General features: G+C 35.6%; 7 protein-coding genes across 9 annotated transcripts; 2 read left to right on the top strand and 5 right to left on the bottom strand.

The window, feature by feature from the left end:
- Positions 1-9,281: 9,281 nt before the first annotated feature.
- LOC135156335 (uncharacterized) lies at positions 9,282-13,599 on the bottom strand. Of its 2 annotated transcripts, XR_010295441.1 has the most exons (5): positions 13,397-13,595; positions 12,647-12,833; positions 11,859-11,976; positions 11,324-11,438; positions 9,282-9,633 (listed from the first exon to the last, which is right to left on the bottom strand). XR_010295441.1 is itself a non-coding variant. In XM_064108447.1 (4 exons), the coding sequence occupies exons 2-4, from the start codon at positions 12,775-12,777 to the stop codon at positions 9,550-9,552; spliced, it is 324 nt and encodes a 107-aa protein (XP_063964517.1). In that variant the 5' UTR covers positions 12,778-12,833; positions 13,397-13,599; the 3' UTR covers positions 9,282-9,549. The 2 variants fall into 2 exon arrangements, 1 of the variants encoding a protein (XP_063964517.1); XM_064108447.1 differs by lacking the exon at positions 11,324-11,438 and having other exon boundaries at positions 12,656-12,833; positions 13,397-13,599.
- A 22,121-nt stretch (positions 13,600-35,720) lies between these two features.
- LOC129254901 (argininosuccinate lyase-like) lies at positions 35,721-54,698 on the top strand. Its single transcript, XM_054893440.2, has 14 exons — positions 35,721-36,270; positions 37,454-37,648; positions 43,900-44,040; positions 44,458-44,555; positions 45,274-45,313; positions 46,535-46,572; positions 47,083-47,160; positions 47,962-48,014; positions 49,289-49,466; positions 49,924-50,008; positions 50,318-50,420; positions 50,807-50,928; positions 51,556-51,662; positions 52,057-54,698. Exons 1-14 carry the CDS (start codon positions 36,253-36,255, stop codon positions 52,193-52,195), a joined length of 1,395 nt encoding a protein of 464 aa, XP_054749415.2. The 5' UTR covers positions 35,721-36,252; the 3' UTR covers positions 52,196-54,698.
- Positions 54,699-55,961: 1,263 nt separating this feature from the next.
- Positions 55,962-63,212, bottom strand: LOC129254903 (small nuclear ribonucleoprotein Sm D3-like). The gene is made up of 2 exons (XM_054893441.2): positions 62,510-63,212; positions 55,962-58,761 (listed from the first exon to the last, which is right to left on the bottom strand). Exons 1-2 carry the CDS (start codon positions 62,817-62,819, stop codon positions 58,670-58,672), a joined length of 402 nt encoding a protein of 133 aa, XP_054749416.1. The 5' UTR covers positions 62,820-63,212; the 3' UTR covers positions 55,962-58,669.
- A 5,574-nt stretch (positions 63,213-68,786) lies between these two features.
- On the bottom strand, positions 68,787-81,075 carry LOC129254904 (N-acetylglucosaminyl-phosphatidylinositol de-N-acetylase-like). The gene is made up of 7 exons (XM_054893442.2): positions 80,613-81,075; positions 76,267-76,366; positions 74,884-74,974; positions 74,302-74,369; positions 73,523-73,554; positions 72,943-73,085; positions 68,787-71,047 (listed from the first exon to the last, which is right to left on the bottom strand). The coding sequence occupies exons 1-7, from the start codon at positions 80,905-80,907 to the stop codon at positions 70,931-70,933; spliced, it is 846 nt and encodes a 281-aa protein (XP_054749417.1). The 5' UTR covers positions 80,908-81,075; the 3' UTR covers positions 68,787-70,930.
- A 1,374-nt stretch (positions 81,076-82,449) lies between these two features.
- On the bottom strand, positions 82,450-103,988 carry LOC129254905 (probable D-lactate dehydrogenase, mitochondrial). The gene is made up of 14 exons (XM_054893443.2): positions 103,767-103,988; positions 96,199-96,304; positions 95,141-95,250; positions 94,638-94,782; positions 93,337-93,478; positions 91,176-91,335; positions 90,262-90,367; positions 89,211-89,304; positions 88,687-88,815; positions 87,988-88,115; positions 86,344-86,434; positions 85,702-85,813; positions 84,115-85,169; positions 82,450-83,854 (listed from the first exon to the last, which is right to left on the bottom strand). Exons 2-13 carry the CDS (start codon positions 96,301-96,303, stop codon positions 85,004-85,006), a joined length of 1,488 nt encoding a protein of 495 aa, XP_054749418.2. The 5' UTR covers position 96,304; positions 103,767-103,988; the 3' UTR covers positions 82,450-83,854; positions 84,115-85,003.
- A 5,124-nt stretch (positions 103,989-109,112) lies between these two features.
- On the bottom strand, positions 109,113-118,118 carry LOC129254906 (centromere protein V-like). Of its 2 annotated transcripts, none has more exons than XM_054893447.2 (6): positions 117,971-118,118; positions 115,407-115,540; positions 114,508-114,577; positions 111,996-112,110; positions 111,000-111,130; positions 109,113-110,541 (listed from the first exon to the last, which is right to left on the bottom strand). In XM_054893447.2, the coding sequence occupies exons 2-5, from the start codon at positions 115,520-115,522 to the stop codon at positions 111,006-111,008; spliced, it is 426 nt and encodes a 141-aa protein (XP_054749422.1). In that variant the 5' UTR covers positions 115,523-115,540; positions 117,971-118,118; the 3' UTR covers positions 109,113-110,541; positions 111,000-111,005. The 2 variants fall into 2 exon arrangements, with proteins under 2 accessions (XP_054749422.1, XP_063964478.1); XM_064108408.1 differs by having other exon boundaries at positions 110,993-111,130; positions 117,971-118,057.
- A 25-nt stretch (positions 118,119-118,143) lies between these two features.
- Positions 118,144-127,576, top strand: LOC129254907 (uncharacterized). The gene is made up of 5 exons (XM_054893448.2): positions 118,144-118,853; positions 120,439-120,469; positions 122,098-122,967; positions 123,432-124,893; positions 125,266-127,576. The coding sequence occupies exons 1-5, from the start codon at positions 118,524-118,526 to the stop codon at positions 126,107-126,109; spliced, it is 3,537 nt and encodes a 1,178-aa protein (XP_054749423.2). The 5' UTR covers positions 118,144-118,523; the 3' UTR covers positions 126,110-127,576.
- Positions 127,577-134,998: the final 7,422 nt, after the last annotated feature.

The raw sequence follows: 134,998 nt of genomic DNA, 5'->3' as shown, positions 1-134,998 counted from the left end.
ATTGATCAATAGGGCATTTTTGTAAGTTTATTTGGTTTCAGGCTTCATAAAAATGAGTGGTATTAATTCTAAAGAATGTTAAACTAATGAATGCACTCAGAATTTCTGTAATGGCCACTTATCTGTAAAGGATGTTTATCTCCTTACACAAGATAACTTGATACTACAATCAGGAATGAACACTTGTCTCTTGTGATCATTATCTCTATTTTGGTGATCTTTTCAGCTGTGATTCAAATTATTAATACCCATCAAGTATTATGTTAAAAAAAAACTATACAAGTAACTCGTGAGCGGAATGTGACATTGGTCATCATTAGATGGAAGTGTTCTAGAAAACCTGGTAAAATCATGTGCATGAAAGATTTGTATCATGTTCCAATCAGCCATATCTTGTATTTATAAATCAGTGTGTTGGCAACTGTATAGAATGGCAATCACGTATTTTCATATCGGATAATTTCCACGAATTGCCACTGAAAAATCAAAAACAAAATAACCAGGTGATGTATAAGTAGGTCCTATTTATTTTTCTGAGAAAAGGTGAATGAACTGCCCTGTGTTACTATTCTGTCATCAACCGGTGTGCTTTACACAGGTCTCTCAACATACAATAAATGGAGCTTGAGTTGACAGTATGCTCATTCAATATAAATGTATTTGATCATGGTATCTTTGAATTTCCTTATTCATCCTTCACCAATTTCCTTCAGTTCAATATATGAATTGATTCAAACTACAGGTAGGCTCACATTTAATTTGTTTGTGTTTTTCTAATATTTATTGATTATGAGTAATTGAGTATGATACAGCAAATTACAATTTTCCATTTCGATTAATTTTAATGTTCTTACAATAATTAGTAGTTGGTATATCTCGACAGAAGGTATAAGATATTTTCATCAAGCGTCAAAAGAAAGTTTGCTTGTTTCCGAAATACCTGTATGTGTGTGTGTCAAGTAAGAAATATGTTCCTTGAACTTTGTAATGAAGTTTAATACCAACTGACAGGCATGACACAAGACTTAATAAGACCAAAGCAAACATTACATAATTACTAATGACCATCGAATGTTGGAGCTTAGTTGCTGCATAATTGGTGTAACTGTATATCTCTGGGTTGATGCATTGAGTCTTCATTGTCTTTTTAAGTATATAGAGTACCGAAGTGTGACGTCAGTTGACATGGTGTCATGGCGGGCTGGTTCTAAACAGAATCGCACCCGACTATCGTCTGTACACATTTTGGCTCCTCTGAAAAATAGATTGCAAGCGATCATTCCGATAGCAGCCATTTTCTCCTATGACAAACGCACGCTTTCATTCTGGGTTCATTTGTTTAGAACCAGGCCGCCATGACACTCATTCTGGGTTCATTTGTTTAGAACCAGGCCGCCATGACACCATGGCAACTGACGTCATCGCTTCGGTACTCTATTGTAGACTTGTAAAAAGGGATGTACTTTTCTGGTGCTTTCTCTTTATCATCTACTTAGCAATTATCGTCCTATCAAAGTACCAGAAAATGATGAAGAAAGCAATATTGATAATTATTGTCCTTTTGTGACTGTGTATATCATGTTTGTATTTATTCTTTACAAAAGGGTGCTTCACTTATACGTAAAATGATTTGATGCTTATCTGTTATAGGGACTTGAGTTGTAGTCAGAACAAATGTGTAGAGAAAAGATACTTTTTTTTCAAATTGGAAGGAAAATACTGTTTTCTGTCCTTGTCTTCACGATGCTCATTTGTCATGGAGCAGGATAAAGAGAATGTCAATAAAAATTTTTAAAAGAAAATTCTTGATGTATAATGATTTGTTTGTTTTAGAATGGTATATTTGTTTTGGCTTGCTTTGATTATGATGGAACTCGGGAGAAGAAATGATGGAACTCGGGAGAAGAAGTGATGGATGATTGAAGCATTGAAAGATCATAATAGCTAGGTAGCTGCAAGCCAGGTGAAACGTGGGTTTTAGGTAGGTGAGTGATTGATTGATTGATTCATTCATTGATTGATTGATTCATTTGTAGATTGAGTCATTTATAGATTAAACAGGGTACTCCAAGCTGAAAATATGATTTGAAGAGATTAAGAAAAATCAGACACTAAACAAAACACTGAAATATTGATCAAAATCAGACAAGGAATAACAAAGTTATCATGTTTTAAAGATTTACATGGTTCCGGTTCAACAGTGCTAGGCATGTCTTCATGAATGTTCAATCAGCAAACTTGTGATGTCAGATACCCACTTGTTCTTTTTGTATTTCATTATAGGTCTATGTAATTGGGGTTTTCAGTGTTTTTCATTCAAGAACCCAAAATATTGGAATAACAACTGATTAAGTGCATTAGATATTCATTGCTGCAACTTGTTTCATTACAAGGGAGACATACCATTCACACATGTATGAAAAAATGAAGTAATTATGATTTCATGTATAAAAAGGAAAGTGGGGAAAGTGACATTCATGATGACGTGTACGTAACTGTTTTCACAATATATTGCTAAACTTAAAAATTCAATACCACTGAAGATGATTAATACCCCGTCCTCTGCTATTATACCATGGTAATGCAGTTTCCAACACATTTATCAAATTAATCTTGCATGTCTTTACCCAGTGATAAATATTAGTGTTCACTTTTCTATTCAAGAATTCCAATAAACTGTCCTTGAAATATTTTTTTTTTTTCAAACAGAAAGATCATCACTTTTCACCTCTAGCTGTGGGTTTGCATTGTGATGCGTTACTCATTCTTCCAAACAGTTCTGAAATACATATTTTTCTGGTTTAACTGTAAAAGCTTTTCATCACGCGCTGATTTGATTAGGAGAATGGATCAGGGACGGAAATCTCTCCCAAAAGGTAGGGGGGGACAAGCAAAAAAAAAAAAAAAAAAGGTTATCACTCCAAATTTAAGGTCATTTAGACGAAAATAAATTTGACAAGCCAAAAAACAAAAACCTCGTCCTAAAATACATTTTTTATTTCGATTTTGAATGATGTATTTCTTACCATCATAAAAGACCACAAATAGTAGGGGGACATTTGATATTGTGCCCTCCCCCCTACTACGTCCCCCTGTCCCCCCTGGGATTTCCGCCCATGGAATAGATACACAAATCCTCTTCATTAATTTTTACAAACAATCATTTAAATGTCCCTTTTTATGAGAGGATTTATATATATAAATCGCATTATGCTGATGAGTATCAGTTTCATAAATTCCTACAAAAATCGTCCTTAAAATTTTCCCCTCTGAGGTATTCAGCTCACCCCGTGCTTGCATTAATTGCTTAGAATATAGCATCATGTGATTACTTCTCCCTATGGTCACACAGTGCTCTGCGCCCATCGTGTCGTTAAAACAAAGTCAATTTTCGGCGGATTCCCATGCACGGATTCCTTCCCATCACCATTTTTTTATAGGCCTACACTGCAAAAACTCTGGTGTTGATTTAACACCAGACAGGAATCTATTATGTCCACACCAGAGAAGTGTTAAGCAACACCAGTTTCGTTTTGGTCTAACCCCAGATAGGTGTTTATACATTAAAACAGCATCGGTTTGATTCCAAACTGGTGTTGTTTCAATACTTCTCTGGTGTGGACATAATAGTTTCCGGGCTGGTGTTAAATCAACACCGGAGTTTTTGCAGTGTACATCTTTATCTTCGGAAAAAGATGCGGACGATACTATACTATAATGACCAGATGCGGACACTTGCGTCCACTTATACGAGTTGACGCTTATTTTGTTCTTTCGACTAAGGTATAATCTTCCGGATACTTTTGAACACACAAGGAGAGTTGCAGATAGATTACGGAACAGGTTCGGACAGTTACGAATTCTTACAATTAATTACGATCAATCTCCAGTCCAAAATTTTTAACTTCACCGAGAAAACAACATTCCGCGAGTCCCGACCGCGAGTTTTGCCTCCGAAGTAAATAATGACCCCTTCAATTATCGGATTTTTAGAATAGATTATTCACTATCTAATACAAATCAAGGTAGACTTTATTTGAAATTTATATTTTTAATAGCAAAAAAAGAATACAATAAAAAATCGATAGATATTTAAAAACACTAAAATGGAGAAACAAAAGAAGGTGAAAATACAATTTAACGCATAAAGCGTATTCGGTTTGAAAATGGTGTATGTGAAAAGCCAAGGTATGACTTGTCTAAAATACGCCTACGAGGTACAATAAAAGTGTATTTTATTGCCAAAAACGTGCAATAAGAATAATCACTAAATTAGTATATTTTTTATATCTTGCCAAATTTTTTTTGATAGATTATGAAAAAGAATAATCATGATTCTAAAAAAGCAGGAATAATAACGAGGACATACATTTCCTGTCAATAATAAAGCAATAAACGAGGTATTCTTTTAAATTATTTGGTGTTCAGATTTACAATTAATTTACTTTACGTGGAAAGACCATAATTTATAAATGAAATATATAGGCCCGGTTGGTTTCATGAGTTTACTTGAAGACAATGATCTTCACTTATAGCTAACACATTTCTCCCTGAGCGCGAGGCTAATGAAGTTATTTAAAACACAGGATCAGGGGTATCAGGTTTTCGATGGGGGGAGAGGGTGAAAAGAATGTCTATGTACCACAATCCCATAGGCGGATCCAGGGGAGGGGCCCGGGCCCCCCTATTGGCGGAGCAAAAAAAAAGAAAAAAAGGAAAGAAAGAAAAAAAAAGAGTGAAAAGAGAGGAGAAAAAGGAAGAGTAGGAAGACGAGTGAATAAAATAAGATGAGGGAAAGACTTGGAAAATAAAAAGAATCTTTCATGTCACTATATAAAATTTTCGCTCGCGCTTCGCGCTCGCATTGCCTGTTAGGTGATTTTCATATCTTGTTCAATATGGAGTTTAAATATCAAGTTTGGAAGTCAATATACAAAACATATTTTACCTCGGAAATCGAACTTTCATTATTTTGTGTGATTTACAAACTGATTTTTAAAAAGCGCTCTGTAAAAATGTCAGTTTTATGGTCCGAATGTTAACATTTTCTGCTCGCGCTGCGCACTCGCAAATTTTGATTTATCAGGTACCTATTATTTTCGTGCATTCCGTAAAGTTTTCAAAATATCCCTTTTCATGCAGGTCTGATTGCCAAAACGTATCAGCTAGCGCTGCGCTCGCATTTTGATTGGAGAGTTATGTATGTCTTAATATTGATTATACAAAAAACTACTTAAAATCCCCATTTAATGACAGTTTATCAAAAATTTGGCTCGCGATTTGCGCTCGCATTAATGGTTAAAAATATATTAACAGATGCATCCTATTTATGATTACAAAAGTGCTTGAAATGTCCAGTTTTCAGGCCATAATATCATCAGATTTCGTGCCTTTATTAGGCATTAATGAGTAAGATATTAAATTAGAAATTAAATTGTCCCTTTTGTTTTATCTCGCGCATAGCAAGAGGAATAGGAAGATAGTCATCATTTTCATATGATGACATATCCTAAGGATGTTCCGGTCCTATATGTCAAAACTCAAAGTAATGATAATGGAACATATCAGCTCTTTATTAAGTGCGATCCATATCCACCTCACAATTTTCCTACAAAGTGCTTGAAATATAGAGCAGAAATTGATTTTTTTTTTCAGTCGGAATATCAAATAGTTTTATCTATTTAAATCATTATCCAGTTACAGATCCCAATATCAAAAATTTTCTCCTTGCGCTTTGTGCTCGCATTATCAAGGTAGGAAGATCCCTTATTACTCATTCTTTTCATGATTTACAAAACATGAATAGAGTGTCCCGTTTTTTAGGTCTAAATCTCGATTTTTCCGCTCGCGCTTCGCGCTCGCATCAATTGTTTAGTTATATAGCTATCCGGATCACGATTACAAAAATTGATTAAAATTTTCCATTCTTTATGTAGAAATGTCAAAATGTTTCGCATTATTTGATTGTTTAAATATGTAACGTCTAAAAACTCTTCATGGCTAAGTGCAAGCAGTCCTTAACAGGTACTTTTTCGATCACTTTAAAATGTATACATATAAAAAAAATTCTGCTCGCGCTTTGTGCTCGTATTATTAATGTAAGGAAGATCCCCAATTACTCATCCTTTTCATGATTTACTTAACATGAATAGAGTGTCTCGTTCAGTAGGTCTAAATGTCAAAAAAATTCAGCTCGCGCTTTGCGCTCGCATTATTTGATTTTTAAAGTATTTAACGTCTTCGTGGCTAACTGCAAGCCACAGGTACCTTTTCCTTCAGTTCATTTCTGCTCGCGCTTCGCGTTCGTAGTAATTATTTAATTGCAGACAAATCTTTTTCAGGATAACAAACATTGCCCAGAATGTTCAAATTTTAGGAAAAATACATAAAATTTCCAAAAAAATTTAGCTCGCACTTCGCGCTCGCATTATATAAATAAGGATTATGATATTATATATCGTTATGTTGATTTATAAGAATAAAACTAAGAAGTGACTATATACCCCATTCAAAGAAACAAAAAATTATCTTCGAGCGGCAGATCGATTTTTGGTCAAAATTCTCGGAAACAGAATGACCTTCATTTTGGAGTGAAACTTTTTTTTTTTTTGGGGGGGGGGTTGCTATATGTAAATCAGGGCCCTGTGTTTAATAGCATTTTATGTCCAGTTATGCTTTTGAAACATATTTGGTATTGGATGTTAAGATTTTGTCAAGTTTTCTACATTATTGGAGGAGATTCTAATATGGAGCGATCGCCCCTGCCACCGAAGATCGACGCCTCTGGTCAGATTGATTGACTCTATTCTATCCCGGAGTCAGTTTCTTTTGCAGTGTATATAATGCATGATGAGTATTTCACTCAAAAATTTAAAGATACAAAAAGTGCTTCAAAATAGGTTTCACTTCGAAAATTTACCATCGGTCACCACATTTCCTCGATATATTTTCAAGGGGCGTGCCATTAATGAATAATCCAATTCCCTGTCACTATTTCTTTATAATATACCTTATATTATATAGGCACTGGGAAGCGGGGGGGGGGGGGGGCTGAAGCACCCCAAAATGTCTTCGGTGGTGCTGCGTGTATTACTCTCTATACGCAGCACCTCCATGTATTTTGGATGATCTGAAAAAAAAAGCAACAAAAAATTACCTTGATTTTGTACGGTGAAAACATTCTTTTTTTTTTTGCTTTTCAAATTTCTTGGGATCAATTTGATCTCCATTTTGTATTGACCCCCCCCCCTTTTTGTTCTTTTCTCTAAATTGAAAAACAAATCGTTCTTCAAAGTAGGAAGATTTCCGCTGTTTTACTAACTGGCTCACGATATAGCGTAAATGAAAGGCCTATATAGAGAGAGTATAACAACACCATGTGTCCCCACGCCCCTAATTCCTGATGACCTGTGTTGACTTGTCCAGCGACATTTGCTCCGGTCTGATTACTCAGAGGGCAGGGGCGGATCACTGAACTAGAAATCTCTAGTTCAGTGGGGCGGATCCACGATTTTCCAAATGGGGCCCGGGGGCACATTTTCCCGAAAAAAAATTTACACGCCAAGAAAAAAAGGAAAGTTTTTCACCCGTCCACGAAAAAAATTGACAAGCAAAAAATTATTTAAAAAACGGTCTTTACTTTCAAGTGGGGGGGGGGGCATACTTGTTTTAACAGCATTTTACATCACAAATTTTAATTGTGCCTCTCAAGGGGTCAAGCGGGGGGAGGGGGGGGGGGGGGAGGCACGGCCCGGCAAGATCCGCCAGTGTCAGAGGGGTCAGAGGGCATATACGTATACGAGATAAAGCATGGAGGTGGATTTGGGTCACTTCAGATCAGTGCATGATTTGGGTTAGATCGAGTTATGATTGTGTTTTTGAGGATGTTTTGGAGGTAATTTTCGTCTTCTGCCAACTGGTCCACTCACCACATGGTCTACTTTCATCTATAGTCTAATGCCATTCCGTCCAACAACCGTTTGGTCCATTAACCATCTGATCCAATGGTCACTTCGTCTAAACGTCTATGACCCCCGGCTATGACCATTTCGTCTCGATAACCAGCTAGTTGTTGGTCTAATATCAATTTCATTTTCATTCATTTTGCACAATAGACCAAATGGTATATACACTAAATGGATATTGGACAAACTGGTTATTAGCCGGAATGACATGAGACTAAATGAAAGTAGACCATGTGGTGAGTGGAAGAACTGCCCAGGTCAAAAAACCAGTTAAGGACCAGTTCATCCAACTGGTACTGGTACCAGTTGATTCCAGTTAGCGAACTGGATTCAATATGGAAATTGGAATACTGGAATCAACTGGATTCCAGTTGATTCCAATACTGGAATCAACTGGAATCCAGTTAACAAATTGTAACTGGTACCAGTTGGAAATACCAGTTGGCAACTGGTCCTAACTGGTACCAGTTAGCAACTGGTACCAGTTGACAACTGGTCCTAACTGGTACCAGTTAGGACCAGTTGGAAACATGAGTTGTCAACTGGTGCCAGTTAAAACCAGTTGGAAACACCAATTGTAAACTGGTGCCAGTTAGGACCAGTTGGAACATGAGTTGTCAACTGGTGCCAGTTAAAACCAGTTGGAAACACAAATTGTCAACTGGTGCCAGTTAGGACCAGTTGGAAACATGAGGTGTCAACTGGTGCCAGTTAAAACCAGTTGGAAACACCAATTGTCAACTGGTGCCAGTTAGGACCAGTTGGAAACATGAGTTGTCAACTGGTGCCAGTTAAAACCAGTTGGAAACACCAGTTGTCAACTGGTGCCAGTTAGAACAAGTTGGAAGCACCAGTTGGAAACATAAATTGTCAAGTGGTACCAGTTAGAAACACCCTGCAATGTATAGCATAAACAAAAATGAATCATGTGGATATGTACATTCCCGATCTTTTACTCTTCTCATATAATCACTCCTTCGTTTTCCTTGCGCACACACACATTAGAATATTGGTACCAACACCCCCCCCCCCTCTCAGGCGGTTATTTAAATTATAAATTATCTTCAATTATCTTTACATTGAATGTCCACTCCTGTTATAACAATGTGCATGGACAAGTGAAATAATTATCCTTGCACATAGGACTGATGAAATGAATCAAGGTAAATTTGTAGCATTGTATTGAAACCTTGTTAATTTCCACATGCACAATATAACAGGATTGGACTGTAAACTTGCTCTGGTAAATCAATCCCTCAGTCTCTTGAAATCTGTACCAAAAAACATCAGAGAATGACAAAAGTCACAAAAAACATCTATATGGTATTTAAACTAGGAATTTAATGAAAGAAAATTATGTTACAAACTGTAACATGCTGTGTATAATTCTTGTATTATGTGTCAACAAAGATCATTAACTTACACAGTAAATATGTAGTCAATCCAATTTTTACATGCTAGCTTGGAGACAAAATTTGAATATAATGCATCTAAGCATTTACCTTCAATAAATAATATGTACTATTTTTAAAGGAATGATAAAGGAGTCTTTTTTTAATTATTATTTATTGAGATCTTGGGGCCCTCACTGGCTCTGAAGAGGAAACGTGAAACAGGTACCTTCCTTTCCTGTAGTGGCACTTGATCTTTGCTGGTAGATGCGATGTATCTGAAGATTAGAAAAAAAAACCAATGGAATGAAAAATAATAAGTACAGTGAATACCGTAATACAAAATTTCAGTGGTGTAAAATTATATCTGCACATAAAGAAAATACATGGGATAGTGAAACTTCTCTAAGTTCCATATTTCAATGATTCAATTATAAATGATAGACAGCACATCATCATTTTTATTACAACATGTATAGTAAGTTCACATGGTCTTGGGAATACTTCTGAAATTGACATCGCAGAGATGAAATTGCCTCGACCTTTTACCTATACATTTATTTTAATAATAAAGACTTAGACTATGTATGTTTGCATATATGTATCTAGGAGTCTATGTTGCACATTATCTGCTAACATCTGATGGGTATTTCATGATTGTCAGTGCCGACTATTTCAGTGAAATCATTGCTTTTGATTGGCTGAGAAGCACTGGCCTCTGACTGTTACTATGGTAACTGTCGGAAAAAGACAACTTGTTAATGCTGACAACTTTCAAAAAGCAGTTCCCAGAACATGTTTAAAAACGCAAGACAAAGCAAAAAAAAAAATGAAATACAAAATTTTATCCGAGGATTAAAGGGATGGTCCGGGCCGAAAATATTTACATCTAAATAATACTTGAGTAAAATTCACAGAGCAAAATGATGAAAATTTCATCAAAATAGGATAACAAGAAGTTATTGAATTTTAAAGTTTATCAATATTTTGTGAAAACAGTTGTATGCACTTCGTCATGAATATTCATTAGGTGGGCTGATGTCACATCTCCACTTTCCTTTTTTTTATGTTACTAGATGAAATCATAAATGTTTGATTTTTTCATACATGTGTAAATGATGCGTCTCCATTGTAATGAAATAAGTTGCGTCAATAACTAATGCACCTAATCAGTTGTCAATCCAATTGTCAATAGTTCTTGGTTAAAAATATCTTAATAAACCTAATCTCATATAATAAAATACAAAAGGGCAATTGGGATATGACATCATCAGCCAACCTAATGAATATTCATAAAGACATGCCTAGAACTATTTCACCGGAATAATGCAAATCTTTAAAATTCAAAACCTTAATTAGTTATCAAATTTTGATCAAGTTTTCAGCATTTTGCTCTGTGAATTTTACTCTATTTATTGAGATATGTTTCCAGCCTGGACCATCCCTTTAATTCTACTTCTACGGTACCCCCACACATATTGGTAAGTCAGAGGTAAAAAACAACGAGAACCAATTTAATTTCAAAGATAAGAAAATACTTCAGCCTCCAGATTTAAGAAAAAATTCAGGAAATTTTATTTTAGTTCAGACTAATTGTGCACGTTTCATTTCGGAGGTCAATCTGAAATTATACTTCCAGTTCCAAATTCACGCCATTTGGTTATGCAAAAGCATGAATTAAAATTGATGGGCATGGGCCCATGTCACTGGCTAGCCTAGAGGACTCCATGAAGATAATTTTATCATTTTTACATTGTATTTTCATCACAGAGCCTAGACAAGCCTCCTATAAGGTTGCTCATACAACTGTGTAAACAAAGATAGATTTCCCTCGGAAATCCACCTTTCACATAATGATTTTTGGGCAAACATTAAATTTTTACATTTTGTAAGCCTTGATACTCTAAATGTGTACAAAGGCTTAAAAAAAAATTAATTGTAAAATGTACAAATTGGAAATTTTCTTACAAAAAGGATCACTTGCTTGCAGATCTTGTCCTCACTGCCTCTGAAGAGTTCACGTGTGACAGGTACATTCCTTTCCTCTACTGGCACACATTCTTTGCTGGTAGATGCGATGTATCTGAAGAATTTTTTTCAAAAACAATGGAGAGAAAAATAATCAGTACAGTGAACAACAGCGAATAACAAATACGTATATATTACAGTGAATAGCAATACATGTCTACACCTAATGCGGGCAAGGGTTACTACAGAGTGTTGTAAAATTCCATTTGCACTTTAAGAAAAATACATGGGATTGTGAATCAATTTTTACATTGTATTTTCATCACGGAGCCTAGACAAGCCTCCTATAAGGTTGCTCGTACAACTGTGTAAACAAAGATAGATTTGATTTTTCCTCGGAAATCCACCTTTCCCATAATGATTTTTGGGCAAACATTTAATTTTTACATTTTGTATTAAGCCTTGATACTCTAAATGTGTACAAAGGCTTTAAAAAAAATTAATTGTGAAATGTACAAATTGGAAATTTTCTTACAAAAAGGATCACTTGCTTGCAGATCTTGTTGTCCTCACTGCCTCTGAAGAGTTCACGTGCGACAGGTACATTCCTTCCCTGTACTGGCACACGTTCTTTGCTGGTAGATGCGATGTATCTGAATAATTTTTTTTAAAACAATGGAGAGAAAAATAATCAGTACAGTGAACAGTGAATAAAAATACGTCTATATTACAGTGAATAGCAATACATGTCTACACCTAAGGCAAGTTGCCTAAGGCGGGCAAGGGTTACTACAGAGTGTTGTAAAATTCCATTTGCACATTAAGAAAAATACATGGGATCGTGAATCAATGATTCAACTATAATGATAAACAGCACATCATCATATTTATTTAAAAAATGAGTAAGTTCACTTGGTCTTGGGAATACTTCTGAAATCGATGTCGCAGAGATCAGTCCTTCATGTTTATAATTCCATGGAGCTCAATAAATGGCTCTCCTTATGCCTCCGAATTTGCTTTCCTAGACACACTCAATTTTATAAAATGCTCAATTGTTGTAGATTGTTATTAAAATTGTAAATGCAACAGCTGTGTAGCTATTAATTAATCTGTGGTGAAACTAGGCTTGGGTCATGTACAAAAATATCGCGCTCCTCAAAAAAAAATTATAAGTAGGGTGTCCGAACTCATATTAGGCCTAAAAAAAGTGCTAGAATTTCATATTTTACATCTTTAAAACCATTAAATCACCATCTCTTTTCCATAATTCTCATAATAGAAGATACACAAAGACCCCAAAAGAAAACTTGACATCTGAATTACCTAACTTACAGCCTCCTCATATGGAGGGCAGCAACGAAGTATTCGGATCTCCACTCCTGAGTCCTGGCGGTTCTGAGCTGGGCCTTCTTCTGGAAACTACCGGTACCCCAGGTCATGTTCACTGACTTCATCTCCTCCTCGAGGCTCAGTATGCATGACTCCAGGTGGTTTTGGGTCTCCCTCTCTCCTGAAATACACAGTCAAAAAGTGATAAACAGCTATTCATGAAAAAATCAGACTCTTAAAATGGTGGAAAAAATAATGAATTTCGATTTTCGGCATTTCAAAATCTCATCAAAATCCTCAAATCGTGTGTAAAGTGATTGGTGCGCAGACACGAGGCGCTGGCCACTATCATAATGTTAAATCTGAAATTGAAAATCATAACTGGCTGAGTCTCAGATTTTTTCCAAGACAAAGAAAATCAGTTTCACATTCGATCACATATCTCTCTCATTTACTTATAACAATATATGGAACAATATCAACTGAAAGATTTTGTGAAATAAAAAGAAATTCATGTTAATTCTTAACACAAATCGTAAGGTCAATATGATGTATGTGCGCAGACTTGCACCGGCATGGCAGCCACACATCCACGCCCGGCTAGTCGCGGCCGGCAGGCAGCGCTGAGGGGCAGTAACAGGATGTCCTGACGAACTCTAACGTTACAGCTAGCCCCGCAGCTAGCTGCGAGCCGCGCCATTTAACAAACTACGAAAAGAAAATCATAGAAAATTGTTAACTTACCTGTAGAGCCTACTGCGAATGTCTTAGCTTTCAAGTCATTGTCCAAATCTGGTCCGTGTGATTTCAGTGGTTGAATTATTATTAAAACGGCCTTCTTTACCCTTCTTTATCGCACTAGCACTCGATAAAAGTGCGGTGCAAATTAACGGCGCGGCGAAGATGGCTCTTTCAAATTCAAATTAGATTGGCGGTTTGCGTTTGGCGGCGCTGGTTAATTTGCATAATAGCGATCAGTGGCACTCAGTGCGCATGCGCAGGCCCGCCCGCGCCCGGTGATTGAAGGAAGATCTGAGTCAGGAATAACGAAGGGGGGGGGGGGGGGGGAGGGGGTCTAAAGCAAGAAAGAAGTTTTAAAATAGAAATACGAACTTCTTAACATACAAATTTCTTCTTGTTTGGTTTTGGTTGGCAACCAGTCAAGAAATGACGATTTTTGCCTCTGCTTTTGGAGCTTTTTTTTTTCTTTGAAAGTTTAAGAATGAATTAGCTTAATATTTAATTGTTCTTTATTTCTATTTTATTTATTTTCTTTTTATTTGAAAGATAAAGATAGCCTTGCTTAACATGGCAAGGTTGTAAACTAGCAATAAATATGCGCGTTATAAATAGAAAAAAATAGCTATTCTATTCACCTTCAAAAATATTTTTTAAAATATCAGTGAGTTAAAAAAAGAAAAATACATTAATTTTTATGTGATTTGTAAAAATAGTGTAAAATAGTCCTCTTTAACTTAAATTAGAAAAAAGGGATTAAATAGGAAGAAATTTTTTTCTCGCAACAAAAATATATCTAGGATAACAATTTTTTTAATGTAAACTAGAAAATTTCACTGAGAATACCATGTTTCGATTTAAGTTATATGGTAATATCGAACCACATACTTTAATGAAACTTTTCAAGGTGGAAATATTAAAATTAACATAAAGAATAATTAAGTTAGTTATTATGTAGATATTTTTTTCCTCTTATCCTCAATCGAGCTGTGTATAGGATGGATAAATGCATGGCATTTATCGTGGTAAAAGGCTGAATTACATGAATTTGTACAGAGCAAAATTTCAGTAAACAAATAAGCAACAAAAAAATAACAAAGTATACTAATGTATAATATTGGAAAGGGGATACAAAAAGAAAAGTATACAGGGAGGGGGGGGGGGTAATGTCAAAAGCAGGAACGGGCAAAGGTTGGGAGTAGGCTAAATGTATATACCTTTAACATATATATAATGAACATTTTCACATAAATATATATTTAACCAATGTTGAATGAATAACAATACATGTGGATTGTATGAAATAATACTTGCTTTTTTTTAAGAAAAGTAACGCTTTGTTGATGGTAACAATAATAATAGTTATAGGAAACACATTCATGAATGATAATCATAAAGAATTATCTCAAAAGGAATTAAAAACAAAGATAAGAGGACTTTGAAGTAATATGATCTGTACAAAAAATATAAATATTAATGTAAAGTGGGTTACAGCTATATTGAGCCGGTGACTTGTCGGATAAGAAATTTGAATGATTACTGCAGATATCAACAATTACAAAAATATTTCAAAAGTCAGTTTAAGAGAAGCGACAAATAAAACAACAAAGGTATGAAAACATAGTTCTTATATAATATATATATATATATATATATAAACTCTGTTGGAAATAAGTACAATGCATTACCACTATGCCTCTAATATACATATATATATATATGTATATATTATATATGTATATACGGGTTCTTACTAGAATCAACTGGTAAGTCCTATTGGTTCTAACTGGTATCATTTGGTTTGATATTCCAGTATGGTTAATGGGTTTCAAGTGGGTTATGGGTGGCCTATGGGTTCCAACTGGTATAATCTGTTCCAGTTTGGTTTATGGGTTTTAACTGAAATCAGCTGGTAGATATATACTGGTAATGCCTATTGGTTCTAACTGGTATCAATTGGTTTGATATTCCAGTATGGTAAATGGGTTTCAAGTGGGTTATGGGAGGTCTATGGGTTCCAACTGGTAAAATATGTCCCAGTTTAATTGATTTATGGGTTTTAACTGGAATCAACTGGTAGTATACCAGTAATGTATGTTGATTTTAACTGGTATCAATTGGTTTGATATTCCAGTATGGTTAATGGGTTTCAAGTGGGTTATGGGAGGTCTATGGGTTCCAACTGGTAAAATATGTTCCAGTTTGGTTTATGGGTTTTAACTGGAATCAACTGGTAGTATACCAGTAATGTATGCTGGTTTAACTGGTATCAATTGGTTTGAAATTCCAGTATGGTTAATGGGTTTCAAGTGGGTTATGGGAGGTCTATGGGTTCCAACTGGTATAATCTGCTCCAGTATGGTTTATGGCTTTTAACTGGAATCAGCTGGTAGATATGCCAGTAATGCCTATATTGGTTCTAACTGGTATCCATTGGTTTGATATTCCAGTATGGTTAATGGGTTTCAAGTGGGGTTATGGGAGGTCTATGGGTTCCAACTGGAACACTCTGATCCAGTTTGGTTTATGGGTTTTAACTGGAATCAACTGGTAGGTATACCAGTAATGCATGTTGGTTCTAACTGGTATCAATTGGTTTAATGATATACCAGTATGGTTTATGGGTTTAAGGTGGCATTAACTGGTATATACACCCATTGGGTTTCTATGGGTTCTAACTGGCATCAAATGGTCCAGTTTGGCTAATGGGTTTTAAACTGGAATCTATTGGTAGATAAACCAGAAAGGCCTATTGGTTTTAACTGGTATTAACTGGTGTACTAATTTATACCAGTATAGTTAATTGGTTTCAACTGGAATAAACTTGTATGTTTTCAGCATGTCCAGTTGAGACAATGGGTTTCAACTGGAATATACTGGCATGGTGGGAGTTTACCAGTTGTGCCAATTGGTTTCAACTGGTACCAGTTGACTCCAGTTGAAACCAGTTAAAATTTCAACTGGTTTCAACTGGTTTTTTTACCTGGGTGATGGTAGACCAATAGACGAGTTGGCAATTGGACGAATTGGCTTTAGACGAATCGGAAATGAACCTTTTTGGCTTTGGATGGAAAGCAAAACGGACGAGGTCCAAAAAGACGCTTTACTCCGCAGACTTTCGAAATTTGGGTCTGTGGGCATGCCTAGGCGTTGTGCTGTTATGTGACGTGAAATGTTAATCGAACATAGCTGAATTGAGTCAGTGAACAACCCATATTGTTTTACACTAGGAATACAAATAATTGAAATATCAAAGAGTGACTTATGCTTTGAGATTTATGAAAAGAGAAAAACAAGGTTGTGCTACATCAACCTAACAGTCTTATTATATTTCACGTGCATAAAACATTGTAGATAACCCCTCTTTGCTCATAGCGCCTTTGACCGATGTGATCTCTGTTGGAAGAAACAAAGCCAAAATCCAAGCGGGCCTTTCAAATATATGTTAGATTTCTTATCGAATTGATAACATGGAAATTTTTAAGACAAGACGTGGGAAATTCTGTGTTTCTTTTCGTGGATACACTTATACAGAACGGAACAGAGCGAGGGGAATGATTTATTGGAGATGCAGAAACCGGAAAACCTGTTCAGGCACACTCGTCACACTAGCCGCCGCAGTTTCGGCCTCGGGCCCGGAAGGCTACGGCGAGCCCGAGGAGAAGAATCCCCACTCCCACCCGCCCAATACGAACGCCGCAGCGATTGAACGTGTGCAGTCAATAATAAATGAACGTGCAAGGTCTGAACTGACGAGTGTCCCAGATATATATAGACAAGAACAAATGAGGTTGCTTCTTGAAAATGAGAGTGCTGCAGCAGCCCTTCCACCTTTGAAGTAAGCATCCATAGACCATAGCCATACATTTTTACATAATCATAACTTAAGGTCTAGTCATTTTTTTTAAACATCAGACCGCCGAAGCGAAGCAGCCACCTTGGCTGGGTGGGGGGGGGGGGGCACTTCCATTGTCTAATGTTAGTTAGAGCAGAGGGGTAGATTGCCAATTTGTCTACTGCCATCCCATCCACTCACCACATGCATTGTCTACCTTCATTTTGTCTAAACTCTAATGCGATTCCGTCCAACATTTTGTCTAACACCCATTTCGTCTAATCATCAGTTCGTCCCGGGGGGGGGGCACTTACATTGACGAGTGGATACCATGCGCGACCAAAAAAACACGTTAAAAGGATGTCTTTTTCAAGATGGGGCACGTTACGTACGTAATGTAATGAGGGTGTCAAAAACACTAAAATAATGAAAAAAGGGTATCTATTTCGCAAGGAAAAATACATGTTTAGGATCAAATTTACGACGGTAAAAAGACTAAAATATTATATAAAGGATGTACTTTTTGCCCAACGGTCAACACTACGTGTTTAGAGTCTGATTTGGGCGAGGTGTGGCCGTACCAAGCCCAATGATGTAGGTAAATGTAAAACCGACGTCCGTGACATTAAAATATCGCTGTACTTGTTTAGGGGTTCAATTCAGGGAATACTTGCCAAGGGTATCGTTTTGTTTCCAATAATTGTTAAGGGTAGGGTTTCACACGCCAATACTTGTTAAGGGGTGCAATTTCAGAATATGGAAAATACTTGTTTAGGGTGCTTTTCGGGACCCCATGGTCGCGCATGGTATCCACTTGTCAATGGAAGTGGCCCCCCCCCCCCCCCCCCGGGCAGTTCGTCTAACTTTTATAATCATTTCGTCTACCACCCATTTACATCTAATTCCATTTAGGCTAATGCCAACTCATCCATTAATCAGTTTGTCCAATGTTCATTTAGTCCAATAGCCATGTCCGCTAATATCAGTTGGTCCAATATCCAAATCGTCAACTTGCTTAAAATCAACTTGGCCGCGGGGGGGGGGGGGGGGGGCACTTCCATTGACGAGTGGATGCCATGCGTGAACATGAGTTTTCGAAAAAAAAACTAAACAAGTATTTTCTATCTTCTGAAAATGCACCCCTTAAGTATTTGCATGTGAAACCCTATACCCTTAACAAGTATTTAAAACAAAATGGTACCCTTGACAAGCATTCCCTTAATTTGACCACCTTAACAAGTACAGCAATAGTTAAACAGCCCAGCAATCCTTTTCTAGTAGGTGTACATGTATGCACATTTGAGTAACAATTACATCAGAGAAGCACATAAACAAATAACTAATGGCGTGATGAGTAAGTTTGCAATTAACTTTGTATTTGACTTGATTCCATAAAAATGGGATGAGATATCAAGTTGATCACTTCTAGAGATTTCATGACTAACTTACTTGCAGGTAAAAAAAAATCAAATCACGAACATTGCATCGCAGGCCGGCGTGACTGGACCGTAAACATGTAGCTTAAATTACCTTGCAAAATATATACCCTTTTTCAGTAGGCCTATTTCAGTATTTTTGACACCCTTATTACGTTACATACGTAACGTGCCCAATCTTGAAAAAGATACCAATTTTATGTGTTTCTTTGGTCGCGCATGGTATCCACTTGTCAATGGAAGTTGCCATTTCGTCTATCATTCGGTCCACCACCCATTAGGTCAATAATTGGTTCGTCTAACAACCAAATCGTCTAATTTCGTCCAATTCACAAATCGTCCAATAGTCATTTAGTCTAATAGCCAATTGGTCCAATAGCCATTTTGTCTTTAATACGTTGCATTATCCGAGTGGGGGTGGCAAAATGACTTCTTAATTATACCTTAAAATTATTGAAGATAAAAAATGATTTAAGAAATCATGATGATAACTAGGCCTATCATCAGATATTTGTGTTATTGTTTACATCTTTGAAAATTTTGAATATAATGGATTTGAATAGAATGAATATTGCACTTTTCATGTTTTTCTATAAAAAGGATCTCTTGCCTAATTCCCTTAAGAATTATTTTTTATTAAACACATCTGTACATACTTATTCAACAAGAAATGCCCAAAATATCCATATTCCACAGTGCAGTACTTCCATCTTCAAAAACAGTATATTTTATCAAGGACCAGTTATTTGGAACTCAATCCCTTCTGATATTCAATCAAGCCCTTCGGTATCTGTTTTTAAAAGGAAATACAAAACATTTTTATTGTCTAAGTCTTAGATTTATTCTTGGTTCTCCCCCCCCCCCTATTCTCATTCGGTGAAGGTTTAGTAAGAAGTCTGTTTGTTTGTTATGTTTTTTGTTTTTTTTTCTCATTGAATTTGTGATTATATGATGTTTTCAATATTTCTTTAAGTACTGTACAATTTTTGTTATGGGTTGGCCTCACACAAGGTTTCTTCCTTTTTGGTCATTACCTTCCTCATTTCTTTAAATTTGATGTTCATTGTATTTACATTGTTATTTTTTATGTATTTTTATCTTGATCTCTTGAGGAGAAATAAATGAAACTTGAAATGAACAAAATGAAAGTACAAAATGAAAGTACATGTAGACTAAGTGGTCATTAGACCATTTGCCTCGAGACCAGTTGGCTAATTGGACTAAATAGTAATAGACGTAATGAAAATGGACAAAGTGACTATTGGACCAATTGGCAAAATAATGCAATTAGACCAAATAATAATAGATGAAATGGTTATTAGACCAACTGGCTGTCAGACAAAATGGTAATTGGACGATGTGGATAATGGTCTGGTGGTAGACGAAATGACATAAGAACTTGTGGTGAGTGGAAAAAATGGCAGTAGACGAAATGGCAATAAACCATTTGTATTAGAGGTGCTGGTCAGAAAATTGGGATCGTCCAAGTTTACAGGGACCGTCTCAGTTTTCAAAGATTTCTCCACACAAGAAATCTAAAGGAAAGTTCACTCACCTGTCAAGTGCTGACACTAATCAAGTGCGCTAGTCAATAGACGGTGAACTGAGGGGGAATTGAGGTCACTGAATCTTTTTTTAGCACTCGATCCCCGTGATTGCTGTCTTGTGTCCTGCAGGGAAAAGTGAAAAAAAAAACTGTCCCCATAAACAAAGACAATCCCAATTTATCAAGACATGATTTGTCTCTGTTTATGAGGATATCCTTGTTTTCTGGGACAATCCCAAATATTGGACCGGCACCTCTACTGATTAATGAGTCGAGTGGATATCGACATCATGCATGGAAAAGTCAAAGAAGCTTGTAAAACTATAGAGGATCTCTTCCTAGATCATGGCAGGGGCACGTTACGTACATGTGTAAATAAGGTTGTCGATGACAATACTGAAAAAGGGTAGGCCTATCTATTCTAGATCTATATTTCGTTAGGAAAGCTATGCGTTTACTAACTTTACGGTCGAGTTTGTGAGGGTATAGAAAAAGACTACCTAGTAAAGACAAAGTAAAATGCTTTATACTAGGGGATGAACTCTTTGCACCATCAATACATGTTAAAGATAAATTCCAGTTTTGGTAATGATCTAAATATTACTTTTTACAGAATCTAATATAATGACCACCTAAGTGTCTGTTTGTATGAATAAAAAATATGTGCCAAAGGATTCTAGAAGAAATTGTGTAATTGCTGAGAAATAAGCAAAATAAGCGCGGATTCGGTCACTTCCGTCGGGTCTTTATTTTAGCAATAATAATACACTGTCCCACGTGTGCCTATCTGTGTTGGTGATCTTCAGCGTGAACATTTTTAGCGTAGATTTCAAGATTTCACAAAGTTCAGTTTATGTAACTGTACCAGATCTAGATCCTCGATGATATACTGACAATTAAGCCTTGTTTTACATACTTTCTCATGAAATCAGTGTTTACTGCAACTACTGGAATTTCTCTTTAAGGGTCGATTTGAGCAAGGTGTGGGAGGTGGGGCAGTACTGGACCCAATGTAATAAGAGGTAAAGTTGACTTGCGTGGTCATGTGCTAGTCCGTGCAGGGGTGGATCCAGGATTTTTCAAAGGGGACGGGGGCACATTTTCCTGAGTAAATTTTGACAAGCAAAACTTGTGTATGTGCGGCATATTCCAATTAAAAAATATTTGCTGCCACTCTCAAAAGGAGGGCACACTTGTGTAAGAACGGCATATTTACATTAAAAATATTGACTCTGACTCCCAAAGGGGGGGGGGGCACTTTCCTTAGTCAATTTTGACAAGCAATTCTTGTGTATGTATGGCATATTCGTATAAATATATTTGCTGCTACTCTCAAAGGGGGGGGGGTGGGGGTTGTGTATGAACGGCATATTTACATTAAAAATATTGACTACGCGGTACCGGTATGACTCTCTTTAGGGGAGACATGGGCCGAAGTGCCTCCCCCTGAATCTGCCACTGCGTCCATGACTACATTATACTATTATACTCAAATGAGCATACATGTACAACATATTAGAAAAAAGAATGGAAAAAAAGGGAATACTTGTCAAGGCCAAGGTACTGTTTTGTTTCCAATACTTTTTAAGGGTAGGTTCCACCGTTCCACACGCCAATACTTGTTTAGGGGTGCATTTTCAGAACATGGAAAAACTTGTTTAGGGTGCTTTTCGAAACCTCATGGACGTGCATGGTATCCACTTGACAATGATTGGAAGTGCCCCCCCCTGGACAAAGTTGTGACTGCCGCCTGCGGGCATGGTTTTGGGGGAGAGGGGTCCTCTAGTTAAAGTTAATAGACAGTAGTTGCAGCAAACAATTTCATGAGAAAGTCTTTTTAGTCAAGGTTAATTGTCAAGATATCATACATCTAGATCTGATACATTAATGTAAACTTATCTTTGTAAAATCATGAAATCTTAGCTCGAGATTGATAATTCTGATGATCGCTAACTCAGAAAAGTATATGTGGGACAGTGTATTAATATTGCTTCGAAAAATACCAGACATTTGATGGAATTCTGTGCTTATTTTGGTCATTTCTCAGCAGTTACACATTTTTTTCCAGAGCTATTTGGCACATATTTTTTATTCATACATACAAACGCTTTGATTGTAATTTCATCGGATTCTGTTTGAACTCATTTTGAGATCGTTACCACAACTGATATTTATCTTTAACGTTAGATCTTATATACTTGTTTATATTCAGACTCAGAGGCAGAAAGTTTAGTCAAGATCTCAAGTATTCTTATATTATCCCCACACTAATAAATGAAATACTCTCTTCATGCATCCATGATTGAAAGTATGTACCTTTTTTTCTGGCTTTGGTGCGACTTTTGAACTTCCCCATTTTTGTTAAGTCACCCAAATCTAATAATCTGGCACCCCTATTATTGGTATGAAAATGGTCATAACTTGAAATATAGTAACTTAATCAAACTTAGGTACATGTATATACCTTTTCTGACAGGAAATATTATGAAGAATTTTAGATATTTAGAATTAGGTAGGGTGCACTGCTTTTTGTTCTTTATTTTTTCTCTTTGCCTATATCGTAGTTTGTAGATTTCTGATCATATTAATTTTTTTGTTGTTGTTGCAATGTTTAAATTATTACTATTTTTGCAATACTAAAAAATGTCATTGATTACTGACTATTTTTTTTTGGGTAGGATGGTAAAGGTACATTATATACATGTTCTACTAACTCATAGGAAATGCACCATTTCACAAAACTTACCAATTGAATACATTTCAACATTTTTCCTCGACATCTAGCTTTATTCCTGAGATTTATTGTCTCGCCCACCAGAGGTGAAGGCGAGACTTTGGGATCCAAATGTTGTCCGTCCGTCACAAACCTTATGACACAACTCCACAACCGTAAGTCGCTTTTCAACCAAACTTCGATGGTAGATGGACTTGGGGGACCTGCATGTTATGCTGCAGTCAGAGGTCACATGGTAAGGTCAAAGGTCATTTTCAGGTCAACGTTAAAGTTTACATGCAAGACTCTTATGACACCTAACTCCGCAACCATGAGTCACTTTTCAACCAAACTTGGATGGTAGATGGACTTGGGGGACCTGCTTCTTATGCTGCAGTCGGAGGTCACATGGTAAGGTCAAAGGTCATTTTCAGGTCAACGTTAAAGTTTACATGCAAGACTCTCTTATGACACGTAACTCCGCAACCGTAAGTCACTTTAAAAAAAAAATTGGATGGTAGATGGACTGGGGGACCTGCACATTATGCTGCAGTCGGAGGTCACATGGTAAGGTCAAAGGTCATTTTCAGGTCAACGTTAAAGTTTACATGCAAACTCTTATGACACCTAACTCCACAACCGTAAGTCACTTTTCAACCAAACTTGGATGGTAGATGGACTTGGGGGACCTGCATATTATGCTGCAGTCGGAGGTCACATGGTTAGGTCAAAGGTCATTTTCAGGTCAACATTAAAGTTCACATGCAAGGCTCTTATGACAAGTGTTATTCCATCCCAGTCATTTCACAATGAAGTTTTGATACAATTCTGTTGCGTGCCCTCGCAAATCACGATATTTCTGGTTAATTTTCATAAGTGGGCGAGACACAAAATCGCTTTTGCCTTGTATTTCTTTGCAGAGCCATGGCAAGTTGTGCTTACAGATCCAGGAAAAAGTCCCTTCCAACACAAATCGCTAATCTCACAGGAATCACAATGGAACAGCCTATTCCTCAGAATACGGTACAATCATACAGTGTTTTCTCTCCTTTTTTGTATTTCATTTAATAATTATTTTGTTCATTTGTATACTTATTTCTATATTTATATATCTTATTTATTTTGTGGGGGAAATGTTGGGCCCATTCCCTATCAAAGGACCTACATGTATCACCTGTCAAAATTCTTTGAAGGGCAAGTGATAGGTGTTTTGCCTTATTGAATTAGTCTCTGGGCTCTGAACCACAAGATCCAGGGTTCAAATCCCATTGCAGCACCTGCATCCTTTCACAAGGCATACATCTGCCACTGTCCACCCTGGTGTAGTAAGTGGTAGGCACCTAGTTAGAAGGAATTCCATAAATGCTCAAGCACCCGAGTAGGGTAGCCATGAAAAAATCCAGGATAATGATATGCTGTGCTTTTAAACATTGCATTATGTTATAGAATTCATGTTGCATTTAATTACTGTTATACTGCCATTATTACCATTATGAATTATTTGTATTAATACCACATCGTTGGTAATGATGAGATCATAAATTCAGGGTCAAAATCTTGATTTTCTGGAAATTTAGGAATTCTAAAGTACCTTATCTTCGAATTAAGATTTTAGGTTATTTCGTGGACTCTTAATTTTTTTTTGCTGAGCGGCTGATGAGGTTGTTTAAGACAGGACAGCGCATTTTGTTTGTTTGTTTTATTTTTCACCATGCATATCAAAAAATAAATTGACAGAATATATGTTACATTGATATTTGATAATAATAATACATAGTAGGAACCAGGATGTGTGTTCACACATTAAAAAAAAAATACATCCTGATTATCCAAGCATCAACATATACCAAATAAAAATTGAAGAAAATCATTTGATAGATAATACTCTCCCACAGTCCCAGGACATATTATACAAATATACCAGGCTTTGAGTAAGTATAGTGGGAATTATTCATCCGGGGTTGGACTGGCATTACTATTTTTTCCCGAGAAAAATAGTGATTATGCCAGTACAACCGAGGATGAATAATTCCCTCTATACTTTCGAAATAAATGCCTTGTATATCTGTTTTATATCCTACTTTAATAAGTTAGAGCAATAGATCTTGATAATCTAGTTTTTGTACTCTTAGTTCATCCTTTTTTTAGTATGAACCAACGAACGTAGAGGGCAGCAACACTTGTGTGTTGCTGCCCTCTACGTTCGTTGGTCTGAACCAAACCAGCTGCGCTGACTGACCTACTTTTCCTGAAGCGCTTAGCTACGCGCTCAGTGCACGGAACGCGTATTAGTGCTTGCGCCATCATGATCTGTGACGTTAATGATGGAATAGTTGACTATTCCATCATTGACGTCACGGAATAGCACAATTTCTTTGGTGTGCGTTTCATTTTCGACATCATCGCAAAATAGTGAAAATAAGTTTGGTAACATGATGCTAAATTGCTATTTAAACCAATCAGCATACAGGATTTAATTGATGTAGGTTATAATTCTAGCAATGAAATCATGGCAAAGATGTTCATTGAATTGGCAGTTTTTAAGGTGTGAACTATTTTTGTCTCAACTGCATAGCAGAGCGAGACTATAGGCGCCGCTTTTTTATGGCGGTGGTGGCGGTGTCAACATCAAATCTTAACCTCATATCATAACTTAGAAAGTATATGGACCTAGTTCATGAAACTTGGACATAAGGGTAATGAAGTATGACTGAACATCTTGCTTAAGTCTCAGGTCACATGACATAGGTCAAAGGTCATTTAGGGTCAATGATCATTATCCTTGTTGGGGTTATTTATTGAATTTCCATTGTAAATTTGAATGTTTATGGAGCTTCTGTAGGTCATAAAACTTTGACATAAGAGTATTCAAGTATCAATAAATATTATGTCTGAATTTTTAGGTCACATGACCCAGGTCAAAGGTCATTTAGTCAACTCTATCCATGTTGGGGTTATATGTTGAATTACCAGCGTAACTTTGAATGTTCATGGAGCTACATGTAGTTCATAAAACTTGGACATAAGAGTAATCATGTATCACTGAACATCCTGTATGTGTTTTCAGTCACATGACCAAGGTCAAAGGTCATTTAGGGTCAATGATCATTATCCTTGTTGGGGTTATTTGTTGAATTTCCATTGTAAATTTGAATGTTTATGGAGCTTCTGTAGTTCATAGAACTTTGACATAAGAGTATTCAAGTATCAATAAATATTATGTCTGAATTTTTAGGTCACATGACCCAGGTCAAAGGTCATTTAGTCAACTCTATCCATGTTTGGGTTATATGTTGAATTACCAGCGTAACTTTGAATGTTCGTGGAGCTACATGTAGTTCATAAAACTTGGACATAAGAGTAATCATGTATCACTGAACATCCTGTATGTGTATTCAGTCACATGACCAAGGTCAAAGGTCATTTAAGGTCAATAAACTTTGGCTATGTTGGGGGTAATTGTCGAATTGTCATCACAATTGAAAGTGTATGGATTTAGTTAATGAAATGTTGACCGATGGGTAATGAAGTATCATTGCTCATCTTGCACTAGTCTTGGGTCACTTCATTAAGGTCAAATGTCATTCAGGGTCAAATGTCATTTAAGGTCAATGAACATAGTATTATTATGAATGGTGTTTTTTGTGAATAATTATTTTATCAAAGTCAGCACTGCTGCTATATTGAATCGCGTAATGCAGGCGAGACTGCCAATGGCGCTCCACTTGTTTTACTCACTCGATGCTTTAACACATTGCCATCTTTTTTTACTTTGTTTTCCAAGTTCATCATATATTCATCCATCAATTAGTCCATCACTCCTTAAAATATTTATCCATCTGTCCATCCAACCATTTATTTATCACAATTTATCTTCTTGTATTTTCTGACATACATGAATTCATTCAGCAATACCGTAATCCAAAAATAATGTCCAGGTAAGCATTTCATGAACATTTGTTATCTGACAAGCAGATCAGTCAACTTCCCTTGGTTTAATTTGCTATGAGAAGCATTAAATTACTGTGATAAATTTCAATGATTAAACAGGACTTGTCATTTTCAGGTGTTTTATCATCTAGTTACATGTTTTATTAGTGAAATGCTATCCACAAAGTGTATAGTGAGATGGAAATGTATTCGTGAAGAAGGGGGCCTGGTCAAGAGTAGGTAAATTTTGAGGTTCTGGAACTTCTGTTCACGTTAGTATTACATGTATGTGGAGTTTAATGATATTTCAATAGTGTCTTTTTCTTAATATATGTATATGTATTATATATATATATATATGTGTGTGAAATTATACATGTACAACAGCTTTGGCAACTCTTTTATTTTAATATTTTGTGAAAGAAATGGATGAAGAGAACAATGGTAGGCGTAGCTTAAATCAAGGTTCTCCAGAGCTATCTGCCCTTTAAGGAAAAATTGGTAATGCCGAAAAAATGTCTCTGACGGGAATCGAACTCGGGGCCCCCAGCTTTGAATGCCGGTGCCTTAACCACTAGACCACAGAGATGGGTTAGTGGCTAGGGCGACCCCGATCTGATTGACCGTCAGATAGACAGATTTTCGACACTACATATATACCAATTATAATTTCCTTTGTCGTGTGTAGGTGGGTTTTGAACAATGACAAGCCGCCATGCCTCAGCTGGATCAAAGCTATATTGCTTTGATACAGTACACGTATAGGAGAAAGTATACAAATGTGTGAAATTATACATGTACAACAGCTTTGGCAACTCTTTTATCTTAATATTTTATATATATATTATATATATTATAAAGTCAAATGACATGCTCAGAGATTATATGAAGGTTCAAACAAAGAAAAGTATGAAAACTCTGTGAATAATAATTTTTAAACAAATGTTCAGCCTTAGGGCTTTCTCAAGTTATGACAATATTAGCTTGCATCAAAATAATGCATCAAAAATTTATTGTCCACAGAGTTTTTAATATTTTTTCTTTGTTTGAACCTATATGGGGGCGGTTGGTGAAGGGGTGTCCCAGTTGAGAGAGATCTCTAATATTTGTGATTTTTCTGAACTGTTTATGTGCTCTGGTTACTCTGCTCTTGCTATTATGACCATGGTTTTCAGTGGATCACTTCTGATTGATGTTTTTGCATATTGTGTTCTTACTTATTTATGGGCCAATTTACAATTAAATAAAGCAGACTGTAATTGAACATAAGTGATAACGATGTAAGAATGCAAAGGACGATAATGTCTCAATGAGGTTTTAGTTAACTCCCAGACTCCTGATCACCCTTCGAAAAAATAATCAATTTGTTTATTTTTACCAATTGCTGATAAACATTGGATGGGTTTGGTTGGGGGTTATACATGTATAGGCCAATTTTTTTTTGATGAGTTGACATATCATGCTTGCATAGGCCTAGCACTCATGTAATCGAGGGTTAACAATTAAAATATGCATGGGTGTCGATTGGTATTCTTGGTTGGGGGGGATGATTGACACAAATGTTCTTATGGATGGGGATCTTTCAACATTACCCCCACTAAAATAACAAGTTAGGACATTTGGGAGTGGTTGATATGCATGGTGTGCTTGGAAATTCCTTCATTGTTGCAGTGTACTGTACTTATATAATTTTTTTGAAAATTCAATTTGTGTTACAAAAGTAAGCCTATTTAAAACTCATACGAAAGAAAAATGACAAAAATTGTCTGGACCATGTACAAAGTGATCTGTTTATTGAGCATGATGTTTACAACTTCTCTCTTAAGGACGTTCCACAGTTAAAGTGAAATCCATGTCATTTTCACCAAACTTTGCACAAAGATACTTTAGAACCTTAATATTCGAAATATGCAAAAATTAACATAGGTCCATGTGCTTGATTTTTTGCTATAGAGCTTCAAAGTTCACCCAAATTGATGTTCTTATAAGAATTGCGCATTCAAAAGAATTTGGCATTTTTAGACCGCCCAAGATTACTACAATGAGTTTAAACCTCTATTACTCAGTCAAAATACATGAAAAAGTCATCAAATTTCGCAAGAGAGTTAATAATTGTATCGTTAGAATGGAGAATCTATTTATAGTGTTATTTGTTTGCAATTTTAAGTTTAACAGCACTGTCAGTTCTTAAAAATGGCGTAAAAGATAACAAATTCCCAATCTAAAAAATGTAAAATTTCAGTAACAAACTACAAACGTACAATAAATGCTGCACTTTATTCAAAATCCATGTCATTTACACAAAAATTTGCAGAATTGTAGAGGAAAGTATATCTAAGAGGTACAAACATTAAAAAATAGGGGTTCATGTGCTTGTTTTTAAACTATCAGCATTTATATAAGAGCAAATGTGCTTTTTAAAACACCAAAAATGCGCCGAATGCTTTGTATCTATGTGAAGAAAAAATCAAAATCACTCTACCATTTATTCAAACTTGGGGTAATATTCGTGATTCTTGGCAGCAATGCAGAGTAAAGTATTTTGAAATTGTAGAATTTTTTTTTGAATGGTCCATGGAATAATTCAATTTTTTAGCTTCATGAAATAACGCATCGGATCTGCAGTTAAAGTGCAGAAGATGAGAAAAATCAGCTCATACCCGCAGCTAATTAACCACCTATTCATCCATTGTGACGTCAGCGCGCAGAGTGTAAACTATGCGCAGATCATAATGCGCACAAACATAACTGTGGAACGTCCTTACACTCTGCGCGCTGACGTCACAATGGATGAACTGGCGATTTAATCAGCTGTAGGTATTGTGAGCTGATTTTTCTCCTTACCTTCATGCACTAACTGCAGACTGATGTGTTATTTTCTGAAGCTAATAAACTGGAATTATTCCATGGACCATTGTTTTTATTCCTCTACAATGTCAAAATAGTTTCTCTGTAGTGCTGCAAAGTATGATGAATATGACCCCGAGTTTTGAATAAATGGAAAGGTGGTTCGGAATTTTCCCTCACATAGATACCGCTTTTGGCGCATTTTCGGGTGTTTTAAGAAGCAAATTTTCTCTAATAAGAGTGCTGATAGTTTTAAAACAAGCATAGAAACCCATATTTTTTAATGTTTGCCCCTCTTAGGTATACTTTCCTCTACAACTTTGCAAAGTTTGGTGAAAATGACATGGGTTTTGAATAAAGTGCAGCATTTTTACTTCTCAAGTTTGTTATTGAAATTTTTGAGGTTGAGTATCTTTCCCGCAATTTCTAAGAACTGAGAGTGTTGTTAGACTTAAATGAGCAAACAATTGACAGCAATAAAGATAGATTATCCATCTTACAGATACAATTATTAATCATATTGCAAAATTTGATGACATTTTCATGGATTTTGACTGAGTAATAGGGCTTTAAACTCATTGTTGTTCTCTTGTGAGGTCTAAAATGCCAAATTCTTTTGGATGCGCAATTCTTAAGAACATCATCCATTTTGGGTAACTTTGAAGCTCTATAGCGAAAAATCAAGCACATGGACCCATGTTAATTTTTGCATATTTGGAATATTCAGGTGCTAAAGTATCTATGTGCAAAGTATGATGAAAATAACATGGATTTTCAATGTTTGGGAGCAAGACTACGGAACCATTTGCAGTTTAACCGGTATTAACAGACTTTTGCTTGTTTTCGGCGCATTTTTGGCTGTTTTAAGCCAACTCGCAATATTTGGACACTGATAATTTGAAAACGAGCACATGGACCCCATAGTTTAAATGTCTTCTTCAGAATATATTCCTCTACTAATCTAGAGAGTATGATGAAAATGACATGGATTTTGAATGTTTGGGAGCAGAACTACGAAACCATTCGTATTTTAGACATTTTGGACGGTATTATCAGACTTTTGTTTTCGGCGCATTTTTGGGCTGTTATATACAAGCCAACTCGCAACAGTTTAGACACTGATAGTCTAAAAACGAGCACATGGACCCCATGTTTTTAATATTTTAACGTCATCAGAATATATTTCTCTGCAAATCTAGAGAGTATGATGAAAATGACATGGATTTTGAGTGTTTGGGAGCAGCACTAAGGAATCATTCGTATTTTAGTCATTTCGGACGGTATTATGATACTTTTGCTTGTTTTCGGCGCATTTGGGGCTGTTTCAAGCCAACTTGCAACATTTTGGACACTGATAGTTAAAAAACGAGCACATTGACCCCATATATTTAATATTTTAACGTCATCAGAATATATTTTTCTGCAAATCTAGAGAGTATGATGAAAATGACATGGATTTTGAACGTTTGGTAACGAAAAATGAAACCATTTGCATTTTAGACGGTATTATCATACTTTTTGCTTGTTTTCGGCGCACTTTAGGTGGATTTTAATATTTTCAAGCCAACTCGCAACACTTTGGACTCTGATAGTTTAAAAACGAGCACATGGACCCCATATTTTTAATATTTTAATGCCTTTAGAATATATTCCTCTACAAATCTAGAGAGTATGATGAAATTGACATGGATTTTGAATTAGGGAGCAACACTACGGACCATTCGCATTTTAGACGGTATTATTAGACTTGTGCACGTTTTCGGAGCATTTAGGTGGATTTCAATATTTTCAAGCCAACTTGCAACACTTTGGACTCTGATAGTTTAAAAACGAGCACATGGACCCTATATTTATATCTTAATACAAAGAGTAGAATTCACTGAGCAAAATGCCGACAATTTCATCAAAATTGAATAACAAATAATAAAGTTAATGAAGTTTAAAGTTTAGCAATATTTTGTGAAAACAGTCGTCATGAATATTCATTAGGTGCGCTGATGATGTCACATCCCCACTTTCCGTTTTCTTTTGTTATTACATAAAATCATAATTTTTTCATTATTTCATATACTTGTGTGAATAATATGTCTCCCTTATAGTGAAATAAGTTGCAGCAATAAATATCTAATGCACTAAAACAGTTGTCAATCTATTTTTTTAGTTCTTGGAGGAATTTTTTTTTAATAAACCTAATTTCATATAATAAAATACAAAAGAACAAGTGGGGATGTGACATCATCAGCCCATCTAATGAATATTCATGACGACTGTTTTCACCAAATATTGCTGAACTTTAAAATTCAATAACTTTGTTATTTATTATCCGATTTTCATGAAATTTTCGGCATTTTGCTCAGTGAATTCTACTCTATTTATTTCAGCCCGGACTATCCCTTTAAAGGTAAAATCATTTTGCCAAATGAATTAAACGTGGTCATTCGACCAAAATATCTATTTTTGAGTATATTCTTTCGTATTCATTCTTTCCCCTTTTTTTCTCGGCGTAATTGCTGGCGGAGGAATTATCGTATTATCGGAGGTAGTTGTCGGCAGAGCATTTGGCAATATAGAGCAAAGTAATATCGGCGGAACATTAATGTTAGTGGCGCAGTCTCACAGAAACTTAAACACAGTTTCGGACAGCGGCGATCATTGACGTAGCCATGCGGATCCAGTGGCGAAGCATGAGATAAGGAGAAAAAAAATTGCTTACCCATGATAAACAAGGTTGTTTTTCGGCAAGTCTGTATAAAATGAACATAATTTATAAATGAATAAAAAAAAAGAACAATACATATCGTAAATAGAAAAAACGATGAATTATTACACAAAAAAAGTACAAAAGGCGAAAAAAGAGAACCAATCTACGATCTTAAACGGATGATATTCAAATTATTTTCGATATTGTGTATTTCTCGCCTGCATAGCAGAGCGAGACTATAGGCGCCGCTTTTCCGACGGCGGCGGCGTCGTCAACATTGAAATATTAACCAAGGTTAAGTTTTTGAGATGTCATCATAACTTAGAAAGTTTATTGGTCTAGTTCATAAGACTTGGACATAAGAGTAATCAAGTATCACTGAACATCCTGTGCGCATTTCAGGTCACATGACCAAGGTCAAAGGTCAATGAACTTTGGCCATAATGGGGGTATCTGTTGAATTACCATCATAACTTCGAATGTTAATGGATCTGATTCATGAAACCTTGACATAAGGGTAATCAAGTATTACCGAACATCATGCCTGATTTTCAGGTCACATGACAAAGGTCAAAGGTCATTTAGGGTCAATGAACTTAGACCATGTTGGGGAATCAATATCGAAATCTTAACCAAGGTTAAGTTTTTGAAATATCATCATAACTTCTAAAGTATATGGAACTAGTTCATGAAACTTGGACATAAGGGTGATAGTGTTTTACTGATCCTGCCTGAGTTTCAGGTCACATTACCAAGGTCAAAGGTTACTTAGGGTCAACGAACTTTGACCATGTTGGGGGTATTTGTGGAATTGTCATCATAACTTTGACATTTTATGGATCTAGTTCATGAAACTTAGACATGAGAGCAATTAAGTTTCCCTGAAAATCCTGGGCGAGTTTCAGGTCACATGACCTAGGTCAAAGGTCATTTAGGTCAACAAACTTTGATAATGTTGGGGGTATTCGTGGAATTGTCACCATAACTTTAAAGTTTATAGATCTAGTTCATTAAACTTGGGACATAAGAGTAACCATGTATCCCTGAATATATTGTGCTTGTTTCTGGTCACATGACCAAAATAAAAGGTCATTTAGGGTCAATGAACTTTAGCCGTGTTGGGGGTATTTGTTGAATTGGCATCATAACTTAGAAAGTTTATGGATCTACACATGTAGTTCATGAAACATAGACATAGGGTAATCAAGTATGAATGATTGTTTTGCTCATGCATGTCTTAGGTTAGGTCACATGATTATGGTCAAAGGTCATGTTGGGTCAATGGACATAGTATTTTATTATCATATGAGTGTTTTCTTTTGTGAATAGCTGTTTTCAAAGTCAGCACTGCTGCTATATCGAATTGCGTAATGCAGGCGAGACTGCCAGAGGCTTTCCACTTGTTTATAAACAAAATATGACTCTAGTCTATTGAACATTCTTTCAACTGTAAAACAGGGGAAGTCAGGTATATGCAGGGATATTGATTCCCGTTCTTAAAGCGCGCAGCATGTTTCATGGATATTTCAACAAAAATTATCTCATCAAAATTATTTTAACCAAATACAGTTATCTCTCGTATAAACACATGTATGTTTTGATTCATCCAGGAAAAAAGACAAATTACGATTAAAAATATATCTGATCATCTGATGGACTTATATACTGTTTTGAAACGGAGAGAACAGTCTGAAAGCTGAAGAAGCGTCCCGGATCGGATCGACGTGAAACTGTTTTAAAACAGTAAGTCCAGATGATCAGATTTATTTCTATTCGTAATATCTCTCGTATGTGCATGGTTCGAAGTCAATTGAAATTTCTATGATTAGAAGAAAAAATAACCAGGAGTGCGCCAAACAGGAAAAAACACTCAAACAAAAACACGTGAACAATTGAACACGCATCATTTTACGCACCTCCATTATTGCTGGTAAGAATAATTGTTTATGATACATTAGTTGGTAAGCAGGAAAAACAGGGGCGGAGCCAGCTTGTGCTAATATAGAGACGAAAAAAATATTTTCATCCACATTCTCCCCGATCGGCCGCGAAAAGCAAATGTTTTTTCCGTTTTCTGAGAGGTATAAAGCCTGAATTTTGAAGTACATTCGCCCTGTTCTTACAAAGAAGAAAAGTTTAGAAAATCTTAGGCCTAAATAAAAAATTCGATCGCGAAGCTAGAACGTAATTATGGATATTTTCTTGTTTTTACTCTTGAAAATCGGCCTGTTATGGAATGTTTGCAGCAAAAAGAACAACTTATTTATCTCAATAAACCCAAGCGCGAGGCGCGAGTTGATTTTTTTGGTCAGATTTAGACCCAAGAACGGGACGCCCTTTTTGTGATCATGAACAGGATTTTTATCAAACAACTTAACTGCAAGGGCGTAGGCTGTAGTGCACTGCATCGGTGCACGTGCACCCTCCTGTCATGTAGTGTTTTATAGCTCCATGCTCCTGCATGCTGAGGCAGAGGAGTTCCTTTGCTTTAACAGCTGATTTAAAAAAAAATTTAGTTCCACCTCCCTAAGATGTGCACCTCCCATACCTCTTACAGTTCCATCCCCAAGGATGTGTACCTCCTCATGCTTAAACCAGCATACGCCCTTGTTAACCGCCGCCAATAGGGAGGGGGGCAAAATACTTATAAATTATTATGTTATGGAAAGGAAACGGCTATCTTCATATCCCTTCGCTTTTCTCGTTCATTAATTTTTATTTATTTATTCACTTTTTTTCGGGGGGGGGGGTAGGGGGCTATATGTACGCGCTTGGCTACCAAAACTTCTTTTGGGGGGAAGAAAGAGAAGTGGGGGCAAAATATAGGCAAAAAGGAAACAAGCAACAACAATTACTGATTTATGAACGAGCTTGACGATAATGGGCATCAGAATTTAAAATGAATGAGGCACGCGTCGATACTCAACGATTTTTCCTGGACAGGTCACAGGGCGCTCGGTAGATTAGCAGCTTTTGAATAGGGCCACCCTCCCGTTTTTCATCATTTTAATTAAACTTATTTAAATTAAATTAGTATTGTACTTTTTTAACAGAAATAAATTCAAGTAATATCAAGGTAGTTCGAGGCCATAAAAACTCATATTTTCTGTAAAGGTCTTATTTCTCGGTTAATAATTCCATGTTCCGATCCACTGAATCTGATTCAGTACACCCCCTATTAGCATTAGTTAGCCAAATATGATTATAAACCATTATTTCCCTTTAAAATTTAGCAAGGCTTCAAAAGCATACACATCTTGGATGTTGATTCTCATTTGGCTCATCACGGTTATTAATTATAGCCCTTGGCGGCTAATTGGTCATAAATCTTGCAAGATATCGAAATGGGTTCTACGGACTGACTGCCGACTTGCTTTTCTTTTTGTACCACGCCCCCTTACGTAGAGATTTCATCAGCAGCTTACAAGCTCAAGTCGCTGTCGGCCGCTAGCGCTAGCGCGAGCTACACAGGCCGTATAGCGGTAGAGTTCATCGCATCGCATGTGCCGCAAAGGTCGCCGCGCTCTTCAAAACAATCTCGAGGTCGACTTGGTATATTGGAGGAGGGATCTACTAATGAAGCTAAGGATTATTTGTTGCAGCCATTGAATTCTGTATAGATTTTGAGATTTTAGAGAACAACGTTGCCGGATTCACATTCTTGCTCAATGTTGCCTGTTTCCTGTTCACTGTGAAACTGAAAGTGCGGTTGAACTTGATCGATGTTGTTCGAATAGAGATGTATTAGTATATATCTCTTTGTTCTAACTTCTAACGTTTATAGTGTGGATGTATTCGGGAAGGACATTTTGTTGTACATTGATTCGTGATTTGCAATATCATCAGTACCAGTGATGGCGGCAATGGAAAAGGTGAAGCAAAAGGGAATTAATTATAAGGGTAGAAATGGATCTATGTTTTTTTTGGGGGGTGTTTTTTTTTTCAGTTAACCCCTCAACCTATTAAATTTAAAGCAATCGTAATTCCATTTTACATCTGGGAAACCTGAAATTTTTTGGTAAAATGTGGACTGGTACATTACTACTCTTGTAAATATATACTCAAAAGTATATCGTCATTTGATTTTCTTAAATCTACAATGCTTTTTGAGGAATGTTAATGTAGTTTGGTTCGGAAGGGGCAATGAAAGAGATGGGGGATGTTTACAATTATATCGAGGCCAACCTCATCTATCTGAAATGCTAAACCTTTATATGATTAATTACAATAATCATGAAGATTTTTCAAAGGAAAAAATGAAAAAGTATAGCCGGTTTTGATTCTTCATAGAACAGTGAATTCATCATGAACCATTGAAGAACTTATCACCTAAGCTACTGTATAATTATAAAAATGTAAATGTTTAATATTTTATATACCGATTATCATTACCAGTAGTAAAATACATAAGAAATAGTGAATGTGAGACATCAAAAAGAATTTATAGCCCATTAATATGCATACATGCATCTAACTGTTATGTGAGAATATGGGAAACTTGTAAAATGAAAACAATTTTATTAGATTTTAATTAAGTTTTCAGTGTGTGTGTGTGTGTTTTCTTTATGATTCCAAGAAACATTTTTGGGGGTATACTTGACATTTAGAGCCTCGTCATGAGAATATTTTCAGTTTGTTTTTGTATAAACTTCAAGTAGAATACTCATGCATTTTAGAAAATGTTTATAATTTTTTTATTCTGTTTTCATGAAGGTACATGTGAACTTTTATTTAGGTGATTGTTGCTTTTCATTGTTATTGAATTTTCTTTTGAAAACAATAGCCCTATTTAAATGTCTATAGTTTTGTAAATATTTTTTTCATTGCATTATCTATCATGACTTATCAACACATCAGATATATTTGTCACAATATCATTTAAAGTTTACATTTTGTGATAAATATATCTGATGTGTTGCAAAATGCAAGAGATAATTAAATATAAAAGTAGGGGGAGAGAAAACTGTCATTCACTTATTTATGCAATCATCAGCAAGAAATAACACAAAAAGTTTATATTTTGATCGATTTTAATTTCATTTCGTATTATAACAGACTGGTAAGCTATGGGGAGGGCGTTTCACTGGCGACACTGATCCAGTCATGGAGAAGTTCAATGCCTCGATTGGTTTCGATAATCGCATGTGGAAGGCTGACATAGAGGGCAGCAAAGCTTATGTAAAAGCTATCTGCAAAGTTGGACTGGTCACGGAGGAGGAAAAGGATATGATATCCCATGGTCTTACACAGGTGAGTACCGGTATCTCTGTTATTAATCTCAGACTTGGGCCTTTTATTCAATGCCTTTCAGAACATGGCCATCCCTGGCCTCGTTTGCCCCCTTTTTTTTTGCCTTTGAAATTTGTAGTACCCCTTTTGATTTTCCCCATTTCGTTTTTATGAAGAATTGTGCCATATAAAATGGCCTAAAATACATGTAGTAAAAGGCTATAAGATATTGAAATGTAAGGCCTTTGTTATATAAGCACTTGCTGGCAGTGTTTCTTCTTGTACACCATTGCTCATGAATGACATGCTATGATCCTCGGTCTTTTTATTCTGCAACATTGTTTCATTTTAGAATATTTTTATTAATGTGTTGTACAGAAATGGCTCAGATATTTTCTAAGCTATGGCAATTTATGTGTAGTTGCATACCCGTATCTATATGTTTGAAATATTTTCAGAGGAGATTGTGCATTTCCAAAATATTCTACACCTTGTTGACCAGTTGCACTAATCATGAATTTAATATGTTTGATATGTGGTTGCTTGTGTGGTGTAGAGAGCTGTTGATGTCAGGAATCACAATTTGATAAAGACCATATGGTTGTGTAGGAAGAAAAAGATCTATGGAGATATATATGGTACCTACCCTTCATATGATGGCGTACTCACTGTGAGACTGAACAAGCATGTTTTATATTACATTTTGCTTTCCTTAGATGTTGTTCTGTATTATCATTTCAAGAGGAAAAAAATACCCGGGGGGGGGGGGGGGCTGGGGGCAATTTAGCTACCAAAATGCTCAAAAGAACCCTGGAAACTATTTAAAATGGTTGCAGATGTAGGCGGTAAGCTGTGAAAAGTATCCTTTGGGACAAAAATTGCCTGATCATTTCATTGTTTATAGGTTTTCTTTTTGTATCTGCTTTACTTTCCCTTATTGAAGATTGAAGAATCCATGCTTTCATATGATTTTTTTTTCTTGCTTTCATTATGAAAAAAAAACCAGTGTGACAAAAGTAATGATCTGTTTGATGTAGCAGAAAGAGAGAAAAATAATTTCTCTCAATTTACAATATTTATGTTTTAAAAGGTAGAATATGTCTACTAGGGTCTGGAGATATAGCGTTGTGCATGGTATTCCCTTTTTTACTCAACAGAAAGCAGAAAAATATAATTTTGATTTTTAGCTTCTAACCTGTACCAATTTATTTCTTCTGGGTACCATACATTTGTACTACTGAATGCTGCTTGTATCTCAGTCCTGTCCTCAGCCAATTTTCTCCTGTTTTCATCTGGTAAACAGACCTCGCAATCACTTGATTGCTCTCTGGCTTGCCTAAAATTAGTCTGAGTGTATGCACAGTTTTAAAGGGGCAGCTACATATGCAATTTGAAATTTGAATGCAGTGCCTCTGTACTGCATTGTACTACTAGTGGATGAAAAGAAATAAGAATGCATCCCAAAATACATTTTACTTCCAATACATTTAAAATCAAATCAGAATATTGAAGGAATTTTTAATTGGTATCATAGAATTTCTTCAAGTTTGTGTTTTCTTCAAAATGATAATGCAAATACCGAAAATCAGATTAAACATAAGAAATAAAAACAACACCTTTATCGGTGTGTTTTCAAATAGTATTGTTGATTAATTAAAGGGATGGTCTGGGCTTTAAATATTTATATCTAAATAAATAGAGTAAAATTCACAGAGCAAAATGCTGAAAATTTCATAAAAATCTTTTAACAAATAGCGAAGTTATTGAATTTAAAGTTAAACAATATTTTGTGAAAACAGTGATATGCACATCATCATGAATATTCATTAGGTGGGCTAATGATGACACATCCCCACCTTTCCTTATGTTATTACATGAAATCATAACTGTTTCATTATTTCATACATTTGTGTATGATACATACATGTACATCTCCCTGATAATGAAATAAGTTGCAGCTATGAATATCTAATGCTCTTAATCAGTTTTCAATCCAATGTTTTTTTTATTTATTTATTTATTTCATTTCCAGGCAAGAAAACATGACAGCAATAGAAACATTACAAAAGAAATGTAAAATTTAGCACCAGCCAATGCCTGGGGATCACCTAAAAGAATTGAAAATTCTGTCGAGAGGTTCTCCACATTGGCTGGTGTCTACATGGAATAACACAAAATAGCAATAAATTCAAACATGTAATTACAATACTTCTATATAAATTAACATTCATCGTAATATGAATGGAAAAAAAAAAAAAAAACCAAGGTTTTCAAATTCATACTTTAAGAAAAAAAATGTAGATTAGGTCAAATCAGAAATTAGTCATTTATCAAATTAGAGACAGAGATGGTAGGTCAACTTATTGAATTTCGAGAGTCTGAGATGAATTGTTGTATTATGACATTTGTCACGGTTATGTGCGGATTTAACAAAAACAAAAAAAAGCAAAGTAAACGACTTCTTAGATATCAACTGAATTTAAGCTACCATATCAAGAAAAGTAAATAAATTTATGTGTAACAGAAAAAAATAAACAATATGAAGAATGGGAATGTATGGCAAAGCATTAGAAAATCAAATAATCAATCATAAATGAAACACACATTCAAAGCATTGGCCTGATGTGACAAGAACTAAGTTGAGAGCTTTACACGAAAAGGGGAATGGTAATTAATTAATTATATGAAGGTGTAATAGAATTTCAGTTGATTGAAATACATGTATGGCAAACTATTAGAAAACCAAATAATTAATCAAAGTACAAACAAGTGAGTGACATATAAAATGTTTTTTTTTAAATGTAAAAAAAAAAAGATCTAAGACATGCTAGGAAGACTTTAGAAGGGATCACAATTTTGATACTGTGTGAGACTACAAATTAAAAATGGTTCTAGCGTTATTAGGGTATGGGTACGTGCTAACAAATTAATATGCTTCTACGAGGGGAGGTAATTCAAAGAGGAAATTTCGTAACACACTGAGGAAGGGGAAAACGTTGGTTCCTACACACAAGTCTCTGTCTGCCTCTGATAAATGCTCCCAGAATCTGGGAAAAACATGGAAACAAGTAAATCTTAAACAATTTGATCGTGCAAGTTGATGATTGAAGACGAGTGTGTGAGTTCGTCTATGGCTTGGGATTGGTAACAGAGAAGTAGGCATGTCATAATGTCTATGCAGGCACTTTATTACAAAAGACATTGACAGGTAAACGAGTCTATTATAGAGAGGGGGTATGTTTAGTAGGGATAGGCGTTCCGTGTAAGATAAGGAATTGGCAACTTCGTATGGGAAACAAAATCTAGTGAAACGCCTTTGCACACCTTCAATGGCTCTGATATGGTTTTTCTGATGGGGGAGCCATGTTGGAATACCGTACTCAATCACAGGTCTGCATAATGAGCAGAATAGTTTTGTGAGAACTGTGGCATTTCTAGATTTTTAAGTTTATTAAGGAAAACATTTGAATAAACCTATTTTTCATATAATAAAATACAAAAGAACAAGTGGGGATATGACATCATCAATTTGCTTATTGAATATTCATGAAGGCAAGCCTAGGACTATTTCACCAGATTAATGCAAAACTTTAAAATGTCATAACTTTGTTATTCCTTGTTCGATTTTGATCAAATTTTCAATGTTTTGTTTGTCTGATTTTTCTTTATCTGTTCAGATCATATTATCCTCAGCCTGGAGTACCCCTTTAACATTCATATATTTGTATTAATTTCAGATAAAACAGATTTTGGCATGGAAATAATCTTTAAACTGAAGCAGCAATCATATAAATTTCGAAGTCATTGACATCTTGTATAGTTTTTCTAATAATAACTGGTATATAAACATGACTAGATATTAGTTTTTCTCAAATTTTATATTGTATAGTTAAATGATATGCAATCTGAAATTTGAATGCAGTGTCTCTGTACTACATGTATAATTTAACAGTAATTCTGATTTTGTTATTTAGAAAATCAGCTTAATTTAGTAAAAAAAAATGAAGCAGCAATCGCATTTTCAAGTCATTATCAATTTCCCTGATTGAAGAGTATCTGTGTGTGAATGTGTATTGAATGATAATTTCAAAGCCATGGCAGTATCTCCCTTTAAGCGAATATGTATACAGCTGATTGAAATCTGCTTCTCTTGGCTTTGGGTAATGGGAGATTGGTGCAGTCCAAGCACGTTTCAAACCACTCAGTCCATCCATGCCAGATGAAACATAGCCTCAGGGTAGCTCATTCTCTCAATAACCCATTATCATAAATCTCATGAAACAAAGATACAAGCTACTGTTATAAATTACTGAAATGTTGCAACTTGATTGGCTGTGAACAGATTAGTCCTAAACTTCCAGCATATTATGTATTATGAAACAGGGGCCAGAAGTGCACTTCTGTATTACATGTATGTTTGATGTATGATTTATGGGAATTTTTTTCTTTATAAAAATAGGAATATTGTATTAATTTCACTCATACTTATTCAGCATCACTATGCTGTATGTTAGGTTATATGTGTGGCTATGAGAGAGTTAGCGTAGGATATACATGACAGGCGATTTCTCCCTCATGAAATCCAAAGTCGCCTCTGTAATTGGCAAATTGGAATGCTTTGGGAAAAGCATCTTTTCTTAATTCGCCCCAATATCTGCCACAAACAATATCAATAAAGAGTAAGAAAATCAATATTCTACATATCACAATAATTCTTTTACAGCATGATTTCTCATTGGGGGAAAACTAGACCTTAAAATTTGAGAAATAGCCCGAAAATCCAGCCATCGTGACAATGTGGCAAAAAATAGCCATGGCCCCCTAAAAAATTATTTCCTACCTTTGAGAGAGTTTAGTAATATTTTGTGTAAAATATGGTTTTGTAGGAATCTTTTTTTGTTAGGAATATTATTGTTAGAGGGTATTCATTTGTCTCGCAATCTACTATGGTCAACAACGAAATTCGTGATCACTCTCGCAAAAAGTGTTCACTTGCTTTCTAGGAAATTTGTGATCACTCTCGCAAAAAGTGTTCACTAGCTTACAAGTTCATGAGCTTTCGAGTGCCGCTGCAACTCTTTATCAAGTGACGAAAATTATCTGATAACGTAGTCTATTTATACCAATCCCCAGGAACGTACGCACGAACGCGGGAACAATAGGTGGGCACTAATCCGTTGTGTGATGGCGTAGTATACAACATTCCTTGCCAGGGATATGACGGGTCTTACATCGGTGAAACAGCCCGACCGATAGTTGAACGCATTTCTGAACACAAGCGCGATGTTCAGTTACAGCGAACCGACACATCCGTGGTGGCAGAACATGCTTGGGAGAAGCAACACCACCCAGATTGGAAGGGTGTACATTGCGTTGCCAAAGAGAGACATTGGTATACACGCAAGATTAAGGAGGCTATTAGTATACGTCTTTGTCCTAACAACTTCAACAGAGACAGCGGGATCGACATCCCCGATTTCCGGATGCGAACCATCCGACAGCACAATACCCCCTTACCTTGCAGTGTACGCCAACCCGATCGTTCCCGGCCCGAGCGAGGGACCGCTCAGCTAGTCAACCCCCACCCACGGGAAACTAGCGAGCCCGCCAATTTTGTCTTATTTGCATATTGCCGACTCGCGGCGTATTTACATATACCTCAGGCTTATTTGCATATACGGATCACCGGCCGCACCGTACATCGACGCACTGATTGGTGAAAACGCCTGACCAATCACACAACGGATCAGTGCCTACCTATTGTTCCCGCGTTCGTGCGTACGGTCCTGGGGATTGGTATAAATAGACTACGTTATCAGATAATTTTCGTCACTTGATAAAGAGTTGCAGCGGCACTTGAAAGCTCGTGAACTTGTAAGCTAGTGAACACTTTTTGCGAGAGTGATCACGAATTTCCTTGTTGACCATAGTAGATTGCGAGACAAATGAATACCCTCTAGCGATTATTTCAGTCCGCAATAATGAACCTATTTAGTATTAGGAATATTATTATTTTGAAATATCGCAGATGTACATGATTATTCAGTTGACGCACATGTAATGTACCTTTGCCATGCCATGATTATACATTAATTGGTAATCTCTAGAATGATCTGTGCATTGACTATTAGTGCACGTGAGATCATTACTGGAGGTCTAAAATTATCTCATTAACATAACTTCAGATTCCTTTATTTATGGCAAGTTTACATTGTCACTTGAATCAAATCAGAGACTGATAACATGTTTCGTATTCATTAATTCTGCATCAGGTAGCAGATGAATGGGAGAAGGGACAGTTTACAATTAAGCCTGGAGATGAAGACATTCACACTGCCAATGAAAGAAGACTCAAGGAATTCATTGGACCAGTTGCAGGAAAGTTACACACAGGCAGAAGCAGAAATGACCAGGTAAACACAAACAGTATTATCTTAGAATCTTAGCATCTGTAATTACCAAAAAAAAAAGATTTTGTGCATTGTATTATTCTATAAAAATGTGATGATGTAATGGTTTAAAAGGCGATAATTCAAGATTTAATGTTCGAAATTAATTATTTTATGAATTATGCACAAATTGAAATCAAGGCATGACATACACATCCCAACTCTTTCTGATTTTCACATAAAAAAAAATGGAATATGAAAATTAAATGAATAACATAAAGCTGAAACTCTAAAATGTACAGAGTAAGTTTTAGCCATATCTCGATTACTTCAACTCACAAATATTGTGATTTCAAAGTCAAACTTAAAGAAACTTTTTATGGGTGATATTTATTTACCTGTACTTTAACAATTATCCCAAACTTTTTGTTCTTTACTCAGTGTGCTACTGACATGAGGCTATGGCTGAGAGATAGTATAGAATACATGTACCCGATGGTTAAAAATCTCATCAATGTACTTGTACAGAGAGCAAGACAGTGAGTTATTTGTATACTAGTATTCATTGTAAGACCCCATTTACGTCAAGAAATATAGATAGATCCCTTATCAATGAATTTCATAGGGTAGCACTGATTTGTATTTGGAAATTGTACTCCTGAAATAGTCTGAACATTATAGAGTGAAAGACAGTTATGATTTCTATATTTATAAGGAACTCTTTACATTGAGAAACTATTAAATGGACACTCCTAGACAAAGCCCAATTTGCATTATTTGTTTACCCATGATTATCCGCTTTGGTTTCAAATATTTGCATTATTAGTGTTCTGTTTTCCAAGCATGTATTTACACTGTACATCAGGTTGAGAGGTAGAGATAGGGCTGTTTATGTTTTCATGTTGCACATTTTAGCAAGGTATGTGTTTAGTTTACTTGGAATTGAAAAAAAAACCCATCCACATGAATCTCTTACTTTATAAAGTGAAATCCTTCTGGGGCCCGTTTCATAAAGAATTACAACTGTTGTAACTTTGTCATTATGGCAAAGACCATGGCAACCATGATTTTGATTGGCTGCTGAGCCCCGTTTCCATGGAAGCTGCCGTAATGGCAAAGTTACAACAGTTGAAACGGGCCCGTGGACTGTGTCAACACAGCCAATAATTGCCACTTTTCACTCTTTCTCCTTCTTCCCCTTCTCATATCACTCTCACCTGTCTTCATTCTACTATTAATGGTATGCTTTCTTTACAGAGAGGTCGATGTACTGATGCCAGGGTACACCCATATGCAGGTATGTGTAAATGTATTCACTGGAATGTACATGAAGCTTTGATAATGAGATAGAATAAATTGAAATACCGGTACCCCTACAAAATGAAAGGAAAACTAGAAAGAAAGTATTGCTGTATTATTAAAAGAAATAGATGAATAATTCAACTATGTATCATACTTGAGGTTTTAAGACTATTTTAGCTTTCATGTACATATATTCATACATACAATTGAGGCCAAAAGTTTACATACACCCATGGAATTCAGTGAAATTTGTTCGCTTGCCAAACATTGTAAATTTACTATATCGTTAGAAATATAAATACTATCATGATGAATTCGGTATCAAATGAAAGAGCACATGAAGCTCTTTCACATGATTGGGATGCCGTTGGGATCAAAGTATATTTCAGGCGGAATTTTCTTTGAAGAAAAAAATAATATTTGTGCCAAATGATTTCTATTGTTATTAAATTTTCAAACATCATTTCATAGAAACATAAAAATTTCAAATCTATGATTTATATTATATTTTTATCATGATATGTCACCACTAAACAAAAAAGTGTAATATGAAATGTTTGTGTTGAGAAGTAACTAGCACAAATATGAAATGTTTTGGTAAAGTTTTTATTTGTAATTTATCTAAAATATGAAGATTTTGGGGAAAAAATGCCACCTAAATATTTTTCAGCTCCTGATGACAAAGCATTGTGATGAAGGGGCATGACAAGCTTATTTGTTTGATATCAAATTTGTCATGAAAGCTCTATCTATAGCACTATTTTATAAGATAAAGTAAATTTTATGATGTTTGGCAAGTGTCAACTTTTCTTTGAATTTCCTGGGTGTATGTAAACTTCTTGCCTCAACTGTAGGTGTGGCAGCTCATATAATTAATGTTGCAAGAAGACCACAGCTTGCCAGTTTCTTTTCCACAGCAATTGCTGTGAATCCTCGGGTTAATGCACTTAAACCTGTGTTTAATTTGTGTTTGTAACAAATACATCCAAGAAAATTGGGGAGGATTTCAAATAATTTTTAAGAATGATATATTTATTTAGTGCATTTAAGAAAGGCCACAAATTTCCTATTTTACACTATAGAGTAGTAAAAAATAATGCATTTAGTACCTTATTTGCCTCCTGTAGCCTTAGAACATTACCTTTGCATCAAAATTAAAGGCCTGTACAATTACAACTTTTATTAAAAACATATTGTTTTTGTTTTTCCTTTTAAGAGAGCACAGCCAATCAGATGGAGTCACTGGCTTCTAAGGTTAGTTGTTGACACCTATTTTATCAATGAAACTGTTATTGGGAAGTGCATATTTGTTCACTAGCATTAATTCATCTTTCTTCACACTTGTTCCACTGAATAGAAGTAGAAAGAAAGTCAAGAATGGAGAGGAAAAGATTTTTCTATGATGTTACATGATATTGCTCATGTTTTTTAATACTTTAAAAATTAATTATGAAAAAAAAGTATTTTAATGCACTATGCCAACATAAGGAATGAACACGCAATATCTTTAGATATATGGACTAATATCCATTTTGATGTAACAAACTTTTTACATTGACCTGTGTATATATCTTTGAAATTTTAGTTGTGGATATTAGGTAGACTACATTGCAGACTTTATAAATTAATTATTTGCAGCAGTGTATTTCATGTTTCATTTTAGTTCCTTTTTCTTAATGATTGATGATTTGTGATGTTGTTGAGTACTTTATTTTCTACACATATTTTTTTCACCTGAATCTATGTTCTGTCTCTTTGATTCAGTCATGGTTGGGCTTTACAGAGAGATGCTCAAAGATTAAAGGAGCTCCAAGCCAGGGTCAATGTCATGCCTCTTGGAGGGTAAGTCAAAATCATTGGACCTCGTTTCATAATGATTTGGCATGAGTTGTAGGTCACATGATGAAAGCCAAGGGTCATTTTGGGTCAGTGAACTTTGAGCATGTTGTGTGGCATCAACATCTAAAACTTAAATCCTGGTTAAGGTTTGAATATTATTCCATGAAACTTGTGTAATGGTTATCAAGTATCAGCAACAGGTTATGCAATTTCAGTCACTAGGCCAATGTCAGAGGTCACTTGGCGTTAATATACCGGTATCAATTGTAAGAAAAATTAAACAAAGTTTAAGATCTGAATTTTCACATAATTTTGAAATCTTAAATCTTTATTCTTTTAATTTGGATAGTGTGATTGTCAGGTATTGATTATATTGTTAGGTCACTTGGTCAAGGTCAAAGGTCATTTCAGGTCCAAAACTTGGATGGAAATTGGTATTTTGCTAGTTTCATATTAAGTTGGAATATCTATTTATTTCCTTATATTATGAAGCTTGTCTATACAAACAAGAAAAGTTCAATGGTTTTGAGATCACTGATCTTTGGATTTTTTTTATCATATCTATTCATTTCCCTATATTATGAAGTTTGTCTATAAAAAATTATAAAAGTTTGATGGTTTTGAGATCACTGATCTTGGGATTTTTTAAATCAAATGAATGTTGTTTTTGACAAATTTCTTGCTCTAGCTTTTATCATGTACTGTATCGTTTGTTGCCGTGTTCATTTATTACTTTAGAGCACTCTATCTCGTGGTATTTCCATTCAGTATCTGATTATGCTTTGCTTTACCATTTCATTACAGAGGTGCTCTTGCAGGAAATCCATTCAATGTCAACAGAGAAGTCCTTGCTCATGGTAGGCAGATTTTTTCTATTAAACTTCTTAAATATATATTAATATATTGCTTAAAGGTCAAGTCCACCCCAGTAAAATATTGATTTGAATAAATAGAGAAAAACCAAACTAGCATAACACTGGAAATTTCATCAAAATCGGTTGTAAAACAAGAAAGTTATGGCATTTTAAAGTTTCTATTATTTTTCACAAAACAGTGATATGCACAACTCTGTGACATGCAAATGAGTCAGTCGATGATGTCCATCACTCACTATTTCTTTTGTTTTTTATTGTTTGAATTATAGAATATTTCATTTTTTACAGATTTGACCAGAGGGACTGACTTGACTGAATCATATAGTATTAAACAATGCTAATTCCACATATTCAGGGAGGAATTAATCACTGTTTCACTTTACAATGAGGAGAAAATTAGGATATTTCATATTTCATATAATACAATACAAAAGAAATAGTGAGTGGATGACGTCATCAGTCTCCTCATTTGCATACCAACCAGGATGTGCATATAACTGTTTTGTGAAATTAAGCGAAACTTTAAGATGTCATGACTTTCTTATTTTACATCTGATTTTGATGAAATTTTCAGTGTTATGCTTGTTGGATTTTTCTCTTTTTATTCAAATCAATTTTTTGTTGGGTCTTCTGTGTTTGCAACATGTACGATGCTGAAGATTTTAAAGTGAATGATTCTTAAGAATTATTTAAGGATGTTCACATTGATTATGAGTTGGCCCTGTTGGCTGCAGCCATTGGCATACTATTACCCCCTGTGACCTGCCTCATGTATTAAAAGTATGTAAAATATACATTATCAATATTACTGATGATAGGAATATCAGGGCCCCATTATACAAGAGTTGTGATGAATTATTCAAACTCAAAGTGAGAGTGATCTAAAATCTATATCATTAAAGGTTTTGTCACATCGATCCATGCAAGCCTTGTGGGTGAATTACGGGTTACTCTTTTTGTTACCCACAGGTCGCCCACATTGACAGTATCTCGTACGTATCTCACACGCAGTTGCCCACAGTAGCACACGCAAGTCTGATTTGCACACAGAAAAGTTAATGAACATGCTCAAACGATGTGACAGGGCCTTTAAGTACACAATTTCAGATCAATCACAGTTTTAATTTTATTTCTAATCCATTGCAACTTTGTACGATGAGGCCCAGGTATTGTGCAAGCCAGAGCATGCATAAGAAAAACATTCAGGTGATCAGATGATCTCTATTTCAAGTTGTTTAGCTTTGATCACCTTTCAGAACTCAAATTTGGCAGCCCATCACCCAACAGCCTTGATGGTACAAGTGGGCGTGACTTTGTAGCAGAGTTTCTCTTCTGGGCTTCGATGACAATGATCCATCTAAGTAAGGTTTCTGAAGATCTTATTCTTTATTCTTCCAAGGAATTCAGCTTTGTCAAGCTAGCTGATGCGTACAGGTGAGTAAGAATGTTCACTATCCTTGAAAAGTATTTAAATTCTGTGTTTTCCATAAAGATAAGTGTTGATACATTAATTTCCTTTAGATCGTAGTAAGTGATCCTTCGTCACGATTTCCTATGACATTTTTGTTACCTTTACGTAAACATAAGCATAAATTAACACTCTGAAGAGTTCAACTGTTATCAGACATTTATGCAGAAACTAATGAATCAAATATCCCATTTGTATTAGATAGATATGATGCAGTTGGCAACAATAGAAACAGTTAGAAATGGTACAGGTGTTGCATTACTCAGTATTGTTTGAAAAACAAAATAATAATGATCTGTTTGTACATTTATTTTATCTGTTATCAGTTTAATTAGGTTACCAAATGTGAATTTTGTAACAATTTTGTAATATTTTTCTTTGAATGAATGAATATGAAATTGAATTTGTTTTCTTTATTTACAGTACTGGAAGTAGTTTGATGCCCCAGAAGAAGAATGCAGATAGTTTAGAGCTCATCAGAGGGAAGACAGGAAGAGTATTTGGCAAAGTGAGTCAGCGTTCCACTTGTTGAAGTATGATATTTTTTAATCTTGAGGGACTTTTTCCATTGTTTAGGGCATTTTTAGTAGCCTTTAAAAAAAATCTTGTTATTTAAAAATCGAATGAAAGCATAGCATGAAATGTGAAACCTGGAAACAAGTAACATAGGCCGCTGCATATATTTGCTCCCTCCATTAAAAAAATCTATCATGTGGAGTTTTATTTATTAGGACAATTTAGATGCTCCTAAATAATAATCTGAACACACACAATATTTTGAGTACCATCCAATAACTTTGTTGTGTTTTCCTTTCAGTGTTCTGGTTTCTTGATGACACTGAAGGGGCTGCCTAGTACATATAACAAGGATTTACAAGAAGATAAAGAGGCCATGTTTGATGCATATGATACCCTCACAGGTAAGATGACACTCTTTGTGTTTTATGAGTAGTAATTACGTTTTGAAATTTTTAACCATTAAAGCAAATTTGCAAAATGTATGCTTTGATTTTATTCCATTGCGGTAGTCCAATGAGCCCAAAGTTTTGAGTATACTCATGGCATATGAGGCAAAATCTCAAAAAAGCTGTGAGAGTGAGCAAACAAGCAAAATTTTGATCTTATTGATACAAAAGTGTTATTTTGTGATAGATTTTGACATAATCATAAAATGATATCCTACTCCACCCCTTTTCCTTAAAAAAAAAACCTTTAAAAATATCTCTTTAAAACACCTCACAATCTACATCTGCTCTTGATGATATTTTGACGTTAGTTTAAAAATGAATTGTTTTGTTCTCTACAGGTGTATTACAAGTTGCTACTGGTGTGATATCGACATTGACAATCTTCCCTGAGACAATGAGAACTGCCCTTAGTCCTGATATGCTTTCTACTGATCTAGCTTATTATCTGGTCAGAAAAGGAGTAAGTATATGCTCTTTACTGATCTAGCTTTTTCTGGTAAGGAAAGGAGTAAGTATGGGACGAGGGGGATTATATACAAGATACAAAAGAGTGGTGGTCATATGATTATGACAATGAGGAGAATGATGATAATTTCATTTTGTGATGTCATGTGAGAGCTGCTTTTCAGAAGTCATGTGATATTAATTTTTAAAAGTTTAACAATTTTCTTATGAAAGATTCATTTCTTAGAATTATGCATAATAGATACATGTGATAATCTTGAATTCAAATGTTATTTATTAATATATTGAGAAAATGTCAATTTAAGGAATTTGAATATTTTTAAAATTCATGATTTTGTTATCTCTGATGGATTTTTATTATGTATGCAATTACAAGTGAGCAGCAAATCCTAATCTTTTACATAGAGCCAATAAAGCCACTGCAAACAAATACAACTATTCATTGCACCCATCGAATTGAGCAACAATGAACTTGCCAGTTTAAAAATCATTAGAGATTAAACCTGAAAATAGAAAAAAAATTAAAGTGGAAGGACAGTGAAGGACCTTTGCAGAATACATACAAGAAAAGGAAAGAATTACAGATAAAGTTTTAATTCTTAACTGTGTTTTCTTATTCCAGATCCCATTCCGTGAAGCTCATGGTTTTTCAGGAGAGTGTGTTGCCCTAGCTGAGCAGAAGAACTGCTCACTTGTTGATCTCACTTTGGAAGATCTCCAGACCATAAAGTAAGCTTATCTCAGTTTTACTTTTCATCAAGCTGACTTTCCTAATCTTGTAAATAAAGATGTCTTGGTCATGTTATGACAGGAAATTACCTTATTTTTCAGAAAAAATGTATATTAAATTATATTTAGTGTTTTAATTCATTTGGTTTGATAAAACTTTTTTTTTTGGGGGGGTAGCTAATTATCCATCTTAATTTTTGCATCAGATGAACGTGTAGCATTGTGTAAATGTCCCGCGTGCAAAAAGTGAATTCCAGTTTCGGAAGCTCCATATCACTTTGTTCTACATTTTATTTTTAAAGTTTCCAGATTCTCTATCCAAGGATATATTTTTGTAATGTTGCATTATATTTTAAATAAATCAATATTTTGTTTTTAAATTTTCTCTTTTCAGTCCGTTATTTGAAGAAGATGTTGTGCATGTCTTTGATTATGAGAACAGCGTTGAACAATACAGCAGCTCAGGGGGAACCAGTAAACAGTGTGTTCTGACACAAGCTTCTCAGCTAGAAATGTGGATCACTTCTCATTGAACATCTCAACAAAAATGGAGCAGTGGGAACACCACTTGATGCTCTTTTTGCATGTACTCACTCATTATGAGTTAGGTGTACTATTGGAGATGATAGATGAGTAAACCAGGACAAGGGTTGTGTGAACAGTGTTTTCAGCACCGCTTTTTATAGTCTCCTTGATCCCCCATATGTGAAACAAAGACTTCTTCTGAAGTAAAGATTCATCTTGGATGAGCATTTGTATGTTCCTATTACAACCAAAAAAGACTCAAGGAATATTTATTTACAACTTCATTAGAATGATAACTCTAAAAATGTTAGTTTGCATGCATAACATTCTTCTTTGTGTTGTGTCTGTTACTTCTTATCTTATCTTCACACTGTTTGAATTTGTAAAGTTGAAGAGCTTACTGTGAAGAAAAACTTACCAATTGTGATTGCTTTCGTGACTGTTCATCAATTATACTTATGCTGTATGTATACTAGTATACAGGATTCAAGTCTGCATAAAGATTATATCATACATTTATTCTAATATTTCAAAATTTATTAATCGGAATGTCATTTTCCTTTGGTTGATTCCTTATTAACGATATTTGAATAAGTGCCCTCTCAGTGATGTTTTAAATAGAGCCTGTACGCACATATGCTTCATATGAATATATTATTTTGATCCACTTCTCCCACCATTCAATGTGGATCGTTTTCATTTTGAAATATTAAAATTGTAAACCACATAATCCCCTATTTTACTGAGTAATGAATTACAACTTTGAAAGTTTAATATTCAATATGAAACCTGAACATACGAGCATTTAAACTGGACATTGCTGCCTTTTATTTGACATACAAATCACCCGTCAGTTTGGCAAATTCAGCAATAGTGAATAGTGAAAGTGGATTGAAAATGTAAAATATTAGGAACTGCATGCTTCTATTACTGGATTGTTATCAACATGGAGACTGGATTGGTAATTGTCAACCCCTTTTTCCCCCCAGGAACTGTCCTAACAATAGGAAATGTCGACAGTTACTGTATGTCATGAGCCTTTTTTTTTTTTACTTTAAAATTTTGTCTACTATGTTTGTCACTTAATGTCTGTATTTTACTACATATTTCCAGTATTTATATGCCATCAAAATGCCATCATGAGAAATGAAATTTTGTCAAATGCCACAACTTTTTTGGAATTTATTTTTAAAAATCCATTTGAACATTTTGGTCTGATATGACAGGTTTTATTGCATTTTTACTATCATTCTTTTTTGCTGGGTGGGGGAGGAGGGCGTTGGCACTTTTACATGTTACGGTGTCCAGAAACGTAGTATTAATTTAATCTGAAATGGCCTTCTTTTGCCGTGGCAATTATTATGGGAGAGGGAGGAGCTGGTTTGGTGCAATACTTTCATTTTTTTAAAGCATTCCAGGTTTCATAATAATGTTTAGGATACAGTGCACCTGCATTTTGTATCGGTCAACTCTCATTGTACATTGTAAGAATCATGGATGTAAAATTTACTGTGAGACTTTGAGATAAGGGACAGGTATTTGTCGATCTTTCACAAGTTAAATATTTGCCCAAGTCAAAGCAAGCTTCTAAAGAAGATTTAATAAGCAAAATAGGTGTTGTATATCTCATCTGAATCAAAATGTGTGCTATGTTGAATATATTTCTTTGTTTCAAAAAGATTTTATTTTAGCCTTTGGCGCACTTCACGATCCAACTGGCAAAGTTACCTGGAAATTGCTCTTTGGTAATACAGTAATTACTCATAAACCTGTATATCATTTAAAAGGTCAACATTTAATTAACTATGAGAACTATTTAAATATTTGATGAAATAAATATAATGTTCACATGTTACAGCATTTTTTTATATAAATCTATGAGTTTGTCGGTTTAAGGTCAAGTACACACCAAAAAGCTGATTTGAATCATACAGAATAGAATAAAAATTGGATGTGAAATATAATTAACTTGTTTGGGTGGACTTAACCTTAACAGAGCAAATGCATTATTATGGGGTAGTTATATTTCATGTACAGGTCTCTCCAGCTCTGATACAATGTACATGTTGGATTCCATGTAGATGGAGCAGCTGAGATTATAACTGTATCATGCATATTGTTTTAGTATTGTTTAAGAATTTTAGTTCATGCTTAAGGCCTGGTCCCACTGGCCAATGGATACAAAACGTATTCATAATGGATACAGCGGACAAGCAAATTTCAGGGTGGCTCAATCCATTTTCATCTGCTCCAGACAATGGACAGAATGGGCGAACAATAAAATTACAGTGGACGGATGCTTGATGGATATAAGGCGTATGAAACACATATGCAATACGTATGGAAAGAGTACAATGGAAACAGAACGTTTTCTAACGGATGGCAAGATTTTTTTCCGTTTTACATCCTCTCTGCATCCGTAAGTGCAGTGGCACCAAGCCTTCAGTTAAGTGCAAGACTAAAGAATGTGAAATACATGTATTTACTCAAATATACTTGTTCAAGACTCAATCATGTTCCCATATCCCTGTGATTATTTTCTTGTATAATCATTGTAGTGTACAACCTTCAATAAACCTACATGTAACTTATGGGGGGGAAGAGGGCCTTGGCATTTTTCACAATACACTGTATATCCACTGCATCTCCCGCTGACTTGTTTACTCGCGCAACTTCTGAGACCAAATTTATGATGCATGGACACATGGTTATGAAATTACAAATCATTGTGTTAGTGCATATCAGACCGGAATTGCCCAAAAATGTATACAAGGCGTTTCTAAAAAAAAGGTAACCGAAGTTCTAAGGTCAGCTATATCAAGACATGATTTATTCTCATTATTTTTACTATCCATAACCGATTAACTAATCTACTTTAATTTGACACCTTTCTTGCGTCACAATTGTTACATGTCACAGAGTTCTGGTCCTTTGAAAGCGAAGGTTACAAGACGTACTTACAGGATGAAACCCACTTTGTAAAGTTTTGGTTTCATCAGTTTTCCCTTCAAATTTCAATGAAATTTTATCCCTTCTGCAAACTTTTTTGCGAGTGAATGTCACATATCTGGTGTGTAGTTGAAATTTTGGTTGAGCACATCGTTGGGGACTAAAATGGCACAAGTTTGTCACTAGATGTTCTTCGTCACAATCCCGCAATGGTGGGAAGGGCAATGCAAGACATGTTGCGTTGACGGGAGTAAATGTGAAAACTTTGAAGGTGTTGGTGCAAATGTAGGGATGAATGTGTTCAACAGAGATTAAAGATAGGTAGTTGATATGTAAATGCCAGTCGCTCACAAACAAGTTAACACAGTGCATCGCATTTGACTGAAATTTGAAGGTAAAACTGATTAAACCAAAATGTTACTACAAAGTTGATTTCGTGCATGAAGAATAACACCCCAAAACTTGAAGAAAAAAGTTTTGTATCCTTCGCATTCGAAGGATCCCAACTCTATGACCAGTGACAATGGTGACCCAAGTAAGGTGTCAAATGAAAGTTGGGTTACTCAGTCAATTAAAATAGAAATCACATGAATAAATCATGAATTTATGATAAAGCTGACCTTTGAACTTCGGTTATCCTTTTTTTTTCAGAAACGCCTTGTATATAATGTACAAAGTAAATTTGGGTTTGACTCGTGCTGCATTTTAGGTAATTTCATAACTGCGTACTCTGACTGCGTCATTGGTCTGAGATATGCAGGTTCCTCTTTCATCTTCATATTACTTGCACAGAATTATACAGTTGGACAAAGAGAAAAGTGCATGTATCATTGAAAAAATTCACTGATATTTAATATGGTACACTCGCAACTTGTTTGAATTTACAAAACTTCACAATTTACATACACGATTATCTGACGAAAAACATGATGTACTCGGACATCAAAATCAACTACGCATATACAGTGATGTAGTGTGCATATCTGCATTTTTTTTTTCTTTTTACAAAGGAACTAAAATACAATCCCCTACACATCTGTTTGCTTTTTGCTACATTCAGATTATTTACAGGATGGTTCTTCATAAGTCAGGAATGTTGATTGTACAGTACAAGAAAAATTTATTGACAGTTGTGTCATCCTGTGTACTGCACAAAAGTACAAGAAAAACAATTTGTTGAGCCCGACCCCCACAACTACTGAGACCAATAAACTCAGAACTATGCACAACTGATAGTGCTGAAGCTGCCAATAATAAACATGTTATGACCTATAAACAGATGGATAAGAAATTACATGCACTGGTAATGGCCTCCAAGAAAGACATTTCGGCATTTATCCAGCAACAGATGTTCATGAAAATGCATTTTATATAATCTATACAATGCCTCACTGGAAATCAAGGTAGCTGTGCTTTGTTCTACCATTATTCCAATTACATGTACGTTAACATTCATATTTCTGAGATCAAGTCACAATCCACTTTCTATGAAAACTGAAGCAGTTTCTTCCAAAAAGTAATGGACTACAAATGATTTACTTAAAATTAATGGATATGCTTTCACTTTATTCAACCTTATGGAGGTCAACTAGGGGAGTTATATATACTTCTCAAAATTTAATCTTTTAATTCAAGGCACTTGATGTTACTTGAATTATCTTAAATAATCCATGACGAAGGAGATTTGTGAAGTATCACACCGATATAAAAAACAAGTGGAATGCCTCTGGCCGTCTCACCTGCATCACGCGATTCAATATAGCAGCAGTGCTGATTTTGAAAACTACTATAGCTCGCCCAAGATGTTCAGTGATACTTGGTTACTCTTATTTCCACGTTTTATGAACTAGACCAATACACTTATAGAGATATGATGGCAATTCAACAAATACCCCCAACGTGGCCAAAGTTCTTTGACCTTACATGACCTTTGACCTTGATCATGTGACCTGAAACTCGCACATGATGTTCAGTGATACTTGATTACTATTATGTCCAAGTTTCATGAATCAGATCCATAAGCTTTCAAAGTTATGATGGTAATTCAACAGATACCCCCAATTCAGCCAAAGTTCATTGACCCTAAATGACCTTTGACCTTGGTCATGTGATGTGAAACTCATGCAGGATGTTCAGTGATACTTGATTAACCTTATGTATAAGTTTCATGAACTAGGTCCATATATTTTCTAAGTTATGATGACATTTCAAAAACTTAACCTTAGGTTAAGATTTTGATGTTGATTCCCCCAACATGGTCTAAGTTCATTGACCCTAAATGACCTTTGACCTTGGTCATGTGACATGAAACTCAGGCAGGATGTTCAGTAATACTTGATTAACCTTATGGCCAAGTTTCATGAACTAGGTCCATATACTTTCTAAGTTATGCTGTCATTTCAAAAACTTAACCTCAGGTTAAGATTTGGTGTTGACGCCGCCGCCGTCGCCGTCGGAAAAGCGGCGCCTATAGTCTCACTCTGCTATGCAGGTGAGACAAAAAATTGCTGAAAGGGAGATAAATGTAGAATGGTCAGATGCATGAAAGAATAACTTTGTTGACCAATTTCCCTCAACAAATATGGACCTTAATGGGCCAAAATTTTCTATAATTTCATGTTATCACAAGCATCCTTTTCTTTATGAAATTAAAAAAGTAAAATAACATTAAAACAGATGACAAGCATTTGACAATTTCGGTGTTAAAAACTTGTATCTACTGAAGTCCGGGTAAGGTCTAGTACATGTATTTGTACACTTTTCACCATTCATTTCTTATGTGCATTGAGTAACAATCACTACTTGTCTTGAAAAAGAGATTTACATTGTATGTCATTTCGGCACATTGAGTAATAAAATAGTTGTCACTAAAAAAAAAAAAAAATCTGTTTTGCATGAAAGGTACTTTTTTCAAATACGATTGTATTTTTTTAAAGCTCAACGGATATTTTTTTCTGTAAATCTCTTTTAGTCGGGTGTCTCAGAAAATCTGCACTAGTACAAAATATTGAAACTGAACAAACTTGTTCATTACCGATAATTGTGTTTGCAACAGAAAAGGGGAAATGCTGGAATCATTAAAGTAAAGGTCCACGTCATAAGTTACAACCACTTTATTCATTGAAAATGAAGTAGATGGACGGATACTGTTAAGATGTCAAGTACAAACATGTACATGTAACAGTACACTAACACACCACTAAAGATTAAGATGATGAAAATACTATGACATACATTGTAGATCCAGCAGTCTGTAATGTAATGTTAAACTCGAAACATGCACATAATCTTATCTAGTGAAAAATGCCATCAGACCTTATGTGGAGTTGTACACAAGGGGAACATTTTATGATGAGATAGTCAATTGGTGATTTCCAAAGACTAATTTGCTCTCAGCCAATCAGATGCAAGGATTTTTCATAGCTTATAATAGTCTGTGAAAATCACTATTTGTTTCAAGATATGCTCCAAAGGACTGTATATAGGCGGAAAGAAATTATAGTACAAGGGTTATCTAATGGCGTTTTGGCAGATCATCTCCTCCTCTGGAAGACGTTTCCTCTTCCTCGTCCTCCATCACCACGTCCACCACCACGGCCTCTTCCTCCTCGACCTCCAGCAGCAACTGCAAAATGAATAAGAAATAAGTGAATGAATTTTTATATGCATTTAAAATTTTTATTGATATTAAGTCTTAGTACATTTGAGTACAAGTTTGAACAAACAGCCAATCTATTTACAACTCTGCTCTGACAGATTATCCAGGGAGGGTGGCATACTACAACTTTTGTGCCAAACAATCAGAAAATTGACATACGATCTGTCTAATCATTAAAGGTCAAGTCCACCCCAGAAAAATGGTGATTTGAATAAAGAGAGAAAAATCAAACGAGCATAACGCTGAAAATTTCATCAAAATCGGATGTAAAATAAGAAAGTTATGACATTTTAAAATTTAGCTTGTTTTTTTATATTAAAACAGTGATATGCTGAACTCGGTGACATGCAAATGCTTTTATAATAAATATTTACAATCAATATAACAAGACTTGGTGATTTGAAGCTCACCAAAAACAAAGACAAATTGTGGCACTTCATGGTATTGGTTACAAAGCCAACATATGAAGACCTACTGTAAACATACATTCAGCTTCAATACTCTACATGTACATGTATGTACACTACAGTTACCATTGGACACAGACTCACTCTGCCTTTTCTAGAAAACATCTCAAAATCTGTGATTTGAAACCAACTCTCGATTCATCACACATCAAATTCTCTGCCGAATAGAAAATGGCGAAGGCAAATTGCGCATGCGTGGAGGTCTGCACTGCAGCAATTCTACATGTAGATTTAACGTTAGATTTAAATTGCTACAGACGGCCGCGCAATCGGCAGAGAATACGTATGAATTAATGAATGGAGAACCGTCTTCAAATCACCGATTTTGAGACGTTTTGTTTCTCATTGTTGATAGCTAGTAAAGTAGAAATCTCGGGGGCGAAAGTAAACTTTAAAGTTTGAGGTTTTTTGGTGGTACATGTAACGTTGGATGAATGCAATGCCAATGGAATCCCTGGCTTCATAGAGAGAAAGCATATGTTTGAATAGTAAATGATTTTTACTCTCTAGAACCAGAAGCCTCATGCCCCTGGCTACTTCTGACCTCAGAATCAGATGACAGTGAGCCGAGACAAAATTTTGGGTGGAAAAAATCACGCTTTTGTTGGTATTGTTTCTTTTGTTCTTTTTTGCAAAGCAAGTCTCCAATATGGGAGATTGTCTCCCATATTAGCCGTGGGCATCAGCGTACCTAAGGGGGGGGGGGGGCAGACTGCCCCCCCCCTGAGGAGTCACAACACATGCAAGGGACGTATCTCTGTGTGGGCCCCTCCTTTGAACTTGAAGACCTTTTTTTTTTGCTTGCAATTTTATTCTGGTGCGAAATGTCCTTTATTTGTGGTTGAAGACTTTTTTTTCTGCTTGTCAATTTTTTTTCTGGTGCGAAATGTCATTTACTTGCGGTTGAAGACCTTTTTGTTGGGGGGGTGGGTGGACGAATTTGCCCCCCTTTGAAAAATCCTAGGTACGCCGCTGGCCGTGGGCCTCTACTGAGACAGTCTGAGTACCGTAAGGGCACTAGTATTCAACCCATTTGGAGAATTTCCTCAAATTTATAGAAATATGGAATTTACCTTAATTTCAGACCTGCCTTATTTCCAAGAGCAAATGTTGGTTATTCTTTTTGCATTATTTTTTTCTTCAACCCGTCGACTGTGTACGCGGGCGATCGAATTATACGTCGATGGTTTTTGGCACTAGTATTCAATCCGTCGGCACCAGTATTCAACCTAGCGATGAAAGATGGCCCTGTTTCTCGATCTGCCCACTTGTTCACTGCAACCATCCTGCCTGTGTGGAATCTACAGGTAGGACTATGGCATGCCAATGCTGTACAGAGCACACACTTTAAAAAATCATTAAAATATCACTTTTGTGACCAAAATTACTAATTTTCATACAGTTGCAATTTATTTTTCATTAGTAACTTGGGAATAATTTTTGTATTTACTAGAGCACTCAAAAACTTGAATTTTGGGCATATTTTTGTGTACGCCCTCTTTTGGTGGAAAGTAATATGGCAAGAAAATTTTCATTTTTTTATCTCTATTTTTAATCAAGAAAAAAATAATTTAAAGAATCAAATTTACTTAAGGGCCAAGTTGTATGACGAATAGGTGTAATGGATTTGAGATGAGACCAAACAGGGAATTAGTCAAAGCCAGAGACTTAACCAGTAGAGGCGCACGGCCAATATTGGAGACTGTCTCCAATGTGGGAGATTATCTCCAATATCAGAGACTTTTGTAAAGAATTTGGGTATCCAATTTCAGAGACAGTCTCCAGTTTTGGAGTCCAATTTCCTTTGTTTACATTTGCTGCAAAAGGATTAACTTGGCGGCAAATAAAAATGTGATAAGCAGATTCCTCATGAAAAATTACCCCTTTTCACCGTCTACTTTAAAAATTCACCGTCTACTTTTGTTTTGATAAAGGATTTTTGTTGTCAATCACACACAAAACAAATGGGCTTCTGACCTCAGTGAGACAAAATTTTGGGTGGAAAAAATCATGCTTTTGTTGGTGTTGTTTCTTTTGTCCTTTTGCAAAGCAAGTCTCCAATGTGGGAGATTGTCTCCCCTATTGGAGAGAGTCTCCCATATTGGCTGTGCGCCTCTCATGCCTCTAGGCTCTACTGTTAACAGTTAGGCCTACATCTAGTCTGTACGTCATAGATCTAGTTTAGCAATTTAAACCATTTTGAGATTCACTATCTATCATCACTAGGTTGAATACTACTTACTAGTGCAATTCAGTGCAAAAAAAAAATTGCCAAAAGGTCATCGCCGCATAATTTGATCCTCCGCACAATCGACAGAATTACACTCACAGTCACAGATTGATAAAGAAAATACCGAAAACAGATTAACATAGTCATTACCCTGGCCTTGAAATAACAAAGAAGGTATGAAATTAAGATAAATTCCCTATTTCTAAATATTTGGGGGAATTTGGCCAAATCTTTGAATTATGCCAGGTCGAATACTAGTATGGCAGTGAGTCCAAACTTCGCGCGTGTCCATACTTCGCGGACGGTCATTATCTAAAAAACTAGCCAATATCCTTAAAATCTGACATCATCAACGTGAAAAGCGACCTAAAATTACCCTTTGGTGTAAGTTTCTTTAGGATGAGTTCAGTATTCATGAAAATATTGGCAAAAGATCGGCAAATTTGTCACCGTTAGCGCCCGTTTTTGAAGAAATCTGATATTCTCAACAAGCATCACGATATCACCATTTTGCAAGCAGAAATCATCAAAAATGTGAGTTAAATGTGGTACAAACCAATTCTATAGCATTTTGCCATCAATCTGATATAAATATTTCACTTTTTGAGCTTGAGTTTTTGTTTAAATGTCCACAAAAACTTTGGTCCGCGAAGTTAGGTCACACTTTTTCTGAACGTTTTCCAGTACAGCGCGCATTCGCCGATCAGAATAGAATTTTGAGATCGCGATACTGGCGAATTCCCTTGACCTACTTTACATTTTCGTCCATTATTTTATAGTTTACGATCTTGCCGTCAATGTGGTAACTATTTTTTTAATTGGTTTTGTATAATTTATGAATATTTTGTGAAAAAATTTAAACCTGATGAATATTTTTGAAAAGTGCGCGAAGTTTGGACACCCCATCATAGTGCCCATACGGTACCCTCGGCCTCGCCTCGCCTGGCTGAGCTGAGGTAGGGTTGACCGGTTACACCATACAGAAAAATGTCAATTGATTTTACATTGCAAAACGTACCCTGGGCTCTCAGAATCGCAGACTTTCCTCGTCCTGCAGATCCCTTAGATCCGGCTTTCTTAAACATGGGAGCATTCTTCAGCATATCAGGCAAGATGAAAAATCTAATTTTGCTTCCCCTGATATAAACATGCTCAAGCTGTGCGACTCGTCCGTCGCGATAAGTGACAGTTATGTGCATCATTTGGCAGTTCATGTTGTCTTCGGCTTCGATGAGCTTTCCACGGTAGACTTCACCTGTATTCGTCTCACAAGTGATGATATGTCCCTCTGCCTCGTGTAAAACCTTAATAGGTACACCGATCGACATCTTTTATTTCGATTTCAAGTATTTCTGGATGAAAATAAACCTCGATTACGTAGATTTTGAGCGATTGTGTAAATAATTCTGCTTTCTGTCGACCGTACCGTGAAAGTGAGAACACAATAATAAACAAACGTACCGCCAAGTTGCCAATTTGATCATGATAAAGATTGATAAAGATTGAGCTTGTCGAGCTATCCAACTCTATGAGCTATTCAGAGAAAGGGCTATTTTATTTAGAGATGACTGCCAAAATAAAATGAAACCAAACTATGTTTAACATTGTGTGGTTCGTCGTTTATCAATATTCAGTGGAATCATATAAGTATGTTTAATCTAATGAATAATAGACACAATTCTAAATTGATGGGCTATCGCTATAGTGACTATCGCTATACTGACTATCGCGATAGTCAGTATACGTGTTCACACGAGACTAGAAGATAGCAATAAAGACATAGAAAAAAAAGAATTAAGGGAGAAAGAGAAATAAATTAAAAGAAAAAGAAGAGAAAATAAAAGAAAATGGAAAAGAAAAATAGGGGAAAATGAAAGAAAAACAATCATATGAAAATATTGGAGGCGCGATAGCTCAGTCGGTAGAGCGGGGGTTTCGGATTCCGGTGACCCGGGTTCGATTCCCAAGTGGTGCGCTAGTGCCCTTTGGTAAGGCATTTATCCTCATTACCAGGTCCCTCGGAGAGGACCTTAAGCCGTTGGTCCCCTGGTTGCTTGTTCACAGGCATTCGTGCTTATTTAGCAGTCAGGTAAAAAACCTCGATATAAGAAGACAAAAATGAAGGAGAAATCGAAAGAGAAATATAACTCGATATATAAAGGAAGCTTTTAAATCCATTTTAAAAAGCTCCAAGCCAGGGGAACATAATATAGTTCTTTCTGCATGACAATAGTTGCCAGCCAAATTAATCAAAGACTGAAAGCTGTTTTCAATTACAAGAGCTAGATCATGCAGGTACATAAAATAGGCTGTGCCGGGAGGCTGCACATTCATTCACCCATCCATGCATGGATTATACAGGAAAACGGAACATTTGGAACATGATAGCTTGTGTAAGAACAGAACAATCACAAAAACAGATCAACGAAACTTTGAGAAAATTGAATAAACAATAAGAAAGTTAAGAGCATTTGAATTTAGATCATTATTGTAATGTAGAACTTGAATGCCAGAAAGATGTGTGATGTCCAGTATGATAGCTAGAGGTGGAAAAATTTATCAACATAATGCTGGTGACGTCACGTACGTGTGAACAACTTTCCCATAAACTTTTGTATATTAATCTGCCTCTTTTATCACATCTCATAATGACAAGGCAAGTAAAACAGATTTTAAAAGAGAAAGAGCAAAAAGAGATATTTGGGGGTATTTCATAGTCCATCAAAGGGAATTAAAGTATAGTTCATATGTGACATCACACATCTTTGTCGCATTGCCAATTGGAGGATCTCCATAGCATTATAGTGATTGCAATATTCAAATGCTCATAGCTTTTTCTTTATTTTTGACCAATTTTCTCAAACTTTCTTTGATATCATTATATGATTTTTCTGTTTCCACATGCAAGCCCACTTGTTCCAAAGTTTTTGTGCCCCTCATTAATTGAAGAAAGAGCATTATAGTTATTATAGGTGTTTTCTTTGCCTGTATGGGCATGAAGGAGGGAATTGGCTTTCCAAATTTGTTTTTTAGGGGGATATATTGTTCAAAAAATAATGTGGGGGGGGGGGAATAAAAGGAGAATATAACAAAACCATAAAATGACAAAGTTTGCTCATGGTTCATGTTTTAGAATTTGTTGGATCGGATGGTGGTCCGTCATAACCACCGAGTCTCATCAAATTCAAAATCCCATTCTGAATAAGATTCCTAACCTTCACTATTTGCATAAAACAAAATAATGCACAAAGAATATCTAAAGCCAGGAAAGTAGTTCAGGCATCTTTATTTAATTTATTATCAAATAATCTAATTGCCATAATCATACAGCATCCTGTGGAATAGAGAATAGACTAAAATACCACAATATTTCATGTAATTTATGAAGATTATGTTAACAATCATGGATCAGATCACTACCAACTTTGATGATCTATCTGACTTGTCTCAATTCTGTTGTGCATCCTTTGAGATTGGCCTTTCTTAGCCGCTGATCAGGGGCCCGTAACACAAAGTTTAGCAATGATCCTAGATAATTTTTCTACGATTGATTGCATTGACTACAGTATAGATTAAATCGTGAAAATCAAGCGTACGATTAATCGCTAACCTTGGTGTTACGGGACCCAGGAAAATTTTTGAGCTGTCCAAATTTTTGATCTAAAATCATGATTACCACGACCTCAAGATCTGCCACAGTCACAATTATTCCGCGATTGAGACCATGGTTTCCATTGTGGCATGAATTGTGACAGTGTGAAGAACCAAGAAGATTCTATGACTGCATGGATGAGTTCCAACAGGCAACAAATTTATTCAAGCAGCTGTAATTCATTTCTAAAGAAGCACAAAAGAAAGAATGGCAGTCGATAAGAACCTTTTTGAGAGTCCGCCTTCGAAGCCGCCAGTTTCAGCGAAGAAATCAGAGGGGTGAAATTTTACGAATATCCATTTGTATCAATTTCCATTTTTCATATTATTAAACAAACTGAAATTTGAACTCATTACAAAATATCAATAACCAAGCACTATTACGCCGATATATTTGCCCAGCTTATATCAATCAACCTTTAATTAGTGAAAAATGTAAGAATTTGACGTTTACTGAAAACAGATTTTAACACTTTTCCGATCGTTTGCGGCGAATGAGAATTTCAAATGTGGTCAGTGGAATATTGTTATTCATTATTGTATATGCCAGATGAGTGCCCGTGCATGCCCAGTCGAGCAAATTTGAGTCATTTATTGCAGTTTATTTTCGCACGCCTCCGAATACGTACTACACATATAACCAGATCAAGATGCAGCGAAAAAGTAATTATCATCACAATATAGCATGTATCCCTTTATATATGACCTATAGCTGTGGAGTCATGCGAGAATCATTTGTCTACACAATGGGCAAGAGATGTTGAGCAAAGTGCATGCCTGACATACTTGCTGGTGGCGGTTTTTATCCTCGTTCAAAGGGATTTTATTTGCTGTTACTCCATCTCATTGAAACCTCCTTGGAAGAACTAGGTATAACTGACTCGTGACCAGTGGCGTACCTAGGATTTTCCAGGATTTTCGTCAGGGGGGGCAAAAAGGTCTTTCAAGCTCGTCAGGGGGGCAGGGATACATGCATGGGTGGTGGCTCGTACCCGTAGGTACGCTAGTGCTCATGACTATTAAAGGGATGGTCCGGGCTGAAAGTAATTATAGCTTAATAAATAGAGTAGAATTCACTGAGCAAGATGCCGAAAATTTCATCAAAATCGGATAACACTAACTTTGTTATTTGAAATAACAGTTATTGAATTTTAAAGTTAAGCAATATTTTGTGAAAACAGTCGTCATGAATATTCATTAGGTGGGCTGATGATGTCACATCCCTATTGGCGGCGGAAGCCCAAAAAATTGAGGGGGACGACCAAAAAAAAAGAAAAAGGTTATCACCCAAATTTTAGGGGGGACCATCAAAATTTTTTGACAAACACACACAAAAAAAAAAAAAAGTTATTGATACAAAATTTAGGGGGGGGGATCGTCCCCCACCTCAAATTTAGGGGGGGGGGACAAGTCCCCCCCCCCGCCTATGCACATCCCCACTTGTTCTTTTGTATTTTATTATATGAAATTAGATTTATTCAAATTTTTTCCTCCAAGAACTAGAAAAATTGGATTGACAACTGATTTAGTGCATTAGATATTTATTGCTGCAACTTATTTCATTATAAGGGAGACATATTATTCACACAAGTATGAAATAATGAAAAAAATTTGATTTTCTGTAATAACATAAGAAAACGGAAAGTGGAGATGCGACATAATCAGCCCACCTAATGAATATTCGTGATGACTGTTTTCACAAAATATTGCTAAACTTTAAACTTCAATAACTTTATTATTTGTTATCCGATTTTGATGAAATTTTCAGCATTTTGTTCAGTGAATTCTACTCTATTTATTAAGCAGATAACAGGCACAATTAGATATGAAATTATGCACCATACAAGTCAACAGATTATTTCAAAATTGATTTAATGTGATTCACATTTGTGAGTGGATCCTTTCTATGCATCATGATGATAGTCTAATGTCACTTTGAGGGGATCAATACCAGACTTAAGTTCTGGTAATATAATGTTTTATACTCTGCAGAGAGTAGTACACTCTCATAAACATGATTAACATTAAAGATAAGGGGAAAAATAGGTTTGTGGTAAGGTATAGAGCAAAGAATTATCAAGAACTTACAATAAGCTAAAACTGCATTACCTAAACCCAATGGCCCGCATTCTGAAGTAGGGTTTAACTTAGACCACGGTCTAACTCTGTGCTAAAATTATTGGGAGCCAAAATTTCTGTTTATATTGTATATTTCTTATGTTTACTATTTTGTTTCCTTTTGCTTTCATAATGAAGAAAAATCTGTCAGTTACCATTAACAGACAATTAAGAACAATTTGAGTGTCGAATGAGTTAATAAATTGGATGTGTACTGTTAAGGATATGTGCCCCAATTGGCTCTCCATATTTAAACCACAACTTTAAACCAAGGTTTAATTTAAACCAGAGTTCAGAATACGGGCCAATGAGAACAATTCTATGACCGGTTTTCACCAGCATAACTCAGATATGTTAATGTTGATATTGAAATGCTATTGAAAACAATATACATGAAAACATATTTATCTGTTCATGAAAAAATATTTGGAATCATTGAGATACAATCTGAATTGTACATGTACAATTGCAACCGGTCATGGTGGCTCAGTGGTAGAGCGTCCGCCTCATGAACGGGAGGTCATGGGTTCGATCCTCGGCCGAGTCATACCAAAGACTTATAAAAATGGGACCTTCTTCTGCCTTCTTGCTAGGCGCTCAGCATTTAGATTGGAGAAGGGCAATAATAACATCATTATGTTATGCTGGTAGAGCTAACTGAAGTGGTTACCCTGGGAAAATAAAAGATTATTATTATTACTTGTGGCACATGAAAATGACAATCACTGAAAATAATGAATATGAATAGTATTCATGTACAGAAATAGGTAGGGACTAGGGACAGAATTTTCACAATGTAAAATCAAACTCGTCTAATAGGTAAAGATAAAGAACAGTTTTAGATACTAAAATCACAATCAATAACAAAACCCTGTTACCTAGTACATTTTCTAAAAATGGGGAAATATTATTAACAATAAATTACTATACACCTGTATTTACAATTATGTACAGTTTCTTATAAATAATAATGCAATCAGCAGAGTTCATAATTCTAAAAAAGATATGTTCAATGTTACAATAATGCAAACAGCCTACATATCACATCAACCTCATTTCATTCAGACATATAGTACAAAATCAAAGAAAGAGGCAGATAGGTAAAACATGGAAGCAACACTGGACAAATTCAATACACATGTACCAGTAATTGAATTGGAAGCAATACTTAAAGCACCAAAATGAGCAAAGAATATCATTGGATTTAACAAAATTCATCCCTAATAGGAGGAAACAAAATTTTCAAATCTGTAATGAGTTGTAATATAAGGCATTAAAACAAACTTGTATTGACCAAAACAAGCAATTTCAATGTTGCCCTCATAAGCCAAAAAATAGAAAGTTGGGAAGGTCTGCCATTTTTTAAATTTTTGAATTTTTATTATCTTCACTGCTGTGTTGCACAAATACATGTAAAATTATGCAAGGAATGATTACTTACGCAGTCAAAATCAAATATTCAATTAAACATTATACATGTATTTGTATATTTGGGGGTATGCTATAAATATACCCCTCCCCCCCCCTTTTTACAGCTGGTTGGATGAGGGCAAAGACATTTTTTAGGCCTAACTGTCAATGCAAGTCTAAAAAAACTTTGAAATATTATCAGTGCTTTGCATATACATTAGCAGTTAATTTTCATAACCCTATCCTAAATGAATATCTTTGTAAACATTATACTTGCATACATTTCTTGCAATGCAGAATGCACTTACACAAAAATAGTAATTATAAGACTATGCAATTTCAAAATAACTATTTGAATGTCATACTAGAAAATGTTTATTGCTTAACATTTTTATTCTGTCATTGCTTTTAACTCCTTCCAAATATGTACATTGTTTATTGAGATGCCAATAAATACATCATGCACTCTGTCTGTGTAATAAACAGCAAATTCTCCAATTTTGAAATAAAACTTAACCAAAAACTAATGAAATAACAATCCTCATACATTAAATACAGTTCCAAATGAAAAAAATAAACTGAAAATGGTGCATGTTTCATTGTGATAAGTCATCCCCACTTCCAACAGTTTGCCAGTACTTATTAATTTCAAATAATAACTAAACGAAAACCATAACAATAAATTGGCATTCATATTTGCATTTAAAATATATTGCACATAAATGACAGAATGTCCCTACAGCTGCACAACATTTTTTAGTAAGAGTATACCCCTAAACTGCACAAAGTCATTAGCATGGCCAATTAATGGATTTGATATTGTAATATCAACATTACTTCTTCAGTAAAGGAGACAGACAGGATTTGAAATCTGATTCTTGTTCAATACTGCAATATTGATTTCAACTTAGATTACTTTGTCATGGAAGTCCATACAAATACAATGAAACCTATTTCAAAAAATCATAATTATTACATCATATGCCTGGGTTAATTTGAGTTGCTTAATTTCATTAATAAAGTACACAAATCAACCATGCAAGACACTCAACATACTTTATAGCTCCAACACTATCACAGCTCAATGAGGACATTAACTCAAGCTAGTGCTCACAGTATGAAAGGATTCCTTTCTTACCCCTTTGCAGTGCAGGGACAAAAGTACATTCATGTTTATGGCACAGTAACAGACTTTTAGTCTGGAGACATATCCAGTCTCTAGAAAATGTCATATCATCATGGAACTCACCTCCCCATACATTTCAAATCTCATCCTCTCTTCAGTCATTCCAAACAAACTTGAAAACCTATCTTGTGTCTCATAACATTTAAAGGGATGGTCCAGGCTGGAAATATTTATATCTCTATAAATAGAGTAAAATTCACAGAGCAAAATCCTGAAAATTTTATCAAAATCGGCTAGCAAATAACAAAGTTATTGAATTTTAAAGATGTGCATTATTCTGGTGAAACAGTTCTAGGCATATCTTTATGATATTCATTAGGTGGGCTGATGTCATATCCTCACTTGTTCTTTTGTATTTTATCATATGAATTTAGGTTTATTAAAACAATTTCTAACAAGAACTAAAACAATTGGATTGACAACTGATTAAGTGCATTAGTTATTTATTGCCACAACTTATTTCATCATAATGGAGACACATCACTTACACATGTATGAAAAAATGAAACATATATGATTTCATGTAATAACATAAGAAAATGGAAAGTGGGGATGTGACATCATCAGCCCATCTAATGAATATTCAAGACGATGTGCACTAACTGTTTTCACAAAATTTTGATAAACTTTAAAATACAATAACTTCATTACTTGTTATCCGATTTTTAATGAAAGTTTCAGCATTTTGCTCTGTGAATTTTACTCTATTTATTTAGATATAAATATTTTCAGCCCGGACCATCCCTTTAATAATACATGTACCCTAATAAACCCCTTCTCCTTATAAATTTGAGAGTAATTTTTTTATTAATGTATGATTTGAAATTTGTCTAATTCACTGTTCATTATGTTGAATTTATATTGTGAGGCGCCTTGAGCATTCCTTGGAGTGGAAATGTGCGCATTAGAAATATTATCATCATCATTATTTATATCATGGACTTTCAAAACTTGGACATATCATCTGCTTTAATCTTTGGAAACTTGGGCTCTATTTCACAATCTTCAGCGATATTACTCCAAAAGTTGTTTTCTGTCTCTGTATCTATGTCTATTTCAATAAGCCGATTTGCTTCAAGAATCTTCCTTGATCTTGAGACTTCTGATGGTGTTGATGATGAAATAGCGAGAGAAGAACATATTAAGAACACGAAACCAGACAAACTGAGAAGCATGAGCCCTCATTGCACGCTGCATTTGGGAAAATAGAAAAAGAGATGTCATTGTACATGTAGAAAATAAATTTATCTAGATGCCATAATGTTTCTATGTATAGGTACATTACTGTATTAATATACAATGTACTTTTAAGTTTCAATAAATATATATATATAATATGTTATATAAAGACATACTTTTCTTTTAATTTTGTTATTTTATATGTGATATAGTTTCATTTTATGTTACTTTTACATGTTTTGAATCTTTGATAGAATTAATTATTATGCAAACTGGAACTTAAAATGAAAACAAATCAAAATTACACAGACAGGTCTGGCATTATTGGTAATCAAAAAGCTGATCAGGATTACTCATCCCACATTATTGGCCTACTTAAAGGGGAATCAATCAATGCTAATAACATAAATTGCATGAAACAGAAAAACAAGGGACTCCCTGCCCCCCACCACAACAACAGAAATTTTACAGAAGCTTGTAACTTTGAAATAAAATACAGAAAAAAGAGGTTTCTTTTGAAATTGAAATTACTAACACTTGGATAGTCTCAAATTGACAATGTGGTATGTGGATTGTTCTAAGTGATAGAGAAAATCATCCACTTTGTCATGAGTTCACAGTTTACTTGTCAGCCCCTCCCATCAGGACAGTAATCTAAATACAACAGATAACAGCTTAACTAAAATATCTGACTTCAAATGACTTTTGACCTCACCATGTGATCGCCAACAGTATTGCAATATGCTGTTACCCTCAGTGCATTAATAACAAAAGTTTTATTGAAAGGGAGGAACGGTTGCAAAGTTATAATCATAAGAGTCTTTTAAGTAAACTTAAACACATGACCTCAATTGATCACTGATCTCATCATTTGATCCCTAACAGCACTAAACCATAATGTTATTCCTACATACTTTTCTCACAATCAGTGCTTTTTTGGGGATTGCAGTGGGGTTGAATTCCTTGATTCAGATCTCACAAGAGCCACATACATGTACAATGGTAGCATGAAAATGAGATTTAATCTACAAGGCTAGATTGCTTTAAAATAAATCAGAATATTAATTGTTTTTTCTTTATTCTTTTATGCTAATTCATGCATCTACAATACTCTTTGCTCTGGTCTGAATCACTACATAAAGCTCCTGGAATGCAAATTTGTTGTATCAATATTTTTGATAGCCTTAATAAATTTTGTTTGAACAAAAAACTGTTTCTGAATTTCTCATAAAATTCAATTTTAAAAATGAATTTCTCAAGAATTTATTTGTTCTTTTAACATTTTGTTTTTCTTTCTTTTATAATAATAATAATAATAATAGCGGTATATTTACCCAGGGTAGCCGCTTCAGTTCCGAAAACTGTTCTCCCAGCGGGCCCTGCTATTATTACCCCGTTTTAAACACCATTTTTTTCTTTTTTAATTTTGGAGCACCCTCAGCCAACGAAAGTGAAAATAATATTACCAGTAAGGTGAGAAAATTCCAATTGCATCGACTTTGTACATAAAATCATGTTTGAGAGCATTTTGGGTCTGACATGCACTTAGAAAATGCTCAAAAAGATTTGCAAGACTTGAAAATAAAAAGCGGGACAGTAAAAAAAGATTCAAGCAGTGGAATGGTCGTTTTAGAATTAACTTAATTCTGTCCCAATATGTTTAACCTTTCCACATACTCCTCTGTTTTTTATTAAAAAACAATGCTAAAAAAACCTTAAAGAAACAAATGTGTCAATCATGCACAAAAAAAACAAAGCACAAAATTTACACCCTGACTCTTCTATTGCAAGAACACTTGTAATTGATATAAAGTCAAAATGAATACAAACAAAAATAACGTAAAAACGTTTAAATGCCATCATCCCACAAAGACAACGAAGTCAATCTATTCATAATTAATTCTTACCTGAGCTCTTAGAACTCCATAGGGTGAAGAAACCAATACCTTGTTGCCTCTGATTGCACATAGAATGAAACTTATAGGTACCTCCAAGAAAGAACAGTATTTTCTCACTATACCAATAGATTCTAGGCAGAAGGCACGAACACCTATTAATAAGAAAAAGTGCACAACAGTTTCAAAAGCATTATTAAAATAGAACTTTGGTGCAAGAAGAAAAGACAAAATTTGACCTGTAATCCCTCAGAGCTAATGTATTCTTTGTTATAAAATTGGCAAGCTTATTTTCATTAAAAAAGGAAGAATCATTTCCTTTTATCATTCCATTGCTTATTAGTAACAGACATCTAAATGAGGCTACAATACAAAAACAGGACTCTTTTGAGTGTATGTTGATCTTATATCCATATAGTCCCTAAAGGAAAAAAAGAACAGGCAATTTGCATTGTAGTAGGCTGGGTGCTCTGCATTGCTTAATCAAAAGTAAAATGAAAAAGAAAGTAGAGAATCCAGATGAAAAATTACATCAAAAGGGGAATCATTTTTATATAAAACATAAAAGAAAAACATCTTAAGAAATACTCACCCGAGGGAAGCTGTCGTTGAACAACCAGTTTTCTAAAGAAAAAATATTAAGTTTATAGGTTAAACCTTATCTTCTCTCAATATTCAACTTCAAGAACACGTGTCTTTAAACAACTACAGAAACAATAAATGATGTTAACCAAAGAATTAACATTTTTTACTGCAAAATATGTTAACACAACTTTGGAGCCACTTTTCCACCTAAAATTTTCTGACAAGCCATTAAAAAATAAATAACAATGGCACCAAAATAGTCTTAGACAGTAACACATTTAGCGCATAACCACTCTGCCACAAGATCCATGATTGATTTAAGATTCTGCTATTTCTAATGTGATCTATATGTTTATTATTTACCCATTTCCATTATCAATTTAACCAAAGAATTAACATTGTAAATTGTACTCAGATGTTGCATTTAATTATGTAAGAATTTTGAATGAAAGACAGCCAAACAAACATCTGTGAAAAATGAATTTGATAAAAGTAACACTTCTATTGCAGGACATTGTTATTATTCGATCAACAAACATTATCATCACTTCGGGGGACAAAGGCAAAGACAACTTAGGCAAAATGTATCATGTTAATGAAAGAATTCATGAAATGCACATTCATTTTTTTCCATGCAAGGTTTTTTGTTGCAATATACATATTTATACATTATTTAGAGATAAATGGGATAAAGAAAGATGGAGAAATTCAGAACAGTAAAATACTGTTTCTGAAGTATTCTGTGTGATGTACTTTTCCAAAGTGATTATAACTAAATAATCTTACCTAATACCCTTGTAGGCTGCTATATGATTGGGATGAGATGAAACACCATGTTTGTCAAACGTAAGAACCTGAAATACAAATTAATAATGTGTGCGTACTGTCAGAGACAAGACTTGACATCTGGATTTAGAAACACTGTATGATGACATAATGAGGTTAATAATAATATATGGTAGAACTCATTGTTAAAAAAAGTAAAAAGGAAATTATGAAATGTCTTTATCTCCCCTTCTGTTCTCATAAATTGATGAATAAATATACTGCTTTTTTATATATATATCTATAATTTTTTTAATAATAATTATAAAGCTCATAGAGAACTAAAGTTAATTATTATGTGCTTAATAATTATAGGGGTATAATAATAACATGACAATACAAATTCAGAGGTCATTAATAAAAATCTCTTATGAGATTACTTATGTTACTCTCTAATCACATGACCCACCTTGAGCAATATCATCTAAACTAAAGGTATATAATGAAGTATGAAGGAAAATAGAGGAAAGTCAAAAGAGGCGAAAAGTACACATGCAGGAGGAAAAAGACCTAAACGCTAGGAAGAAAACTTTAGAAACTTACTATCTGAGCATCACATTTGACAATCTGATGTAGAACAAGTTTGCTGACAAGCTCCTCATCCCATAATGCCTTGGGGTCATCTGGTAGCTCACTACAAGATTACATAAGGTTGTGAAACAAAAGGTTCATTGACCATCACTACAATGATTGGACAATCATTTTGGTGCCTAATTGATATACCTGGTATGCATTGAATATTATAGGCCTACATGTAACTGGTCAAATACAGTGCGTCCCACAAAAAACGAAACCGAGATTTATCGATGATTTATCATAACTTAATCACAAATAAAATAGACAAATGACCTACCATCGTAAAGCTTAGAATCTCCTTTTTCATCTGAAATTACTTAGATTATTTCAGATTTGCGCATGAGTGAGCAAAAACAATTTGAAGAGGAAATACAAAAAAGTCATTTGGCGGGCTGTATCTGGGTTTCAAAAAGAAAACCACATTTTTAAAAAGTTCAATATCTGCTCTTTAATTTGATACCTCAATTACAGAAAATGGTCCAAAAAGTTCTGGTTATTTGAAATAAGGCTTGAATTTCAATAATTTCATAAAATGAAGAGGTTCTACAGGCTAGCGTTCAAACTCACTTAACACTCAGTTTTGTTGATGATCAGCCACGCATTAAGTCTTTTGTTAACCATGCGATAGCTTCTATGGGAAACCCGTGAAAACGTGTTTATTTAATGAAATTATGGAAATACTAGCATTGTTTCGAGGGACATAACTTTTTTACTTCTTGACCATTTTTTGTGATTAAGGTATCAAATAAAAGAGCAGATATTGAACCTTTTAAGCATGTGATATTCTTTTTGAAATTCGGATACTCCCCGCCAAATGAGTTTTTGGTATCCTTTCTTCAAAATTTTTTTGCTCACTCATGCGTGAATGAGGAATAATCTAAGTAATATCAGATGAAAGAGGAGATTCTAAGCTTTACATTGGTAGGTCATTTCTCTATTGTATTTGTGAATAAGTTATGATAAATTATCGCTTAATCTCGGTTTCGTTTTTCTGGGACGCACTGTATACTTGCATCCATTCAATCCCACAACAATCTCCAGTGTTCAACTTGACAAGTACAAAAATGTGAAGTGTCAGACACAAGGTTTTGTCCTAGTTATGACCAGTTGTTCATTATGAAGTATCCCTGAGAACTAAAGGACGTTAAACAAGTTTCCAGTCCACCCAAAATATTTTTTTAGTAAAAACCATACATGTATACAACTGTGATTTTATGCATGTTCTGCCCATTTCAAGTTTGTTCCATGGCCTCTGCGATCTATGACATCTATTCATTCATATTTCGTTCATTACGGTAATGTATTATATTTAGTCATACTCATGCAGTCAATACATAAATTTGGTATTACCTCTCATTCAACACTGTCACATTGCATGATGGGATGCCAAGAATTGCGCAGCTTAGAATCAGTTCCTTTCCTCTCAATTCTCCCTGTCCATAGTAGTCTCCTATATACATTCAGATGGAAGGAATTTTTGTAAACTAATTCAGCAGCAAAATCTAATGAACATTTATACTGTTCTGATTATGAATAAAATGCAGTCACATTGTTATCATTTACTTTTGGAACATTATAATTCCTAATTAAAAAAAATCTGAATTAAAAACATTTGACAAAAAAAAAATCTTATTTTGATTTTCTTCTGCATTGGAACACTTAATTTGAGCTGGTTTTCCTCCATTTGAATCGTGATCATACAATAATGGGGAAAAAAGAAAGACAACAATTTTGGTCTGACCTTAGTTAGGGTCGAGGGCTGGGGAGGGGCATATTCCCAGTGTTTAAGAGACACAAGTACAAGATATCCTAAAGTCCTATGAGACTCTGGGGTGACAATTAAAACATGTTTACTAATTCTTCCTCTTGCATATCCTGGCTTAAATCATTTGATTCAATTGAAAATATCAGCTCTAAATAAAAAAAGTTAAATATGTCACTCAACAACAGAAACATCAGTCATTTAACAACCTACCCCCATATTCTGCACTTGATCTTGGCAACTCTTAGTCTCTAACTAATGAACTAGAACTAGACTAGAGCTACTATACCAATATTCTTGGTCAACTTTTTTTTTCTTCTGAAAATGGCAAACCAGCCTTGCCATGCCAACACAGTACAATGCTATATAGCCTACTCAACTCACTCAAGCTTAGTTTTTAATAATAATAATGATATATTTACCCAGGGTAGCCACTTCAGTTCCAAAACTGTTCTCCCAGCAGGCCCTGCTATTATTATTACCCGGCTAAGCTAGGCTAACTATTTAGGTGCACACAGCTTTTTGAGGCATTACTTCCTGCTGGTACCCATTTATGTCACGTCACCTGGTTGCTAACTTCACCCAACTAATCCTTGCAGATGTAAAATAAGTGATAAATAGCCCTCCCTCATTCCCACGGGTGCTGCCATCCCCATTATTCCCCCTCCTCTCTTGGAGGTGGGGTCAGAGAGGGGCTATCAATATCAATAATAAACGATCGATGATAAATGGCAGTGTGATACTGATATAAGTTTTGCGATGTTAGAGGTGAATTATGGGTGCAAATAATTTAGATCTATCTAGAGATATTTTAATTATGTCACGTCACAGAGCTTTAGCCTTTTTTAGTTACTAACATTGGGTTTAGAACTGCCCCACCATGCTAAAATCTGTCTCTGAATAAATGCGTAGAGTTGGAGCAAAAAGTACATCCTTTCAACTAAAATAAAGGATTTACATGTACACTCGGCAAAAAAAGTTCTTGGACACTTAGAAAACTGAAAATATTTCATATAGATATTTGATTAAAGGCAAATTATTGTATGTCAACATGACCAGACAATATTCCTCTTCCAGTATGACATGAAATTTTCATGTTAACAGTCATGCATGGGCGGTTAAATGCTTTACACAATAGCAATGTCAGTAAAAGAAAATTGCAATAAAACGAACAGTCATTCTTTCAGTTGTGAAAGTTTATGTGGCATAAATATCCATTAAATGATAAAAGCAAACTTAAAAGTCAAATACCACTCTAAAAGAGAAGAGAAAGTTATCCACCTTGGATTGGATGCATCACTATTCCACTGGAATTTTAAGTCAAAGTTAGTCGATGAAAAAAATGTCAAATTTCAGTATCTTGGCATAAGCAAAAGAAAATTCAATATCTCGTTTGTTCACCCTGGCTCTGAATGAGTGCAGCACATCGACGTCGCATGCTTGTCACAAGTCGGCAAATTTGCTCTGGGGTGATTTTGTCCCATTCTTCCAGGAGATAACGCTGGACATCTTGAAGAGTGTCTCCTGGTTGAATTCTTTGATTGACCGATTTTCCTAGCTGATCCCACAAGTGTTCAATCGGATTCATGTCTGGTGAACAAGCGGGCCATGGATCCAAGCGCTGAACATTGTGGTCATCCAGAAATCTTTGGACAATGTTTGCTCGATGAGGACAACCCCTATTGAAATTGTTGAATGTATGCCTACAGCAAGGCTCCACATTAACTTTTTTTGGTGGTGGCCCGTTCGGGCCACCAAAACCTTCAAATAATTTATTTTTGGTGGCCCGTTAGTAAAGTTTGGTGGCCCGAAAAATGTAAAGAAAAAACATTAAAAATAAGAAAACGGCAAAAGTTATATCTGGAAAAAACAGTGAGAAAAGTCCTTCCCAATATTTGACAAAATGATGGAAAAAATCACATTTTATATCAATGAAATGCCTTCCCAAAGTATTTACTTCCTTAAGAGTGATTTAAGAAGTCATTTCTAAACAAGAAAGAAAGAAGCTGTCTGTTTATTTTTGGCTAGAAACGACACAGCTTCGAAAGAAACCAAATATCAACATACATACAAATGCACTTGTGGGACTTTGATGTACTCACCTATGAGTTTTATGTGTATTAATGCATTTGGAAATCGGTCTTTTTGAGTCAAAAGAGAGGTCATAATTCCTCTTTTTAATGCTTGCAAATAATCAGGATTTAGTAATATGGACTGTAGAAGGGATTTTCATTGGTGTAAAATGTGACTTTGACGTAGATTTTCAAAGTTCTGTGGAAGATTTCTTAGCAGTAACATTTCTTATCGCAGCTCCCGCCCCGAGTCTGAATAGTCTGCTAGCGCACAGAGCCACAGCTAGCTCAGTATAGCTGCAGTGGTTTCATGCATAGCGCATGCAAGCTCACGCACGCCAGACGGCCGGCTGAATATGCTGTAGTGATAGGCCTCCATACTGTCATGACTATGCAATCTCTGTGTGTGTGTGTATTTGTGTGTAGATTAACAAAAAGGGCGCATGATGAATTGGCTTGCAATTTCAACTGAAGAAAGTTGATAAATGCGTGCAAAATCGGGAGAAAAATTGCGCTACTTTGAAAATTACTGGTTGCCTGATTCGGGCCACCAAAACTTAACATTTTTTCAATAATGGTTGCCCGAGGTGAATTTCTGGTGGCCCCGGGCCACCGGGCCACCGCTAATGTCGAGCCTTGCCTACAGGGTGGCTATGATCATTAGCTTTTGAATGGTCCATTTCTTGCAATTTTCTTTTACTGACATTTCTATTGTTTAAAGCATTTAACCGCCCATGCATGACTGTTAACATGAAAATGTCATGTCATACTGGAAGAGGAATATTGTCTGGTCATGTTGACATACAATTTGCCTTTAATCAAATATCTATATGAAATATTTTAAGTTTTCTAAGTGTCCAAGAACTTTTTGCCAATTGTATTTTACTCTTTTTCTATACCCTCGCAAATTCGACCGTATAATACATCTTTCCTAGCTTATAGAAATCCAGGAAAATCCTTTTTTCAGTTTTTAGTGTTTGTGACACCCTGGCCTTACGTCATCTACGTTACGTCCCATCTTGAAAAAAAGAACCTTTTTATGCATGTCTTTGTTAGTGACCGGTATCAACTCAATGCAAAGGAAGCTAGCCCCCCCCCCCCTTCACCGCTCGTGAATTGGTCCAGGCTAAAATTTACTCAGTCCAGGATTTCGGTCAAATCAAATCAACTCACCATTTATTAATATTACTTAGAAAGGCAGACTCACAATTCACTAACCCAGAGAGCGGGCTAGCCCAGACGCGCAGTGTACAAACGGGCATTGAGGTGAGAGTACCGTGAAGTTTGGTTAATATCATTTACATAATACATAATTTAAACAGAAATTAAGCACTTACCACGATTGTATGGATGATAGTCTAACGAGTGGCAGTTTCCTGACATCGAGGCACAGACTGGAACCTCAAAAAACGATCAGTTCTGTCGCGGTGGCTCTCCTTCTTTCAAAATTCATAGCAAAATGGCCGTTCGAGAGGGTGTAGGGCGCATGCGCGAATTTGACAAAGTCTATATGCGCTAGTGCTATACTAGCCTCGGTCTCGATCGGCCATTTTGTTTTGAATTTTGAAAGAGGGAGAGACACCGCGACAGAACTGATCGTTTTTTGAGGTTCCAGTCTGTGCCTCGATGTCAGGAAACTGCCACTCGTTAGACTATCATCCATACAATCGTGGTAAGTGCTTAATTTCTGTTTAAATTATGTATTATGTAAATGATATTAACCAAACTTCACGGTACTCTCACCTCAATGCCCGTTTGTACACTGCGCGTCTGGGCTCCAGCCCGCTACGCGGGCTGGAGCTCTCTGGGTTAACAATTCACATGACTCAGTCCAGGATTTCGGTCAAATCAAATCAACTCACCATTAGAAAGGCACAGAATGTGCACAGATGTATGGAGGCTGGAGTTGAGTGCCAGAATGGAGGGCGAGAAGAACATACACTCATCGTCTGGATGCGAAATAACGAGTAAAACTGTCCTCGACTTTTCAGCTATACTGGCCCGACTTCGACCCAATCGCTCATTGTCTTCCTCCCGAAGCTTCCCGCGGCGATAGACTGCGATGAGGTATATGAGAAGGGTCAGGAATACGTATAGAGCAATCAAAGAAAGCGGACCGACTCTCTCCTCGAATTTAGGTTCTGTTACAAGAGTCATGATGATTGGCAATTGATTTCCAAACTCATTCAAATTTCCATACCTACAATCTTTTATTTCTTTTAAATCTAGAGGTTAAACGGGCGATTTATCGAACTTAAACTTTCAGCTTTACCCCTCGTAATCGTATGCTGCTTTTTCGATTTTTTTATAGCCGTTGCTCCAGTCGTTTTTTTGTGGGGGTAATGAAATGGGGGGGGGGGGGGGCAAGTGGTGGCATGGATGCTCCAAGTTATACAATAGAATTAGGCTTATGTTACTTATTGAAATCTGGAGTGGAAAGAACAGAAGGATGCAAATAGAGTATAAGCAGTCATAGAATCATTTTTTTTTTAAATGGGTGTATTTTGTTGCAAAACTTTCATGGACCTGGCCACAGAGGATTACGGTATCTTTTGTTACTGGGGGTGCTGTGACAATGCTCAGCACCCCCAGTAACAATAGAATAATCCTCTGTGGACAGGTTCATGAAAAATTTATGGGCAAAAAAAGTCATTAGAGGGGAATGAAACCAATTGGGACAAGTCGGCTTGTGCTGAAACAGAAAAATAAAGATCAAAGAAAGTTTGAGAAAAATCGGGCAAATAATGAGTTATGGTCGAGCATTTGAATATTGCATTACAATGCTATGGAGATCCTCCCATTGGGGGCCCATGCAACAAAGATGTGTGATGTCACATGTAAACAACTTTCCCTTTGATGGACTATAAAACACATCCAAAATGTCTCTATTTACCCTTTATGTTAATAAAAAAATGTTTATCCATATTGCTATACAAAAGTAATGGGATAGTTGTTCACATGTGACATATCTTTGTCGCATTGCAATTGGGAGGATCTACATTACTATACTGATCTAAATTTCAAATGCTCATAACTTTCTTATTATTTATTCAATTTTTCTCAAACTTTCGTTGAAGTTTCTTTGACTTTTCTGTTTTCGCACAAGCTATCTTGTTCCGAAGGTTTCATTTTCCTTTAATGAAAATTGAAGAGCATTATTATGTCTCCAGACATTTTTTGGATCTTTTTTTTTTTTGGGGGGGGAGGGGAGGGGTGTTATTTTCTTAGAGGTCCACTCCCCCCGGATCCAGGTGATGTGCACCCTGTAAAAATATAATACAAGCATTTAAGGTCAAATTGTACCTCCTTCAGATGTGGTAGTACTCTAAATATTGTTACTTTTCTCTTTTAGCCTCCGTTAGGACACCCAATATTCTTGCCATAATCTATCAAATATATTTAATGTTTTGAATTCTTTTATCAACCAAAAGGAGTGTACCTTCTGTAAAACTATATGAATATATATGTTACTGAGTAATGAAATTATATTGAGACTAATAAGCAGTGATTATTTTTACCCTATTTATGCAAAATTATCTTAATCAACCGCAATGCTTTTGAGGAAAATGATTGCTGATACCCAACAATACGTCTGATTCAATACACTTATTTAAAAGGGGGTTATCTTTAAACAGGCAAAAATCATTATAATGTTGTCTTTCAAAACAGAAAATACAAGAAAACCTGGACCTTCATATATATTTTTCAGTATACAAAATAGAATTTAATATAATTATCATTTGTACAGATAACTGAAAATACACAACAATGTATTTTTTATGTCCAGTATAAGAAGTACATGATTGAAAACTCATTAAATGTGTACTCAATACCTGATAGCATCATAAACAATTATCAGATTCATTTTAAATCATGATCGCAGGGTTGTCACTACGGTGGCCGCCACCAGTCAAACGCAAAGTAAACCCATCATACAAATTTCAGACCAGCACTAAATGCAATATATCACACCCATCTGACCAGCAGTATTTCCCTCACTGACGTGACAGGAAAAATGATCATTTTGATGCATATATTGTGGAAACTATATTTGGCTTTGAACCCCTTTGCAAGGGGGGGGGGGGATAAAAATGTAAATATTCATATGACCTTGGTGACAACCCTGGTGATAATCATAAGCAAGAAGAAATCATTTTATTGCACAAATTTACAAATGAAACATCTAAAAAAAACATTACAACTCATCATCATGAAATTTTGAATCAAAATTAATTAAAATTCCTCTAAACTCTATCACTCAGTAAGGTATAGTTACAACTGTGAAATGTGAATTCATTTACATTGAACATAATTTCATTCCAGATGATCATAGAATAAACCTTTTCAGAAGTCCACCTGCATACTGTGTTTGTTCTTGTAAAAGCAGAAAGTTAATATTTAGAAGTTAAATCAATTTTGGTGTATAACAAAAATTTATCGAAAGCAAATAGATTTAGATTTGATTATCATATCATACTTGTGATGTCACTTGCAAGCTGCTCTCTATGGCAGGTGCTATAATTTCTAAGAACTACTTTTTAATTTGACAGATGCATTACTAGTACATATAATATCAAACACACTATTTCATGTTTCCATGAACAATAAATTAGTAGATTCGTTCATCAAGAACCATAACAAATCATATGAATACAAAAAGGTAAAAATGTTTATATTTGTAAAAATAATCACATGTTGTGAAGGTTTTTTCAATAAAAAAGATGTGTACAATGTGAAGTTTTAGAATCTCCATGTATTGTTTCATATCATAACAAACCAATAACTATTTAAAGAGCTTTGCTCTGTGTGATACTCATCTCTATCTTTACAGTTAAACATGACATAAGTCAAAAATGATAAAGCAATTAATACTTAAAAACTAACAACTGTAACTCTACTGTGCGGAGATGTATTAAAGGGATGGTCCGGGCTGAAAGTATTTATAGCTTAATAAATAGAGTAGAACTCACTGAGCAAAATGCCAAAAATTTCATCAAATTCGGATAACAAATAACAAAGTTATTGAATTTTAAAGTTTAGCAATATTTTGTGAAAACAGTTGTCATGAATATTCATTAGGTGGGCTGATGATGTCACATCCCCACTTGTTCTTTTGTATTTTATTATATGAAATTGGGTTTATTCAAATTTTTTCCTCCAAGAACTAGGAAAATTGTATTGACAACTGATTTAGTGCATTAGATATTTACTGCTGCAACTTATTTCATTATAAGGGAGACATATTATTCACACAAGTATGAAATAATAAAAAATTAAGATTTTATGTAATAACATAAGAAAACGGTGAGTGGAGATGTGACATCATCAGCCCACCTAATGAATATTCATGACGACTGTTTTCACAAAATATTGCGAAACTTTAAACTTCAATAACTTTATTATTTGTTAAACGATTTTGATGAAATTTTTGGCATTTTGCTCAGTGAATTCTACTCTATGTATTAAGATATAAATATTTTCAGCCCGGACCATCCCTTTCACTGAACAATACTCCTAACCATGCTACTGTATATCACATACACAAGCATACATACGCATTTGAAAAAAAGTTCATTCTTTGAATAGGGAAGCATTGAATCCCTTCTTATATCCTCAGGCAGTTTTATTCTATATCATACAATCAGCTGAAGTTTAATTAAAGGCTTATATACTTGGATATTATAATCTGTCTGACATAATGTGAACCCGTTGGACTAATGTGATAAAAATTTGAACAGCCTTATCAAGTCTTTTCACTGTTATGAGGTCCCATGATTGTTAAACCCAAACTTACAACCTGTACCATGCTCAAATGCTTCAGTTAAATATGCAGTTTACTGGTTGGTTTGTCTAATGTATTTTACCATCCCTTTCTTCTCCAAGACTATCCTAGACATACTGGCACAAATTTCATAACATGCTCCAGGCTAGGTCAGGTAGCATTTTATTATAATTGCTTTTCCATGTGATCAGCTGTCTGATTGATTTCTCATTACCATGAAATGAAGAAAAATGGGCAATAATCACACATTATCGTTGTATGGAACCTAAGCCAAGCAAGTCCTCTCTGTTCCAAACTAAGCCTACTTTCTCCCATAAATTCCCAGTGCAATGTCTCTTAAATACACATAACAGGGTTTTGTGTATTTCATATAAGTTGCTTCCTGTTCACAATCTTTTTTTATACTGCTGTATGATTCAAATACAATTCACTGCTGTATGGCTATGTTCAATTCACAGATATTTAAAGATATTATAAGACTTTGCCAGGATTCATAATATTCAAAGGATCTATTGTATGTTTAATCTGCTTCATGACATGTATCCCAACATCACCAATCTCTTCAGTCAGAAGATCTTTCTTGCCTAAGCCAATCCCATGTTCTCCGGTGCAAGTCCCTCCTGCAGAAATGGCCCGCCTTTATAATCATGAGAAAGAGATTAAAGAAGAGGAGATGGAGGGAGGGAGAGATATATAGAGAGGGGGATAAAGAAGAAATGAAAAGGGGAGATATATATTAACAGAATTCACTTTCTGACACACAGCAGTGGAACAATATTTGGTCATTACGTGCTAATTGGCATTGTTATATAGACAAATAGGAAATGAGTGTAGATCATTTCACAGGTTCTGTGCATTTTTGTGTATAACTATTTTTTTAAAGGATGCTATATCATAGCCATTATCACAGCTCATATTTGAACTGATTTACACTTTGAATATTAGGACCAAAAACATAAGTTTAAAAATTTCATCTTAGAAGAATTGCACACAGGGGAACATTTGTGGGAGTTTACATCCATTCTTGGTAATTCCAAATTGATATTAGATTTTAAATTGAATCCAATATCAATTCATACAACTCCTAATTAACAGGGGTATCATTTGTTACATTTAGGGGCAATAGCCTTATTTACCTTTAACTGTTTGATGATACATTGGATACTTACCTCCCAAGTATACTGGTGAATTCTTTTGCCTTCTTGAAATCATCATCATTATCTTTATCCAGTAATAACACACAATGGAAATTGCCATCACCAACATGGCCAACTATGGCGTCTGAGAGTGACAATAAAAAAATGAAAAAATTATCACATTTGGAAAATTCAATTATTTATGGCATATACTAAACTGTACTAAAGAATTATTCACATATCATGTAGTTGGTCCTCTGTATGATAAACAACAGAACTCTTGTGGTAAATGTCATTCTTTCATCCTTTCTCTATCTTGAAGTTTAGTTTAAACCACATCAGGGGGCCATTTCATAAGGCAGTTCATATGTCACTTACACACGACTTTATGCATGACTGATGATCCTTTCTTGTGTTAAATGAGATTGCCCTTATTCAACATTATGGGAGTGAACCAAATATTGGCAATCACAATTCTGCATTCCAATGCTTGTTAATTAAGAGAAATGTATATCTCCGACCCCAGATTGGATTGGTGTATTTTTTTCAAATGATACCCATCGATTGCAATAGACAAAGACCAGTAATAAAAAGTCTGATATGGCTTTTCTTTTTCATTTGTGCATGTTTATCCAATGAAAATAAAAAAGAGTAAAATCTGAATCCAACACTTACATATGAAACCCATTCTTTTTAGGTCATCAATGGTCTCCAAGATAACACGAGGCATATGAGAGATTGGTACACATACATCTGTGGATAAACCCTAGGGGAGATTATAAGAATGATGTTACATTGGGAATAATGAGGACAAATGAAAGGTAATCACACAACCACCACTACCGTTACTACCACTGCTATATACGTTACCATCATCACCAATCACTTTTAAAGGAATTTCTATCCTAAACATGCAATCAATCAATTTTGATTAGCAACAGTAAAACAAATACTACAATTATGAAGTTTGGCTAGAAAAAAAATTTGTATGGGATTCAGGGATGCCACTAGGTGTCCTCCAAAAATACTGCAACTTATCGCGGGCCGGGACAGTGTCCAAGAAAAAAAAAATTTAGGGGGGTCCACCTTAAATTTTGGGATGGACACATGTCACAGGTAAAAAATTGGACAAGCAAAAAAAAAAAAAAAAATTAGGAGGGGGGGGGGGTCCGCCCCCACCTCAAATTTAGGGGAGGACCAAGTGGCTTCTTACCTTGTTGTGATCGATGACTTTGAAGTCAATTAGGTTTGAAAAACTGACGGTAGTTAGTTGTGTGTTTCTCATAGAACGCTAGACAAAAAGCTTCAGTCTCTGTATTTTGGTTGTTCAGCTTAACCGCGTTGGCTCCACTCACCAATACATAGACTGAAGAGTTGTTGGCCCGTACATAAAGACAACGTATCAGCTAACCCAGGGAGCTCCCTGGGCTAGCTGATACGGAACACCCTGGGTTCCGTATCAGCATGCAGCAGTAACGTTAGATCTAACATTCGGCGGAAACCCGATTTTCGGATCGTTTTTGGTACATAAAATGTCACATTATAAAAAAATAATTACATCAAAACTTACGAGAAAATATATAAAATTCAGAAACATCGTACCTTAGACCGCAGTTACCGCTAATTCCTTTCAAATGATAATCAAAACTTAGTCATCCTCGGTTCCTTCGTTGGTCATCGTAAGTTGCCATCTTGGATGACGTCATCATCTTTACAGACGTATTTACCAGTCGCTATTATACCGCGATTCGTGCCGCTGCTTTGCGCTTGTCTATGTGCGTGCGTTCGGAACTTGTCGCTCGCATTGATTGGCCAGGATATCGATAATTCTAATCAGAAAGCCTTGATAAAAGCATAACTCAATGAACGTAGTAGGCAGTGCGCGCGTTTATAAATTATGTACCGTATAAAAGCAAATATCTCAGGGAAATATCTCTCACTCGGTCGATCGACATGCATCGCAATCGGGATATTTTTTAATACACAGAAAACAGGAAAAGTCGAAAATACGGAAATAAGACAGATAGCAGGAAAAAAGCCGGAATTCCGTATAAATACGGAAAAGTGGCATCCCTGGGGATTTGAACATGAAATCACGTTTTTGAGCAATTTTGTGTCTGAAGTGAATTACATGTTGTTGCATGATTTCGGAACTGAGTAAGTAAGTACCCAGCCATAAAAAAATGTGGTCTCAAAAGTTGTGCGAACAAAAAATTTCATCTCTCTCCCCCTCCCTGTATTCACAGGGTTTATTGTACAAATGTGGCAATACATAACTTAACATATAAACTCTTATTAAGTGAGGTAGGATTGTATTACCTTACATCCTGGTCTCACTGCAAGACTAGCATACCAGATATCATGTCTAGCCTTCCAGAGTTTGTTTCTATCCTCCATCTTGGTAGCCCATTCAAAGTTAGATCCTCCATTCATTGCTACAATGTCACCTGCAAATCATAGTAACACTGGTTAGGAACATAATATAACTGACTCTTGGCGAAGAATTCAAGAATGTCATGACTGGATAACTATCACAACTAGAATTCCAAAAATATTGATTTAAGTCTATAAAACAATACATTTTCTATCATATTTGTGTTGATGTTCTCTCTCTTTAATAACAATACTGTGCTTTTATAAAGTGCCCCCTAAATAATTTCCCTATAAAGTGCTTTACAGCTATATTATTACTCCTGTCATCAGAATCTGAGTATCTGTTTGCCTGAACACAAAAGTCAGAACCATTACATCACAACACTTACAAATCTCTACATTCTTATGTTCAATTTTCTTTTCATTTCTGCTCTTTTTTTTTTGGGGGGGGGGGTGCTTCATTCTGCACTTTGTATATAATTAAGAAAATTGCTCTACCAACAAATCACTCTCAATCTTTTAAATCATCCCCAAATTTGTAATTTCTTCAGGCTGACAGCGATCTTTTAATCTGATTGGTCTGCATTCCTCATACTAGAATTACAAAAAATGGATTGCCCTAAAAATACAAGCGAACAAACTTACCAACTGTTTCTATTTGTGATTTGATGGAAGCTTCTGAACCATGGAATTCCAAGAAAAGAGTAGGAGCCAGCTTGTTGTTCAAATCACTGAATTTATTTGTTGCATCAACAGAATTTTCATCAAGAAATTCTGGGGGGGGGGGGGTGAAAAAGGTACTTTGAAATAAAATTCTATCACCCTATTTTCAAATTGTTTATCCAATATCCATATAGATTCAGCTTTTTATGTTTTTTTTTCACCGTTTACTTGCAAAGAATAGAAAAATTAATAATACAATTTAATGCAAGATTTTTAACATGTTAAGTTAACATTTTTAGGGTGAAGTCACAATATATCAATCATTAACAAACCTAGACAAAGCCACATCATATTAACTCATCCAATATCTGATTGAAACTACTAACGGTTCATATCTCCGAAGAAGAAATTATTCTATAGAATTTTCCTTTACAGTAAAAGCCATTAAATTGCTTAGCAACTTGTACAATGTGTCAAGCCATGTATAAGAACTGATATGTATTTACCTATCCTAGCAATAGGAACTCCACACTGCAATACTTGTGTTACTGAATCTACTGCTGCACTGACTGTATCAAAGCAACACACTGCTGACATCATCTATCAAACATAAAACACCATTAAGGAAACACTCTGATTATGGATTGTGGGTTTGTAATCCAATAAATGAATCAACAGGTAAAGAAAAATTAAAGCACATATCTAACTCTTTTCACACACGAGCAGCAACTTGCTTGGAATGGTTTATAATGTTGCTATAATATATGCTACCAATTATGCCACTGCAAGGGCATAATTGCTTTTCTATCAAGGGGTTCTTACAGAGAAAATCATGCTTATACTCTGAATGAGAAATTCCTCAAAACAAGTTCAGTACATGTATAGTGCCTAATTGGGGATTGCCAAGGGCACCATTGTGAAATGTATAGGGAATCTTTGTAATAGGGTTGGTATTCATTAACAACTTCTTTTGAGGGATTATCTAAATATAATACACTATTGAAGGTGGTAAAATAGTTCAGTTGGTAGAGCACTAAACTTGATTCCAGGAAACCATAGGGATGTTTCATCCATGTTTGTAATCAGAAAAGTCGTAAAATGTGAGAGCTCTAACGGCAATGTCCCTGGTATTGATTGACTGAGAAGCACTGGTCTGTGACTGTTACTATGGTAACTGTTGGATGATTACTTATCAGTGGTAGGTAACAAGCAATATTAAGTGTTATACTGAAATATAAACCACATAGATGCTCTGGTGCCCTTAGATGAGTCAGCAATCCCCATTACCAGGTTCCGATCAGCGACCCTCAAGATGCTGCTTCAATGGTTGCTATTGTATATGATACAAATATGGGGTCGGTTGCAGAAAGAGTTGCGTTTAAACGCAAGTAGAAAATCAATCGCTAGTCCCAAATGCGCGCTGTTGATTGGTTGAAAATCAAGTTGCCAATGATTTTTAAAGTCGCGATTGATTGCAACTCTTACTGCAATAGGCCCCAGCTTTACTTTCTCATCAGTAAGGTTAATGACCAATACTAAACTAAACCTTTTCCATACCATTTCAGGCATTCCATATATCTTGAGCGTTGCCTTGGTGATGATACCTAGGGTTCCTTCTGATCCAACAAACAGACTTGTCAAGTTGTACCCTGCTGAACTTTTCCTGTTTATTACGAAACAGAATCACAACTAAATTTAGATGGATTTTTGACATGGTAAACTTCCTCCAACCATGCCAGGCCGATAATATTTCTTTGCAGATACATTTTGAACATTCCTTTATTGTATGCGACTTAATTCAAAGACATGATTTTAATGTTAACAAGCTCATCAGTGAGGGCCAACTTTAAATGTGCAATGTTTTAATATCAACAACACCCAAACTAAGGTTAGGAGACTAATTCAGTTTCATGCTGCTCAGAAGTAGTCTCACTTACAACCATTTCAATTCTCAATTCTCCCAATGAGGAAGCAACTTTATACTATACTGCACTATGCAATGTCATTGCCCAAGCTATTGCTGAACTGCCCATGTACTAAATTCTTCAAGGATATATTTATATTGGATTCCCTTGTACCTCAATCAAGTAAACTGTTACAAATGTAGATACACACATTACCAAAGGATGCAAATCCCATGTTGAGATTTGAACCTTGAACTTCATGGGTTATAGTCTGGGGACATATCCAATAATCTATGACCTGATGATTCTGTGACAAATGTTTCTATCTTGTCTTTTTTTGACATTGGGTTCAGATTTATGGTTATGATACTGATAGAATTAGAGTTTCAGAATGTAGATTTGTAGAATTAGGCTGAGGTTTTATATATTAACGTGCATATTTCCACTTAGAGTAATTATCGCCTGAACAAATATTAATAGAATCGGGGCATCTATAGCCAAACAAATGATTTCCTATATACAATCGGCTCCATTCAATTCATAAAATCTGGCAACAATGTTAACTACCTTGGTCGACTGCCCTTGCCTGCTGTATGGAGAATAGATCCATCAGGAAGCACTACCTCTAGGTTGAGGACATTCTCTTTCATAGTACCATACTGCACAGCATTGGTTCCTGATGCACCCGTTGCTGCCATGCCACCAAGTGATGCATCCGCTCCAGGATCTATACAAGAATCAGGTCAATCTAATCAAAGTAATCATCTAGATCTATTTCAGTTCAAAAACATTGTTACCAATCTGATTTTTATTTTGATCGCATGATGTAATCTGCCTTCTTACAATATACATCTTCCTGAGAAGATTCATGTCAATTAATTATTTATAATTTCCATAAATTCCTCAATACGGCATATATGAGAAACTACAGTCAGCCACAAAGGTATAAATTTCCCCGAATTTATAGAAATTGAATGATAGAAGCTGCCACCAGTAAAAAATATCACAGAATAAATATAGTTTAGGCATTTCTGAAACAAGTACCTTGTAAAGCAATTTACAAATTAACTTGTAAAGCAATTTGCAAATTAAGTTACAATATTTATGCTGTTTAAATACTGTTGTATCAGTATATTGTTCATGTGTACTCTATTGCAGGTTTAATACTTTGGACATCTCTTTTGCAGGCTTTTGTTCAAATTCATCCTTGCACATGTTTGAATGCTGGGTAACATGACAAAATAAATCTCACTCTTTATGTTTCCTTCTGTAGGATGCAGGTATAAGCACAACAAAAAGGATTTTCATTCAAATGATTTGTTTAATCAGCAAACAAGATTCATGTAAATTAGTAGATTTAGATAAAATATGTTCTTTAAACCTATATTCCTGGGTCCCATATCTTAAAGACTAGTTATAATATTAAATGCAGTTTTTATAACAAGTTTACTATCAGCCAGTCAAAATGAGTGATTTAAGGATGTTTGTGCCCATTATGATCTGCGCATATTTTACACTCTAAGCGCTGACGTCGCAATGGATGGTTAAAAAACTGTTGGTATGAGATGATTTTTCTCATTATCTGCACTCTAACTGTAGATCCGTTGCGTTATTTTATGAAGCTAAAAAAATTGAATTATTCCAAATTGAATTACCTCTACAATTTCAAAATACTTTACTCTGCAGTCCTGCAAAGTATGACGAATATGACCCCAAGTTTGAATAAATGGTAGAGTGGTTTTGATTTTTTCTTCAAATAGATACAGTGTTTGGCACGTTTTTGTGTTTATAAAGCATATTTGCTGTAATAAAAGTGCTGATAGTTTGAAAACAAGCACATGAACCCCTATTTTTTAATGTTTGCACCTCTTCGGTATACCTTCCTCCACAACTTTGCAAAGTTTGGTGAAAATGACATGGATTTTTAATAAAGTGCAGCATTTATTGTACTTTTCTAGTATGTTATTGAAATTTCACATTTTTAGATTGGGATTTTGTTATCTTTACGCCATTTTAAAGATATGACAGTGCTGTTAGACTGAAAAGACAAAACAAATAGCACTATAAATAGATTCTCCATCTTAATGATACAATTATTAACTCTCTTGCGAAATTCGATGAAATTTCCATGGATTTTGACTGAGTAATAGAGGTTTAAACTCATTGTAGTGATCTCATGAGGTCTAAAAATGCCCAATTCTTTTGAATGCGCAATTCTTGAGAACATCCATTTGGGTGAAGTTTGAAGCTCTATAGCAAAAAATCAAACACATGGACCCATGTTTAATTTTGCATATTTCAAATATTCAGGTTCTAAAGTATTTATGTGCAGAGTTTGGTGAAAATGACATGGATTTCACTTTAACTGTGGAATTATAGCATATTTAATGACTACATTTATTTTGCGCAATTTCTATAGGTATATACTCAAGTGGGCATTACAATAATGTTATTATTATTATTACCCCGGCTATAGCTGTGCTGCCTACAGGCGCTCTGGCATTCAAGGAATTTATTCCTGACGGGTACCCATTCACCTCACCTGGGTTGAGTGCAGCACAATGTGGGTAAATTTCTTGCTGAAGGAAAACACACCATGGCTAGGAATCGAACCCACGTCCCTCAGATTGAAAGATGAGAGTCATGACCACTAGACCACGACGCTCCCACAATTGCATATTTGTTATAATAATATGCCCCAGTATGGAAATTTTTAGTCTGATCTTACCAATTGGAAACCACATTCCATGATCTTTGAGATGGTGATTAAGGGCTAGTCTAGTTACTCCAGGCTGGACAGTCACATCAAAGTCCTCTGTATGAAGGTCTAAGATCTCATCCATCTTGGTTAGATCTATGCAAACTGATCCCTGATATGGAGAAAAATTAGATAAAAGGGGGGGGGGGAGAATAAGAAAAAAAATAGATGATGATATTTCCTTTATACCCTCTTACAAATATGTCTGCAGTAGTATTATCAAAATGAAATAAAAAATCAAAAGAAATAGAAGAAAACTTTAATAAACTCACACAATTATCTGCAACTATGTAAAACTAGCTCAATGCTTTACAAGCCATACAGAAGCTCTTGTCTCAAAAAAGAAAGTTTTTGCTTGATTGTCATGGCACTGTTAACCCTATCTAGGCCGGGGGGGGGGGAGGCCCCCCCCCTCAACGGCTCGCTGACTTTTACTTTCAAGTCTTGCACAACTTTTGAGACCAATTTTGCGTCACCCGGGTACGTGGTTCAAAAATTATGCAACATTATGTAAGTGCATGTCAGACCAAAAATTGCTCAAAAACGTGGTTTCGTGTACAAAGTCAATGCAAATTGTGATTTCAACCAAAATTCATAAATGTATGATTATTGTTAGTTTTGCTGGTCTAAAAGTATTTATTTTATGCTTTTTATGATCTCAGAAGAGTCCCAACAAATTCCATTGAAAAAACAATGAAAAACAAAAGGTCAACAAAACAAAGATATACATAAGAAATTGCAAAAAACAATATAATACATAAGAAAATGATTTGATATCGCAATTTTTTTCATGTACACTTGCTAAGAACACCACAAAGAGTTTCTATACCAAAAATTTGGAGCTGTATTTAGGGTGTTAGAGGAAAAAGTATGATTTCGCATACTAATTACGCATAAATTAGCATAATCACTTAATAGCGATTTGCATGAAATAAATTACTATACATTTTGTAGATAATGTCCCAGGCAACCCACATGCCAATTTTCGGCGCGATCGCACGGTCGACTGCCGAGATCTCAAGGGGGGGCCTGGAAGGCCCCCCCCCCCCCGGCCATATGAACTACAAAAATACCCCGGCCTAGATAGGGTTAAACTTTGGGTATATCAAGGCAATGATTCATCTGCATTTACAGTCATTGGGTAAGACCTAGCTGGGCAGTCCTTAACCTGCCATTTACTCTAGCAGAAAAATTATCATCATTGAAGCTTTACACAAAAAGCGGCTACACAAAAATAGGAAGAAAATTAAATATTTGATTGAACCCATTACCGGTGGTGCTAGGACACCTCCCTCAAGTCCTGTTCCTGTTCCAAATGGGATGATTGGGGCCTGGTGGTCCCTGCATATCTGGACTACATGGCTCACTTCTTCAGTGGTCCTGGGCCACACAACCAGGTCTGGAGATGAAACTGGTCTGGTCAAAGATACAAAGTCAAATACTGTTATCACTCTATGGCTCTTAATATAAATTTGATCATTCCATGTAATGTATCCACATTATTTCAAAATTTAAGCTTTCCATTTTTATAGGTAAGGGATGTTGTAGGAAAATTACAATCATTTGAAACTATCATCTTGATTTTCATTGATTTACACATTTCAATAGCATCTAACATTCCATCTAAGGTACTTATTCATAGTACACATGATCCTAAAAGATATTGTGCCCACTTTCTAACCGCTGTAATACTGTCATCTACAGTGAAAATTTGAATGATTGTTTCATAAACACTATATGTTTGCAAATATAAATGAAGGTGTGCAAGGCTTACATGTGATATGATTCATCATGGTTATGTTGTTCACGCACAGCTTCTGCAGACGAAACATTCTGGGAACCAACTATTGCTGCAATGGATTCTTTAGCTCCTAAAACAATAGACTATTAAAAAAATAAAGTCAAAACAAAAGACAGTTTAACTTAACTACACATGTACCTTACCAAAAGTGAGAGTTGCCTTCATGCAGGAGTTAAACAATTTTTTCTTCATAGCTTATCTGCACATTTAATATACAAGTAGACAAACAATGGAAAATACAGTAAAACAACCCGAGGAATACACATAGGGGGATTCAAATGGCTAAAATGCTTCTTTTACAGCAGATTTTCCCAGCACTTATTGTTTTGCATGTAATTAATATGAGGATTAAAATGAAAAGATAATTGCACCTTTCAATACATGGCACCCACTTTTGGAATAGTAATTCAAATAATAATTTTCATACTTAAAATGTGTTTTAAACCAATTTGAAATGTGGCATCTGGTAATTTTGGAACCATACTTCTCAATTTTTCTTTACCAATGCCATTTCAATGTTATGCAACCCTTCTCCATTGATTAAACTGCAGCATGTCATCATCAATCAGGGTGCTACATAACTTTTTAGAAGCACTTGCCCAGTCGTGCAAGTAAATTTTTAAATAGTTGGAATATTCTTGCCCAAAAATCTATTTCACTTGCCTGAAAAAAAAGTTTTACCACTTCAAAAGAAAGTTTTGTGGTTTTATAAACCATTGACCTTTTTTCTCTCTTTTGACATGAACAGATCTACTTTGTTATTGCATTTCTTTTGATTGTTTTTTATCTTGCCTGCCATGACCAAAATTAGGGTCAATATGTCATATAGAACCTATTTTAGGTCATTCTACTGTAAGAATTTTGCTTGCCCAATTCAGGCAAGTAGTTTTGGTCTTTACTTCAAAACACTTGCCCGACTCTAACTTTTACTTGCCCCGGGCAATCGGGCAAGTGCTTATGTAGCACCCTGCATCAATTTAAAAAAATTAAAAGAAATCCTAATTAATTGTCACCATTATGATCAGTTTTACCTTGTGGGCAAAAGATGAAGTTGAGAGGGTCTTGATAAACCCAGAGGAACCACCACTGCATGGAACCCTGCAAACACCCGTGATAAGCCTCCACAGTGACATCATGCTGGAAAGACAGACAGAAAAAGAGAGAAACACATCTCAATAATAGCATGTAGAAACTCTGACTGGTTATAGTGGGTTTTCCAAAGCCATGCTCAAGGTTCTAGTAAGAAAACTTCCAGTTTTCCAGATGAGAATAAGATCCCTTTTCTATTAAGATAGCGTGTTTTATGACTGCAGCATTTTTTGTGCTCTCTACACCAACACCGGACATGAAATCACCCATTTTGTTAGTGTTACATCTAGATTGAAAGCTTCAGTCTCTCGTCTCATTGGTTGGTTTACTTCACTATCTCCTCTACAGTGCGTCCCAAAAAAAACTATACACTTTTGAAATGGCTGCCAAATAAAAAATGTAGCACTTTGGGGGAAAAGACTTACATATATAGAAAGCCAATAAAGTCAACTTTTAAATAACACCAAAAAGTTGGAAAACTATTCATGCTTGAGCGAGCACTGCCCACTGAAACAAAGGGTATGAAAATTAGGGTGGGCTGGAATTAGCCTTCCAACTTATGTCAGTTTTTGAGAGGCAAATCCTTTCGAACTTGCAAAGTTAAGGGCGTTGTGATAAATTAATGATCAACCGTGACCAGTTTTGGTTGCTTAAGCAATTTTTTTAAATTATTAAATTGAACTTTAATGCATGAGTGAACATAAATTACACTTTCTGGGCAGCATTTCAACTTTATCATTTGGATCTCTTTTGGGGCAGCATTTCAACTTTATTATGTGGATATCAGCAATGTGTTCATGGGTGTCGGAAGAATAGGGGGGGATAGGACTTAAGTGGGAGAAGTAGGTTGATGGAACAAGGGTCAACAGAACATTCAGCCCCCGCCCCCTCCCTCTTTCCCGCCCTCCCCTCCTGTTGAGAGACTGATGGCTATTGTCATGTACAAGTGAAGTCCAGAGCAGAATGTTGATTTAATGATTAATTCTGAATTGGGGCATCAACTTTTTCCTATCAATCATTCAATCAACAATTCATCAGTAAATCAACTCATTCAATGTGCAATGTGACCAATCAAACATTCGTTTTTTTCAATAAATTACTTCATTAATCACCATAATCATTAAATTTCTTGGTAATCATTAAATAAAAAAAACTGACCATCAGCCACCGGTCACTTGGCAGTTAAGTTTTGAATAGGCTACAATCCATGAAATGAGACAGAGAAAGAGAGAGAGGGGGGGGGGCTGGGAAATGGAGGTGGAGAGGGAAGGGTACATATGACTTTTAATTTGTAAAAGGACAAAATGAAGAAGAATGCCCTTTTAACCAAGTCTTAGCAAGTTAGCATATCTCGGCCTGTTGCTTGTAACATGTACCATCACATTAATCTGACTCTCACAAATACACTTCTGAGGTCCACAAGATGAATATGCTACACTAAAATTACAATTCCTGTTCACTCATGCATAACATTTCAATTTAGTAACTCATGAAATTTGCCTAAGAAACCAAACCTTATCTCACTCATAAATAGCAGAACACCCTTAGCTTTGTAAGTTCCAAAGGACTAACCTCTCAAAAAAACTGTAAGGCTAATTCCTGCCCAGCCTAGTCAAGCTTAGTCTCTCAAGAAGTGGGGGGAGGGGGTAGAGATGGAGGGAGGGGTTGCTAAATGTTCTGTTGACCGTTATACCATCAACGTACTTCACCTACCTACATTTAAGTCATATTACCCCCCTCTTCTGACTGTCATGAATACATTGTTGAGATCCACATGATAAAGACAAAATGCCGCACTAAAAATTGCAATTCATGATCACTCATGCATTACATTTCAATTTAATAATGCACTACATTTTCACAAACAACAATCTGATCACATCTGATCTCTTATTCACCAAATAACCCTCAACTTTGCAAGTATCAAACAAAAAAACCTGAGAGAAATTGGAAGGCTAATTCCGGCCCACCCTAATTTTCATACCCTTTGTTTCAGTGGGCAGTACTCGCTCAAGCATGAATAGTTTTTCAACTTTTTGGTGTCATTTGAAAGTTGACTATATTGGCTTTCCATATCTATAAGTCTTTTACCCCAAAGTGCTAAATCTTTTATTTGGCAGCCATTTCAAAAGTGTATAGTTTTTTTTGGGACGCACTGTATAGGAGAAACTAAAAAGGTTTAAAAAATGTATAAGAGCTTCACGAAACATATAGATTTCAGCTATGGTACATCCAGATCCAATACCTAGTAAGCATCCAACTTGGATGAGTCCAGGTTAACTCAGCACTTTAAATACAGCCCTGCCAAAACAATATGTGCCGAGTTGTCTAATGGGGTAGGCCTAAAGGTATGAATCAATCATGCAACGATCAAGGATTGGATCACAATATCGTTAAAAAATATCTATATTGTACTGCATCAATTTATACTTTCTTGTCACTTTTATGATTCTTATGACTTATTAAAGTACACGTTTTAACTCAATTAATGACCACAGTTATAGTAACTGCATAATTGGTAATTTCAAGCAATTTGCCTGCCATTGTTTCGTTGACCACAGCACAAAATATCTAACCCTAACCCTCATCATAACCCAAACACAACCCAACCCTAACCTTACCCTGTAAGCTTCAGTCTCTGTTTCATTAGATGTTCACTTGGATTATGTGAAAAGTAAAAAAAAATGTTTAAATGTTTTTTTTACATCCAATTTTGATAAAATTTTCACCTTTATAGTATGCTTGTCTGATATTTTTATCTTTTTATTCATATCAGCATTCCTTGGGAGATTTCCCCTATAATAAAATTAAAAGTATGTATGTTATTTTATTTAAATAAGCGGGAATTAATGTTATATTTAGAAAAATACCCCTAGATGTTCCAAGACAAAGGCAAATAACTTTTTCTTTAAGCAATCTGGATTCAAACAGGTGGATGTAAAAATCTGAACAGGTTTGAAATAAAAAAAAACAATGAAAAGCAACAAAGTTACAAGAAAAATGAGAGATAAGGGACAAAACAGAAATTCCAACAACATACTGAACCTCTAATATAAGCATCTCTGATGCAAAAACTAGTTAAGCCTTATTTCCGAGCAAGATTCCAAGAATTCAAGCTCACAGCACAGCAGGCTTAGTGCAGCTGCAGCTTGACGCTGCATGAAAGCAAAGTGAAGAGACACCGAATGTTAGATTTTACGTTGTAAGACTTAAAAGAGCGCATTTGATGGGCCAGTTTATTGAGCGCTGATGCTATACTCAGGGATGCCACTAGGTGTCCTCCAAAAATACTGAAACTTATCGCGGGCCGGGACAGTGTCCAAGAAAATTTTTTTTAGGGGGATCCACCTTAAATTTTGGGATGGACACATGTCACAGGTAAAAAATTGGACAAGCAAAAAAAAAAAAAAAAAAAAAATAGGAGGGGGGGGGGGGGGGCGGTCCGCCCCCACCTCAAATTTAGGGGAGGACCAAGTGGCTTCTTACCTTGTTGTGATCGATGACTTTGAAGTCAATTAGGTTTGAAAAACTGACGGTAGTTAGTTGTGTGTTTCTCATAGAACGCTAGACAAAAAGCTTCAGTCTCTGTATTTTGGTTGTTCAGCTGAACCGCGTTGGCTCCACTCACCAATACATAGACTGAAGAGTTGTTGGCCCGTACATAAAGACAACGTATCAGCTAACCCAGGGAGCTCCGGCCCGCTTTCCGGGCTGGAACACCCTGGGTTCCGTATCAGAATGCAGCAGTAACGTTAGATCTAACATTCGGCGGAAACCCGATTTTCGGATCGTTTTCGGTACATAAAATGTCACATTATAATAGGAGTGGGCTATAAATGGGTGATTTTTAGTTTTACTGTGACAACAGTTTTTTTGTGTTCCTTTTACCTTATCTCAACATGAAATTACAATATTTTTTGTCTCGGGTCCGAGAAAAAAGTGTGCCGGGCCAAAATCCAAAATGGCCGCCAAAACCCCCCAAAATGACAGTTTTGGCCACAACTTTTTTATTTGGTGGTCATTTTCTCTGGTTTTGGTGTCTATTCATATGTTTTGGGGGGCAGGCAATTTGTTTTTCCTATAATTAGTACTTTTAAACCGTTATTTGTAGAGTTAAAAGGTAATTATACCTAAATTTTCCCATTTTTGTAGCCTTTTTTCAGCCAAAAAGTGGGTTTTATCATCCTGGGGTTCTGGGATATTAGATGGTACGAGGTCAACAATAGCAAGCAGCTTCATGTAGCTATATTGCTTTTATTCCTCCACTTTGGGTTTTACGGATATTTGTGAAAAAATCAAATATATCTTATCAAATAAAAGAAAATGTCATTTATCCATAGGGGCTATACGGTGTACAATGCACTGTACATACTACACTGCATATACATGTATCCATGCATTGACCACCATGGCATATGACAAGGCCTGTATATAAACTATAGTGTCATAGAAATGAGCTTCAAAGGTTTAGAATTAGATTGTGAATTTGATTCCTTGTCAGCTGATGTACATGGTGAAACCAGCAACGTAAATTACACTTACATGTATTAATATCACATACATGTACATGTATATATACGTACATCACATTTTTAGCCATATCTTCTTCATTTGGAGGCTTTTTTTAAAACCTGGTTCTGGTGTCTAACTGGCCTATGTTTATGGGGTCAGGTAACTACTAGTATCATGGTAATGCTGATCAACAGCCAATCAGAATAAAGGATTGCATGCAAGTTACCATTAAGTTAAGTTAACATAATGGTAAATTTTTATGCAACGGGGCCCAGAATAGCTACAGTGTAAATTACCTCCCTCCGCCCCCTGAATTAGCATATTTGACAAAACATGTCCTCAATTTCTGAGACAAAACATATCTTCAATTTCTGAGGCATCTAATTCTAAACCTGAGAGCTCATTTCTATGACACTATAGTTTATACAAGCCTTGTTATCTGTCATGGTGGCCAATGCATTTATGCAGTGCAGTATGCATGTACAGTACATTCTGTATAGCCCCAATGGATAATTGACATTTTTTTATTTAATAAGATATATTTCACAAATATCCGTAAAACCCAAAGTGGAGGAATAAAAGCAATATAGCTATATGAAGCTGCTTGCTATTGTTGACCTCGTACCATCTAATATCCCAGAACCCCAGGATGATAAAACCTACTTTTTGGCTGAAAAAAGGCTACAAAAATGGGAAAATTTAGGTATAATTACCTTTTAACTCTTCAAATAATGGTTTAAAAGTACTAATTATAGGAAAAACAAATTGCCTGCCCCCAAAAACATATGAATAGACACCAAAACCAGAGAAATTGACCACCAAATAAAAAAGTTGTGGCCAAAACTGTGATTTTGGGGGGTTTTGGCGGCCATTTTGGATTTTGGCCCGGCACACTTTTTTCTCGGACCCGAGACAAAAAATATTGTCATTTCATGTTGAGATACATTACAAGGAATAAAAAAAAACTGTTGTCATATTGAAATTACAAAAAAAGTATTTTTGACCCATGTATAGCCCACTCCTAATTATAAAAAAATAATTACATCCAAACTTACAAAAAATATATAAAATTCAGAAACATCTTACCTTAAACCGCAGTTACCGCTTATTCCTTTCAAATGATGATCAAAACTTAGTCATCCTCGATTCCTTCGTTGGTCATCGTAAGTTGCCATCTTGGATGACGTCATCATCTTTACAGACGTATTTACCAGTCGCTATTATACCGCGATTCGTGCCGCTGCTTTGCGCTTGTCTATGTGCGTGCGTTCGGAACTTGTCGCTCGCATTGATTGGCCATGCGCCAGGATATCGATAATTCTAATCAGAAAGCCTTGATAAAAGCATAACTCAATGAACGTATAGTAGGCAGTGCGCGCGTTTATAAATTATGTACTGTATAAAAGCAAATATCTCGGGGAAATATCTCTCACTCGGTCGATCGACATGCATCGCAATCGGGAGAGATAGGGGAAAAAAGGAGGACTTTCCGTTTTTTTTAATACACAGAAAACAGGAAAAGTCGGAAATAAGACAAATAGCAGGAAAAAAGCCGGAATTCCGTATAAATACGGAAAAGTGGCATCCCTGTATACTAGTTTTCAGAATACAAATATCAAATTTTGAGGTCCATTAGCACTCCACGAAATGGGGAAGACTGGGGGGGGGGGCACTCGTACGGGGACGTGCCGCTTTGATGACCCCCTTTTTCAGACCTAATTTTCAGTTCTCTAGATACTCCAAATGACAAAAGTTCAGTTCAGGAGCCGCCCAGCCCCGCTCGCGAGACCCCCCATTACGAGACATCTCACTTTCTCAGCCCTGCCAAAATTGTCAAGCATGAGCACCGAATGCGAGAGATGCATGTATGGCTTCGCAACTCCCTACATATAACTAGATCTAGTAGCTCCTCCATGCATGGCTAGCGCATGCGCAGTACTATGGTGCAACGTAAGCATACCTATAGGCTATAGTGCCGCGATCCCGTTCCGTAGACCGTTTTCCACATCACGAGGTATATATTTAGTTCCCAAGTCCCAAGACTTTACCCTTTTACTTTAAGCCAGATCCAGTAACCTACATGTAGACCCACATTTCAGAGTTTTGTGAGGCACACCCCCATAAAAAAAAATTGAGTGCCCCCCCCCCCCCGCATCAGGTAGCTTTCTGCTTAGTCTATGCTCTGCTCACACTGTGAGTCACAGTGCACAGCCACAATAAGCCTGTCTCACACTGTGCGATCCGATGCAACACAACTTTTCAAGAAATCGCATTTTGCATAAAATATGGAAGTTCCAAGAAGTTAAATTGTTTTATTCAAAGTTTGGCATGATGTTAGAAATAATAAATTCATTAATATCTTCACTTTGCGGCAAGCCTTGTGGTCCGAGTAAAGTCCCAATCGGCTCCAAGTTCAAGTCATAATATCCGATGATACCTCAACTTCTCAAGTGATGTTCGTGCAGGCTCCACTCCACTTCACTACCGCTACACTACGCTCCACCGGTGGAGCGTAGACTAGTGTAGGGATGGAGTGGAGCCTGCACGAACATCACGGTGGAGCGTAGTGTAGCTGTAGTGTAGTGGAGCCTGCACGAACACTCTTGAGGTAAGCAGATGAGATGATGACATCATTTATGATTTTATTACAATTTGGAATTATTTTTAAATTTGTTTTCAATTTTATTCATTGATTCACTGATTCAGTCAGGGAGGTTCGTATTTCTACTAGACTGAATTTCGATTTCAGTTGTCCTACCACTATTCTGAACTCCGATCCGTAAGATTTTATTAGTTGGAATGTCCATATCAAATGTTATTAAAATTTCTTTGAAATTCAGTCTCAGATCGCGATGAGTCGCAGTGTGAGCCGGGCTAGCTTACAGCATGTCGGGGGATAGCTACAGCGCGGCAGCTGCCCCCGCTCCGCTTCCGCCTGCCTAGCGCGAGCTGATGCTCCAGCTCGGCCGGGATCCAAGATTATTCAACATACACCTACCAGAAGTTTCTCTACAGCTGGTCAGTACAACTAAAATAACTACTCCAGCTCAACAGACATCCATCATCCTTGGAAACCAATTGTTGGAATCGATTTTACAATTATTTTTACTCGCTTGATGATGATGGGCCACTTCCTTCGAGTCAGACGATCATCGTTAAAAACTCCGATCCGCCGACTGCAGCTGCATGCTTAATTGCATGCTTTGCTGAGCTGTACGTGGGTACCGGTACTACTACTTACTCGATCTATATCTACCAAACCAGCGCATAAAGGGGGGGGGGGGGGGGGCGGGGCGGGACCTAGCCTTGAGGACTCGACTCCTTGATAATATTAGTAGACTTGTTAACTGCAAAAAAAAGGGGTGAACGCTGCATTTTTTAGTACAAATGTCCCACTTGGCACAAATGTTCATTGAGTCAAAAGAAAAGGATTCATCCAAAGAGACACGCTGTATATATCTATGCAAATAAGCAAGTAATTTGCATAAATTTGCATAATAGGTCGATATAGTGAAAACAAGTATTTAAGAATATATATTTAACCAGAACTGCCCTAAAATTTGAAATTAGACTTAGGGTAAGAAAGAGAAGAAAATTGACAGAAAATGATTGGGATATCCTTGTTAATTATTACCTAATTTACATGAATTATGCAAATTATAATTTATAACAGAGTATTTTTTTCATGAATCCTGAACTGTTTTATATATAACAGCAATTAATACACAATGTCAACATTCTACATGAAAGAGAATATATTAGCGAAAACATCGATATGCTTCATGACAGTATTAGTGTCTTAATTTGCTTAGAAAGAGGGCAAATATGTCAAAATGTATGACGTGATATTGCGCTAAAACGACACCAAAACAAGCTCAGCTATGTCACAGTCACACTCACGAATCGAACAATAAAGCGATCAATGGTACAGTACGTCATTCGAAATAACACAATCCCAACACAATAGCTTCCATCGGCTTCTCGTATCGCTTTTGTTGATGTGTCCGCCACACCGTAATCTATGGTATATACGGGCAAAATGCATTTCGGTATCGGTAAAACACTATTAATTTTGTTTTATTTGTTTCTCTTGGAAAATTTACAGGAGACATTGCTTTGCAGGTTACTGCTTTAATGAAGCTCTGGCACATGAATCATGACGAATGTACCCCCACCTCAATCCATATTTTAACTTTGTTAAAATATATATCTTTTGGAGACCCCGAAGTGGCAAAACTGCATTCCCCGCGGCATTCCCGCTACTTTACAAAACCAGTTTGACTTGTATTATCGACATGGAAAAGACAGATGTATGAGACATCAGTTAACATGTTTCCTGAAGTTTTTTTTTTGTTTATTTAAGCCTACGTCCACGGGAGCCCTCCGAATTTACCCCATCCCCTCTCTGTATTTCGACACTAAATAAAAAATATCGTGTTTTAAAGCCACCGCCGGCAGGGCAAATTGCGTTTTTGGTATAAAGCAACTTTTATATCTTCATTTCATATTTATCTTTATTAATATTATTATTATTAGTAATATTATTAGTATTACTATTGTTATTATTATTATTGTTGTTGTTCTGCAGTTTGTAATAATGCTCTAGCACAGTAAAGGCTATAACCCAACAATAGCATGCCTAGGATACCCTTTCCCCTTTTGGTTCTATGTATTAAAAAATAGTTTATTGTCTTTAGAACTCTTAAAAGATTACTTTTGTTTGTATTGATATCTTGGAATAGATTGAGGAGAAAATAATATACAATTGACATGTAGAAGAGATGTGGTACATTGAAGAAAAGCCACACGTAAGCTCTAAAATACTCAAACCCCTTTATTGATTCCACTCTATGTTAAATTTAAATATTTTAAGAGCCCATTCGGAAGAAAGATACATTTCTACTACACACAGTGAAGCCTCTTTACTTTCTCCTCTTGAAAAAAAAAACATAGAAGGCATTGTTTTATATCGCATAAAATAAGTTCTTGTACATGACGGTGGCCTGTCGAAGTTGCCCAACCCTTTATTTTGTTTTGACAATATATATTTAGAATATCGTCTAAATGAAGCCCTCATCTGGAAAAGGGCACTTATTAAAGGCAGCATCTACATTATATAGAGGAGGCCCTGGTACTTGGAAGCGGGGCTGAAGCACCCGCAAGATTTTCCGGAAGGGGGGTGTGCTGCGTGTGTTATTCTCCATAGACAGCACCCCCTGGAATTCCGGCAGATGTGACAAAACGAAAAAAAAAAAGAAACGTTACCAAAAAAGCTTAATGTTTTAGTGCAATCCATTTTGTTTATTTGCTTGTTAAATTTCTTGATGTAAATTTGAAAAGCAAAAAAGGTTCAATGTAATTTTTTTGTCCCAAGAAATTTAACAAGCTTCAGCCCCTTCTTCCCAGTGCCAGGGCCTCCTCTATAATGTAGATGCTGCCTTTAATAAGTGCCCTTTCCAGATGAGGGCTTCATTTAGACGATATTCTAAATATATATTGTCAAAACAAAATAAAGGGTTGGGCAACTTCGACGGGCCACCGTCACGTACACGAACTTATTTTACGATGCCTTCTATGTTTTTTTTTTTTTCAAGAGGAGAACTGTCTGTCTTTTCCAAGTCGATTATACAAGTCAAACTGGTTTTATAAAGTGGCGGGAATGCCAGGGGGGTGCAGTTTTGCCACTTCGGGGTCTCCAAAAGATATATATTTTAATAAAGTTAAAATATGGATTGAGGTAGGATACATTCGTCATGATTCATGTGCCAGAGTTTCATTAAAGCAGTAACCTGCAAAGCAATGTCTCCTGTAAACTTTCCAAGAGAAACAAATTAGAAACAAATAAAACAAAATTAATAGTGTTTTACCGATACCGAAATGCATTTTGTCCGTATGTATCATAGATTACGGTGTGGCAGACACATCAACAAAAGCGATACGAGAAGCCGATGGAAGCTATTGTGTTGGGATTGTGTTATTTCGAATGAAGTACCATTGATCGCTTTATTGTAATTCGATTCGTGAGTGTGACTGTGACATAGAGCTTGTTTTGGTCTCGTTTTAGCGCAATATCACGTCATACATTTTGACATATTTGCCCTCTTTCTAAGCAAATTAAGACACTAATACTGTCATGAAGCATATCGATGTTTTCGCTAATATATTCTCTTTCATGTAGAATGTTGACATTGTGTATTAATTGCTGTTATTTATAAAACAGTTCAGGATTCATGGAAAAATACTCTGTTTTAAATTATAATTTGCATAATTTATGTAAATTAGGTAATAATAAACAAGGATATCCCAATTATTTTATGACAATTTTCTTCCCTTTCTTACCCTAACTCTTTATTTCCAATTTTAGGGCAGTTCTGGTTAAATATATCTTCTGAAATACTTGTTTTTACTATATCGACATAATATGCAAATTTATGCAAATTACTTGCTTATTTGCATAGATACAGCGTGTCTCTTTGGATAAATCTTTTTCTTTTGACTCAAAGAACATTTGTGCCAAGTGGGACATTTGTACTAAAAAATGCAGCGTTCAACCTCTTAACAAGTCTACTATATTAAGGGAATATTGGATGGCCTTGAGTCCGGGCCTTGAGTGGGATGCGTTTTGAAATATTGTACGAGCTGAATAACTATATTGGATGAGTCGAAGACGAATCCAATATTGTTCTTCAGCGAGTAACAATTTAAAATTGGTCATAATATTCTTATATATTTAGATACCCCCACAAAGTTAAACATAAATTAATAAAGAAATGTTCGTTTAGTAGTAGGCCTAGTGTACGGTACCGGTAGGTATATAAACAACAAATTCACACAATTGCATTGTATGTATTGCATTGTACGTAAAATTCTCACATAAATTACATGTAGCTCTAGCGAGTGTCGTCTGCATAATTATGAAAAGCGCAACTAATACGCAATGCAATTTCATTGTGACGTTACAATAGCTTCATGCGCACATTCATTTATTAACCAATGATAATCTTGTGGGCGGGGCAAAATATTCATTTCGTCCAATATTGAAAATTTTGAAACGGTTTGCATAGGCATGCACGTTAAAAATCAATTTCAATATTTTGTCTCCTCGAAACAACCTCGCAAGACGTCAAGAAATATCTGCACCTCTAAAACACTACATCTAAATAATAATTTTAAATATCATCACGGAGTCCTCAAGGCTAGGCGGGACCGGGGAAGTTGCAAAATCCTCTCTTCACATCTATATACACTCCTTAATTGGCAAATTCAATTTTCTCATTATATTCCACACTTTCACATTATATGCACTCTTTCACAATCTAATATTCCACTTTTTCTTCTCAAGATATATAAATCAATTTCACATATCAATTCCACTGAATATCACATATATTCCACATTCACAAATGCTAGCTACTTTCACTTTCTTTTCATTCACATTTCATCTACTTCAGGATTCCATTTTTAACAATAATAGCCTGGCTAGTCCACATTCTCATATATTCCTCACTTTCTCTTAACCATTACCCGGACCATTACCTTCTACAGTATATATAGGCCTATTCCCCGGCCAATTCTCTTTAACACATTTTCAATGATTGAATATGTTTCTGACTTTTCCGAATGTATCATGTTCATGCATTCCCCATGAACACTCTCAAGTTGAATTTACCATACCCTACAATTAACACTCTTGCTCTTACTTTCTTCAATGCCCAAAGCATCTCCCATATTCCCATACTAAATAACCACATACAGTATGTGTGCCTATTCAACACATACAGAAGACTGACTAGCAGAGGCATCAAGAGGGGGTATTATCGGCAGGGGCCGCGGAAGCGGGCTGCATAGGGGGCTTCAGCCCCCCACTTTTTTCCAAAACTGTGTACAAAAACGTAAAAATTACCATAGGATTGTGACTTATTGCATGGTCAGCCCCCCCCCCCCACTTTTGGCTAAGCCCCCCACTTTGAAAACCGTTCCGCGGCCCCTGATTGGGGAAACATCAATTGCATGGCTCCCCCCTCCACCATCCCAATAACTTTGACCACTTGAAAATTGTATAATATGCAATGCAAATATGTTTTAAACAGCTCAAAACAATTAAACTTGCATAAAAACAATATTAAGCAAATAAATTTGTAAAATTTTAATTTTACCCCCCTTCCCTCCCTCAATCTGAAACATGGATCACTACCCCTCCCTGACAGAATTTAAATAGCTATCTTGTGTTATTTCCTCATGTATTTCCACTCCATCTATGAATTTCCCTTGTTAGTTTTAAATTCTATTTCAATTGGAAAGAATTGGAATCGATGAAGAAGATAACACACACGAAAACATGATATTAAAATATATTTGATATATTTAATCATAACAAAAAACAAGAGACAATAAGACTCGATTTATTGAAAAAAATAAACAATATTTCAGGCATTATATACCACAACATAACAGAATTGACTTCAAAGGAGAATGAAGCCCTTGGATCAACTAAGCTTGTCTGAAAACAGAAAATCAAAGAAACAAATCACTGAAAGTTTAAGAAATATTGAACAATTAATGAGAAAGTTACAAGCATTTGAATGCAAGATCCCTAATGCTATGGATCCCCCATTGGCAATATGACTAAAATTTGTGAGGTCACATGAATAAAACTTCCCCCTTTTACAAAGGAAGTACACCACAACATCTATTTCTGTTAATTCAAATGATCCAAACTCTTTGCCCATGATATATATTTATGAAACATTTTACCTTTACTACATGTCCTCCCATGAAAAGAAAACACCTGATCTTTGGATAGACTTGATAAATGTGACAATTTCAATCAAGTTATGAACAGTTTTATAAAAACACCACCCAGAACTGAAATTAGTCTTGAGAAATGAGGAAAATGAGGGAAAAGGCAAATATTGTGTCGCTGCAAAATGAAATATATGCTTTGTATACTTTTGTAAATCCAACTGTAGACTGAACAAGATTTTTTTAATCCACACCACCTTGGATTAGTGTCAATCTTACTTTTTTTTTACTATTGAAGATATTTCAATGACATTTAATATATACTCCTTATCATATTATTCTTCTTTCATATAATAAAAATCATTTATAAAAAGAAATAAGAACTTCAGAATTAAAATGATTTGTAATACTTGGTGAAAAAAGGAAACTAGCATTTCATTAAAATATGGTCTATGTTAGGTTTAGGAATTGTGGTGAACTAATTATGTGAATACCATCTAATGCATTTAATGCAACACAGGATTTAAACATTATTATGATTACAAAAACAAATTAAAATATAAATTCTGATAAATTCTGAACCAACAGCAATATTTTAGTACTGCAATACAACTTTAATACCATAATAAATTTCATTGAGGCCTATTCGCATAATGACACAATTGATCAATTATGTACAGTGTATTTTGGATATGCAATTATAAGCAAACTTGTATCACAGAAGACCACATAAAATGGGTGGGGGGGGGTGAGGGATTGTTGAACCTGAGGTGGTCATAATTGTATTATCCTGAAATCTTGACAGTTTTTACCACTACATACTACATTTTTATGAATACATCTTGCCAGGCAAGAGTGAACCTCTATAAACAGAAATATATATCAGCGAAGTAATATGGGTGTCAGATGTTTTTGGATCCAAAAAGCCAGGCAAAAGGGGGGTTTAGATTGTGGATTGTTACGACAGCTACTCTTCAATATATTTCAGAGTTGGTCCTCTCATTGCCAGGAAGTAGAGAGAGCCAATACATCTATAAATAGAAACATTTTTAATAAAAATTTTAATGATAAACTCTGTTGCTTGCTTTTGTTCATATGGAGTTAATTTTGTAAGTGTGAATGAACATAACTCATCAAGTCAATAGACAGTAATGCTAGTATTTTTTTGGTTATCCAATAAATATTGAGTGCTTTGTTAAAATTTTACATTAGCATTCTTTCAATAAATAAATTCCAGTTTCTAATAAGTACTTGTTGCTTTGTCTGGCAATCCTTGAGAAAACTTTTTGGTCCTCAAGAACAATATATTTGAAAGGTATAGATGCATAAATGTGTATATCATTGACTGAATATATTTACTGAAAAATATTTATGTCTTTCATGAGTATATATATATTACGGGGAAGACTATTACTCCAATAATAGCACCAATTATTGAATGATTTAAGTTTACAAGATCATCTAATCAAATAGTTAATTTACCCTTTACCTTCCTTTATTGTTTATTAAAAGTTTCATAGCCACCCTTTGCTGTGAAGGTTTCTTCCCAATTAACTCCATGAAACTTCTCAACTATCTCTCCTTGTATAGTCCCAGGGTCTATGCAATGAGGGCTGATTCCTTGAGGAGAAAAGGCAAAGAGAGAAAGGACAAATTATTCATTCCAAATTATTCTAGTACACACAAACATATTATTTATATCTTTTGGAGACAGGTGGCCAGTGTCACCCAATTTTCTGGTAAATGTAGCAAAATTCAAGTTGCGTAGACTGATCAATAAGAAGGGGATGCCTGAAATATATCATAAACATGATTTACAACATCTAAAAAAAATAATCAAATTTCTTTATAAAAAAATAAAAGTTTGGCTTTCTTTTATCGATATAGTTTTATTTAAAGATGATGACTTAACCTGCACCTAGCACCACAAAATACAGTTTGGTATGGATAAGTGAATCCACAGGGACTATTGTTCATAAGTTTTAAAACATTTTGAAAGAGAAAATTAAAAAGTACATAGTAATACTAAAATGGACAGTAGCAATAGTACTGATTTAGCATATTGCTTAGACTTTTAAGCTAGGATTCAATGGAAAATATACTACCACCAAATTATGCATTCACAAGACCAATCAGACTTGAAACAGTCATTTCAGTTGCAAAATAATACTGCATTAAAAAGACCGTTCTTTTTGTCACATTTGGCCCACAGAATCTTTCTGCAAATAAAAATCTGTTGAAGGTCAGTATGACGTTATAAGCTTTATATAAAAACACACACAAACATTCAGCAGGGGTCTTTTCAGGGAATAATGGACTCGGAGGGAACTTTGATTAACTTTTCAAACGGGTATAATGGGTATTGTTATAAATTCATCTATTTTCCAAATATTCTTCCTTCTTTTCGGTCTACTTTTCTTGTTTTTTTCTTAATACTTTAAAGAGGGGCTGATGATCCACCGGTGACATCGCCCCGTAGACTAACCTTTGCAATCAGGGCTTGACCTCGGAGTATAGAAGCTCTGTACTCCACATACTTTACAAAATGTATGTTTGGCTTGGTGTGTGTTGAATGTATAACATGTCAGCATGTCCTCTCCCTGACAAACACAAATAGGGCATGAAGAAAATAGATAGGGAAAGTAAATTATAAGAGTTAAGTACCGTATGTCTTTTTTCGGCTAAAAAGCACGACCATATGGAAGATGTCAAAAGCTGATTATACTGAAGAAAAAGTGAATGTATAAGGATAATCTATTTCTATTGGCTATTAAATGATAATTTTCATTCTTAAGACATTCAATTCCAAGGTCATCAATATAACGATGGTAACATTACACTTTCAAATAACATTTCATTCATCTGAACTACATCTCTTAGGCCCCCATTCCACAGAACGGAGACCATTGAAAGACCACTGAAAGACTTAAAATTGGTGAGGTCTTACAGCAGTCTTCAAGATCACTGAAATTTGTCATCTCTGTGGAATGGCTCAGAAAGACCCCTCAAAGAACTCTGAAAGACTCATGGATATTTCTTGTCTTACTGGTCTTAGACTAGTCCTATAGAGATCTTTCAATGGTCTTTCAGAGATCTTTTATGCAACAAGTGATCTTTCAAAATTCTTTCCATGGACTTTGCCTGGTCTTTCAATGATCTCCAATGAGTCTTACAGTTATCTCCGCAAAAATCTTGAGAGACTGCCGAAAGATCATTGAAAGACTATTAAGACCTTTGAAAGTTCATCGGAAGACCGCTGAAAGACTGCCGAAAGACCACTGAAAGACCATTTTCCTATAAGACCGTTGTAAGACTGTTTTGAACCATTTCAAAAAGTTTTGGAGCCCATGAAGACCACGAAGACCACTGAAAGATTGGTCAGGACTCGTGTAAGACCTCAAAGACCATTGTAGGTTCATTGAGAGACCTCTGAAAGATCAACAAGAATTCATGGTCTTTCAAAGGTCTTTCAGCGGTCTTGTTCTCTGTGGAATAATATAATACCCTGTTCATTGGCACATTGAGGCCTATCATGCAACTTTCTTCCAGCCCTACCCATTAAATTTTCACACCATGTAACTGCCTTATTGTGGGGTGGTATGCCTAGGCGGAGGCTTTACGAGCTTGATGCTGTTATGCTACACATAAGCAATGCGAGATCACAGACCATAATACAGTCCCGTCTTGCGTTAGCCTTTTTTTTGTTAATGGATGAATGTCCCGTGGCAGTTTTTTTAAAAAGAAAACGCCTACCACATCGTGGTTAATAAAAAAAAAATTTAAACACAAGACGAGAGGTTAAATAGGTGCTGGTTGCTTTGCACAAACCGTAGTCTCACCACATCAGAGGTATCTTTTCCACATGATAGCAGAGACATAGCCGCAGCCTCCGCCTAGATTACAATCACTGTAGTCTCGCTGCACCAGATGCATCACTTAAAGTGAATTATAACGGCAGAAATATAGATGCAGTCTCCGTCTAGATTATAAGCAAGTTTGCATCAAGTTTTGCAACATAAAACGAGCACAAATTGACAGAACTCATTTTCGACAGTTTGAACTTTGAGTTTGTCACAACGAATTTGTCATAAAGGTAAAGTTAACCAGACATCAAGGTTGCTTTATTTTTCAATAGACCTTATGCATTGGCATCATTGTTCTGCTATCTTAGAAGCTGAACCTTGCATGAGTTTGTGATCTGCAGCTGGTGCATCTCTGACAATTCCGTTTACGCAATATCCTTGAGAGAGTGTGCTATGAGATTATGACATCATGCATAAGGTTGAAAAAGAAAGAAAATGGAAGAAACATAAATAAAGGTTTGGTGAATATTTGTATATGCAGCTCCCCAAATATCATAAGCTTACATTCCCCATCATGCAATTTTCTCAGAATATTGAAAAATGATTGTATCTTAGTATTCAATCTTCACTAAGTCATATTATCTCAAATACAATTTCAGTCATCTTGAACCACAAAAAGTAGCTTTTTTAATGAAATTTAAAATAAGACAAATTGGGCATCTACAGTGCGGTGAAAAAAAAAAATTATTTTGATATGTTTTTTTTTTAAGCATCCAATGTTTATTCTCATTTGTGTGTGGGTTTTTTTCTTGGGGGGGGGGGGGTCCTCGTCAAACCACATTGATCTTAGGAGGGAATTCCTCATTATAACTCATTGTCATAGGATCCATTACAAATGCCACAATTGGCTTTTCAATGCTGATCACGAAAAAACTGTACCATACAAAAAAATTTCTACAATCAATATCATTGCCACACCTGATCTGATACGAGCACTATGATTATTCCAAAATTAAAACCAAGTTTCAATCATGGCTCAAATCGTGACAATGGAAACTTGGTATTGATCAGTGAGAAATTTTAAAGAAATTATTATATCTGTGGTTTTTTTTTAAATCTTGATGCAATATTTTCTCCTACTGTGTAGCAACATCAATCTAAACCAATTATTTTTTTTGCGTGAAAGAGACTAACCTGTAAAAGTTTGAACTTTGAGTTTGGGACTATGAAATGCCTGTTCTGTTTCTTCACACATACGCTGCAACTGAAATGAAAAGTGGGTTTAATATCACAACATGCATGCTCAAATTAAAAAAAAAATACTTAAGAAATATTACACACTATATAAAAGAAACTTGATCGCTATAAAAACATTAAATTACATGTAACTTATTAAATTGAGCATTTAATAGCAGTATGTGTACTTCAATGAGAGCAACAAATTTCAATTTACTATTTTGGTTACAAAAGCTGGTGATTGAGGGTAGGGATCGAGGGGGACTCCCTGTGACTTTCAAGAAAACAAGTGGGAAAAAGAGAAGCTGTCCAATTCTTAATACTCTGTGTTTTATTTAGAATTCAAATAGTCTCTAATGGGGCACTTAATCCCTCCCCCCTCAAAATGGCAGGTGTCATCCTTCTCAATGCACATTAAATTGCCCAATATTTAATACCACACCTTTATTTATTCATAAATGATACTTAATACAGAGGTGACAAGAATATTCAATTCAGCCAGTGTTTTTAGATCTGTTGGTGACTATACAATTTATATTCAAGTGTGTAGGCACCTTTCATCTGGCTACACAAGCATTGAGAAGCATATAAATCACTTTGTATATTAGGGGTTATTAGTTAAAGAACTTCATAGAGAGTATTTATAGGAGAATAAAGACTCGGAGAGAAAACTCAATGAAATGAATTTCATTTATGGGGTACATTCACCAAATTCTACAGAACATATTTTCAAACATAATCTACTTATCTGATATGAATGACACGAACATTTCATTAATCTGTAACTGTCATGATAATAACATCATATTTCATACCCCCACTCTTTTTTATTAATAAACAATCATGCTATGACTTACTCACAGTCCATTACAGTAATAACAGCTGGAGCCATTGCGTCAAATCTCACCAATCCACAATGACATCCTCCTGTGTGTTTGATCAAAGGGGTCTCTTCTTTGGTTTCAGTGGCCATGCTTCATTTACTAGGATCCTATTGATAATCAAAGAGAGGATTGCTCATACTTAAATCATATAATTAACAGTCAGATATATTGTTCCTTCTTAAGTTATTATTTTGTTTTCTTACTCATCTCCTCATTCATCTCTTCCTCATTTTTTTCCATCTTCCCTTCTTTTAATTCTTGTTCTTCCCATTCTCCTCCTCTTCCTTTTCTTGCCACCTCCTTTTTCTTCTTCTGCCCCTTATTCCCCTTCTCTTTATCCTTCTCCTTTACCAACTTGACATCAAGATGGAATCAGTAAATTATGTAAATCAAACCTTGTTCTCCAAGTGGCAAATGCTAGACTTTCTTCTTTTTTTTTTTTGGGGGGGGGGAGGGGTTAATTAGTTCCTACTTTTAGTCATTTATTTTTTTCACTACCTCAATAACAAACAAATTTCAACTCATTGTTCTCTATTTTATGATAATGTTTGATCAAGTGATCATTCCAATAATTCTAAATCGCTAGCACCTAACATAAAAATGCTTATAAAAGATGTCCCGCCGATTGTTCATTGACCTGTGATCTAAGAGAATTATTTTCATTTTATTTTCCTTTGCGACTTTGCTTGGAAGATGTGTCATTCGTTTATCTTTCTAATAAAATCACTCATTTCATTGTAAAGCAGTAACACCTCAAAACCCTTTTAAAACATGTTCCAAACGATCGCGCATGTTGGCGACTTCCATTCCAATGCATTCGTCTTTGTGACTTTGTCAGGAAGATGCGCGCAACCGCGAACAAAATTTTGATATATTCCTTTGTTTTTAAACATCGCCGATTCGATTTCAATTTTAGAAGCTTAACTGCCGATCTGATTTTCGATCTGATTTTTTATCCGATTTACAACATTAATTGTTTGTGAAATTTCCCTTTTTAATTTAAAAAGAGTGCCTCAGAACAGTATGCTCCAAATTATAGATTTTGAAACATTCTCTGTTAAGGGGTGGATATATCATCAGGCATATAATTCCTTTTTCATACCACCTTTCATAAGAAAAAAATTTCTGTGATACGTAATTTGAATTGCACAGGGGTGAAATCCAAAGGTGTAGCAAATCTGTTGAGCAAGCCACCATTTATGTAGACCAAAAGCTTCAGTCTCTGTATTTTGGTTGTTCCGCTGAACTACGTTGGCTCCACTCACCATACATAGACTGAAGGGGATGGGGCCCCGTACCTACAGCCAACGTATAGTGAACTAGCGTTTTATAGATCGCGATTTAAAACTGTTTTTTAAGCAAAATTGAAAGTTTCATGGTTTCCATTATCAGGGAAATATAAATAACTTAAGTAATTGCATACCTTGGGCCGGAGTTATTGAAAAAAATCCTCTGGATGATTGAGAAATCTGTCATCTAAGACATCTAAGTCATCGAGACATGTCTCAAATCGATATATCGCGATTATAACTAGTACTAGTACTAGTATAACTAGTATCGTTTATCTTCGGTTTCGTTCGCATATGGAGCAGATCGTATAATATCGAAAGCAATATCGATATCACATTCGTGATTGTTGACGTTCGTTTGTAAATATTTTATAGTTTGGCTGCCATTTTGACCATTTTTATCGTGTTCAACCCAATTAAACATCGGTAAAGTATATTTTTCATGCCTTTTTCATCTATATCGTTTAAAGTATTTAAATATTGGAATATCAAGTGTTAAAAGTTTGTTGTTTATAGTTATACATCCTTAGATTGTAAATTTGATGTGTAAAATTACATCAAACTTTGGACTGTGAATTGACAAAAGGGAGGGAATGAGAACACATGCGAACCCACACGTACACCCTACCGTCGGTAAATGGGGATTACAGTAAAATGTCAGAAATTGTTGAATAAATCCCCAGAAAAGACGGTTATTCCTGTCTACCATTTATGAAGAGTTTTAACCTGGAGCTGTAAGATAAAGGAACATAGTTGCAGCAAACAAATATGCGATGAGAAAGTCTTTAAAATCATGGTTAATTTGCCATATCACTGTAGATCTATATATTGTACATTATAAACAACTTGTCCTTATATACTTTGTCAAATCATTAGTAAATCAAGACTACCGTACATGGATGCTAAAAAAAAACTTAAAAAAACAGTCTCTACAGATTGTTAACACAGAGAAGTCTACACCGTTCTCACTACCTTCCTACAACTTAGTAGAAAATGTTTGAATAAACCTTATTTCATATAATAAAATACAAAAGATCAAGTGGGGATATGACATCATCTGCCCACCTAATGTATATTAATGAAGACATACCTAGAAGAACTGTTTCACCCAAACAATAATGCTGCAAATTTCAAATTCAGTAACTTTGTTATCCGATTTTGATCAAATTTTCAGCATTTTGCTCTTTGAATTTTACTCTATTTATTGAGATATGCCCATGTTTATTAAATCTGCAGCATTTTACTTGCCCTTTATTGTCCCTTGACCCTGGAATTCTTTGTAGAAGTTTGGCTTGTATCTTTCGTCTGTGAGCTGTGTAGGCTCTCAATTTGTGTGGAGTGTAATAACGTATGTTGACTACTGTGAAGCGCTAGCTCGCTGTGCAGCAATGTATTTGGTCATGTGACCAATTCTATTGTCAGGTGATTATAAAGTTGCATCTTGCTATAGAGTATAGTGCTAGCTGTGCTGCTGTGCATTCAAGGCCAGCCAATTACTAATAGCTAGGGCTCATGTACTAGCCGGAGAGCGATCGAGAGAGCTAGATCGAGATTGTGGTGGCATTGTAGTGAGTGCAGCCAACGTAGTTCAGCGGAACAACCAAAATACAGAGACTGAAGAGTTTTGGTCTAGACCCGGGTGTCTAGACTAGAGTTTGACTTACCTGTCTTCCCTGGCTTCAACTTGCTCATCTGCATGCACTACTCAACTCAGTAGAACAGATCAAGTCTGACTCTGAGCTGAGCTTGGTTTCGGGGCTTGGTCTGACTGACGTGTAAGTGAAGCGAAGTTCTTGTGGAAATGGCCATGTCTTCATCTGAAGTGGCAAACTCCAGCTCCAAAGATGGGCCTAGATCTGGAAGTGGAAGTGGAAAAACAGCTGAAGCGCTTGTTGGTAAACTAGATCCCAGTGTTGACCCGATGATCATTAAATCAACTTTGAAGAACATTAGAGAGAAAATTCACAATTCCAAGCAATTTTACAAAGAGTTTCTAGTCAAGTTTTATTCATCGGATGGAGGGAGCAAACTGCTTGAAATCTTGAAAGAAAAGACCGAAGATGAAGAGCTTGTTGACCTTTCTGTCAGTGTATTGGCTACTTGTTGTTTAGATCAAAACAATGCTGAGCAGGTACTATGTTAGATATTACATTTTGGTACATTTTGCCATATTGAATAATCAATACTTTGATTGTGGGCATCATTGGAAAGACTAGACATTTTTCCGTTGTTTGATTCACCTAGAAATTAATGAGATCATCATTTCTTTAACTTAGGTCATATACATAGTGATACTTATTATTAGAAGAAATCATCCCAGTATAGCTTCTATTTGAGCTGCCAAAGGGATCACTACATCAAGTATTAAGAAAAAGAATCCATGTCTCATAGTCATACTGTTTATATAAACTCCTAAAAAAAGTTTGGAAATCTGACTTTGATCGATAATCCCTCTTCGGTTTGAGTAAATATCAATGTTTAATTAATAGCAATGAATTATCTTTTTAATTCTCTTTAAAATGATACCTACATGATATGATTATGGTTCACATGGAGGTGCAGTGCCTTAAAATGTGGGGCAAGGTCAAAATTCAAAAGTTGCAAAATGACACAATATTGAAAGTCACTGTTCTTTTTTCCGTGGTGATGAGTAAGTTTCTCAGCCGTTTTTTTTTACTTTGACCGATAATTCTTCATCGGTTTTAGTAAATATCAATGTGTTATTAATATCAATGAATAGATCATTTAATTTTCTTTAAAATAATACCCTACATGATATGATTATCATTCACATGGATGTGCAGTGCCTTGAAATGTGGGGGCAAGGTCAAAATTCAAAAGTTGCAAAATGACACAATATTGACAAGTCACTGTTTCTTTTTCAGTGGTGATGAGTAAGTTTCTCAGCAATTTCTTTTAATTGTTTTCATGCACCTTAACATCAACATGAACATGGAATCAAACACACCTCTGCACAAGCAAAAACATAACAAACAAACAAACATGCATGGGTATTTCAAACCACGACTTAAACCATGTAATGTTATCTCATAGAACCATCACTCCAGAAGCAGTGGCTTGATTTGAATGGATTTTCATCTCTATTTAAACAGACAAAAGAACCATGTTCTCTATTGACCCTTCATGACTATTTCTGCTCGTTTTGCAGCTTTTCAATTCAGACCTCATCCAACACTTTTGAATCCTGCTCTTTTCGTGATGACATGATCATAACAAGCATGGTATCATTTTAAAGAGAATTAAATTATCTTTTGAATGATGTAAAATTTGCATTGTGTAAAATTTGGAGTTGGGAGAAATTCATGGCCAAACTCAGATTTCCAAACATTTTTTGAGGGGTTTATCTATCATCAGTATCATTTGAATAAAGATCAATCACAGAAAGTTATTGTAAAAGTAATCAGTCAATTATAATGAGTATTACTTTATTAATTGATAATAATCATTGTGTGGAAGTGAGGCCTTTCCATGATGATATGAATTTTAAGTGTTGTTTATGTAACTATTAAAATAGTGTTATTTTTAGGAATAAGTTTCATTTGTACCTCTTATTAGCAAAATATTTCAGAAAGCTCAGCTCATTCACTAAGAATCACCCCCCCCCCCCGGATTATAAACAGTTTCCCTTGGACCAAAACTTGCAAGTCACGCTCCCCGGGGTCACGCTTTTGGTATTATTTATCTTTTCATTACAGGTCAAAGATTGTTCTGGAATTGCAATTATTGGTAAGTAAAGGCCCCAGGGGCCTGTTGGAGAAAGAGTTCAATCAATCGCAACTCTAAAAATCATGCGCAACTTGATTTTCAACCAATCAACAGCGCGCATTTGGGACTTGCGATAGATTTTTTTACTTGCGTTTAAACGCAACTCTTTCTGCAATGGGCCCCTGTCCTGAAAGTTCTCTTTGTTACTGGTCTAATAAAATACATTGTAGCAATTCTTGACTTTTCATTTTTTTTTTTTTTTGGGGGGGGGTATTTTCCTTGTAGGCCTAACACACTGTGTCCTACATTTGAGGAAGATGCTGGGTATACCTTTTTTCATTATCACAAGGAAAACAATTGTTTTTAATTAATGATCTTAACAAAAAAGTAAGATTTTTAGAACAATGAAGAAACAAAAGCAAATATTAGAAGAACTTAGTTCAATTGATAAAGATTATAAAAAGATACATTGAATGATACTAGCATAAAATTTACTTGAAAAAATATTGTTATATCAGGGGAAAGCCTGGTGACATGTTCTTGTGCGAAATGAGATACCCCAAATTTTATCCAATATTTCAACAAAGTGGTACCGAATTTCCCCAAACTTAAGTTTTTTTTACTATAGGCCCCTAATCATCAATTTTTGAAAAATTATAAACTCTTCACTTATCTACAAAGATCATATTTCAACTTCAGGTGAATTGGACCAAAATGATTGTGAATATTATTAAGTACCCAATAATGGTATTTCAATATTTCAATTTTCATTATTCCAATAGCATTTTCATTAATTGCAGTTTAAATCTCAGGGGGTTGTATTCAACATGTTAAGTGCAATATAATTAATAAAATTGAATAAATGTATGCTGTATTTCTTGCCAAGATACCACAGTACTTTCAATTTTTAAATTATTTATTGCAATTTATACAATCTCATACCGAATCGCATGACAAAGCCAACCAAAGTTAATTTAGATAATTGGTCAGCATATTCCCTTTCTGTTATTCAATTTCTTACATTTTAACGCAGTGTATTTATTGATATTTGTTTGTATGATTTTGTGTTTTGATTCTGAGTAATTGATCATTTTGTTATATTATGTAACTTTGAATGAAATTTTATGCTAGGTTTTTTTTTCGCATGAAAATACTACAGTGGATTCACCTGGATGGGGTATGGGTTAGGGCGGTCCGCGGACTATAGTTATTTGGTTAACTTTGCCCAATGCCTGGCAGCTCATCCAGGTGAATCCAGTGTTTAATTATTTTTGTGTTACTGTATTATTGTAACAATTATTTTCTATCATTGTATTTGACTTGTTTGATATTCTGCCAAATAAAATAATAATAATAATAATAATAAGAACTTACTTACACCAGTAATACCTTTATCTGTATGACTGTATCAACTGTCCTATTCCTAAAGATGTTGTTGATACTTGATAGGTTATCTATATGTTCTTTAATCTTGAATCAATTATACACAGAAGCGATCACATTCTTTGTGAAAAATCATTTGCCATAATGGCAGTTTATGACCCTTAATACTCCTTGATTAACGAGTAAGTGATAAGACTTTCATTCCGCACCATTTCATGTTATTTTTGTATCATTCCAAACTCCTTTTTGTTTTTATTTATTTTCAGCCTCAGTCCTCCGGCATTATTCAAAATCCTCCATCAGCATTACAAACAGATGTGCAAGGGCTCTTGCTAATCTTGCCCGAAGCACAGACATTGAAGATAATCTGGAAGAAGATGTTATACCAATCCTGGTCCATGCGCTCGATGTCACTGAAGATAGTGGCTGTTGCCATAGCCTGCTCCGAGTCCTCAAGATATTTGCCTCAAGTAAAGACAAAACTATCCTCTGGAATATCATTGGATGTGGAGGACTGCGTGTTGTTTGTGAAAAGTCCAAGTCAAAAGATAGCAAACTTGTTCTCTTGGCAGTTGAAACTGCCGTAGCCCTCACTGCACCATTTGACAAACGGAAGTTACGCTGTGCCCTGACACTACCTGCAGCTGCAGCAAATCCTGTTCTGGAGAATGATAGTCTGTCCAATCTCTTTGACCTTCTATCACACCATAAACCAGAGGTACAATATAACTCTTGGGAGTGCATAGGTAATCTGATGTCCAGTGATATTGGAAGAGCAGCACTCGGGAATGCAGGATTTGTCAAGTTTTACCTGGCAACGGCCAAGAATGAAGACGTCAAGAAATCTGTCAGGGAACGGTGTGCCCAGTACCTTTGCCTCTGCTGCCAGGAATCTGTGAACAGAGCCAAGATGTCAGAACTTGATGGTTTACAGTTTCTCATTGATCTTATAAGTGGTGATTTAGATTCTCTTCCAGATGTCCCTTCTGCTCTGGTGATTGCTGCCATAGCTGAATTTCGTTATGATGCCAGTTCTATGGAGCAGTTTGCTAACAATAATCTTGTGAAGGTACTCATTCAACATCTTCAGAAGAAAGTAAAGGAACAGAGAGAGCAACCAGATGAAGATGAAGAAAGTATGATCTTGTTTATTGATATGATTTTGAAATGTTCAGTGTTATGATTTTCAGAGATGAAATACTAGTTTAATTCTTGGTTCAATGGTTTATTATAAAGAGCTTGATTGCATCAGGCCAATTAAAGACAATACAGAGCAGACATATTGCTTAATTCCTCTTGCAATTATGATAGTTTTATAGAAGAGTTGGACTTACAATCATTAGTGCTTTAAATTGCGTTAAAAAATCAGATATTACTGTAGAATTTTTTAAACTGCAGTATCATATATATTGCAAGCAATGAAGAAAATAATAATAATAAGTGTCGCTCGCTCTGGGTAGTGAAAAATTGTATTTATATGTTTTTTGTTATTATATGGGTTCAAACATTTCAATTCTGCTTGATTTTGTATTCATTATTTATAAGAGTTTTAATTTTTTTCAAATTTCTTCTTCAATTTCTTTTTTTTTTAAATAAATAGAAGCATCAGGAATGGAAGAAGATGAATCTATGGAGAGAGGAGCCAGAAAAAGAAAGAGAAAAAGACAAAGGGGTAGCTCAAAGAGAACCAGACTCGATTCTAATTTGGAAGATTCCGATACTCACACTGGTATTGAAGTTGACAAACATCTCTTGAATCCAACAATAACAATACCTCAGCCACTGACCAAAGATTGTGATGATGGTTTATCACCGCAGTATTCAGCCCACTGGTATCCAGAGAGCCCAAGACTTTCACCACCCCCTCACAACTTAGCAGGGTCATCACCATCAAAGTATTATACCTCAGGCCTCTCACCACCAAGAGCTCATTTCAGTACATCCCCACCTCACATACACCAACCCACTTACCAGTTTCCCTCATCTATGATGTCTCCACCCAAGAGTGACAGTGCTTCTCCAGGGAGTAGTCCGTCTTATTTTTATGGCCCATCATCTCCTCAGAAATTCTTTGGTTACTCAGAAGAAATCTTTAGTCCTGTGGTGAGCGAAGAATCAGACATTGATACTAATTCAAACACCAGCTCAGAAAGTTGTAATAGTACAGATGGAGAAGACAAGGGGGTTAATTTAGCAGGAGGTAGGACTAGGTCACTGATGCAGCATGATGATGGGCAGCAAAGTGGAATGTTGGCACAGGCAACAAGAAAATTGACCCTGTCGAAATGTGACACAGCAAGTTTGTCAAAACCTGAAGATACTTTATCTATCCATGTTGTCACTGGATCAATAATGGAAGTTGAGAAAACGGGATCTGAAGCAGAGGTCAAAGGAACTACCAAGGCCGGCAACCAGTCACTGTCCCCTTCACCTAACCCATCAACATCCTGCTCCAGAAGACCAAAGAATCCTGTCCCTAGGGCTATGAGAATTCCTTCATCTCCAAGGACGAGCTTTAGCTTTGATCTCCCCGATGGAGAGAGGACACCCACAAAACAACCCGAGACACGGCCAAAGCGCAGACAAGAGGAAGAAAACATTTTGCTAATCCTTCAAGAAGTGATACTCCTTCACCAAATCCCCTCAATCATGTTCATCACTAAAGAATGCTCTGTTGAAACCCTGCTTCACTTTGCAACTGTGGACACAGTGGCCAGAGACAGAGCCAATGTGCTACTCAAGGATTTACTTTCTTCCAGATTATTCTATGACAAACTGATGTCTCACAACATTCCATTTCTTGTCTATAGGTCTCTAACAGCTAAAGAAAGACAATGTAGACGGATTGAAAATCAGCAACCTGCCAGCAGGATCGCAGGATCCATCGGTGATAAAGACAAAAGTCTATATGAGAGACAGCGGAGCAGGATACAGGAGTATCTAGATATCTTAAGGGACATTGGTGAAAGCTCGTTTGGGCGGAAGGAGATGGAACATGTTCTGAGAGAACAACAGAAGGAAAGGAAACTCTCTGCTGCTTTGTCATTACCGTATCTTTTCAGGTAAAGTGGTTAAAATTATTAAAATACAGCATTCCATTTGCTTCAAAATTTTTACTTCATTGTTTATCCCTTCTATTCCTCTACCACCTCCCACCCCCTCTAAGTAAAGTTCATTTTGTTATGCTGTATTGTACGTGTAGTAGGATTCTTGGGGGGGGGGGGTTACACGTGTATTGTAACAGAAAGATCAACTTTCAACTATGGTCTTGGTTGGGTACTACCATTCTGTAATTGATTGCAACCTTGCTATCTAATTTGAATTGTCTAGATCTCTTTATCAGAATGCCCATGTCATTTAGAAATATAATCATTATTGGTAGGGTGAGGTACACTCATAGTCATGACTTTCAAAATATTTTTAAATCCTAATAGGTGTGGAAGAACACTTAGGGGCCTCATTGTGGATTGTGAGATAATACAACAGATGTTGAGTCATTTTCAGGACCAGTCATCCAAAGACTTGTTGAGAAAAGCATGTCATAGCCTGAGTCATACATCACGTTCATTACTTCCACAATGGGAAGAATTTCGGGATCGGCACTTCTCTCTTGACGCCCAGTCAGCACCTGATGAAGTCATGATGACACAGTCTAAAGAGGGTGATATGGCTAGTAGCAATGATTGTGATGAATGTCTCTACATGGCTCAGGAACATCTAAGCGACCTGGACCTTGTCTGCAAAAATGGAGAAACCCTGAAGGCAAGTCAGCAAGTTTTGTCTGCAAGATCTGAATACTTTGCATGTCTCTTGACTGGACAGTTCCTGGAAGCAGGTCAGAAGTCAGTAAAACTTGGAAGCTTTCAAATCAAGAGCCTAACTTGTGTAATTCATAGTCTGTATGACTGCCACCCTCAACAATGTAGAACCCTTCGCAACCTTATCGGAGAAACAATGGAAAGTCTTCTGGATATCATTGCAGTGGCCAAGTTCTGCATGACTTCAAAGAACAGTTTACATCAGTCAGGATCATCTGATTACTGTTTGTTAGAACAATGGGTTACTCATATCATACTCCATCGCAATTTGGTAGATCGGACTGTGTGCCGTCTCATAAACTTCGCTGCACTTCATAACTGCCAGAAGCTCCTTGAATGTTGCCTACTCTTTGTACTTTGTAGACGTTCTAGACTGCGTAAACACCTCAGGGTTCTCCTTGCTTCACAACTTGGTGACCAAATCAAACACTGTATTGTTGAACTGTTCCAGAATCCTTGAATACATATCTTAGGGCAGATCTTAGTTTGATTTTTCATCTGTCATGATTCTAATATACCATCAGTAAAATAAAATGTAGGAGATTTAGTTTAATGGTAGTTTAGAGCTTTTTGATATTAAGGTATAATGAGCTTCAAGCCTTGATTTAAATATTAGTCCTAAAAAATATGGCACTTAAACTGGTAATATTCAATATAAGCAATCCGCCTACACACTCCCCAAAATATATTTGATCTACATGCAGGACTTGGGAAAATCAGACAATGCAGGGTTCTGCATTGAACATGTCACTTTTATAAGTGAATGTTTATAATACACCAACAATTGAGGAGCACTTTGAGCAGTCATAGATTGATAAAGCACAATATAAAAGTCAATCATTATTATTATATTATCTATTGCAGTCAGAGCTAAAACAACAAACACCACTAACTAAAGCCTCATATTGAGAGAACACCGTCAATAAAATTAATCAGTTAAACTTGGCACCAAATAATCTGTTCAAGATTATTCAGAATTCTATTTAGAATTCCTTATCAAATCACATTCTCTTGATAATACATGTCAATAACATATCAATGGCAGCAAAACGGTCTATTACTCTGCCTTTAACAAATTTAAGTTAGTTGCTCTTACGAATAAGCGTTGAACTGGTGAAATTATGTAACATAATCCTGTAGATAATTTGCAATGCAGGATATATACAATCTATCATTGACATTTGACTTTGGTTCAGATTTCTTCATTTCTTTTCTCATTTATTCATATTCTAATAAAACAGGCTTGAAGGCAAAACACTTATATTGTAGTATGACGTATATGTAATATAAGACTAAATATTAGAATTCACAATTACTACTGACATTGTTTACACCATACAAATTTTGATTTTTAACTTATATGTGCATTCATACACAATCTTTGAATATATTTATTTGTTAGATCAGCTTTGAAAATGTATGTCTAAAGGGCATTAGACAATTCAATACAATATTGCTCTAAACATTAAGTTTTAAGACATGCATTGTTTTGTTAAAGGTAAAGTTCACTCTTTTAATGAATGTTTAGGTAAAATCAATTAATTATTGACTTTAATGAATCATATGCGAGCAGCTACATGTACACCTTATGTCATGGGATTCATTATTTCGTATATTAAATGCTCCAATGAAAAACATTTTCGCCCATCATGAACAATAAAAACAATTTGGCATATAAGCAAAAAGAAGAAGCTTCATGCATGTGATGTCACAAAAGCATCAGAATGATTTTGATCAAGCCTTTGTTTATGTGTATCTATTCAATCAGAATTGATGTCAGAATGAATTATCAGTGTCCTCACTTTTTTCTGTAATCTGTAAAAGGGCATATTTTATTTTTTCCCTTGTGATAAAATTCATTGGTATATTTTATGTAATGTGCATTCCTTCTTGAGATGGAATTGAAACATTCTTTAGGTATTTATAATGCTGTATATGTCTGTGTTTGCTTTTATTGCCTAACTTGGTTGTCTATGATGATCGACATGTGATGATTAGTGATGAAAAGCTGCTTGTGAGATTCCTGCATATCTCAAGGGTTCTGGTAAGGTGCCTTATTACCGGATGATGATTTAAATATAAATGTTCATTATAGATAGCCAAATATGATACTAATCTGTAACACTGGGTGATTGATTTATCAGTATTGGGCCCTTGGTTTGTGACAATAATGGCCTTTGCCATAACTGCAAGTAAAATCAAGGACCCAATTTATGACAAAATCAAAATTTCTATGACTTATTTAACTGATTTGTTATCAAATCAAATTCCTTGATTTAGTTTAATGGTAATCATAATTGGTTATATGTTAAAAATATATGAAATGATCTAGAAGTTTTGTTATTCAAACAACAAAATAAAAGTGGTGACATTTTGGGCTTTCCAAAGTTGAACCTCATATTTGAGTCATGGCCTAAATTAAGCCAATGACAGAAGGAGAGAAAGGGATGGGAGTGAGAAAGAGAAAGGAAAAGAAAGAAAAGAGAAAGGAAGGAAGAATAAGGAAGAAAGAAATAACTGATTGGTGGAGGCCATGGGAAGATGATTATTAATGGGAGGGAAGATAGTGTGCATATTTGATTTTTCAGATGTGTATTAATCAGGCCTCCACCTGGGACCGCGACCTTTAAAGGACAAGTTCACCCCAACAAGAGTTAGCTTGGATAAAAAGAAAATTCTACTAGTATAACACTGAACTTTTCATCAAAATCGGTTGTAAAATAAGAAAGTTATGTCATTTTTAAATTCCACTTACTTTCACAAAACAGTTATATGCACATCCTGGTCTGTATGCAAATGAGGGGGTTAATGATATCACTATTTCTTTTGTATTTCATTAAATGATATATGATTTATTCTCATTGTCCTTTCAAAAAAGTTTCATTCCTCCCTGAACATGTGGAATTACCATTGCATTAACATTTTATGGTTCAGTCAAGTTGGTCCTTGTTGTAAAGTCTTTGAATATTGTATATTTCGAAATAAAAAACAAGAGAAATAGTGAGTGAGGGACATCATCGAATCTCATTTGCATGTCATTGAGATGTGCATATAACTGATTTGTGAAAAGTAAGCAAAACTTTAAAATGTCATAACTTTCTTATTTTACATCCAGTTGATGAGATTTTCAGTGTTATGCTTGTTTGATTTTTCTCTATTGATTTAAATGAACATTTTCATAGGGTGTACCTGACCTTTAACGTCACTATATATCCGAAATACGTGACCAGGGAAGGATCGTTGGTGAGAGAAAAACAATTTGCAATTTCAGAAAAGTTAAAATGGTATTGAGGTGGGAGGCTGAGGGATAAGACTAGAGAGACTCGAAGGGATATAAAATACTTGAAAATGGTGGTGATAGAAATGTGAAGAACGACAAAAAGAAAGGCAAACGGTGAAATAATTGATAGACAATAATACAAAGTTTTCCTGAAAGAAAATAGACCTCTGTACGTACATCTAAAAAAAAAAACAGATTTAAAACGAAATATTTATGCATGGTCATTTGTGTTTTAAACATAGGAAAATCAAGGGAAAAGAGAATAGCAAATAATCACATTTATGCAGTGCATAAAAACAGATCTGCCATACCAACAAGCAAAGGAATTGGTGTCCCCACCAAAAAAAAAACCATTCAAAAAGACTACATGAATGCCACTGAGATAATTAATTTTATTGAGATCTGATTGAGTTTTTATGAGTGCGGGGCGCAAGGGGAATAAAAAGTCCGGGAAAAAAGTGTATGAATTTGATGGAATATGACTAGGATTCTCGATGACCAAAAACGTTTATACCTAAAAGAAAATAAATTATAATGTTCTATCTATCTTAAAACACACAACAAATTCTGACCCTACTTGTCTAGGAATTCTCCCTTTAAGGGCAGTGCTTTTTCTTTTTTTCCCCGATGCATAATTCGGAGCGCAAACGAGCACTGTAATGTTCTAAACAAGAGATGGCGCTAGACCACTTTTGGAACCTATGTCTGTATGTTCCAACTAATTACCTTTAAAATAATCTTTTATCCATTTATTTTTTATTTTATTTTATTTTATTTTTTTTTGCCTCCGACGAAGATTCTGCTAGGATCGAAAGCTTAGGCCCCTTTTTGACTTTCTAATTTATTTTTCTTGTACAATTATGTGCAAAATAGATTATTTCTTTTCTGTTGAGGAAAAAAAATCACCTTTACAAATTATATTTTTATTCGTCGATTGATATGATTTTTTTTCTCTGCTTTCACATTGTTATGGAAGAGAAATTGGGCAGTTAACTTCATTCGTATTAATATTGACATTGTTATTCCTTTGTTTCGTATACATGTACAAAATCTTGCTCTATATGAATTGTGATTGTAAAATGATTGATTTGCATGAGGAAGGAAATAACATATTATTCAAAACAAAAAAGTTATGCCCATTCTAACATGTTTGCATCTGGAGTTGCATAGGGGGATAGGGGCCAAAGATAAGATTAATTGATAACAGAAACGGCGTTACATTTAAGGAACATGGGACGATTATCCTTCCCGTGTTTTGACTAGTAGTGAAAGGGGAGTATCAGGAAAATATGAGAGAAGAAACTGAGGTAAAAAAAATGGGGAGATTATTCTGGGGCCACTGCCAATACAAGATGGATGAATTTTCAATATGGAACAAGAAATCTTCCTTGATCATCTCAGATTACCCTCGACAAGTATTTTTTTATTATTTTTTCTAGCATAAATAATGCCTTATAGATATCTCATTTTCCTATATAATGGGGTGGTAAAATACCTAAGTGCTGATTTTTGTAATCTTGCTCTTTTCATTGTACGGACGTTCTTCTGTGAATCCATTTTGTGATTTGTATGATATAATTCACTGGGAGTGGTATCATACGGTAACATGGCCCTGAGAAAGCGGGGGTGCTGGGGCTGCCGAAGCACCCCAACAAATTCCTATGGGGGTGCTGCGTGCTCCATAGGCAGCAGCGGCAGCACCCGAGGTATTCTGGAAGATGTGTTAAAATTGAAGAAAAAATGTAGGCCTAACCAAAATTACTTCTTTTTTTTTCTTCTTAAATTTCTCGGGACCAATTTGATTTCTATTTTGTAGTGAAAACCCTTTTTTCAGATTTACATCAGCACCCCCTGTCAAAACATCGTTCCCAGGGACCTGAGTTTGTATCCTTTTTACTGTATATAGGCCTACCTGTATATGGTCCCTTTTACGCAATTTTCAGTGAAAGAATGTTGTCCAATTTGTATGACAGCCAGATATACTGGAAACGTTTTAAAACAAAAGAGATGTTTGGTCGTGCATATGCATTGTACCCTTTTATTCATTTGAGGGGGAAACTATATAAGTCAACACCAGGATGTCTTGTCAGTTCTACCCATATCATGATCTTATAAACTCAAATACAAAAAATTGGTGATCAAAAAAATACTTGCCCACTTTAATATTAATAGGCTATGTGCAAAGGGACTTCTTTCTTATACACCCTGTCCAAGGAAGAAAAAGAAGAAAAAAAGAAAGTGAGGTAAAGATGTGAGACAAACATGCTGGTAGTAGGTATCCCAAAGAAGGGAAACACGATAGAAGAAATCTTATTAACTGACTCAATGAATTGATTTCATAACGAATTTATCTAAAAATAATGAAATGTGAAAGAGGGCAAGTTTAAATGGGAGAATCGAAGTGCAGTTAACAAAAGAATCGATGGGGGATGGGGTGAATTGGGTCGAGAAAGATGGGGATTAAAAAAAAACGCAATGTGATCCTTCTCAATGACTGTCTCAAGGACTCCATCCTCACTGCAATCAGGCATGAATACAATTCCCCCTTTTAAAGCTACTTTATGAATAATTCATTTATACTGCCCTCTCTCGCTCTTGACACCCACATTAAAAAATAAATCTAGTTCGTATCATGCTAGGGGAAGACTTCCATTTCATTTACATACAGGAGAGGGCAAGAACAGGGCCTTGGAACGATTTTTTTTTTTTACTGGGGTGCTGATGTTAATTTGAAAAGCAAAAAAAAAGGGGGCTTATTTCAAAATATAGGTCATTTTGCTTACATTTCTGCATTTTTAACACCTATCATAATTCCAGGGGGTGCTGCCTATGGAGAATAATACCCGCAGCACCCCCAAGGAAAAAAATTCCATGCAGGGTCATGTGCGAGAATCCCATCGACTTATTGGAACAGCTTGTATCACTGTAATGCTCTTAACAAGAGATGGCGCTAGACCACTTTTTAAATTGTGCTGCATGATATTTCCCCCTATTGTTTTGCAAAGGGCAAATGCTGGGAGCATAGTTCGCACTTTGCTGCCAGGCTCAGGGCAGCGTCATCTCGGCTGGCGTAAATCGAGACGGGGGCAGTGCTCAGTCCCTTATGATGTTTTAGTTGGTTAAAAATAGTGGGGGGATACCCGAGGAGAAAAAAAGGGAGGGAGAAAAAGTATGAGAAGTCTGTGGCGTAGGCAGTAAGCCCGCCACCCAGACAAAAATTGAGGGAAAGAACATAAGGTGTAAGTGTCCAAAATGAGAGCGAAAAGTTCCTTATAATAAATATCTGATGATATGTTTTCGACATCATTTTCTAAACTTGAAAAAACATTTCACAATTTTTTATTTTGTTTTCTTTCCCTTTCTATTTTCTTTTTCTTTGTAGAGGAGCTTCCCATGCTCTGTGCAAGTGCGACAGATAGTAACTTGCTTTAAAAAGGAAGGGAACATAATCATGAAAACCGTTGCTATTGCATGTAGACAAAAAATGTAGTTTAACTTTGCAGATAATGATGTTGGTCAACCTTTTTCATATTATATACATTTCAGAATGAAACCAATTCCTGTACTTCGATGTTCATTATGGCCTATAAGATAATCAGTTCAAACTGAACACCCCCCCCAAAAAAAAAACGGGATCAACGGTTCAATCACCATACAAGCACATTTGCCCCCCCCCCCAAAAAAAAAAACAGTGAAAAGCGATAGGACCAAGGCTCCTCGACCCCCCTTGATTTGCCCCTGCCTATAATGATATACCCTTTTCTCTCTATGAAAAAATACTATTACAGTCGTATGACAAATAAATCACAACTAAACGATACACTGGTTAAAAAGTCCAAACATGGGCCAACAACCAAAGAGGTAGAGGCCTAAATACAGGCACACTCAATGGTTTAACATTAACCAATGATATATTTTTCTTTATATAGATCTTCAAGACATATGATCAGGGGTATAGTATCAGAAGTGGATAGGGGCGTGATCATAATGATTGATCACGGACTCGAAGCGGCTGTGGCCTTCCTATTGGTGGCGCCCCCTCCCCCCAAAAAAAAAGCCGAGGGAAAAGGGAAAAAGGAAAAGTAGAAAAACAGAAAATTAGAAAATTAGAAAAAGCAAAAACAACAAATGAGAAAGGAGAAAAGGGAAAAAACAAGAACAATACGAGGAAAAAAGTGCAAAAAGTATGGGAGCGGAAGTTGGAAAATCTAAAAACTTTCAGGGCCACTCTTTCCCGCTCGCATTGCTTTTAATTTTTATGTATTCTATCGTTTAAAATAAGATAAAGGCCAACATAACTAGTTTATGATTTTTTTTTAATGTGCCTAAACTCCCCCCTTTACAGTTCTGAATAATAAATCAGTTACAGCATCAAGCTCACATTATTTGATAAGTTAGATGTGTTCCTATCGTCTCAACAAACATCTTTTTGAATGCCATTTTTTTTTCAGGTCAGCATCACGCTTGCATTATCCTCTTTATAATTTTCCTTCATGTAAAACGCAGCTTAAAACACTCTTTTTTTTTTTTTTTTTTTTTTTTTGGGGGGGGGGGGGGGTAGATAGGCCTACACTGATCTGGGTATCACCTATATATCAAAACCTCACCTCAAACTTTAGTCTTTTATTTTATTATTTATGTAATACATAATGTAAGTTGTTGTTGTCGTTTTTTTAATAAACGAAAAGCTATATAATGCGAGAATGCCTCAACCACGAAACCCCCAACTTTCCGCACTTCAATTAAGTAGCTGATCGGAGATTAACAGTGTGGACGATTTTTCTTTCTCTTCGGCCCCCTTGTTGTTTAAATGCTAGATCCGCCCCGTCCTGTATACCCTTCGGTCTATCAGATCTAAATATCATCTTTGCTTATGGAATTAGCCCGGGAATTAGGTATTTTATACACAACTTAGTAGCCAGGTCCTCTTCATCCGAAAGTTGGTACCTAAAACTTATTTGGCATTTAGTGGCATGGGTAGAGCATGGACAGAAAATTCTCATCTCATGGCCTTAGCCAGGGGGGGTCCCTGAATTCCGCCGAATTCCGCCGCTCGACAAAAAAAATAAATATAGAGAGATTATAAAAAAAGAGGAAAGTCGTTCATTTCAGCTTGGAGTTTGGTGGATGGAAAGATTCAGGGTGTCCTCCCTGCTTAGGGATCCCTCCCCGTCCACAATTATTCGAGTCCAACTGAAATCTGTGTTGGAAAACACTTTTTTAAAAATGATTCAGGCCCCTATCCAATTACTCCTAGCTATACGACCCTGATCTGGATTATACGGTATATATCAGGGGCGGATCCAGGATTTTCCAAAGGAGGGGGGCACATTTTCCCCGAGGAAAAATTTGACATTGAAAAGCAAAAAAAAAAAAAAAAAAAAAAGGTTTTCAACAAAAAATAAGGATATTTCGTCCACAAAAAGTTTTGACAAGCCAAAAAAAAAAAAAAGGAAAGGCCTTCACTTTCAAAAGGAGGGGGGATACAACAGCACTTTTACATTACAAATTTTATTTGTGCCTCTGAAGGGGATCGGCCAGTGATATATATTATGTAGTTATGAATATAACTACATATATGTCAACTCTCTTTGTTCGCATATCCGGGAAACACGGAAATATGAAGTTTCCACATCCCACATTGAACAGGTGATTTTCTCTTTTTAAGACCTTTTTTCTCAGCTGCCACTGAAAGAAATTGGATAAATAAATTTCACAAAAACATTGGATGCACAGAGAGACTCGCACACGCATGCGCATAATCACGCCATCTTGCATGGAGTGTACGAATTGGGAGGAGTTTGGTACTGCTAGCCATACGATTTTGCAACATGAATTTCAACGATTCCTTATGATCAAGGAATTTTTAGACTTAGCCACGATATAGATGTGAGTATTAACTATCGATTATTTTGATAATTTTTAATATATGAGTTCTAGAAAGTGGAGTAAAATAATGGTATGTGGGTACTTCCGTAACAAATCTTGTGTCGGAGTGAGTGTGTTTTGTGTTAATTGTGCACCGCCACCGGTTCCATGACCATGCCAGGCCATGCTACACAATAAAGT

This window comes from Lytechinus pictus, chromosome 2, assembly GCF_037042905.1.
Source record: "Lytechinus pictus isolate F3 Inbred chromosome 2, Lp3.0, whole genome shotgun sequence".
Classification (NCBI taxonomy): Eukaryota; Metazoa; Echinodermata; class Echinoidea; order Temnopleuroida; family Toxopneustidae; genus Lytechinus; species Lytechinus pictus.
This window is presented reverse-complemented; position numbering and strand designations above follow the sequence as displayed.

What these genes read in the sequence shown, in the direction of transcription:
- LOC129254905 (XM_054893443.2), bottom strand. Translation starts at nt 96,303, where the DNA reads ATGATGTCACTGTGGAGGCTTATCACGGGTGTTTGCAGGGTTCCATGC. An exon ending in CTTCATCTTTTGCCCACAAG is followed by an intron (nt 95,251 to 96,198) that starts GTAAAACTGATC and finishes TTTTTTTAATAG; the next exon opens with TCTATTGTTTTAGGAGCTAA. An exon ending in ATCACAAATAGAAACAGTTG is followed by an intron (nt 88,116 to 88,686) that starts GTAAGTTTGTTC and finishes TATGATTTGCAG; the next exon opens with GTGACATTGTAGCAATGAAT.
- LOC129254901 (XM_054893440.2), top strand. An exon ending in AATGTCATGCCTCTTGGAGG is followed by an intron (nt 47,161 to 47,961) that starts GTAAGTCAAAAT and finishes ATTTCATTACAG; the next exon opens with AGGTGCTCTTGCAGGAAATC. An exon ending in GAAGATCTCCAGACCATAAA is followed by an intron (nt 51,663 to 52,056) that starts GTAAGCTTATCT and finishes TTCTCTTTTCAG; the next exon opens with TCCGTTATTTGAAGAAGATG.
- LOC129254904 (XM_054893442.2), bottom strand. Translation starts at nt 80,907, where the DNA reads ATGACTCTTGTAACAGAACCTAAATTCGAGGAGAGAGTCGGTCCGCTT. An exon ending in CATTCTGTGCCTTTCTAATG is followed by an intron (nt 76,367 to 80,612) that starts GTGAGTTGATTT and finishes GAATGTATATAG; the next exon opens with GAGACTACTATGGACAGGGA. An exon ending in GCAGCCTACAAGGGTATTAG is followed by an intron (nt 73,555 to 74,301) that starts GTAAGATTATTT and finishes TTTTTTCTTTAG; the next exon opens with AAAACTGGTTGTTCAACGAC.
- LOC129254906 (XM_054893447.2), bottom strand. Translation starts at nt 115,522, where the DNA reads ATGGCCACTGAAACCAAAGAAGAGACCCCTTTGATCAAACACACAGGA. An exon ending in ATTACTGTAATGGACTGTGA is followed by an intron (nt 114,578 to 115,406) that starts GTAAGTCATAGC and finishes TTTTCATTTCAG; the next exon opens with TTGCAGCGTATGTGTGAAGA. An exon ending in CAAAGTTCAAACTTTTACAG is followed by an intron (nt 112,111 to 114,507) that starts GTTAGTCTCTTT and finishes TGTGTTTGTCAG; the next exon opens with GGAGAGGACATGCTGACATG.
- LOC129254907 (XM_054893448.2), top strand. Translation starts at nt 118,524, where the DNA reads ATGGCCATGTCTTCATCTGAAGTGGCAAACTCCAGCTCCAAAGATGGG. An exon ending in TTCTGGAATTGCAATTATTG is followed by an intron (nt 120,470 to 122,097) that starts GTAAGTAAAGGC and finishes ATTTATTTTCAG; the next exon opens with CCTCAGTCCTCCGGCATTAT. An exon ending in ACCAGATGAAGATGAAGAAA is followed by an intron (nt 122,968 to 123,431) that starts GTATGATCTTGT and finishes TTAAATAAATAG; the next exon opens with AAGCATCAGGAATGGAAGAA.
- LOC129254903 (XM_054893441.2), bottom strand. Translation starts at nt 62,819, where the DNA reads ATGTCGATCGGTGTACCTATTAAGGTTTTACACGAGGCAGAGGGACAT. An exon ending in TGCGATTCTGAGAGCCCAGG is followed by an intron (nt 58,762 to 62,509) that starts GTACGTTTTGCA and finishes TTCATTTTGCAG; the next exon opens with TTGCTGCTGGAGGTCGAGGA.
- LOC135156335 (XM_064108447.1), bottom strand. Translation starts at nt 12,777, where the DNA reads ATGAAGTCAGTGAACATGACCTGGGGTACCGGTAGTTTCCAGAAGAAG. An exon ending in GCCCTCCATATGAGGAGGCT is followed by an intron (nt 11,977 to 12,655) that starts GTAAGTTAGGTA and finishes AAAATTATTCAG; the next exon opens with ATACATCGCATCTACCAGCA. An exon ending in GCAAGCAAGTGATCCTTTTT is followed by an intron (nt 9,634 to 11,858) that starts GTAAGAAAATTT and finishes TCTAATCTTCAG; the next exon opens with ATACATCGCATCTACCAGCA.